The sequence below is a fragment of the Panicum virgatum genome, chromosome 7N (genome assembly GCF_016808335.1).
Source record: "Panicum virgatum strain AP13 chromosome 7N, P.virgatum_v5, whole genome shotgun sequence".
Lineage (NCBI taxonomy): Eukaryota > Viridiplantae > Streptophyta > Magnoliopsida > Poales > Poaceae > Panicum > Panicum virgatum.
The window spans coordinates 35,432,834-35,564,654 of record NC_053151.1 but is presented as its reverse complement, the minus strand read 5'-3'; the positions used below and the strand labels follow the sequence as shown (position 1 = coordinate 35,564,654).

Below are 131,821 nucleotides of genomic sequence, written 5' to 3'. Positions count from 1 at the left end.
GTAGCGGCCGGCGAGCAGGGAGGCGCGGCGGCCGGCGAAGCTCGGAACCAGCGTGCAGGGAGGCGCGGCGGCTGGCGGAGCACGTGGCCGGGGAGCAGGGAGGCGCGGTGGCCGGTGAAGCTCGCTACCGGAGCGCGCGGTCTACAAGCAGAGGGGCGCGACATCGACGAGCCTGGGCTGGGAGCGCGGCGGCGGCGGCGCGGTCACCTGCAGGCAGGGGCAGTGGCGGAGCGTGACGTTAAACCAAGGGGGGGCCATTTGGCAAAGATGATTAGTTCAATCAAAGTCCGCATCTAGCAAGCCTTATGCATCAATAACTCTTGAGAAGAAACAAAAAAATCACACATAACAAACGGATAAGGACCTGCAGCGGTACAGGGAGTGAAAGAGCTGTGAACACAGCTTTGCGGTTGTAGCATCTCTCGAGTATAGTAGTGGATGGAGACTAGTTGAGCATGTAGATTGATAGCTGAGCGTGTAGATTGGTTGGTGGCAGCGTTTTATTTCCCGACCGCTAACCGGTAACCGCCGGCTCCGGTTTCGGTTTACCGGATCGGTTTGACCGGTTACCGGTCGGAACCGGTTGAATTCAAATCCAAATTCAAATAAATTCAAAAACTCCCGTGCAACCGGTTCCGACCGGTTTACCGGCCGGTTTTACCGGTTTACCGGTCGTTTTGACCGGTTTGAATTCAAATCCAAATTCAAAAGCTCCCGTGCAACCGGTTTACCGGCCGGTTTGATCGGTTTACCGGCCGGTTTGACTGGTGGGCCTTAATGGGCCGGCCCATTTTTTTCTTTTTCTTTTTTGATTTAACTTTAAATCCCCGCAAACTATACTAAATGATCGAATTTTTGAGAAATTTTGATACCATTAGATTCATCGCAACTTGAAGTATTTTAGGATTTTTTTAGGAATTTTTCATTTTTTGAATTTAAATTTGAATTTTGAATTTTGGCCGGTTGAGTACCGGCCGAAACTGGAACCGGTTTGACCGGTAACCGGTCAAACCGGACCGGTTCCCACCGGTAAGGTTAACCCTGGTTGGTGGTAGTGTCACGACATGACAAGCACACAAAGCTGTGTCGGCATCAATGCATTAGGCGAGCAACAGCGAGCCGCTGCAATTGGATGGATGTTTAGAAGACATGCATGCAGGCATGTAAATTTAGATGTTCGTTGGGTGCTTTTGTCCGGGCAAAGTGGGGGCCGAGCCCCGTATGGTCCTCACGAGGCTCCGCCACTGGGCAGGCGGATGGCGTAGGAGAGGACACGGGAGAGAGGATGAGACCGATCGGGATTCCCTGACTTGCTGAAGGCAAGTCATGGAACACTGTTTCCGTGACTTTTGAGTTTCTGTGGGCCGTCCGATCTGAGATGGATGGATAGGATCGATCGTTACAGTACCCATGCTACAGTGAAAAACAGTACCCTTTCGAACATTGTTTTGTGAGCAGTACCTGCTACAGTGAATTACGGTAGGGAGCACTGTTCATCCAGACTCAGAACACTGTTCATCTTTGTGACTTCGCTTCATGAAATCAGAGACGTTGAATCAGGATGAGACCGCACGGGAGGAGGGATGGCGAACACGGGGCATCGGCAAAGATGCCGACGACTTTACCTCATTTATTGGAAAGGGAGTTTTACTATCTTTTTTTTATCTATTCATTATGATTTACATAATTTATTGGAGATGAGGCTCTTTATTTTTTACAGAGTTGCTAAAATTTTTAATTTAGCTAAAAAAATAGCTATTCTGGAGGCGTTTGGCGGCTGGTGCCGGGAGAGAGAGCCGGAGTCTGGAGCATAGTCACAGGATTCGGGGTCGATGCCTCGTCCCACGACCCGGGAATGTCGTTCCGATTCGAGGGTCGGGATCGAAGAGGGTCAGTGTTCCATTCAAGGTTGGATCGCGTCCCGGTTTGAGAGGGGTCGCAGCCCCATTGCTAGAAGATTTAATTGGGATAAGAAGGTTATTGATAGAGGATTGAGATGGTTTTTGTTAGATAATGAGTTGAGTTCATGTAGTATATGGTCTAAATGTACTCTTTTGTACGTTTCTTATATGCTTGTACATATTAGTTTCTTCATTAGTAGCACATATATATAGTTTTTGTCTTTCTAAAGACGCATCGATCCGAAGATATCGACCCCGATGAATCAGAGTCGCGTTCCACATAATAATTTATCGTTCCATAGAGGTATACCACATTCGTACCACAATTTTATAAAATGACGACCCTCGACCCTCGCTCCGTTCCTCGACCCGGTCCATCCAGGAACTTTGTGACTATGGTCTGGAGACTGCAAGGTCCTGCTCGTGTGATCGGAGTCCAGTCTGTCGATCCAATTGGGAGGGTAGAGATTCGAGAGAAGACCGGCCTGTCTCTCTGTCTTTGCCCCACCCTGACTCTTCCCCTGCTTCGCGATGGGAGGCTCCCCTGTTGGGGATGGGACTCCGTCCCTGGACAGCTTCAACGCCTCCGCGGCGGCGCTGGTGAAGAGGTGGAAGGAGATCGAGGTCGACGACTGTTGGTGATATGTCCAAGAGCCCATCATCACAATACGGTTTAAAAGCCCAAGAGGATATTGATCCAAGAGGGATTAGGGTTACTAATGGGCCTATGAGATAGAAGCTCATTAGTACGCCCTATATATACGAGGGAGGGGCTAGGGGGCGACACCCCGGTGAGCTGCGCCACCTCCCTAGCCGCCGCCCCTCTCTCTCTCGGCCGCCGCCCTTGCCGTGCGTGCGGTGCTAGCACACCGACGCCCGGCGTTTCATCCCCGTACGTGTGGACTCCGTGGAGGCGCTGCTGCGACTGCTGCGCTGATCGGCTGCTGGGGTCAAGTACGAGGAGCTCGGTTCGTGGGACGTGATCGACTACTTCCTCTACATCGACGCGCGACTTCTTCCGCTGCGCTGCGCGTCTAGTGGTAACGATCTATGATCTTCTACTCGCAAGTATCTTGGGTATATGCGGTAGTGATGCTAGCGTAGTCTACCCGTTTCCCTACAGTGGTACCAGAGCCATCTTGCGTAGTTTTTGGTCTGGATCTTTTGCATATAGGTGATATGTTGTTGTAGTAGATTGGATCTATTACTTTTGCACGGTTTGATTAGATCAATTGGTCATAAGGGGTTAAAACTAGAGCGAGTTGATTGCGCGGCATGTGACAAAAGATTAGTTTGTGTTCTTTCTCTGTTATGCATACGACATGTCCCTACCGGCTGGAATCACCATCGGGACTGACTGTGTGCATAGTCAGCAGATTGAACCAACAGATCGAGGTCATATGTAGATGCAGTCTTCTCAAGTGCAAAGTTTGCACGGTCAATGTGATTGACCTAGTGAAAATTGAGGCATTATGAATGGCTCGGATTTGAGGTGATGCGATCACTCTGATGAGATTTTCATAGGGATTCCATAGATGCGATCTGTGTAATACCGTGAGGTTTTCAGGGCGCTGCCCTGAGACCCGCGGGACCGCCGTTGCTTTCTCGTTGTAGCGGCTTCATAAGCGCTACTTTGGTAGAACACGTCGTACGCCTAACTTGTTTTTGCAGGGTGTGATGTGAATGGTATGGCCTCAATGTCATGTGATGATGTATGTGATGATTTGTGCGGCCTGCGTGTCGCAAGTTAACACAACCGGGTTGAGGTTGCACCATTATTGTATAACGACCTACGTGTGATGTTTGAATCCTCATGTAATTATTTCACTAGCTATTAGATGTAGTAGCTTAGTATCTTTTCATGGAGGCTTCAATCATGATGGCGATGATGATCACCACAAGACAGGATGGATGGCAATGGAGGTCACCTTGGAGCCATGGCGATGGAGTCCATTGTGATGCAAGAGGCCATACTATTCACAATATAATATGATTATATGCCTGTGATGTTTATTTTCCTGTCATACTATTCTTTCATACTTTTACATATGGTGGATGCTTTAATCATGATAGAATAGCTTCCCTTAGAAAAGGTTGAGTTTTTTATGCCTTTTACCAATAGCTGCACCTATAAATTTTGATCGTTGTGTGGTAGGTTTACCAAAGTAGAGTACCCTCAGCTATCACTTTTGTATAGGGTGGATGTCGGACATTCACAAGCATAGTATTAGTTTACTCAGCAAAGCTATCAAAACAGTTTTGGGCTTTAAGGCATAGGGTTGGGGCCGGGGCATTGGATGCCACCCAACAAACAAGAGTCGCATAGAGATGTGATTAGTAATTTGTTACTTACCTATATCACTACTTTTCTAGCCGTGATGCTAAAGCTCACTAGAATTTTAGTGATTATGGATCTTGAACCACTATATATCATTAGAGGGAAGATGACTTTGATATAGTAGGTTGTCTTTTGTTAAATCAGTTAATGAAAGTCTTTACATAAACTTAGTGCTGAAATCTTGCTTTACTTTAATGTTGTAGATCATGTCTGCCAGTAACAATTCTGCTTTCAATTTGCGTTATGTTCTTGAGAAAGAAAAGTTGAATGGAACAAACTTTATTGATTGGTACCGCAACCTGAGAATTGTTCTCAGGCAAGAGAAAAAGGAGTATGTTCTTGAGCAGTCATATCCTGATGATCTCCCTGACAATGCAACTGCTGCTGATCGCAGAGCTTATGAGAAGCACTGCAATGACTCACTTAATGTCAGCTGTCTGATGCTCGCCGCCATGTCCCCTGATCTGCAGAAGCAGTATGAGCATGCGGATGCTCATACCATGATCGAGGGGCTGCGTGGGATGTTTCAGAACCAAGCCAGGACTAAGAGGTTCAATATCTCAAAGTCCTTGTTTGCGTGCAAGCTGCAAGAAGGTAGCCCAGTCAGTCCTCATGTGATCAAAATGATTGGTTACATTGAGACTTTGAACAGACTTGGTTCTGAACTTCACCAAGACTTGGCTACTGATGTTATTCTCCAGTCGCTCCCGGCAAGCTTTGAGCCTTTTATCATGAACTTTCAGATGAATGGCTTGGATAAAACATTGAGTGAGTTGCATGGGATGCTAAAGACAGCAGAGGAGAGCATTAAGAAGAATCCCAATCATGTGATGATGATTTAGAAGGGGAACAAAAAGAGGAAGCGTTGGACGCCTCCTAATCCCAAAGGTAAAGGCAAGGAAAAGAGTTCCAGTGGTGAGTCCTCGGGCTCTAAGCTAAAGCCAGCACCTAAGGCCAAATCTGGCCCTACTTCTGAGGATGAATGATTCCACTGTCATGAAAAGGGAAATTGGTCTAGGAACTGCAAGAAGTACTTGGAAGAAAAGAAGAAGAAGAAGAAGGAGGGAAGTGAGACTTCCACTTCAGGTATAAATGTTATAGAAATAAATATTGCATTATCTTCTAGTGAATCATGGGTATTTGATACTGGATCGATGATTCACACTTGCAAATCGTTGCAGGGTCTAAGTGAGACTAGAAGATTTGCAAGAGGCGAGTTCGACGTTCGTGTCGGCAATGGCGCAAAGGTTGCGGTATTGGCGGTCGGCACTTACCACTTGTCTCTACCCTCCGGATTAGTTTTGGAATTAAATAATTGTTATTGCATTCCTGTTTTGAGCAAGAACATTATTTCTTCTTCATGTTTGGAAGAAGTTGGTGATTTTAAGATTGTAATAGAGAACAAATGTTGTTCTATTTTTTGCAATGGTATTTTTTATGCTCATTGTCCATTAGTGAATGGATTATATGTTCTTGATCTTGAGGATAAATCTGTCTGTAACATTAATACTAAGAGGCTTAGACCAAATGATTTGAATCCCACTTTTATTTGGCATTGTCGCTTAGGTCATATAAATGAGAAACGCATTGAACAACTCCATAAAGATGGATTGTTAAGCTCATTTGATTTTGAATCATTTGACACATGTGAGTCTTGTTTGCTTGGAAAGATGACCAAAGCGCCTTTCGCTGGTCATAGTGAGAGGGCGAGTGACTTGTTGGGACTTGTACATACCGATGTATGTGGACCAATGAGCTCAATAGCCAGAGGTGGTTTTCAGTACTTCATTACTTTCACTGATGACTTTAGTAGATATGGCTATATCTACTTAATGAGGCACAAGTCTGAATCGTTTGAAAAGTTCAAAGAATTTCAGAATGAAGTACAAAATCAATTAGGCAAGACAATTAAATTTCTGCGATCTGATCGTGGAGGAGAATATTTGAGCCTTGAATTTGGTGATCATTTGAAGCAATGTGGAATTATTCCGCAGCTAACTCCGCCCGGAACGCCTCAACGGAATGGGGTATCCGAACGGAGGAACCGAACCTTGTTGGACATGGTTAGGTCCATGATGAGCCAAGCTGATCTTCCATTGTCATTTTGGGGTTATGCTCTTGAAACTGCTGCGTTCACACTGAATAGGGTTCCAAGTAAGTCTGTTGAGAAAACACCATATGAGATATGGACTGGGAAGCGTCCCGGATTATCTTTTCTCAAAGTTTGGGGGTGTGAGGCTTATGTCAAACGTTTGATGTCAGATAAGCTCACTCCAAAGTCAGACAAATGCTTCTTTGTGGGGTATCCTAGGGAAACCAAAGGATATTATTTTTACAATAAGGCGGAAGGCAAAGTGTTTGTCGCTCGCAATGGTGTTTTCTTAGAAAATGAGTTTCTCTCAAAAGGATTTAGTGGGAGCAAGGTGCAACTTGAAGAAATTCAGGAAACACCCGAAACTGTTTCAGCACCCACTGAAGATCCACGGGATGTGCAAGATGTTGCACAACCCGTAGTTGAGGCACCAGCCCCACGAAGGTCTATAAGGGCACGTCGCGCTACTGACAAGCTCAACCTCCTGATTACGGAGGAGCGCCACGTATTATTGATGGAAAATGATGAGCCCTTGACCTACAAAGAAGCAATGATGGGACCCGACTCCGACAAATGGCTTGAAGCCATGGAATCCGAGTTAAAATCCATGCATGATAATCAAGTTTGGAATTTGGTCGATCAAATTGACAGTGTGAGACCTGTCGACTGTAAGTGGATTTTTAAGAAAAAATTAGACATGGATGGAAATGTTCACATCTATAAGGCACGATTGGTGGCGAAAGGTTTTCGACAAATTCAAGGTGTTGACTATGAGGAAACCTTTTCACCCGTCGCAATGCTAAAGTCTGTTCGGATTCTCCTAGCAATTGCCGCATATTATGACTATGAGATATGGCAAATGGATGTCAAAACCGCTTTCCTTAATGGACATCTAAGTGAGGATGCGTATATGACACAGCCTGAAGGTTTTGTCGATCCTAAAAATACTGGGAAAATATGTAAGCTTCAGAGATCCATCTATGGATTGAAGCAAGCATCTCGGAGTTGGAATATTCATTTTGATGAAGTAGTCAAAGGGTTTGGCTTCATCAAGAATGAAGATGAGCCTTGTGTTTACAAAAAAGCTAGTGGGAGCGCACTTGTGTTTCTGGTCCTATATGTGGATGATATATTACTGATCGGAAATAATATTCCAATGCTTGAAACCGTTAAAACCTCATTGAAAAAGAGTTTTTCGATGAAGGATTTAGGAGAGGCGGCTTATATTCTGGGTATTATGATCTATAGAGATAGATCAAAAAGGCTAATTGGATTAAGCCAAGACACGTACATTGATAAGATATTGAATCGGTTCAACATGCAAGATTCCAAGAAAGGTTTCTTGCCAATGTCACATGGCATTACTCTAAGCAAGAGTCAGTGTGCTACGACATCTGATGAGCAAAAGAGGATAAATACGATTCCTTATGCTTCAGCCATAGGGTCGATCATGTATGCTATGCTTTCCACGCGCCCAGATGTTTCCTTTGCTCTAAGTGTTACGAGCAGGTATCAGTCAGATTTCGGTGAAGCTCACTGGACAATTGTAAAGAGTATCCTTAAGTACTTAAGAAGAACTAAGGATATGTTCCTAATATTTGGAGGCGAAGATGAGCTCCTTGTAAAGGGTTACACCGATGCTAGTTTTCAAACAGACAAAGATGACTCCAAATCGCAATCCGGTTTTGTTTTCTGCCTCAATGGTGGGGCAGTGAGCTGGAAGAGTTCCAAGCAAGATACGGTGGCTGATTCGACGACAGAGGCCGAGTATATTGCAGCTTCCGAAGCTGCAAAAGAAGCTGTTTGGATCAAAAAGTTTGTTTCTGACTTGGGTGTTGTTCCTAGTGCGTCCAGTCCAGTGGACCTCTATTGTGATAATAGTGGTGCCGTTGCACTAGCAAAGGAGCCTAGAACAACTAAGAAGTCCATACATATACTGCGGAAGTATCACCTCATCCGTAACTTTGTTGAGAGAGGTGATGTGAAGGTTTGCAAGGTGCACACGGATTCAAACGTTGCTGATCCGTTGACGAAACCTCTCCCACAACCAAAACATGAGGCGCACATGAGATCTATGGGTATTAGATACTTACATCAGTAATTCTAGTGTGCGTGGGAGATTTTTGTGTCATGAGTATGTTTATGTAATGATAAATAATTGTTATTTGTTCCATGGATGATTATTTTTTACATTGTTTATCAAGTATTTGACTTGTTCGTGAAACTCTTTGTTGACAATGATATGATTCTAAATTATCCCTAGTTTATGTCGTTGTGTGGGACAACAACGACGTTGAGACTAGCACATGCATTAATTGATGATCATGTTTCACGGATCATGGATATGGAGATATCGGATTAATGATGTGGACACATGTTGGTGAACATGGTGTTGGATTGACCCACTCCAAGACAATGTTGGGATTGTTATTTTGTACGTGCCATCAGTTGTTCTTGAGTGTTATACCTACTGTATCCTTAGACCTGAGATCGCCATTGTTTCTCACTGTGTGTAGTGGTGCATCTTGGGGCTGCTAAACGATACTCCGTGACTGGGTAGTTACAAAAGTAGCTTACATGTGTGTCATGAAACATGGAATGGGATGTGAGCGGATCAAGATGGAATTTGCCCCTCCTAGATAACGGGAGAGATATCTCTGGGCCCCTCGAGATAGTTGGATTTGAAAGTGCATGGCCATGCCAAAGTGATTAAAGAGTTAATCATGATGACTAAAGGTTAGTTATGAATAGAACCCACTATTAGATCGAGAGAATGGTCGAGCTATCACAAAGGTGGCACGCATCTCGCTTTGAGCTTGACTGGTATCGTGTGGCAAAGGGATCGGTGTATGAGTATATCTAAGGTTCGGCCGATATGATCTTTATGTGTATTTGTGAGTCACTATGCCCTACTAGGTGCCGCTATTGACTTGTGATTTGGAAATGATTTCCGATCACGACCACCTACACATGAACCTAACGGGTCACACACTTAAGGGGTTTGGAATGTTGGAAAGCTTGCATGTATGATTGTCTCTAGTGCAAGTGGGAGATTGTTGGTGATATGCCCAAGAGCCCATCATCACAATATGGTTTAAAGGCCCAAGAGGATATTGATCCAAGAGGGATTAGGGTTACTAATGGGCCTATGAGATAGAAGCCCATTAGTACGCCCTATATATACGAGGGAGGGGCTAGGGGGGCGACACCCCGGTGAGCTGCGCCACCTCCCTAGCCGCCGCCCCTCTCTCTCGGCCGCCGCCCTTGCCGTGCGTGCGGTGCTAGCACACCGACGCCCGGCGTTTCATCCCCGTACGTGTGGATTCCGTGGAGGCGCTGCTGCGACTGCTGCACTGATCGGCTGCTGAGATCAAGTACGAGGAGCTCGGTTCGTGGGACGTGATCGACTACTTCCTCTACATCGATGCGCGACTTCTTCCGCTGCGCTGCGCGTCTAGTGGTAACGATCTATGATCTTCTACTCGCAAGTATCTTGGGTATATGTGGTAGTGATGCTAGCGTAGCCTACCCGTTTCCCTACAACGACTCCCTCCCTGACTGGACATGGAAGCCCTGCAGCAAAATAGGGGCGCCGTCTGAGGTTTCTGCTTAATGTTTTTTCTCTTGCTGTATCCCCCTCCCCTCTCTTTTAGCGCTTCAATTCGCATTAGGCCTTGTGCACTTACTGACGGATTTGCTTGTTTTCTTGCAGGTAGAGGGGTATCTGGCGCTGGAAGGAGTGTACCGCGACTATGGAGGGAGCCAGGTGTGTAGTTCTTTGCCCGTGTGTCTGTAAAGTGAGCGACCAAGATAATGGTGGATGGTGGCAATGCTAACCTTTGACCAACCAAACCTTTTCCTGCAGGAGCAGATTGGCGAGAACGACAATTCTGATGGTGCAGACGTTGTTGCGTGTGATACTTGGGTAATTTTTCACTGTACATTTTCTTCACTCCACGGTTTCTGTGACTTGTTCATTAGCTAGTTCTGAACTTCCACCATTCATATCTCCAGAATCCTTTTCTTAGTTAACAACTTCACATAATTTTGACCCAAGGATTTATACGGCAGCAACTCAGTAGGTTGGGATTTAGTCACTCAGGGTTTTGTGCTGAAGGCTGTTATGACTTATGAGCAAATGTACTCCCCTAGGCCATTTTACTCCAGTTCTGAATTTAACTTGCCTAGCATTCGTATCCTTCCCTTCGCAGGTCCAGAGCTGTAGTGATAATGTTCATGTCTATGATTTCCATGTTGTCTACAGCTACTCTTACAAGGTTCCGGTGCTATACTTCCAGGGTCATCGTTCTGGTATGCACTTCGCTAACATAAGTGAACATTCACCTCCTTGTGTTGTCCTATTTGACAACGAACATGCCTGTTCCTGTACTTAGATGGTCAGCTGCTAACACTGGATGAGATAAAACAACACCTTCCTTCTAACTCGCTTAAAGTATTAAGCGAGTCAAAGTGGACATTTATTACTCGAGAGGTATGATGTGAATGGCTAATACATTGTTTTACATGATGGTTCCAAAAATACGTATTTTAGTCTCTCATTCCTACAGTAGGGGTGATTGAATTGTTCTCATTCCTGCAGGAGCACCCCCACTTAAGCAGGCCATGGTTCACCTTGCACCCCTGTGCAACCAGTGACTGGATGAAGCTACTTCTTGAAGAAAGTAAAGTGGCAATTGAGGAACAATCGCTGCGATATTTATCGACATGGTTATCCGTGGTTGGCCAGGCAGTAGGACTTAAAATGCCTCTTGAGCTTCATTGCAACTCATAGGTTCGCTCTTTTTTCATTTTCAGTTTGTATGTATGGAGTATATGGTGATTGAAAGGGAAAGTCCCCGCCTCATACTTGGTGATGTATAAGGTCATGGATACTTCTGACGCTGGTTACACTTGCCCTTTGAAATTTTGTGGTAGATTTCTACTTTCATTGCATCTGCTGAAGTGTTACTCCATGATTCCATCCGTCCATTTCTATATAAGCCGTAATTTCGTTTCATAGTCTCTTAGTTGAATTGTTTCCCTTGTTTGATCTTGAAGTTCCATATAGTTGTATAATATAATTTGCCCTATACATTTGATATGTTTAAGAAATTTGCAAAACCAAGACACGTTGGAGTGAGTTTTGACGATTCCACTTAATATAAGAAAAATGGGATTAACTAGATATTTAGCCGACAACTAAACGCTGGACTGCACCGATACTTCGTGCTAGTCCGGTTGATTCCAGGCCAGGCTAAAGCTTGGGTCCATTCAAAACCCAAATAAATTCTTTCCAAGAGCTCTTGTATAATATTATCTAAATTTGAAGTTTTACAAGTTTTGTAAAAAGATACAAGACCTCTTATGGCATGAGCAAACCAACAGACTCTTTAAACTTGCACTCTCCATATGTCATTTTGCCAGTGGACCCCACGTGTCATACTAATTTTCTTATCTTCCTCCCCACCTCTCTCCTCTCGCTCCGTCGCTGCCGGGATCCGGCGAACTTGCTCGCCGGCGGCGAGGGTAAGGTTGGGCAAAAGGGAGAGGAGGTCGGCACGAACCGACTTAGAGCGTGAGGAGGTGGCCTGTGGAGCCTCGCCGGCGATGGAGAGGGGGTGGCGGCGGTAGCTTCACTCCGGCGACCCTAGGCGGCGATGGACGAGCCGGTGAGCATCAGTGGGAGGTCGGGAAGCTTTCTGAGGGGTTGATTTGGGTAGTGAAGGGGCGGGTAAGGGTGCTCCACGAAGCAGGGCGGCCGGCGGAGATGGCCGTCCGGCGTGGCAGCGCTCTAGAATGGGTCACTGCGTTGCCTCGAGGCGTAGCAATGGCGCTGCCAAGATCCGTGGCCGTCCTTGTGGTCGTGTTCCTGGTCTTATGGAGAGGTAATGGATTTTCTTTTTTGGACAAATCGATTGATGTTTCTTTCTTCTTCGAGATCTCGCGGGTTCATCAGCAATGGCGGGTGAAGCGTCCCCTCACAAGAGAAGACTTAAATGTGATACAAATATCACCGGACACTTCTCCAAAACAACTCACGCCAACCCATCCATTCCCAGAAGAAACACTAGTTGTGTGATCAAACCATAACTCGCTCAGTACCGTGGGCATGGCTATTCGAATAGATTTTAACTCTGCAGAGGTGTGCAACTTTACCCACAAGCGGGGTACCACAGCACGATCACCGTAGTATCGATGCAGATCCCAACAAAGCCATTACCCACCTTAGCTAGACCTGACTAGCCACCACGGAATCCACCAAGGGGCCATTGATCTATCTCCGAGGTTTAACCGGGGCATAAGTCACACAGAGCTTATCCCTTTCTCCTTAGTCACCCGTTGCTCTCAGCTCTTCTGATGGCTATCAGACTAACTAGTGGGGTTTATACTAAGCCGTTGCTACATACAACGGTCAAGTGGTTTGCACGATGGTAGAGTTAGGCAAGATGACACATCAACTCGGTCCTTGATTGTGACAAGATGGATATCTCCCAACCCTGCTCAACCACACAGGTACGAGCACACCTTTTGGCAATTCACACAGAAGTGCCATCCATCTCGTCCTTCTTTTGATTTCCAAAAATTTCCACATTTTCCCTTCCCACACACTCACACATTTTCCTTTTATAAAATAAGTTGTACCACGTTCAAGGTCCTAAGTGTTCTAGCAGCGATTAACATCCAAATAGAACAGATCATATTTAGACGCTAATCTAGGTGGTCAAGGAATGGTCATAACAAATCAAGGGGTGGCTATCCAACCGGGTTTTAGCAGCAAAATAACATGTAGTTTTGAAAACAGGCCAATAGGTTGTGTTTATAAAACTGGGGCAAAATATGCATCAAAGGATGAGATTGAACTTGCCGTTCTCAAAGCCTTCCGGGAAGTCCTGATCGAGGTACTGTCCTTCGGGTTCGGGGTCACGGTACTGGTCCTCGCTCACTTACTTGTGGTATTGCTCGTCGACGGGTTCTCCCTCATTCACACAGTGATCTACGACGCACAGAAGCAAGCACACAATAAAGAAAAAGAAATAAAGGTTTTATCGTTGAGCTCGAATCGGGAACAATTAAAATATAGAGATAGGAGTAATATTTTTGGGTGGTTTTCTAATGGCACAACCGAAATTATGTTAGAAATGGTGTGGTAAAGTTTCAGGTAAATCGGAGAATGTTTGGCGCATGAAATGATAGGTTAAAGGAGTGATTATGGCTAAACCGGGGTTCAGGGGCCTCTTTGTAATTATTTTTTGGAAGGAAAGGGCTTGTTTGGAATTTTTAGAAATATCCGGGGTTCACTAGAAATGTGCAGAGGGTCTAGGTGTAATTATTTTGTATAGTGGAAGTGTCTTTTCTTAAATAGGAAGAACCGGGAGGGCTTTTTTTGGAAAATAACATAGAGAGGGGGAGGACTCTTAAAGAAATAGGGAGAAGGGCGGGGGGTTAAGGGCAAAATGCCCTTTCTTCTCCCTCCTCCCTCCCGTGGAACAGAGGAGGGGCGCGGGGTCGCCGGCGGCCTCGGGGTGCGACGGCGGCCATGGAGAGGGGGAAAAGGGAGAGGGAGTCGTGGTGAGTCGATTCCCCCACTTAATTTGGGCGGAGGTGGCCTGTGGAGGCGCGGCCGGCTCTGGTGTTCGCGGTGGCGGCACTGCGGGGCTCGGCGGCGGTCGGGGTTAGGGGAGAAAGGAAGAGGGAGACGAGGAGGTCCTATTCCCCTCCTTACCTCGAGCAGAGACGGTGCGAGGAGGCGGCTCCGTGGTGGCCGGCGAGAGGCGGCGGCTATGGCTCTGAGTGGCGGCACTGGGGAGCTAGTGAGGGGGCTAGCGGAGGCGGTGAGGTTCATGGTGGTGGCGGAACATGATGTGAAGGCCTATTTATAGGCGGGGAGAGGCGGTGGAGGAGGGGCCGCGGTGGTGGCCGGTAAGCGAGCTCGGCGGGGTGGCTTTAATGGCGTGGGGGCGGGTTGGGCGTCGTGGAGCGGCGCTAGCATCGAGGGCGGTCGGCGTGCAGGGGTGGGTGGCGCAAGTGGACAAGTGGAGCGGCCAGCTGTTCGGCGTGGAGCTTGGCGTGGAGCTCTGCTCGAGCAGTGCGGGCTCGAGCGGCGAGGCGGCGGCGCTGTGCTGGACGACGGGCGGCGCGGCGAGCACAGGGCGATGGGATGGGTCGGGCAGGCGGCGAGTGGCGCGGCGGGCATCCCGGCACGTGGAGCGTGTGGGGGCGGCCGGGAGCAGGGGCGCGTGCGCTTGGACGGGAGCAGAGAGAAGAAAGGAGAAGGAGGGAGAAGGAGGGAGAAAAGAAAAGAAGAAAAGGAAAAAAGAAAAAGGAGAAGAAAAGAAAAGAAAAAGAAGAGAGGAAGGAAAAGAGAGAGAGAGAGAGGCGGTCGGCGGGATTCGCGACGGCGGTCGACCACGCGCGGCGGTCGGGCGCAGCGCAACGCGCGGGACAAGGAAAAGAAAGAGAAGGGACGGCGATTGATTTCGGTGCCGGGTCGGCTGGATCGCCGGGAAAGATTACGGGGAATTTGGAGTTCGGACAGGACGGGGTTTAGGAATGATTTGAGCTCAACGATGAAAAGAGATTTTGAAAATTATTTTTAGCGCGTGATTTATCTTGGTAAATTTTTCGGGATGTTACAGCGGGTAAGCAAAGTTGAAGCATTTCTGCTTCCTGCAGAGGGGGAGGCGTCCACGTTCACGTTCGTCAACCGGTGCGCGGACACGGTGTGGCCGGGCATCCTGTCCAGCGCCAGCAGCCCGCGGCTGGAGCCCACGAGGTTGGAGCTCCCGCCGGGCGCCGCGCGCACGGTGCCGGCGCCTTCCGGCTGGTCGCAGGACGGCGCCACGGGGCGGCTCGTCTGCGCCACGGCCGACTGCGGCTCCGGCACTGCCGAGTGCGCAGGCGCGGGCGCCGCGCCACCGGCGACCCTGGCTGAATTCACGCTCGACGGGAGCGGCGGGCTGGACTTCTATGACGTCAGCCTCGTGGACGGCTACAACCTCCCCGTGCTGGTGGAGACCTCCGGCGGCGGCGGCGGCTCCAGCAGGCCCGCGTTGTACGCGGCAGTCGGGTGCGCCGCGGACCTGAACACGATGTGCCCCGCGGCGGTACGTGGAAGGTGACGGACGGGTTGGGAGGTGGGGTGGGGCCAGGCGGGATAAAGAGCTGATGGACTTTGCATTTTTGCCCAGCACCACCCCCTAGATACAAGACGACGATAAAAAATGATGTAGATATAAGAGCTGTTGGATGGATTTTTTTGTCTTCTTTTCTTTTTTTAACCAACTTCTTTAAGATAGAAGAGCTCTTGGAGATGCTCTCAGATAAGTCTCATTTATGCGAAGGGGATCGGCCCGGATGTGGACGGCCCAAGCTTACGAAGCATATAGCATCGGCGGCACGGCGGAGAACATGCTGTTCCTGTCGACGGCGCCGGCGCCGACGCCGCGGCCGCTGCTGGTGACGGCCACCAGCGCGGCCACGAGCCCGGCGTTTCCCACAAGCGTCGGCTCGGTCTGCCCGAAGGCCATGCGCGAGTCGTTGAACCTGTCGTGGCGGTCCGGCCCGCCCACCATCGCGCCCGTGAGCACGTTCGGGTCCGCCTTCTTGGTGTCGCGCCACCTGCGCCCGCCGGTGCACGAGTACGTGACGCGGTTGCGCGGCGTCGACGCGCCCCGGTGGTGCACGTGCCGCGGGTACCTGCCGCCGTAGCCCACCACGTAGCTCATCTTCCTCGGGTTGTCGCCGAGGATGTAGTCGAGCTGAGACCTGGCGAACGCCCGGAGGTCGTCGGCGGGCATGAAGTTGGGGCCGCAGTTCCAGCCGGGGACGTTGACGGCCTCCAGGTAGTCGGCGTAGAGCGCGGCGAGGAAGGCGTTGGCCACGACGTACTGCAGCGGCTGGCCCCGGCCGTGGTTGAAGAGCGCCAGCCCGCCCCTGGTGAAGTTGAAGGCGGCGAAGCGCCGGAAGCACTTGCACATGTCCAGGGCGGCGGCCTTGTGGTATCCGGCGAGCGACTCCTCGTAGGGGTAGCCGGGGTCGAGGAACATGCGCAGCCACGACAGGAGCAGGCCGTCGCCGGGGAGCTTGTTGTCCCAGCTGAAGACGGAGAGGTCGAGGATGTCGTCGAAGGCCCCGGCGCGCTCGGCGAGCACCGGGGCGGTGGCGGCGGCGATGTAGCTGCTGTTGCCCGTGGCGTAGTACATCCACGCCGCGCACCAGACGTGCTCGTCCCAGTAGCTGGTGGAGTTGTAGAAGGGCTCGATCTCCGGCCGGTGGCTGGAGTAGGTGGGTTGCTGCTGGTTGCTCGCTCCGCGCGTGGCGAACTCGTATATGGTGGCCGCGCCGTGGGCGAGCTTCTTGGAGTAGGCGTCGTCGTCGCGGAACGCGATGGAGGCGGCCGCCAGGGCCGCGGCGATCTCGCCGCCGAGGTCGGGAGCCGAGCTCACCGCCAGGGAGGGGCGAGGGTACGCCATGTCCTCGGGCCGGTTCCAGCAGTAGTGATCGTCCGGCGTCCCGCCATTAATCTTTGCAGCTCCCACCTGGAGGAAGCACGAGCCAGCAGATCAACACGGCGCAGAGAGAATTGGAGAAAGATCCACACGACCAAAATTCAGGATCTGGGGAACGAAAATGAATAACAGCTACCTGAGCATAGACATGGCCGATGGTAGAAGCGGAGGAGTTGAAGGTGCGAAGCAGATAGTCGGTGCCCCACCTGATGAGCTCTCTGACATGGTCGTACTCCCCGACGGCCTTGTACTTGGCGCTGTATTCGACCACCGACCAGCTCTGCAGCGTCATGGAGAAGGCCATCGGGAAGTGGAACTTGATGTTGTCGCCGGCGTCGTAATAGCCGCCGACGAGGCCGCCCTTGACGTCCGCGGCGTCGGAGCCGTCCTTCAGACCGGAGTTCCCGCGCCACGGGATGCCGTTGCTCCTCGGAAGCCGGCCGGCTGTTGTGCCACGACGAAGAGGTCACAAATGCTGTCAGGAGGGCATTTTTGGAATTTTTGAACAAAATAGATTGATTGTACGTGGAGAATGCGTGACAAGTCGTATGCTGCTGCAACAGAGGGGCTCCTTGGTACCAGTGAACGTGCCAGATTGCCGCTTCCTGCGGAAGTTTGGTGAGTACTCCAGTGCAGCGAGCTGGGCAAAACATTCCATTTCTAAGGCTGCAGCTGTGCTGTGCACAGATCACTACGCGTCGTCAAAAACGGCAGTTCAAGGCAAGACGATTCCATTCCATTTATTATTGCAGAGGCGTGTGCAAGCAAAACGCGATCCAAATTCCCCAAGTTCTAGCGCAGCGGCGGATCTGCGCAGGTTCGTACCGATCAAAGATTGCAACTTCGGCAAAAAAAAAATTCGATCCAAGCAATGCAAGAATGTTGGGATTAGTCCCACATTGGTTGTGGGGGGAGAGTTGAACCAACATAAAAATGGGGGGAGTCTCTCACCTCTTGGGCTAGTTTTTGGGGTGTAGCAGGATTTCCCCTGGGTGTGCGCCCGGTTGGGCCGACTCTTCTGGTTTTTGGGCCAACATTTGGTATCAAAGCTGGATCCGCAATCTCCTGTGCCCGTGCACACTTGGGTGGTGTAGGCCCGAAGCCCAGTGAACCATGGGTGTGAGGCCCGTGTGTGCTCGTGTGTCGAGCCGGACCGCGGGTGTGATGTCCATATATACGTGTGTGCTCGTGTGTCGAGCCGGACCGCGGGTGTGATGTCCATATATACTCGTGTGTTGAGCCGGTCACTGGTGGACTGTGGTATGGGCCCGGTCAGTGCTGAGGAGCACCAATGTATGACCGCGGGTGTGATGCCCATATATGCTCGTGTGTTGAGCCGGTCACTGGTGGACTGTGGTATGGGCCCGGTATGGGCCCGGTCAGTGCTGAGGAGCACCAATGTGTGACAGGGGCGCCCGGTTGAGCCGACTCTCCGTGATCAAGGAGGGGATGGAGTGCCGCGGGCAGTGCTCACATTTCTGGGCGTTGAAGAAGAGGAGCGGATGGAGTGCCGCGGGCAGTGCTCACATTTCTGGGCGTTGAAGAAGAGGAGCGCCTTGCGCAGCGCCTCGGCGTACTGGTCCGGCGGCGGCGGGCGGGGAGCCCTGCGGGGGATGGACTTGGAGACGATGACGGGGAGGCCGACGATGACGAAGCCGGCGGCGAGGCCCATGTTCCGCACCGACACCGCGCCGGGGTCTAGGTTTTTTACTCGCGGTGCCTCCCTTGGCTTGGACCAGCGCATAGATGGAGGCCGGCGGGGGGATGCCTTTGCGTCGCCGGCGAGCACTGAGTCACTATTCACACCAGCCCCCGAAACCCCAACGGTGTTGCAGAAATTGGCAGGAGGGGCCGAGAGCCCGGGAGTAAAAGGCGTGGGCCCTAAATTCTCTTGATTTGATCGGTGGCTATGTAAATTCTAGCTACAAGAGAAAATGAACGAGAAACACATTGTTTTGAACTATGGGGCAGAGCAGAGGTGAATATATATTTGCTCCCCCTAGAAAGATAACCTCTTTGTTTGCACGGCTAATTATGTTCATTCCCAAATCCACTACCAAACAATGGAAAAGAAGCTCACCTCACTTCATCTCGTAGTAAGAAACATGTGTTATATAGAAGAGATAGTTTGCTTGGGTGGTGCTTGCAATTTGGATGGCAGTGCTTGCGCCAAATACTAACAATTACAGTATCAATTTATCAACTATAGTTCTTTCTCAGATTTGTCTCGAAAATTATTGATTGTATAATTGGTATAAAAATAACTATATGGAAATAAATGATGACTTGTTTTGGTCAAGAGTTAAGAAAAATGGATAGCAACGGTATCTGAATATTAACCCATAATCAAGAAAAAATCGTTTGTATCTATCATAATAAATGTTATAGCAGGGTATGTCTAGGCCATATTTCTTTATTCCTTCAGAAAATTATGTAAGATATAAAGTTGGTCATATTTATGTCAATTACTCCCTCCTTCCCCGTTTATAAGGCATACACGTATATCAAGATTCAAACCTTCTCATCTTTGACCAATAATTTGACTATTAAATTTTTTTTTATAATGCAAATTTCATATGATTGGATTCATAATCAAACATAGTTTACAATGATTATAAGTTTATAATCAAAAGTGATATAATATATGATAAATAAATGGTCAAAGTGTTGTTTAGAAGACCGTGTCATGTTCTACCATGCCTTATAAACGGGGAAGGAGGGAGTAGATTGTACCCTACCTATATCCTGAATGAGAGCTTTTTTTCACTTTTATGATAGAGAGAGGAGCTGTATTTCACTTTTGCACGTCAATCCCGCTGATGCAATCCATGGAGCCCATCAAATTGCGTTAGAAGTACCTTCAATGGCGACAATCCGGCGTTTTTTTTTCTTTTTTATATTTAAAAAAATACAAAATTTCAAAAATATAAGGCGGTTTTAAGAAATTTCAAAAATGGACCCCTATCGCCCATGGGGGGCGACAGGCCCCCTTTGGCCCCCTATCGCCCAGGCAATGGGCGACAGGGACATTTTTGTAATTTTTTTTCTTCGAACAGGTCCCTGGCGGGGGACGTGGTGCAGGGGAGCCGGGCGCCCCCAACGGGCGACAGGGGGGCCTGCCCACCGGGCGGCAGGGCAGAGCTGCCCTATTTAAACCCCCTCCCTTCTCACCCCTCATTCTATTCTCTAAAATTCCAGAAAAAATAGAAAAAAAAAGAGAGGGGTGAGAAGAAGGAAAGCGGCGAAGCCCTACCGAAGTGCGCATCTGTGATCTGCAGGTATTAACGTTTGAGCTTTCATTGTGATTTTCTTATGAATCAGAGTAGAAGTAATCTTTATATATTGAAATATTGGATCGTAATCTTAGAATAATAGTAGCTATTGTTATTTCAGCTATTGTAGTTCATAGTAACATGTAGAAAATGACATATGAATCATAAGCTAACCTGGGTAGGCTGGTGTTGATGGCGGCGGTCCCATCCCTGGGTACAGTCCCCCAACTGGCGTTGTCCCTCTAAACATTCACATCCCCTGCCGTGGGACGAAGTGGGATCTTTGTTGGCCCCAATGGCCAGTATGGCCAACGGAAGAAGAGGGACCGAATCATGTTTGTGTCGATTAGTAAAAGTATAGCAAGAACTGATATTATTTAAATTCAGTATCCACGTTACCTGCAGTAGTGTTCCACTAGCGTCCCTGATCTGGCTGAGAGGTCGGCTCATGCGTCGTCGCCTGACACGGGAATGACGTTGAGGCCTGGGACGATCCTTGGCTCTCTTCATAGTCCACACGGCTACCAAAATCGTGCAGTACTGTACGCAAGTGGTCACGGTGCCTGGACCATGCCTCTCTCTGCTCAACCTGGGTCATAGGGGAACCGTGATCCACCCTCGTGAGGTAAGCGGAGCAGTCCGCCTCCATCATGTTGCAAAGTCAAAACTGCATTCATTTTAGTAATGGAAAATCTCCTCACCTCTCTCTTTTTTAGTAATGTGAGGCCCCCCTGTCGCCTGTGGGGGGGGGGGGCGACCGGCCCCCTCCTATACCACGTTCCCCGCCAGGGACCTGTTCGAAGAAAAAAAAGAAAAAAAATTACAGAAAGATCCCTGTCGCCCGTTGCCTGAGCGACAGGGGCCTGTCGCCCCCCCCCCCGGCGACAGGGGTCCATTTTTGAAATTTCTTGAAACCGCCATATATTTTTGAAATTTTGTATTTTTTAAATATAAAAAAGAAAAAAACGCGACAATCCGGGCCGGGGTTCCTGGCAGGCGGCCCAATCTTTCCTGGGCCAAACATATCAAACATCCATCCACGGGCCCCCAGCCCTACTCAGTTAGCGTGCGACCCCCTCAGCCAGCCAGGGCAGCAGCTTGCCCCATTACGCCATGGCCTTCTCTTCCTTGGCGCCCTTCTCCCCGCCTTCTGGAACCTTCCGACCCCATCCCGCCCGGCGGCTCCGGGCCGCCGCGTCCGGGACCGGGAGTGTCGTGGCGTGCTCGCCGGCCCCGCCCGACGTCGTGGTGACGCGCGAGCGGGGGAAGAACGCCGAGCTCATCGCCGCGCTGGTGAGTACCCTCCATGGACCCTTCCTCCGTTGTGCTTTTGTGTTGGAATCAGTAGCTAGAGTGTAGAGGAGGTGGCAGGAGGAATGGCTTGGACGTTGGGTGCTGTAGCCTTCTTACTCCTGATCAAATTTGGTGAATTAATTAGGCGGAGGAGTTTAGATGTTTGACTGTACGAGGACGAAACTCAGTGGTTAATGTCTTGCTCGAATAGGAGCCCAAAGCATATGGCGCTAGATTGGGGAATCATACTGATTGCCTCCATGTGAGGGTTAATTTACGGCTTGATATAGAAAATATCAGGGATTCAGGGCCACATTTGTACTGTAGGGTTCTGAATGGTGAATGCTAATGGAGCTGATTGCTTCTCCTTCCCTTTGGAACTGTTACCTGAATTTCTTTCACCATTTGTTCGCTCTCAAAAGAAGCCTGATGTCCATGCTGCATAGCTGGTTCAAATTAATTTTGGTTTTGAATATTTCTTGTTGGTGACGTGAATCATGATGATCTAATATTTTTCAAAACAGCATAGTTCCTTTTCGTTATTCGGCTGATTGCTGCTTTGCATTTACATCTAGTTTCTAATTGGATTCTGTAGGAAAAGCGCAATATAAACTCTCTGGAACTTCCTCTCGTTAAGCATGTTGAAGGCCCTGATGCAGATAGGCTTTCGGATGTCTTACGTGGTAAGTGTTATAGCCTTTCCTTTTTCGTGATCGGAATACCGTCATCTGCTGGGTTTCATTTTCTGAGTTTTGTACTTCGGATATGCAGCACATAAAGTTTTGTTCTTTCACTTTTGTTTTTTATTCCATTTTCACCAGAAGATACTATGGTAACCTATTCTATAATGTAACTCCTCTTTCCACTTAGTTTATAAACTGCAATACGGTAATTCATGAATCAGTCAATGATATTCTGTACTTACAGATGACAAGTTTGACTGGATTGTTATAACCTCTCCTGAGGCAGCTGCAGTGTTCCTTCAGGGATGGAAGTAAGCTTGAGGAATTTTGCAGTTATGTGCACAATATTGTTATACAACTAGGGATTATGCCTTGATTGATGCTTAATCCTTGTAACTTGTTGTGCCATAGATTCATCTACTCTGTCCTTTTTTTTTGGCTTACAAAATACTTGGCGTATGTTATTTCTATAATTTTTTTACAGGCATATATTCCCTGAGTTCAAATCATTGTTGCATCACCAGCTCAAAATAATCTAAGGCTGCTATATTTAAGCAATTCATATTGGTTCAATGCCAGGGCTGCTGGAAGTCCTAAGGTTCAAGTAGCAGTTGTTGGAGCAGGAACGGCTAGGGTTTTTGATGAAGTATCACAATCTGAAGTTCGATCTCTTGAGGTTGCATTTTCACCTTCCAAAGGTAGCTTACATTGTCATTTCTCTGATTTCCTTGTTAAAAGTGTATTTTGTAGACTTTATGATCTTCTGGTCATCTTCAATTATTTATCAACATTAACCAATTTGTTCCATTTCTTTGTTTGTCAGCTATGGTTTAAGTCTTGGCGTCGGAGCTTCCAAAAAACAGCAGGAATACATGTAAAGTGATGTATCCTGCATCTGCAAAGGCTGGGCATGAAATCCGTAAGTCAGCTTGGTGTTCACATAGCATTTATCTTGTTACTATTTTCTTCTGCCTTCAGTAAGGTCACATGTTTCTCGCATTCAGTTTTCCCAAATGGGCTGCTTTCTGTAGGATGTTTTGAATTGATTGTGAGCTGCAGGCAATCTTAAGTTTTTTAGTTAAAATTTTTTATGTTTATGAGGAAGGGCGGGCCTGGTGCGGCGGTAGAGCCTACCGTCTGTAACCGGAAGGTCCCGGGTTCAAGCTCCGGCCTCTGCACAGTCGTGCGGGAAAGGCTTGGCGCTTAAAACAACCTGTCGTGGTGTGCAAACCCACAGCCGGGTGGCGTAGTGCGCCCGCCTAAACCCAGAGGGTGAGTACTCGGGGGTTAGCTAGGATTAGCCCAATCTCGGTGTAAGAACACGATGAACACAGAGGGTTTAGAGTGGTTCGGGCCGCCGGAGCGTAATACCCTACGTCCACTGTGTGTTGTATTGCTTGTGCTCTCAAGAGGTTGAGAACGGGATTGTTCGGAGTGAATCCGAGCCTGTGTTGTGTGATTGTCCAGCCAGGGTCTGCCTTCCCTTGACCTTGGAGAGTCTCCCTATCGCGCGTCAAATGTTGTCCCTATTATATGCCTAAGGGGAGCACGTACACAAAGCGGGGCCCCGACATGTGGACCCGGCGATGTATTATAAACTACTCTTTGGCCTTCAATGCCCCAGATCCGGAGATCTTGTCGTCGGCCTTCGTGCGTAGCTTCTGACCAGGGATGGTCTTGAGCTGTCCTATCGGAGTAGAGTCTAGCCTCTGCAGCCGCGCGTCGAGGTCATGATGAAGCGACGAACTACTGACTCTGTCCACTGTAACAGCGTGCACTGTTGCTCCAGTCAGTAGCTGGTCATCATGACTCGTCGCCCATGCACTCGGCGCTGAGTCTTTAATGCTTGCCTTGGTAACTGACGAGCCGCCTCGGTAACTGGCGATCCACAGTATGGACTGACAAAAGCTGCCCCGTGCCCAGCGGCAGCAGAGCACGCCTCAACCACTCGCACTTAATGCGGGTGGGTGAGGGAGCTTCCAGCGGAAGGCTTGCGCCCGCGTCTGCGTGACACGTGGCGGCTCCGGACCCCTCCCAAGCAGCTAGCTGAGCCGAGAGCTCACGGGGGTCCGGATAGGCACGTGGCGGATGGCACGTGGAGGTCCCGGACCCACCTGCGGGGGTCCGGGTCCGCGGCCACAGGTGCTGAGCATTTCCACTTCTGGGACACGTGGTGACACCGGACCCGTCCCCGAGCGGGAAGCAGGTCTGGGACCGTTGGTCCGGTGAGATGGAGTCGGACCCCAGGGGTCCGGCTGCTCAGCTTCTTATGGCGTAGTTACGGATAACTACGCGAGTCTTGGCACAGTAGGAGTGGGTACCCCAGCTGCTGGGTACCGACACAACCCTTCCCAGACCCCCACGCAGTGCGGGTAGCCTACGGCACTGGGTACGCCCCCTTTTTATGTTTATGAGCTCATAACTTGTGTGCTGATCTATGGACTTGTTTTAATCTTTTCTCACTTCTTTTACTTAGTGACAGTATACATTCAAGCTTTATAATTCTTAATTCTTTTCAATGCAGAGGATGGTTTATCAGAACGAGGATTTGATGTGACACGATTGAATACATATACAACAGTAACTTCTTCGTGCTGGATGAGTGTTTTTATTACTTTATAACCACATACACAGACAAACTAGTCTTCTGCATCTTGTTGTGCTACTTCCAGTAGTCTGTGATACTTTTTTTTAGCATAAATCTTTATATTATTATATTGCCAATTTATTTCATTTTTCTGATAAACAAATCTTCTTGTGAATTGAGTTTTACAATAATCTAACTCAATCATATTTACCTTTTTAGTTATTTCCTGTAGGTTAAAGTTCTAGTGAGCTTTTGAACTATATCTATCTAATATTGGTCAGCTATTCACTGTCTAGATATTTAATCTCATGGCTTGCCTTTTTTTCCCCCTTTGGTAGTGTCATTTAGTTCTATAAGTTGATTGCGAAAGGTGACCAAATGACCAGATTAGTGAGTAGAGATTTAATGCTATGAGAATTAGAAAGTAGTCGCCATCAGTTAACATATGAAAGTGTTGTGTATGCAAGCAGGTCCCTGTAGACGATGTTGAACCACTAGCATTAAATCTTGCTGTATCAGCTCCAGTTGTCGCAGTAGCTTCTCCTTCTGCACTGAGGTAATTATACAATCGCATTGGGATATAACTTTTTTTTACACTTTCTTCCATTAATTGTGCAATGTAAAGCTGTTGCGCAGCAGATCTGAAGATAATATCATTTAAGCATCAAACTGATACTTTGGGAGGAGCATAGTTAACTCTATAATATAGGATCCAATCAATGTTGCTTGAATCATTAGATCACTTTCCATTTTGCTACGGTTTGCTTTTATGTGCGGTTACATTGTTCAATCCTTTTTTTGTTACATTTGGAGCAGGGCTTGGTTAAAGCTGATTCCGAAAGTCGATAATTGGAATAACTCCATTGCTTGCATTGGTGAGACCACTGGCTCTGCAGCGAAGAAATTGGGCTTGAAGAGTATATATTGTCCAACAACCCCTGGACTTGAAGGGTATGCACACATCATCTAGCCCTTTGAGTAACATTATCCAATTGCCAATTCGCCATGTACACATCAGGGATGTTGATCACTGCGAACTGGTGCCCTCACAATGCATTGTGCAGTCCTTGATTACTAACTAATCTGATCGCATGATTTCTCATGTTGCTTTTCATAGGTGGGTTGAAAGCATTCTTCAAGCGCTCAGAGTCCACAGGCAGTTGAAAGAGGTTCTTCTCTTATCCTTGCGTTCAATTAAACACCCATATCTTATTTTCCTTGGTTTCTCTCGTCATATCCTTCCCTATTTCTGCTCATAGGCCCCAACATGTTAACACGGGCAACCCCGTGTACCAGATGACAGAGCTTCTTGATATTGGTGACCAGCTGTAGATTTAGGAATTCTTTGCTTCTTTGACCTCTCCACGTCTTCTGTTGTTTTGTCAGCGCGACTCGTGGACTGTGTTGTGGTGTAATATGGTGGTGTAATATTGTTTATTTGTTTCGGGGTTCGTGCTAGTTAGTGAGAATGATGATGATGAATCGTTGGGGGGCTTGGCGGGCCTTCTCGGGTTGGTTGTGTTGACCCATGATGTGACTGGATCTGTTTGGCGGCCTGTCAACCGTTTATTTTTCATGCGGCTCCAATGGAGAGAACATGGGTCATGTGCTCTAAGATTTTTTCCTCAAAATTTTCTCCATTGATTCTATCATCTTACTTCAAACAGCTTGGGAGTTGAACTTGAGAGAGATGGTGCGCTAGAAATTTTCATCTCTGCTATCAACGCTGAGTCGGACAATGTAAAGTCACACACTTATGCAGAACATCACAATCTGTGCATTCTATCTTTTTTTTATTTCCACCACTCGTTAGTTTTGCGGAGCGGATATTGGTAGTGTATTAGATATCCTTCTGTCCATCCTTCATCTTAATCGTGTAGTCCTTGAGGCTAGTCAGCTCATCACCACTCTCAGTACATTGGTATATAAGTCGCTCAAGAGTGTAAGAGCACAAGATGAAGCATGGCCTTGGCATATGAGATTTGGCTAAGCAAGATGGAAACTGATGGAGTGCAGCTCAATGCACTCGGTATCTGCACAATGCCACAAGTAGTAGTAGTTTTGGCCTTAAAAGCTCAATGCACTCGGTATCTGCACAGTGCCACAAGTAGTAGTACTTTTGGCCTTAAACACGTCGTAATAATGAATTCTCATCAACAACGTTCGATTAGACTGACCTCAGCAGCTTCCCCCAGCCGTCGCCTTCTGCACACGTGGCCCGGCCAGTCGTCGCCTTCCGCACATGTGGCCCGACCAGCGCCCCGCCGCGTCCGCCCGCCCGCCCGCCGCGTCACCGTCTCGAAGCCTCCGGCACAAGTTGCTGAGGTCAGTCTTATGGTTGGATACTAAGACTTAGAATCAATCAACATGTTGCAACTACTCTAGCAAGATAATTTAGCCAACTTCAAAATTATCAGAAAACTAACATCACCAGCAAAGAATCAACATAACAATCAGCCGCATGTAGGAAAAGGTAAAAAAAATCTCACAAGATCTACACTAGCACCCAAGACGAATGCAATAAAGAAATTTTTAGGTAGGCTTTCCCAAAAAAACACACAATACCATCAAAGTATAGTTCACCTGGTGATAGTAGCTGCTATAGTTTATTGGATTGCGAATACAAATGGCTGGAATGTCACGGCCCCATGAAATAAGCAAACTCATACCATTAATGCTACAAATTTCAACCCAGTCGATAAAATTATACAAATGTTGGTTCAGTGAATATGCATTGAACTGTCCATTCCTACGACTAAAACAGAGACAAATCACTGTTGGGTTTCCTTAATCTTGAGAAAAACTTGGTGAGAGTTTCCAAGATGAACCCTTCTAAGGAGAGGAGTTTTTTTCACCCACAAGACCACAACTGGCCTTTGTTACTATCCTTTGTTGTACTTTCATTACAAACACAAGAATATGAGAATCATTGATGTTGATATGTAAACCAGATTCTCAGATGATAACAGACCACAAATTTAATAATTTATCTCAGAACGGAGCATCCCTTGTTGAAAATAACAATTTATAATTGATAGAGTTATAAATAATTTGGAAATAGAAAGAGAGAGAGGAGTTGACATGCTTTATGGCAAGGTATGGCTTTCTAGAATGAGGAGACCTTTATCTACACACCGATACGGGAGATCAATTGATCAATTTTATACCAGAGAACTCAACTCTTTATTCACTATAACTCAGTATACAACATAGGACTCCTGCACTCTTTACGTGGCTATCCCATTAGGACACAACTGCACTATATGGCTATCAGGCCACCTCCAATTTAAGACCTCTTATGACATGCTATGAAAAAGAGGAGAGTAGCATCTCTATTTATAGGTGCTCATGGATTGTGGTGTTGCCGTGTGGCAAGTTCCACACTCTTCTTTACAAAATATTTATCTCTAGAATTTCTCATTCTTATCTAACTATGTTATATATCTATATAGGTAGTATAAGGATAATATAGGAAAAATCTTTTGTGATATCATCTACCTTCGTTCTTTTATTTTTCATTTCTTCCCAATCCATTCCCTATCTACGACCTGCCCTGGCGGCTAGGGTTTCCAAGACTAAAAATTCCCCTCAATCAATATTAAATCACTATTGACAATCTTACCCCTTTTAATAGAGGGTTGGATCTTTTCTGTACTACATACTAGAAAGTGGTAATATTATGCACCTTAAGGTTTCTATATCAGAGACCCAATATAGATACTTTCTATGTAAAGAGTTTCAGGAATAGGACATAGTAGCTCCTACTCCACAACACCTGCAGTTGGTTGATGAAGATCACCACTAGGTGGCAAAGTCTAAATCACCAAAACCCTCCTTACATTATCTAGCTTTTCATCTCCACATCCAATGAGATGCATTGAACTCTGAAGGGTAAGTGCATGTGGAGGGAGAGTCTTACTAGGATTGATAATCTCAAACTTCACTACACCTTGAAATAGGAATAAACAAGAAAAGCTCTTTCCTAATTGGTATCAGAGCTGGGGAAAGATTGGTATCAGGGCTGGGAAGATTGGTTAGGATCGCAAACAACTATCAGATTTGTACTTTGTATACCCTTATAATCATCAAAGATCGTTGAAGTGGCTAGTTTCTTTAAATAGGAGGTGTTGAGAATAAAGAAATTCATGAAGCTTTCCTCTAGCGATCCATTCAAAGGTATTCTGGAGAGTCAATGGATTGTGAAGAAAAACACCAAAGAAGATGGTCCAAGGGCAAGAGCCAAATATGGCCACACCAGAGCTTGTAGACTACGATCATGACCGACCTCATATTCTCTAGTAGTATCATATAGACTATGCACACAATGTTAGGTAGCTCAAGTGAACTTGTAATGTTCGGCACATAACTTGACGAAATGATAAGATCGAGCAAGGAGCCCGCACCATCCTTGCACCAATGTAAAAAAAAATTCAGCTTCATTTGGACAAGAATACATAATACCTACATGTTCTCCAATCTAAGAGCAAGGAATATAAAATAGCTCAGTCTAAAGGGAATGTAGACCTTCAATTTTTAACATCTTCTGCAAGTCTGTTGGATAGAGGTGAGAATCATTAAAACCCCCTATAAATAGAATAGGGTGCAAGTATCCATCTCATCTCCATCCTTCCCTTCATTCTCTGCCTGTGTTGCAAGTATGACACCAGAAATCCAATTATCACGCTTCCCGACGCATGACATGACAGCTATAGAATTTGTCTGGTGTCTGGTGATAGGCTCGTTTATTAGTTAATATTTTTTATTTTCTAAGTTTGAGTTGTATTAAATCAAGTGTTATAATTTTCTCTTTTCAGTATTTTTGCCTTTTATTATGTTATCTCAGAGGAAGTCTTTGTTTGATCGTTATTTTATTAAAATTATGCTAGACATATTTCTCGGGAAGTTGGATAGTGCGTAGAAGTTGCGCAAGAATTTTTCCAAATAATATTTCTTAGGAAGTTGGAAAGTGAACATATTTGTAAAAGTTGTGTGAGAACTTATAGTGGGAGTTAGGTTAAAAAAACTTTCCATAAATTTTCTCCAAAAAGTTATGCATGTAAGTTATATGTTGTGAAAAGCTATGCTAAAAAATAATCTTGTAAGAATTTGATTTGAAAGAAGTTATGCGTCAAAATCCAGTGTATCAAGAAAACTGTACTGAAAAATATTCACTGAGTTGTTTGGAAAATAAATATATAAGTTGCGCTAATAAGAAAGGTCCGTGTGCAAGGGCGGCGCTAGGGGTACGCCCCTGTATTCCAGGGCGTAATCAAGATTTGGGATGCACTGCTATACAAAAATTTATACAATAGCTCATAGCCTCCTAGGTCTAATTCAGCAAAGAAAGCCCACGAAGGAAGAAGCCAGGAATCAGAAAAACCTCTGTCCGTTCATCTGTCACCAGCCGTAGGGCTAGGCCGTGCACCCTATCGCCCTGATCTCCCTCCCGATCGAGCGCAGCAACGAAGGTGATTGAAGCTGCATCCATCGCGTGAAGATCCACGCGGCCCACCAACGCGCTCCCCCGCCCTTGCGCCGCCGCCTGGCTCCGGCGCCGACTCTGGCGCCTCTGCCGCCGCCTCCCCTCACCTTTCTCGCCATCGTGCCGCCTCTCTTCACCCCGCCTCCTCCCACCACCCAATGGTTGTCTACCCCGTCCGGCCGGCGGTGCTCCCACGCCGCCTCGCCCTCCGCCGCCCAACCCGCCACCACCGCGGGGCCGCCCCCCAGCCCCCTCCTCTTTGGTCGGCGCCCATGGAAGCCCAGCAACCCAAAAAAATAAGTTTTGCGGCTGCCCTCCACCACTCCGGGCGCCGGCAACCGCTCCCCCCACAAACCACCCTTCACCGGCCACCCCCACCTCCTCCCCCCACAAACCACCCTTCACCGGCCACCCCCACCTCCTCCCCTAGCTTGCTGTGGCCGCTCCCCCTCCCTTGGCTCGCCGCCGCCGCCCACCGAAGCATGAGGAAGAACGGAGGCCTTCAGACGATGGATTCAAGTTTTATCGCGCGGGCGATATATAGCCCTGGCGTTCCCGACCCCTGTCCTCGGTCCTTCCCTGCCGACTTCCTGCCTGGCGCATGGCTCCGCCTACGCCTCCGCCTATCCCCCACTCCGGCAAGCGGCAAGGCGACATTCGGCGACCTACTGCCCTGTGCCAAGTTGGTTACACTTGCTACAAAGTTTTATCATAAGGAATTCACAACTGAGAAATTATCAAAACTTTCATGGCAGCTTATTATGTACATTTCTCATGTTCGTAGAGATGAAAGGTTTAAAAATTTGAAGAACCTATGTGAGCTTTCAGTTAAACTTGTGGACACAGAAAAAGATGAACAATATTATGTTCTTTACAAGTTTCTTAAGTTGGTGCTAATTCTTCCCGTAGCCACTGCCAATGTTGAAAGAATATTTTCCACTATGAATTTTGTGAAGAACAAGCAGATGAATAAAATGGGTGATGAATATTTGAACAATTGATTGGTTGCTTTCAATGAGAGAGAAATTCTTCAGTCAACTGAAAGATGGGGATATCATCTATCTCTTCCAACAAAGGGATCGTAGGGTTATATTGTAGCCTTTAATGTTTTGTATTATTTTTTAAGTATTCATGTTTAGAATTTGTACTTTCATCATTACTATAGATTTGTCATGACCATTATAGTTTATCATCCATTATATTGGGTATTTGCTTAAAAAATTATATATGACCTATACGTGGCATATCTAGCCGCAAATTCCTAGCTCCGCGCCACTGCCCGTGTGTCACATCTCCTACAAGACGCACTCTTGGGCATGTACACACTCTGTTCACTTGACTTGTCAGCCAACCAATTAGCAATGTTTTTCTCACACCAAATCAGCACCAACCACCAGCCATCAACCAGCCAACAGTACTTTTCTTTCATAACAAATCAGCACTAGCCACCAACCACAGCCAAATTAAGAGAGTGATGTCTGTGCTACCAACGCACGGTCATCCGTAAATTAACAATTCCACTGAACGTCGCGGAGTGAATCCTTGGCCACCTAAGTTCTCAAAGCCCAGACCCCGGAGTATAGATGTCCATCCGGGCGGCCCGGCACGGCCCGAGCCCGATCCCTTAGCGGGCCGTGCCGGGTCAGCCCACAGGCTGCGCTGGCGGCCCAGGCACGGGCCCACGGGCCTGTTTCGTGCCGGGCCGGCCCAAAAAACACGGTGGCTCGAGCGTGCTCGGGCCGTCCACTGCCCGCACGCCGCCGCCCGCCGGCGGCCGCCCGCCAACCGGATCTGTAGAGGGGCCGCCTGGATCTGCCGTCTGTCGGGTGGAGCCGTGGAGTGGTGGAGGAGAGGAGTGGGCGGCGCCGAAGGTGGAGGAGACGAGGGGAGCGGCGCCGGCGGATGGCGGCGGTGGAGGAGAGGAGTTAGGGAGGTGGCGTCCGGCAGGGCAGAGTCGCGGTCTCGCGGAGATGAGGAGGCGGCGGCCGGCCCCGTGGATCCGAGGAGGAGGCGTCCGGCAGCGGCAAAGCGGAGGAGGTGGCCTGCGAGGTGGAGCTACAGAGACGAGGAGCGGCCGGCGACGGGGACGGCGTTCGGGGCGGGGACGCAGGGGCGCGGGGGGGGGGGGCTGAGCGGCGGAGCCGCTGCGGCCTGCGGGAGTGCGGGGGGCGGGGGGGCTGTTAGGGATAGGGTTTGGAGTCTGTGGTGGGGGAGCGCGCCCGTGAGCTGGGCTGTGCTTGTTGGAGTTAGCGGGCCGCTACCGGGCCGGCCTACTAACTCCGTGCCGTGCCGGGCCGTGCTAGCCCACGGGCTGGGGTGACGGCCCAAGCCCGGGCACGGAGAGCGGGCCGGGCCAGCCCGGGCACAGTTTGGACTGGGTCGGACCATGCTTGGGCCGGGCCAAATTGGCCGTGCTTCGGGCGGGCTAATGGGTTGCGGGCTGCATGGACATCTATACCCCGGAGGCACCCCATCCCAGTATAGGTCTGAGTTTGGAGAGCGCTTACAACCACGCGCTGCCAAAGCATGTGCCACACCGTTACAGACTCGAGGACAATACAAAATAGAGAAACACATAAAACTTCTGAACAAGACTGCCAAGTGATGGTTGATGATGCCTGGATGGCGACGACGGACGAGGAGGGGAAGCTTCCTTGTCGGTCACGGAGAACAAGGAGAGGGGCGCGTCGCGTCCGCTCACGGCTCATCACTCATCAGGGCAGTTGGCACTGTCGGTGACGATTTTTTTAAAAAAAAGTGGCCCTCCATGCAACGTATGCTCGCCCCTCCTCGCCGATCTGTTTGTCGGTGCGCCAGTATCTTATTTGCTCATAGGTTAGTGCCTTAACAACTCGATAACCATATTCTTTTAGCCCGTGGCCAGTGGCATGTCCCCTTCTTCAGTTTTTTTTTTATAAAGGAGCTACCTGTATTATATTAAGGAAAACAAACACAAGAACGGTACATACAGGCACCCTCTGGAAAGTTACAGTAGGACAGGTGTCCCAACCTTTTTGCACAAAAGACCCTAACGAAAAGAAAAATTACAGCGAAGTCCTTGAGATCTTTTGCACAGCTCGTCTTCCATGGCCGCTGCCTCTGTCTCTCTCCGTCGTGGACGACATCGCCGGAGACAAGAGAAAACGACAGCAGCTCCCGGGCCAGCAGAAGTTGTATCGCCCAAAGGCTTTGAAAAGAGCCGCAATAGAAGATGACCACGAAAGTACATCGGCCGGGAACACATCCCCAACTTCTATGGCCATGGATCCAACCTTCACCCGAGGAGCAAGAGGGATCCATCCACCACCTCTCCACAAACCCGACCACTGTCCTGCTGCATAACAAAATCGGCGCCCAATCCATTCCTGGGTGAAGCGCCAAGCAAACTCCAAGAGAAGGGCCTGCACGAGACGAAAGCTCCACCGCGGTGAAGCACCTCAATCCCGTCGACCGCACCCTCACTAGCTCCTCGCCGACGCCGGAGAAAACGTCGCCGAGACGATGAAGGAGCTGGAGGGACTTATTCCACCACGCCGCCGCCGCCATCGCCTCGTCGGCGCCGCTAGGAAACCACCGCCTAGAAATACTAGGACAAGCTGTACATTGCCGGGCAAGGATCCGCTGATCCCCAACGCATCCGTGACCAAGGAGGCCGCCGGAGGTGGAGGGGATCACCGGTCCCGCCGGCGAGACCACGGGAACTCCTCCCTTTGCCCCTCTCAACTGTAGAGCTCAAGAGAGGATTCTAGAGGAAGCGGCTCGCAGTCGCTGCTGGTGTTCCCCTTCTTCAGTTCTCTCCCTAATAATCTATCCGTTGTATCCTCACTGTAACCGACGCCCGCTCGAATGCTCGATACCAGTAGCCCTGATCTCTGAATGATTGGCAGGCCAGGGCATTTAGCAGGCAGGTTGCTTCTGTTTTTTTTCCCTTCAGAACAGTATCCCTTCGACAAATTGTTGAAGCGTTGTGTCGAACACCCACACGTCAGGCACCCCAAATCGGAGCTTCAGTTCATTTCCTAATCTAAATCCGTTCTTGGCCTGCACTGGGTGTCAGCACCTTCATTTTCCGGTGAAACGTCGCTGTGGAGACGGTCGCTAGACGACGGCCTTTGCCAGTTGCAACACGAAACTGGTTTTGGCTGGAAGGTGTGTGTTGCGTCGTCCAGCAGGCGGCCTCCTAGTGGACATGGAAAGAAGAAATTCAGAGAAGGATTGTATAATTGGTGCCAGCCTCTCGCCAGGCTGAGCAGATGCGCGTAAACAAATCGGAGGAACAGAACGAACGAAGCCACTGCTCTGCTCAGCTCGCATTCTATGCATCATGTGTGTTCCCTCCCAATGCTCCCATATTTGACCACGGGAGATGGCGACCGACACACATCCGCACACAGGACCGCACATGGTTGTTGTGCTTGCAGATTTCTGCCTGGTTACCGCCCTTGATCGGTGGCTGTGGCTCCCACTGAATGACTGAAACTCTTGTGTTCAGTAAGAGGAATATTTTTTAAATCAAATCAGAGGAAAATTTTTCAGTAGATCATTGGTCCGTTCAACCTGTAGAAGTATTGTTCCAAGTGGAGTTACAGCAGCTACACTGCTATACGCTGTGTTCGCTCAGCACCAGCCACCAGCCAGTCAGCAGTACTATTCTCTCATAACAAATCAGCACCAGTCATCAGCCACAGCCAAACGAATACAGCGATAGTGGTGGTGGCTGAAGCCTGGATTTCTGTAAAGGAAAGAAAGTCGACTGCAGCCTGAATATTTCAAATCTGACTCTACCACCCCCAAACGTCAGTGAACTGCACACTAACACAGCAGCATCAACCCACCCTGCACCCACAGTCGGTTGGATGAGAAACAATTCCGGAAAAGGGATCACGAAACGGGCACATGTGGAGCACCGGAAAGGCGATGCGGACAGATTGTTGGGCATGTTACACACCTGCGAGCACGACAAAACGCCCTCCCTTAAAATAACGGCCATCATTGGAGGTGAGGTGTGGAGACGAGCAGATGCGCTGCGATGCCGCCGGCCTCAGCTCAGCTCAGCTACCTGGCCAGTTTCTCACCCCCTGCCCTGCAGCGAGACGGCCGGGATCGTCGTCCCGTGGCGCGGCGTGAACAGGCGAACAGGAGCAGATCGGACGCTACCCACGCGCGGCCACCACCAGGGGGCGCTGCGTCGTCCAGCAGAATATGCCCCCCACCAAACGCGAGCACATGGAAAGCGATGTGATCTTCTTCACTCGGTTTCGGGGCCCCGGGCCGCCGGCCTCGTCGGAGTCGAGTACTGCAGGCTGCAGCTGGCCTCCCCCGGGATCGTTGAGCGTCGCCGTGATGACTGGACGGATCCCGAGCAATGGCGCCTCCAACGAGAATCGGTTAATGTTGGCTGTCCAAATGGGGTCATGGTGGTTTTGCAATGGGTACACGGCTCGCGCAACTTCATCTTATGACCCATGTGGATATAAGCGCACGATCTTAACGTATTTGGACCAACCAGTCCAAATAGATGATATCCATATCGCTAGATTTTTTTATCGAAATTTCCACAATATCAAAGGTAAAAAGTAGCTAGCAAAATGGACCCCATGGTTCAACTAAAAAAAATCAATCCACGAACTTCTTCCCTCTCAAACGGCAGCCAATATCAAGCTTGTTACTGGAAATAAGAACAATGGGAGAGAGAAAATAGTACTACAGCATTCAGGGTGGTCCTGCTTTATGGTTGCCTTATACAATGGTGCAGCTAGCTGAAAGAAGTATTTTAATTGTTATGGATAGCTTTCTCAACCCACTGTTGGTCGCCCTAAGAGGGTGTCCCTGCAGTGGACGATAGTAAAAATGACTCCATAGGTCGTATCAGTCCTCGTCAAATGACTGAGTCAACTTTAACTTTTTGGTGTAAAAAATAACATCAATTAGTCTAGATTATTTTATATGTGGATATGTTTATGTTAATCTTATGAAATTGCCCATCTTCAATTTCATTATACATGTGAAACAATGAATTCAAAATGCAAAAGTTGATGGTTTCTAATCAATTCATGTCGATTATAGAAAAGTAGAGAGATACACATGATGAACAAACAATATTTCATCGTCGGATCTCATTTTACTGACACAACCAGATTTTAGTACTTATTCAAATCCTATACAATCTACAAACATGTCACACACACACACAAAAAATCACAAGTTTCCTTTTCTCCGTGGTACCCGTAGCACAAGGAGTAGATTCAACTGAAAAAATAAATGCGTAGTCGGCTCTTTTTTCCTCCTGCTACGCGCCTCCCCTAGCAGGAGGACGGGCCAGCACCCACCCTCCACGGGTCAACCACCCCCTCGTCTTCAAAACTCCCCCACCCGGCCACCTTGCTCAGTCCGCAACCCACCGCCAGGAAGGCTCGCGGCTCCCCGTCGACCCCGAGCGTCCGGCCGCGCGGCCCCTCCATGCGCCGCTGATCGCGCGCGCGAGCGATCAAGCCAGCTACCCCAGGGGAAGGATCGGAGCGCGGGCGGCGCAGCTCACCTCAGCTCTGCCGCCGCTGGCCGGCCGGCAGCTAGGTAGCTAGCAGCCATGTACGCGGCGAACCACTGGGGCGGGTCGTTCGAGATCGCCGACGGGGCGGCGGAGGACGACCACAGCCGCAACATGGACCTGGACCGCGGCGCGCTGTCGCGGCAGCAGCACCACGAGCTGGACGAGACGCAGCAGAGCTGGTTGCTCGGCCCGCCGGAGGCCAAGAAGAAGGACAAGTACGTCGACCTCGGCTGCGTCGTCGTCAAGCGCAAGCTCCTGTGGTGGGCCTTCTGGTGCGTCGTCGGCGCCTTCGTCCTCATCGGCCTCCCCATCATCATCGCCAAGTCCATCCCCCACAAGAAGCACGGCCCGCCGCCGCCCGACCAGTACACCGAGGCGCTCCACAAGGCGCTCCGCTTCTTCAACGCCCAGAAATGTGAGTGCCACTGCTACTCTCGTCGATCTTCCTCTGCTTTGTCCTGCGATGGATCCTTGAAAAAAAAAAAGAAAGAAACTGAATTTTGGGTACTCTGCTTCTGCTACTGATGCATCTTCACCGAACTTACTACTGCCATGATTGCTGATCGGCTGGAACCAGTGTGGATCTGCCATTTTTTTCTGCAAACTGAAACTCTGCATAGCAGATTTGCTTGCATCGTATGAGCCGAAAATTGCTGCCTTTAATCATCCGTGTTTGACCAGCCATTATCTTAAGGTCTTGCACTGTTTTTTTTTTGAAACTAAGTTCTTGCACTGTTGGATGTTGATGATCCAAAGCTGGGGAGCGATTGCAACCCCAAGTTACCGCGCTCTACAGCTGTGTACAGCTGCAACCCCACTAGCGGAATGTTCTGTCCTGTTCTCCCTATCACTACACCTTTGCAGAAAGTGATGGTCTGAATCTGATGTGGGGGAGAAATGGCCCCAATCCCAATCGCTCTAGGCTGGAACCTTGGCACGCACGTTCACTCACATGAAGGGCACCAACCAAATTGATCCATTTTTAACACAGCACCAAAAAAAAAAAGCTCGTCTTTATGATCTGGATCAAACGTGTGAACAGATCTTGGTGAATAATTATCCTGGATATCTTGCCGAATACTCGTACTCTGTCACTGGTCTTCACCACCAGTGATCTTGCACGCTGTACCTGTAGATCTTGTTTGTATGCTAGTAGTATTTTCTGCACTGTTCAAAATGCAGTGCAGTCTTCCTGCTGCTGTAAGTTCAATGACATACAGATCAAGAAATGTGGGGAGATGGATACTGCTGAATTCATCTGACAGCATTTTGATCCCTCTTCTTGGTGACAGCCGGCCGGCTTCCGAAGAACAACGGCGTCCCGTGGCGCGGGAACTCCGGCCTGTCGGACGGCTCCGACGCCAAGGATGTCAAGGGCGGCCTCGTCGGCGGCTACTACGACGCCGGCGACAACATCAAGTTCCACTTCCCGATGGCCTTCTCCATGACGATGCTCAGCTGGTCGGTGATCGAGTACAGCGCCAAGTACAAGGCCGTGGGCGAGTATGACCATGTCAGGGAGCTCATCAAGTGGGGCACTGACTACCTGCTCCTCACCTTCAACTCCTCTGCTTCCACCATCGACAAGATCTACGCTCAGGTAACTGATACTGAGGCCTTGTTTAGTTCTCTTTAGATTTTAGATTTTTAGATTTTTGGAAGAGAAACTTGCACATTTGAAGTATTAAATGTAGACTAATCACAAAGCTAATTATAGATCTCGTTTGTAAACTACGAGACGAATCTAATGAGCCTACTTAATCCATCATTAGAACACATTTACTGTAGATTTACTGTAGCAACATAGTGCCTAATCACACCGTAATTAGGCTCATTAAATTCGTCTCGCGATTTACAGTCCATTTGTGTAATACGATTTATTTTTCGACTACATTTAGTACACCATGCAAAGCGATTTATAAAAATTTTACATTTTGGGTTTTTGAACAGGGGCTGATCCAAATTCTCAAACGCTGAATTTCGCAGTTCTGACATTTTTATCTTGTTTTGAAACTATATATTTACCAACTACTAGTAGTTCATATAGAAATACAGGGATCATATTGATCTAAGTCTCCAACTGGAAATTTAGCTCTGCAGTTTATTGATGGGCACACCTAACAACCTTTGACTCGCCACATGATTTTATCATAGATTATGGTTCAGCTTCCAACACCTACATGTGCTTACAGGGGCACGCCATGTTCCAAGAAGTAAAAAAAAATGGTCGCTTGCTTTGTCTGTTGTGTGATCCAGAACATTATTATTCTTTAGCTTAACAGTGACCTAGAACATGGCCACCATCCATGATATAGCACTGGCCAGGAAAGTACCCAAATGCTAGTAAATGAGAAGAAGTAACGGGAAGTTAAGTAATTTTAATTTGTTCTAGTAATAACCTTGCCAGCTGCCGAGGTGCATTCAAATCACGAGCTAAATTAATTACCTAGTAAAACATTTGCAGTAGTATTGAAAAGGGATCTTGCTCGTGCTTGGCTCCTCACCAGGTGGGAGCTGCAAAGATCAACGGCAGTCAGCCGGACGACCACTACTGCTGGAACCGGCCGGAGGACATGTCGTACCGCCGCCCCACCATCGCCGTGAGCTCCGCCCCCGACCTCGGCGGCGAGATCGCCGCCGCCCTGGCCGCCGCCTCCATCGTGTTCCGCGACAACGCCGCCTACTCCAAGAAGCTGACCCATGGCGCGGCCACCGTGTACAAGTTCGCGCGGCAGGCGGGGCACCGCACCCCCTACTCCCTCCGGCAGCCGGACATCGAGTACTACTACAACTCGACGAGCTACTGGGACGAGTTCATGTGGAGCGCCGCCTGGATGTACTACGCGACGGGCAACACGAGCTACATCAGCTTCGCCACCGACCCGCGGCTGCCCAAGAACGCCAAGGCCTTCCTCAACATCCTCGACTTCTCGGTGTTCAGCTGGGACAACAAGCTCCCGGGCGCCCAGCTGCTGCTGTCGCGGCTGCGCATGTTCCTCAACCCCGGCTACCCCTACGAGGAGTCGCTCATCGGCTACCACAACGCCACCAGCCTCAACATGTGCATGTACTTCCCGCGGTTCGCCGCCTTCAACTTCACCAAGGGAGGCATGGCGCTCTTCAACCACGGCAAGGGGCAGCCGCTGCAGTACGTCGTCGCCAACTCCTTCCTCGCCTCGCTCTACGCCGACTACATGGAGGCCGCCAACGTCCCCGGCTGGTACTGCGGCCCCAACTTCATGTCCACCAACGACCTCCGCGCCTTCGCGAAGTCCCAGGTAATAATATTATTGGATTTCTTGGCTCAATTCTCGATCGAGCTACTACTAGTTTAGTTAGTTTCGATCCTTTCCTGACAACAATGGCGTCCGTTTGTTCCATGATGATGGTGATCGAGCAGCTCAACTACATTCTCGGCGACAACCCGAGGAAGATGAGCTACGTGGTGGGGTTCGGCAAGAAGTACCCGCGGCACCTGCACCACCGGGGCGCGTCGACGCCGCACAACGGCGTCAAGTACTCGTGCACCGGCGGGTACAAGTGGCGCGACAGCAAGAAGGCGGACCCGAACCTGCTCACGGGCGCCATGGTCGGCGGGCCCGACCGGAACGACAGGTTCAAGGACTCGCGCAACACCTACGGCCAGAACGAGCCGACGCTCGTGGGCAACGCCGGCCTCGTGGCGGCGCTGGTGGCCATCACCGACAGCGGCAGGGGGGTCGGCGTCACCGCCGTCGACAAGAACACCATGTTCTCCGCCGTGCCGCCCATGTTCCCCACCGCGCCGCCGCCGCCGCCGTCCTCGTGGAAGCCGTGAGGGCCGGAGAGCGAGCAGCTGGTGGTGGTTCGTTTGCTCATACGATTTTTGGTGATCACGTACGCTATTCTTTTGTACAATACCAGGTTAACTTGTAAGCAAAACGCTGTGGACGGTGGCATGCATCATGCGTGGCCTGTAGATGTTTTATGCATAATCGATTACGGTTAATGAATGGAAAAAAAAATATACATCTTCTCAAATGTTCAGGCTTGTTTAGACTTCTCTTCTGCATTTACTGAAACAAATGTTCAGGCTTTTATCTTCACACATCAACATCGTCTAATTAGTTCACAGAGCACAGTTTATGAGACCAAAGTAGCGCAACAACAAGCGTGTTCCCTGGAAGGCTGAAACTCTGCAGCTCTGCAGCGTCTAATTGTTTCAGTTGGGATCGAAGTCATTTGCATGTTTGTTTCCATCCATTCCAATGGCCATAAGTCGATACAGATTGAAGTATGCATTGCAATCGCAAACACTGGATCACATGAGTAGCGGTGGCCCAAGGGGAGACGACAATAGTTAGGAATGGTAATGGACTATGGTCCTAATACTCTCTTCTTTATTTACTGAAACAAATCGTCAGGCTCTTATCTTCACAATTCAACTCGGCCCTTAACTAATATTTTTATCTCAAAATTGTATAAAATTAGAGCTCAGCTCTTAGATTATTTAGGCAAAAAATTAAGACTATTTACCACCCCTAATAATAGCTATCAGCTCAATCTGTTTCCCTTGATAGCGACCTAGCGTAAATGGTACCATGTTTATTTGTTTGTCTTTGTGTTCCTCTTGTTCTGAACTTCCGCGTAATGTTGTATCAGACTAGCTGCAAATCTTTTCAGCTTTTTGCTACTTATACAAAATGCACAATAATTTATTATGAGATCGGGCCATCAGCATTTTGTTACCATCAAGTTCATCCTTATCATTAACCAGACATCAAACTCATGTTAATCTACCATTTTTATCATTAATGACGCTTGGATGTTGATCCGGTGGTTTAGATTGGAGTTTGCACGGTTTGTACGGAGAGATTGATTTGCACATGATATGTTCCCTTGCATCTTATCAAATTGAAAAGAATCAATTCATAACAGTTTGGTCGAATTAGTTGTTGGACCAAATTGGACAATAAAGCTTGCAATAAATGTTCTAGGTGATAAAATGCGGATCATCACCCCCGGACGATATATAGGGGCCGTTTAGTTACCAAAAATTTTCACCCAAAAATTTTCACCTCATCTTTAAACACATGTATGAAGCACTAAATGTAATTAAATAACAAAACTAATTACACAGTTTGGATGTACATAACTAGACTAATCTTTTAAGCCTAATTAGTGCATGATTAGCCATAAGTGCTACAGTAACCCACATGTGCTAATGACGCGGTCAAAGGCCTCAAAAGATTCGTCTCGTGATTTCCAAGTGAGTTCTGAAATTAGTTTTTTAATTAGTGCCCGAAAAGCCTTTCCGACATCTGGTCAAACAATCGATGTGACTTTTGATCCAAAAAATTTCACTAACTAAACACCCCCATAGCCCACGCCACAAACTTCGTGTCTGACAAACAAAGTCCAATCTGTTTTCAAATTGCTTTATTCCAATCTGCGATACAGTACAAATTTCGAAATTTATTTATTTTGTCAGATTACAAACAACATGCATTGATGTCCGTCAAGTAAAAATGGATGAAATTTTTCCTTCTGTCACCGAACTCCCTCGAACTAGTAAGTGTGTCTCTGTGTGTTGTTCTGGTTAAGGCACTGTTTAGTTCCCACCTCGTAAACACAAAAATGTAAAATTTTGCAAAGGAATCTTGCTAATTTGAAGTACTAAATGAAATCTATTTACAAAAATTTTTGCATGGATGGGCTGTAAATCGCGAGACGAATCTAATGAGCCTACTTAATCCATAATTTACAACAGTGATGCTGCAGTAACCATCCGCTAATTATTGATTAATCATGAATTAATTAGCATCATCAGATTCGTCTCGCAATTTACAACACATCTGTGCAAAAAAAATTCGTAAATAGACTTCATTTAGTATTTCAAATTGGTAAGATTCTTTTGAAAAAAAATTGTGTTTACACTTCACGGAACTAAACAGGGCCTAAGTGTTTTGACGGATCCAACTAGGGCCCTGGTCAATGTGCCCTGAGCCCCTAACGGTGCGAGAGAGGGCTCCTTTTCGAACTTGCCTGGCCCATTCCCCCTGTGTTTTATTTTTTTTTGGTGGAGCCCATTCCCACTCAGTTCAACGCCCCATCTCCTACGAGGCGTGTTGAATAACACGTGTGACTGCGACTGTAAGGTCGCGCAAAGCGCTTCGCACACTTGTGCCCCCTCGAAAATAAGAAAAATGTTCTAGAACACAGAAAATGCTGCTATAAAAATTGTCGTGAATAAGAGATAAAAATGCTCATAAAAATAGTAATTGTTTAGAGAACACAGAATAAAATGGTCTAAAACAAAATAAAAATATTCTAAAATATATCATCTAAAAATAATCGAATATGGTCTAGTTTTCATAATTAGTAATACAATGGTGCAAATAGAATTTGATTTGACTAATGAATTTGCAATCTACAATTTATTTTTCTAAAATCCTATGTCACACGGAATCTACATGACACGGAATCTATCCATCCAATCCAATCCAACGAAGAAAAACGAATGAAGAAAAAACAGTGACTTTACATCATTGTGGGCCGTGAATGTGCTTGAATTTGGCCTGCCCGTCTGCTGCTTTCTGCGACGCGCGGAATGCCAGTCGCGCGCGCGATCACTATTTGCCGACAGCCGGCTCCCCCCTCTCCCCCGCGACCGCCGACCGGTTCCCACGAGAAATTACGATATTTAACACTTAATTCGCACGCCTTACGTGATTTGACACTCAATTCGCATGCCTTTTGAAATTTGACATTCCACACACGAATTCTTTCTATTCAGGGTTTTCAGCCTATTTTTTTAATTCTTCTCATTTTCTTCTCATTTGCATTTTACAAAGATCTGAAGAGACGAAATTGCCCCCATCTTATCCCTTTTCACCGTGAGATTGAATCTGCTTCTCTCCAATGCGCTTCTCTCTTGTGCGCCTCTTCTTAATCGAATAGAGGCAAGCCTGGGATTATAGATGTCCATGTAGCCCGCAGCCCGTTAGCCCGCCCGAAGCACGGCTAATTTGGCCCGGCCCAAGCACGGCCCGGCCCGGTCCAAACCGTGCCCGGGCTGGCCCGGCCCGCTCTCCGTGCCCGGGCTTGGGCCGTCACCCCAGCCCGTGGGCTGGCACGGCCCGGCACGGAATTAGCAGGCCGGCCCGGTAGCGGCCCGCTAACTCCAAAGGCCTACCGAAGTATTAAACATACAGCCCAGCCCACAGCCAGTCAACCCTAGCGCCCCCATCCCCCGACACCGTCCGACTCCTCTATCCCCCGACTCGACTCCCCGCCGCCTCCTCGCGCAGTGCTCCTCCCCTCCGCGGCTCCGGCGCTCCGCCCTCGCGCAGCAGGCCCCGCCCCGCCCGACTCCTCGACTCCGTCGTCCGCCCCGCCACCTCCTCCGTTCTGCCGACCTCCTCCGCTCCGCTGACTCCGCCACGCCGCCTCCTCCGCTCCGCCGCCTCCTCCGCTCCGCCGACTCCTCGACTCCGCCGCCTCCTCGGCTCCGGCCCACCGGCTGGCGGCGGCGGGCTTCCTCGGCTCCGGCCCGCTGGCCGGCGGCGGCGGGCTTCCTCAACTCCTCGACGCCGCCCCTTGCGCAACCCTAGCCGGCTCGGCTAGCCCCTAGATCTAGCGCTGTTTCGTGGGCTGCCGTCGCCGTGGCCGCGCCTCTCCACCGCCACCGCCGTCGCCTCGCCGGTCCCGCGCCTCCTCTCCGCCGCCGTCGCCGCCTCGCCGGTCCCGCGCCTCGCCGGTCCACCGCGCCGCCTCCCGCGGCCGAGCACCGGCGGTCCGGCGCCCCCATCGTGGGCCGCGGGGGGCCCGAGCCCGAGAAGCAGGCCGGGCTTTGCGGGCTGGCCAGGCACGAAACAGGCCCACGGGCCCGTGCCTGGGCCGTCAGCGGAGCCCGTGGGCTGACCCGGCACGGCCCGCTAATGAATAGGGCCGGGCCTGGCACGGCCCGGAGATGACCGGGCCAGGGCGGGCCCGGGCACGGGCCGGGCCGGGCGGCCCGAATGGACATCTATACCTGGGATGGCTCTTCATCGTGTCCATGGCCATGGGCGTGGTTGTCATACGACCCTCCTCCACGGCATGAGCCACGCCCGTTCGCATGGCTGTGCCTGTACACGCCGGCGTGTGTGCGTATGCCACAATGTGCATGACGTCCTCCTTGTGGCCTCCCCCGTCCCTCCCATCGACATCGCCCCTCGCCGCGAGCGCGCCATCCTCTAGCAGCGCCACCGCGATCTCCTCTCGTGAGCTGCCATTAGTAGCGGCAGCCTGTTCCTCCTCACTGCGGTGCTTCTGTTCGTACATGTGCGTGCCGACGAAGTTGACGACGAGCATCCCGAGCGCGGCAACCATGGCGACGACCCCGGGAACCGAAATCGGCGCCAGAGCGCGGCCGGGTGGTAGGGGTTCGTGGAGGACGAGGACGGCACCGCGCGCAGCGGTGGCTGACGAGCGGGATCTCGACGCCGGTCGCGCCGGAGATGAGGATGGTCGCGATGACCACCATCTTGAGCCCCACCGCCGCCAAAGAGGCGCACAGGGGAGAGGTGAAGATATGAGAAGAATTGAGAAAATAGGCTGAAAACCCTTAAATCGAAAGAATTCACGTGCAGATGTTAAATTTCGAAAGCGAATTAAATGTCAAATCGCTTGAGGCGTCCGAATTAAGTGTCACATATCAAAATCCCCCCCCCCCCCCCCCCCCCCCCGTCTCCAATCAGCGACATTTTCACCGCGCGCGACGCGACGCGAGGACGCGACCACCGCACCCCCCGCGGCAGCCCACCACCACCTCCACTCGCGCGCCCCGATCCAACCCCGCCACCGCCACCAGCGCGGCCGCCGCGAACGGGGTCCGACACCCGGCCGATCCCCCCCCCCCCCTTTCCCCGCCACCGCCAGCGATCCCCGGTGAGTGAGCCCATCCCCCACGATCGGTTCCTTCGACCTCGCCGCGGTTTGTTTTTACCCTTGTCCCTCCCCATTCCTCGGGGACTCCATTGGTGCTGTGCGCGGGCGCTTTGCTTGGCACTCGGCTAGTGTATGCATCTATAGTTCTATGATGAGCGCTATCGGTGTGTCACCCACGAAATTTGTTGACTCTTCTGAAGCTGCTATAGTGCTATTGCTATCGTAGCTTTCAATGCAGATGCCTTTAAGTGTTGTAAAACAGCCGTAGAAATGCAACTTCCAGATGATGTCTTGTTTGTAGAATTTTTGACAAAGTTGATTTTAGGTATGAATAGTAAATTTGCCTCGCTTGATATAAGTATCTTTTTTCATTTGCCAGGCAAGAACCACATTACATTCAGGTGGGTGCTTTTCCCTTTGCTGATTCCATAATAAACTGAGAACGAGTGAGATTCTTCGCAACACAGATCCATCTGGATTTTTAGACAGGGAAAATGAGATGAAAGCCATGCTATGCTCAATATGGTGAGTAGTATCTTGGATCATCCGTCTGGTTCAATGGTCTAACATGATCCAATCTGTGTATCATCAGACTTGAGATTTTAGTATTGTTCGAAGTCTATATATGATGTGGATTATTTTTTATTTTCATAATTTGTTTGCTCCATGGAGGATTCATAATTCTATTGGTAGTGTCGAACTCACAGCTTAGTTGTTTTATGATAATTGTAATGTACAAGTATGTTTCTAATGATTTTGAACTATTGGTGCTACCGCGCCATGGATGCTATAACTTTTCCATCGCAAAACTTTATGTTAGATTCTTTTCTTGCATATTAAGATGTGGTGATGCCATAACCAGAGATTTGTCGTATTTCAAGTCCTACCTCAAAAGGCATGATCCTGGCATTTCCTTGAGAAAAAGGAGCAAGTGAGCAAAAATGGCCTCGAGGGCTATCATCAGGAGGCGGAAGGACATTCTCCGGCACACTAGTGTGCCTATTTTATCCTCATTACCCACTAACACAACTGGGCAAGAAAAAATTGGATGTGAGATTGATCAGAGATCCGTATGTTTGTTTTCAGAGGACAGTTTAGCTTATTCTGATCATGCTAAGGTGCAGTATACTTTGAGTAAGCAAAATCTTTGTGGCCTCAGTAGTGGTTTCACATGTCGCCCAACTTGTGGGGTTTCTCTTACCACTTATGGCTCTAGAGCACAAAACTTTGTGTTCCCCTTGGGAATCAGGTGTTTCCTCCAGTTAGTGCGCACCACATCAAACACAGCTGGCCAACCTCAAGTTAATATTATGGGCAAGCAGAGTGAGGATGATAAGAAGAAGCAACAAAAAAAGGAGGCCTCCCCAGAAGAATGTGATCAGGCAGTGGAAGGATTAAGCACTGCAAAAGCAAAGGCTAAAGCTAAGCTGGAGGAAGTGCAAAAGACTGACCAATCAATCATACAGAAGTTCTGGGCGAAGCTTCTGGGTATTGGCCCTGCTTTGAGACTTGTTGCTTCAATGAGCAGGTCTCTGTTTCTCTCTTGAAATTGAAGCACCGCTGTATCATTCTATTTTGATGGATAGTTTTTGTTTACCTTTTCAACGCTTGACATATATTTATTTTTGTGGGTTCAAGAGCTGATTGGGCTGCAAAGTTGAAGCACTGGAAGGATGAATTTGTTTCTACACTGCAGCATTATTGGTTGGGCACTAAGTTGCTCTGGGCAGATGTTAGAATCTCATCAAGACTGTTAGTCAAACTTGCTAATGGAAAGAGCCTTACAAGGCGAGAGAGGCAACAGCTCACACGTACAACAGCAGATCTGTTCAGGCTAGTACCTTTTGCTGTGTTTATTATTGTTCCGTTCATGGAACTCTTGCTGCCAGTGTTCCTCAAGTTGTTCCCAAACATGCTGCCATCCACTTTCCAGGACAAAATGAAAGAAGAGGTATCGACCCAGATCGATTAGGCTGTCTTTGTAACAGAATTACTAAATGCTGACATGATTCATGAACACATTTATTTTCCTATATACAGGAGGCACTAAAAAGGAAATTGAAAGCAAGGATGGAATATGCAAAATTTTTACAAGATACTGCAAAAGAAATGGCAAAGGAAGTTCAAACATCACGTAGTGGAGAAATGAAACAGACCGCTGAAGATCTGGATGAGTTTTTGAATAAGGTTTCATCTTCTTACATGCTGAGTTGGTAGTTTCAAGTTTGAAACACAGACCACTAAATGCTTTAGTCTTTGCCTATTGGTGATGTACTCAAATTTACAACTAGGTTAGGAAAGGTGGACATGTCTCCAATGAAGAAATTTTGAACTTTGCTAAGCTATTTAATGACGAGCTGACTTTGGATAACATGAGCAGGTTGGTGCTTCATATACTTACTCCCTTAATAATATCAGATGCCTGATCAACCTTTTTTCTGCAGACCTCGGCTAGTAAATATGTGTAAATACATGGGGATCCAACCTTTTGGTACAGACCACTACTTACGATTCATGCTTCGAAAGAAGCTACAAGAGTATGTCTTCCAAATACCTTGTCATGCAGATGTTAGGGAAGGGAAAATATGTGATGGATGTTCTGATTGTGTGCAAATTTCTAGTTCATCTTTAAGAGTAAAGTTTCATTGCATCATTAGCATTTGAGCATGTTTTTCTACTTCATGTAGCTACTACAGATGTGAGCCTTTTGCATTAAGATAAACTAGACACATTTCATTGTTGCACATTTCTGTTACATCTTCTCATCCTGTACAACTGTAGTGCACTTATGTTTATCAGTTTATGTCTATGTTTTCAGAATTAAGAATGATGACAAGATGATTCAAGCTGAGGGTTTGGAGTCTCTTTCTGAATATGAGCTTCGACAAGCTTGTCGTGAACGAGGTCACCTTGGCTTGTTGTCAACCGAGGAGATGTGCCTAGAGGTTTGCTCAGTGCTACTTGCACATGCGAGTTTTTTTTTTCATTCAACACCCGCATCACTACATCAGATTCCAAATACTATTTGTCATGTATAAAAGAAAATTTGCTAAGTTGGATAGTCACAAAGATTCGGGGTCGATGGGGTCGAGGGACGGGGTCGAGGAACGGGATACGGTCCTTTTGAGAGGTTTTTACAAGGCGGGGACGAAAATGACCCCGCGTTTCCGGGATGGGGTCGGTGTTTCCGGGTCGAGGAACGGTACCCTCGACCCCGATTTCTGTGACCACCTGATCCAAGGTTTGCTCAGTGCTTGTGTTCAATTGCTCTGGGATTGATTATTTTTATTTTTGTATGATACTCACAGAGTATTGAAGTAGATCAGGTTATTAAATAAATAAATCATACCAGATCTTTTTGGGTGCCTTGGTGGTTCAACAGATGTTATGTATTCACGCTTTAGTAGTTTGGTTTATTAATTATGTTGAGCGCCAAGTGTCAAATCCCTATGATGTTTCACATGTGTTTTACATAAAATTTCTTGTCACATTCACATATTGAGATGCATCTCATGGCCCTGTCTTATAAGTTCTATTGCTACAAATAACTGCTACAGTCGCATGCGGTAAAATGTGTATCAGGTTATATGCAACTTATTTGACGAATTCTTCTTTTGCTAAAAAACTGTTACTGTGCATCGAAAAGTTTGAGATTAAACAAAGACATTAATCCTTGAGATATTGGAGGTGTCTTTAGTTTTCTATCTAATGATTAGATCAGTATTTTGCAAGAATTGTGTCTGATTGAAGTTAATTATTCTAAGCACTTCCTTTCTGTTCAGCTCAGAGACTGGTTGGATCTATCACTCAATCATTCTGTGCCGTCATCTCTTCTAATACTCTCAAGGTAATATTTTTGATAAATGTCCCGTTGCATATTGCCTCTATTCAAATTCTCATGTGGTTTTAAAATCCTGTCAGAGCTTTTACTGTGTCTGGGAGAATGAAACCTGAGGAGGCTGTTGTAGCAACCTTATCTTCTCTGCCAGATGAAGTTGTCGATACAGTTGGGACTGTACTGCCTTCTGAAGATCCTGTTTCTGAGAGGAAGAGAAAATTGGAATTTCTGGAGATGCAAGAGGAACTTATCAAGGTACTATGGACTATAGATATGAATCATTCAAATCCATTTTACATATCTTGCTACTATCACTTCCATCAAACAGCTGCATAATTTATTAGTCATATACTCATATCGTTAAGTTGTTCACCTTAATTACTTCCCCGACTTGTAGTTGTATATTTCCTTTTTTGTTTTTGTTTTTTTTCTTTATGTAATTCAATTGTCCAGTTTAATATCTAAGTCACCTATCCTTATATGTATACTCTTTGGCTGAAGAATCAGCATAGTTATACAACTTTTCTGAATCCCACAATGTGATAATTCAATGCCATGTTGTCGACAATAAATTGTTGTTGATGCTTTTTCATTCTGAATAATAATCAGGAAGAGGAGAAAAGGCAAGAGAAAGAAGAGAAGGCGAAATTGGAGGAGCCAAAGGCTATTGAAGCAGATTTGGCTCTGAAAGAAATGATTGAGCCTACTGCTAGGGAGGAAGAGGAAGTAAAGAAAGCTAAAACGCATGATAAGAAAGAGCAACTTTGTAATATCAGTCAAGCATTGGCTGTGCTTGCATCTTCTTCTGTATGATCTAAGCACTTTCTTTGTTACTAATATTCCAATCCTGTATTTCTAGGAAAAACAAAAACTTGCATTAACATCAACACTACCTTCTCCTATCTTGCAGTCTGTTACCAAGGAGCGCCAGGAGTTTTTAAGCCTTGTGAACAAGGAGGTATGACTCGATGTTGCACTAAACATTTACACACTGTGTATTTGCATAAGTTAATGACGTACCCCACTCATGTGCAATACAGATAGAACTATATAACAACATGCTTGCGAAGGTGGGTACAGATGGTGAAGAAGAAGCCAGGAGAGCATACAGGGTTGCTAGGGAGGAATCAAACCATGCTGCGGAGGCAGCTGTGGGAGAAAAGGTTTCTTCAGCATTGATAGATAGGGTAAGGAGTTCTTTTCTTTCTCTAAACCTTCACAAGTTGATATATCCCAGCTAAAACTTATACCAGGAAATATCCTTTATCTTCAAGAGAAATATATATTAATAAGTGTAAACAATTATATCAGTTAATCAGTAATCAGAACAGCTTGAAAGTACATGAACTGTTTGGCTTGCACAGAGAATTCCATCATATTTGTAGAAATTTCACCTGGTAGTTGTGGGCTCCATTTATTAGCGTATAAATTGTAATATGTTTTCAGATTTGTAGAACTGTAGAAATTTGTCACCAGATAGTTTTAATCAATCAACTCCGCCTATGCTGACTGGAAGACTCTCTCTCCTGAGTCATCTCAGCATGGCCGGTCCCAAGCCCGGATAAAGGAGGAGGGTTGCGTTAGGTTTTGGCAAACCAGCATAAAAATAGCCACTCTAATGGATTTGAAACCCACAAAAAACTCGTTGGGGCGTAACCCTCTTAGCGACGCGCTACATCGGAACCCGGGTGTGGTGATAAATGGGCAAGGGCCGGGTCGCCATCCCCCCAAGGGCGCGTCGTATCATGACCTGGGTACGATGATAAGTGAGCAAGGGTCGGGTCGTCACCTGAATGGCGCGCTACATCTACGCCCGGGTGTAGTGAAAAATGAGCAAGGGTCTTCGCACTTTCCTCGACGGGTGCGAAGGGTAAGGAAGCTAGCCGAGCCAATTAGGATTCGTATAGGTAGCTGGAACGTAGGGTCCCTAACGGGTAAGTTGCGAGAGCTAGTTGATGTAGCAATTAGGAGGCGTGTAAATATTCTATGCATTCAGGAGACTAAATGGAAGGGTCAGAAGGCGAAGGAGGTTGATGATACTGGCTTCAAGCTTTGGTACACGGGAGCAACTCCGGGTAGGAATGGTGTAGGCATCTTGGTTGATAGGAGTCTTAAGGATGGAGTCATAGAGGTTAGAAGGCAAGGCGACCGGATTATCCTAATCCGGTTGGTAGTTGGAGATTCGGTTTTGAATGTGATCAGTGCCTATGCCCCTCAGGTAGGCCTTAGTGAGAGCACCAAGATGCAGTTCTGGGAAGATCTAGATAGCATGGTTAGTACCGTGCCTACCAGCGAGAAACTCTTCATAGGAGGAGATCTCAACGGCCATGTGGGTGCGACTAATGTAGGGTTCGAGCGAGTGCACGGGGGTTTTGGGTACGGTAGCAGGAGTCAAGAGGGGGAGGATGTGTTGAACTTCGCGTTAGCCTACGATTTGTTGATAGCGAATACCGTGTTTAAGAAGAGGGAATCCCATCTTGTGACGTTTCGTAGTGGACAACACTCGAGCCAGATCGACTTTATCCTTGCTAGGAGGGAGGATAGACGTGATTGCTTAGATTGTAAGGTGATACCTGGGGAGTGTGTTGTCCCTCAACACAAGCTTGTGGTGGCGGACTTTCGTCTTCGGGTACGTGTCCACCGGGACAAACGTGCCAAGATTGCGATAACAAAGTGGTGGAAGCTTAGAGGGGAAGCGGCACAAGCGTTTAAGGAAAGGATGCTAGGTGAGGGGCCTTGGGAAGAAGGAGAAGACGCAGATGACATGTGTCTAACGATGGCAACATGTGTTCGGAAGGTGGCCTCAGAGGTGTTTGGCGTGAGTAGGGGAGGCAAACAGGAGGGGAAAGACACCTGGTGGTGGAATGACGAGGTGCAAAGGGCTATTAAGGAGAAGGAGTGTTTCAAGCGCCTCCACCTTGATAAGAGTGCAGCCAACATCGAGGGCTATAAATTAGCGAAGAGGGTTGCAAAGCGAGCTGTGAGTGTAGCAAAGGGTAAGGCGTATGATGACCTATATCAGCGGCTAGGCACGAAAGAAGGGGAGAAGGACATTTATAGGATGGCTAGGATCTGCGAGCGGAAGACAAGGGACATCAACCAAATCAAATGCATTAAGGATGGGACAGATCGACTGCTAGTGAAGGATGAGGACATCATGGATAGATGGAGAGAGTACTTCGACAAGTTGTTTAATGGGGAGAGTGAGGGCCCTACCTTTGAGTTAGATGACTCTTTTGACGATACCAACAGACGTTTTGTGAGGAGAATTCAGGAGGTAAAGATCGGGGAGGCTTTGAAGAGGATGAAGGGAGGTAAAACGATGGGTCCTGATGGTATCCCCATTGAGGTGTGGAGATGCCTAGGAGATAGAGTAATAGTATGGTTAACTAAGCTTTTTAATCTCATTTTTCGGTCAAACAAGATGCCGGAAGAATGGAGGAGAAGTATATTAGTACCTATCTTCAAAAACAAGGGCGATGTTCAAAATTGTACTAACTACCGTGGGATTAAGCTGATGAGCCATACGATGAAGTTTTGGGAGAGGGTTATCGAGCATCGCCTAAGAAGAGTGACAAGTGTGACCCAAAACCAAGTTGGGTTCATGCCTGGAAGGTCAACCATGGAGGCGATTTTCTTAATACGACAATTGATGGAGAGATATAGGGAGCAGAAGAAGGACTTGCACATGGTCTTCATTGACCTTGAGAAGGCATATGACAAAGTACCGAGAAATGTCATGTGGTGGGCCTTGGAGAAGCACAAAGTCCCAACTAAGTATATTACCCTCATTAAGGATATGTACAAGGATGCGACGACGTTTGTCCGGACATGTGATGGCAACACCACTGACTTTCCTATTAACATAGGCCTACAGCAGGGGTCAGCATTGAGCCCTTATTTATTTGCTTTAGTGATGGATGAGGTCACAAGGGATATACAAGGTGAGATCCCTTGGTGTATGCTCTTTGCTGATGATGTGGTGCTAGTTGACGAGAGTAGGGCAGGGGTTAATAGGAAGTTAGAGCTGTGGAGACGCACGTTAGAGTCGAAAGGGTTCAGACTTAGTAGGACCAAGACCGAGTACATGATGTGCGATTTCAGCGCGATTAGGCATGAGGGGGGAGACGTTAGTCTAGATGGACAAGTGGTGGTCCAGAAGGATACTTTTCGGTATTTAGGATTGGTGCTACAAAAGGATGGCGACATTGATGAAGATGTTAGGCATAGAATTTCAGCTGGCTGGTTGAAATGGCGACAAGCTTCTGGCATCCTTTGTGACAAGAGGGTGCCACAAAAGCTAAAAGTCAAATTCTATAGGACAGCAATTCGTCCGGCGATGCTATACGGTGCTGAATGTTGGCCTACAAAAAGGCGACATGTCCAGCAACTGAGTGTAGCAGAGATGCGGATGTTGCGGTGGTTTTGCGGGCACACAAGGAGGGATAGAGTCCGGAACGAAGTTATTCGGGATAGGGTCGGAGTAGCACCAATTGAGGAGAAACTTACCCAGCATCGGCTGAGATGGTTTGGACATGTCCAACGAAGGCCTCCTGAGGCGCCGGTGCATAATGGGGTTCTTGAGCGGGTCGATAATATAAAGAGGGGTAGAGGTAGACCTAAACTGACGTGGGATGAATCGGTTAAGAGAGACCTTAAGAATTGGAATATCTCTAAAGAGATAGCTTTGGATAGGAGCGCTTGGAGACTAGCTATCAATGTGCCTGAACCTTGAACTTATTTCTTTCGGGTTTCATCTCTAGCCTACCCCAACTTGCTTGGGAAAAAAGGCTATGATGTTGTTGTTGTTGTTGTTGATAGTTTTAATCAATCACAAGTTCACAACCATTGTTCAACGTTATAAGATGTTTGTTTCAGCCTATCATATAGGAATGTAATAAACACCAATGGATTTCTTTCTAGAAGCAAGTTGTTGTGGGGATTTCTCGGCAAGAAATACTCATGCAAGAAGAAGAAACCAGCATCCACTAATTGACCTCGGTTTAGTTGCTTGGTTGTTACTTGTTAGTCGATTGGAGTTTGTTAGCTTGAGGTTAGCCGAGATTGTTTGGGCCTGACTCTCAAAATATGAGATCGGCAGAACATGGGATTAATCAAGGGAATTATCTAGTCCACTTAATCAGGTTGTTCAGAGACTTGTCATGAGGGTAAACATGCCTCAATCTCCTTGCCTATTCCTTGCACGTATACAGCCATAGCAAAGTAGTTGCTGCAAATTACTTCCTAGATATATAGAAAACAAGTAGGTACCGCTATGCTGCTGTAGAGGCTGGGTGTTATGCACTAGTCAGTGCTGACTACTTTTTGTCAACTTTATTTGTTTGCAAGTAAATGCTAAAGAATATGCAAACACCATTGCGATGTTATCCTTCAGAAGTTTATATTGGTTGAGTTTACGCCCTATCCGTGTGCGACTCAATTTTTCTGCATTTCAGGTTGATGCTATGCTTCGAAAGTTAGAAAAGGAGATTGATGATGTTGATGCTCGAATTGGCAATCGCTGGCAGCTGCTGGATAGGTAGGCTTGTTCCGCATGCTTTTAAGTTTTATTTTGAATCACATAATGTGTTGCACACGCCAACAGAAAACTGCAGCACATGCCAACACTCCGCACAAATTGATTTTTCTGGTATATGTTGATTTCTTTGCAGGGACCGCGACGGCAAAGTGACTCCTGAGGAGGTAGCAGCAGCAGCAAATTATCTCAAAGACACCATAGGGACAGAAGGTGTCCAAGAGCTTATCAGCAATCTTTCCAAAGACAAGGGTGCTTACATTCAACATTACTGTCTATCATATTGGTGAAAAGGATATGGCATATCTTCTGTTCTGCTATATTGCTAAGCCTTTTTTTTTGGTGCCTTGCAGAGGGGAATATCCTTGTGGAAGACATTGTGAAATTGGCATCACAAACAGAGGAAAACAATGAACATGAAGAAGTGCCACGATGATGTGAACAGCAGGCACATTCTTGGCTGTCAGAACTCAGCGGTCAATTCATTTTCGAGGGAATTGACCCAGTGAGCTCAAGGCAGTTTCATTCGTAGATCAAAACTTCAAAAGGCTGAACGGTCACTTTTTGTTCCGATTGGCTGGTGCTGAGAAAGTTGTCCAGTAGCATAGCTTCTTGTTACTCTATAACGTTACATTCATACATTATTTGTTTTTATAACATACATTCACAGTTAGCACCGGTGCTGAACACCAGGTAGAGGGATTCTTGAGGTAAAATGGCAACTGAAATTTAAAAAGGTTGCCATGGAAATGGAAATAAGCTTAATGGAGCAGTTCGATCTTTATCTATAATATGAATAAAAAGTATAGTAACTGATTAAGTATATCAGTGTCCGGCTTAGTTTCACTATTGCTATTTGAATGAGAATGAATTAATTTTGCAGTCTCATTGTAAGTTTGTTGTTATGTTGTTGGATATGCGCACGGACACGATAAAATAAGGACGAAAGACGCTCGTCTTGGTATATTCATACTTGAGAAAGTATCAGGTGTACAAAAGGCCGGTGATACATATATACAACTTCAAACTCCCATCTCTGCTCGAACGCATTCTCGTCTACCGCTGCAAAGTATATTCATCATAAACGCTATCTTATCATCTTATGCAAGCCGATCCTATTTTGGACAGCTTGATAGCAGGTGTCAAGGACTTAGTTGTCCGTGATTAAGCGGCACTAGTAGTTCATCATTAAAGGTTAATTTTTTTAAAAAAAACAAGGTTGTGTTTTTTTTTCCGGAAAGGAAAAGGTTTAGCTTTCATTTCTTTTTTTTTTGAAAGAGAGTTTTTTTAAGTCAGAACAAATCGTGCGATAGCATCCACTACACCACTGCAGACCGTCGGACCGTAGAACCAACGGCTCAGATTAACCACCGACCCAAGAAAAAGGTACTCCTTCCTGTGCGTCTCTCCTCGGTCGCCTTATCGCCATCATCCGGAGGCGCGGGGTTATTTACATATTTACCATTATAAGAAAGGTCACTCGCTGGATTAGCACTCTTAAACGGGCTCCTACAGATTTAGCACAACTGTAGTCGTAAATCTTACGTTTTTACCACTTTTGCCTACGTGGCAGGACACGGCGGCAGGCCACGTTGGCGCCCGGTCCGCAAGGCGAGGCGAAATGTCCTTTGTGCCCCCGCCCCTTTGTTCATGTGCCCGTGACCCCGGTCCAGCGGGTCGTTGACCACTCCTACTCTCCTCACCCCCCTCTCGCTATCCCGCCGCCGCCGACGCGCCTTTCTTCCTCACTGCACCGCCGCCTCTCCCGTCCCGCCTCCCCCAGCGCAACGGCGGCCAGGGCTATGGCGCAGAGGGCCGACTAAGGGCAAGGTACGTGGGCTTGTTTCCTCATGGCCACCCACAGCGATTAGGGTTAGGTTTTGCGGGATCTCAGGTTTTGCGGCTTTTGATTTTTTGTTTCTCGGTTCAGGCGTGTGATGTAATAGGTCGCCATCTCCCGTGGCCGCAATGGATCCTGGTGATTGTCCTCCCTGGTGAGTTCTTAAGCTCCACCTGATGAATGTTTGTACTATGCATAGCAAGAGCGTGTGTGGGTCCTCATTTGTTGTCATTATTTATGATGATGCCAGGATCGATCCTGGCAGTGCGTTTAGGCTAGTTGTTAAGGTTTCTCCATATGTTGCTGATGGTGAATATGGGCTAGTGGAAATGGCAGAGCAGCAGCATAACATATGGTTTCATAGGAACAGTCAGTACTCTCTGGCTCAATTCAGTGAGGATTTGACCTCAAAGATTATATGGGGGCCTAGTCAAACACTGGCAGTTTGGGTTCTTGACCAAGATACTGGGTCTGAGTGGAAGCTAAGGAGGGATGAACATATGCAGCAGATGATTAAGGACAGATGGGATGAGAGGCAGGCTATTCTTGTAGTAGATGTTGTGAGCAATGACTCTATGAAGGGAAAATATTCATCAGATGCTTCAAAAGGTAGATGTGTCTCTGGTGTGACTAATGGAACCAATGCAGAGGCTACTGATGTTGAAGGATGTGGTGATACCCACAGTTCCCCGCAAGCAGCACCTGCTCAACAGCCACCAGCAATTGATTGGAGCACTCTGACCATTTTAGAGAACCCAGATGATGATGGTATAGCTGCACAGCTTGTTGATGAGGACCTTGTATTTGAGGCAATGGGATTCAAGGTTGCTGTGGAACCAGAAGAAGCTGGTCATGGACAAGATGTGCCATTTCCAGCTATGTCAGCAGAGATGCAGGAAGACATCAATGAAGCAGCTGTAAATGTTGATGACACAGCTGATGAGGAGCCACTGTATGAATGGGACAGGGACCATCCTGATCTGAGTGTAGGCATCTGCTACCCCAGCATGCCAGAGTTGAGGCTTGCAGCTAAGCAGCATGCTATTGTTCACGAGTTTGAGCTTCAAACTGAGCACTCTGACAAAGAAAGGTACAGGGTTTGCTGTGCAGCTAGAGGGTGTCCCTGGAAACTTAGAGCTAGAACACAGCATGATGGCAGTGTCAGGGTATAACTTCTGAAATTTGTTCATAATGTGATTATTACTTACTTGTCTTTGTTTGCATACTCTGATTTATTTAATTATAATTGAACCTAGCTTAATTTTTATTTTGTAAATGCAGATACAAATAAATGAGGGACAACATCAGTGTGCTTCTACACAAAGAGTTCTGAGCAAGATGGCATCAATAAACTGGGTGGCAGAGAGAGCTATTCCATTGTTCAAGATGAACCCAACAATGGGGGCTTCAGAAATGCAAAAGCAGTTGAGATTCAAATACAACATTGAAATCCCCTACCAGACAGTGTACAATGGGACAAAGAGAGCATCTGAGAGAATTTTTGGTAAGTGGACTGATTCCTTTGATTGGTTGTACAGGTTTAAGGCAGAGATAGAACTGAGATCTCCAGGCAGTGTGGTAGAGATAGACACTGTCACTGATGAGGATGGCAAAGTTAGGTTTAGCAAATTTTTCTGTGCCTTCAAAGCTAGTATAGATGGTTTCTTGAATGGCTGCAGGCCTTACCTTAGTATAGATGCCACTCATCTAAATGGCATGTGGTGTGGCCATATGCCTGCAGCATTAGCTTTGGATGGGCACAATTGGATGTTTCCAGTGGCCTTTGGGTTTTTTGAGGGAGAGAGCAAAGAAAATTGGATTTGGTTCATGCAACAACTTAAGAAAGCAATAGGCCCCATGCAGCATTTAGCTATCTGTACAGATGCTTGCAAAGGATTAGAGTCGTCTGTCAAAGATGTGTTTCCAGATGCAGAGTGGAGAGAATGTTTCAGGCATTTAATGGATAACCTAAAGAACCAGTGAAGAAGCAGCCCTTGAACCTATGGCTTTGGCAGTGATTAATGCCCCAGAACCAATTCAGACAACCCCCCCAGCAAAAAGGTCATTGTCTGCAACATCTTTTTCCAAATATTAACTCATTTGTTCAATGTGTGTACTTGTTTTCATGGCAGGGCACTATTCTCAGATGGTGAACATGGCAAGAAACTTACACCAAAGAGGAAGGCCTTGGCAACTAAAATGAAAAAAACACCACCTAAGAAGAAAGCACGCAAGAGCAAGTGAGGAGTGAGCAGTGAGAAGTGAGCAGTGACGCTAGTGTCTTTTGTGGTGTATGATTGGCCAAATTACTGTATTTTGCATGGCCTTTGTCAACTTCTGTGTTGTAAAGTGAACTCCATGTATTCTCTGTTGGGAACTCCATGTAGTTGGGAACATTCTCTGTTGGTCATCTTTTCTGTTCGTCATTCAAATTACCTCATTTCATTTGCTCAATTCAATTTGCATTCAAAAGCAGTAGAGCACTTTACAAACTAGACATGAACACACTCTACATCAGTTCATTGCAACAGATTTTACCACAAACGCCAATACAACTACTGCAATACAACCAATGAAAATGTTCATTTTCCACATCAGTCTCTCCATCTTGTTCTCCAGTTGTTTCATCCCCTCATCTACAGCAGGTGTTTCATCCTCTCCATGTCCATCAATCTGCTGACAGCATATCCTGACGATCTTCTTCTCCACCAGCTCATCCAAATACTCCCTCTGAAACCTATAGAAGCCACACAGCTTCGGATTCTGCAAAAAAACGATGAACATTGAAACCCTACGTTTCATTGAAAATAGAGAAAAACTCACAACTTACCCCATTTCTCGGGCATTTGAAGAAGATAGGCCCCTTGTTCTGACTTTCCAGCTTCACCACGCGAAGCTCAATCACCCGGGCAAGATCGCAATCGGGGCACACGATCAAAGGCAGCCTAGTCTCTTTACCGACCGGATGCCGCTCGCACACGGAGCTCACTCCTCTCCCCTGCCTCCTAGTTGCCCTACTCGCGCTGGAGCTGGAGGAGTCGGCCCTCTGCGCCATAGCCCTGGCCGCCGTTGCGCTGGGGGAGGCGGGACGGGAGAGGCGGCGGTGCAGTGGGGAAGAAAGGCGCGTCGGTGGCGGCGGGATAGCGAGAGGGGGGTGAGGAGAGTAGGAGCGGTCAACGACCCGCTGGACCGGGGTCACGGGCACATGAACAAAGGGGCGGGGCACAAAGGACATTTCGCCTCGCCTTGCGGACCGGGCGCCAACGAGGCCTGCCGCCGTGTCCTGCCACGTAGGCAAAAGTGGTAAAAATGTAAGATTTATGACTACAGTTGTGCTAAATCTGTAGGAGGCCGTTTAAGAGTGCTAATCCAGCGAGTGACCTTTCTTATAATGATGGTAAATATGTAAATAACCCGGAGGCGCGTGCCACCGGACCAGACTCCAGAGAGGCAGAGAGAAGGGGATCTCCACTCCCCGCCGCGGCTCCTCCCCTTCGGATTCCAATCTGGGCTCGCCGGGCTCGGCGGCGAGGGAGACGAGATGGGGAAGAACCAGGCGTACAAGGCGATGCAGCGGTCGCGGCTGGGCTCCTCCTCCGGCGCGCCCGGCGCCGCGGACGCCCCCGAAGACGGCATGGTCGGTCCCCTTCCTCCCCCGTTTCCCCCCTCCCCTAGCAGATCTCTGATTGTCCCATGCCCTTCCGAGCTCCAGAGCCGCGACCCGTCCTGATCTGTACAACAGATACTACATCTGCATATATCCAGATGAGAGGTTTCAAAAAATGCTATTATTTGATAGAGTATCTGTTGAGAGGAATTTTTTCTAACCCTCCACCAACCCACCCACCCACGCCCTCTCCAAAGAAAAAAAAAAGGAGAGAACTTTGGCTAACGAGGGCCGTCGCAGACGGACGGTTCATTTCATTCTCCAGAGTGGCATGCGGCGCGCCTGGCCAGCCTCAACAAGACGCACACCGTCACCTGGGAGGAGTTCAAGAAGAAGCAGAAGGTACGGTGGCACATCCACATCACTTCCTTTGCATTAGCTTCTTTTGAAATATTCCTTTGCATTAGCTTAAGTGCGTCTAAGCGTCTCTTGCTTGCATGACTTGCGTTTCTGACTTCCTGTGCTCCAATAGTAAGTGTTTCCCCATGCTCCACTGTGCTGAATCATCGTTGCCTTGCGTTGGTGATCCTAATTTGCTCATGTAAGCTTGGAAACGCATATTGCCTTTCTAGTTCATATAATTGACTAATAATGTAGGAAAGCACAATTAGTATGGTTGGAGAATTACAACCTGAAGTGTGCACTAGCTGTCAGTACATGTTCACTACCTATGCCATTCACTCTATGGCCACTTCTCTTTTAGATTGCAGACTACCGGCTCTTAATTGTTAGGCATTGTCATAGTCACAGGATTCGGGGTCGATGCCTCGTCCCTCGACCCGGGAACGTCGTTCCGATTCGAGGGTCGGGGTCGAAGAGGGTCAGCGTCCCATTTAAGGTTGGATCGTGTCCCGGTTTAAAAGGGGTCGCAGCCCCATTGCTAGCAGATTTAATTGGGATAAAGAGGTTAAGGACAGTAGATTGGTGTGGTTTTTGTTAGACAATGAGCTGAGTACATGTAGCATGGTCTAAATGTACTCTTTTATATGTTTCTTATACGCTTGTGCAGATTAGTTTCTTCATTAGTAGCACATATATAGTTTTTGTCTTTATCGACCCGAAGATATCGACCCCGATGAATCAGGGTCGCGTCCCACATAATAATTTATCGTTCCATAGATGTATACCCCCTTCGTACCACAATTTTATAAAATGACGACCCTCGACCCTCGACCCCGTTCCTCGACCCGGTCGACCCAGGAACTTTGTGACTATGGGCATTGTCATACAAAGTAAATGCTACTTTCATGCATCATATTACTTGAATCAACAGTATTCTACTATAATATTCTAGCAGGCCATTTTCCTTGATTGATGTGTATAGTTGGCTTGGATAATGCAAATTTTGAATTTATTGTAATTCTTGGCTGTTGTGTTCACGTAGGCAAACCTTATTCCAAAAAGGCCAATCTAAGCCTTTTCAACAATCGTCAGCATTTGTGCAATCGGTGCCACTAAACATATGGCGACTGTTCATGTTGACAAAGCATGTGTAGTTACTTCAAGATTGTACTGTAATCATCAAAGGGTTTTATCAGTGCTAATGTAGTTATTCATGATATTCTTGGTCCCTTTTAGGAAGATGAACTGAAAAGGGGTGAGCTGGAGGCTGACAAAGATAAAATGATGAGAGAGTACAGAGCTCAACTGGATGCAGAAAGAGCTCAGAAGCTAGCACATGGAAAAAATCACTCTAGGTCAGACTCAAAATCATCTTCTTCCAAGAAAGGTAAATGGGCAATATGCCAGATGATGTTTCCTGCAGTCTTGTGCATTAGACTCTTAATCATTCCATTGTCATCTCGTTTCTTGAATTTATTTCATATTTAAGATGGAACTTCTGAGTTCTGACGAAGAATTTTGAAAACAGAGAGAAAGGATAAGGATGCAAAGAAAAGAAGTAAAAAGAGGAGAAAGGTAAACTCAACTTCTGATCTGCTCGCTTAAGGATATCATTGTTAGGATTTCACCAAATATACACACATATAAATTTGGGATATTACTTCCCTAGAAGAGTTGGCCGAACAAAAATAAAAAAAGAAGATCATACCACGAGTCTCTTGAGTACATTTGCTTACTGTGATGTTAAATTTGTTTGATATGCTCACATTTACATTTATAACAGCACAGAAGTTCTTCGGAGTTTAGTTCCAGCTCATCATCAGAATCATCAGCCAGCGATGATGAGGACAGAGGTTCAAGGAAGTCCAGATCACGTTCAAGATCAAAGAGAACAAAGAAGGATGCGTCATCAGAATCATCAAGCAGCGATGATGAGGATAGAGGTTCAAGGAAGTCCAGATCACGGTCAAGCTCAAAGAGAACAAAGAAAGAAAAGAAGCGGCGGTCAAGGTCCAAGCATGGCGGCAGTGATAGTGAGGGAGAAGGCCCAGTTCGCCTCTCTAAATTCTTTGGGAAGTAAAGGCATGGATACTGTACCCAAGAGGCACCTCAACTGATTAGATTACTCCTGGAATCTCCTTTCAAATTGAATCATGCATCAGTGGATGTGGATGTACCATTGAATTCAGAAACGTCCGATTGTTCGAGAGTTCCAGTTACAATGATGTTCTCCGAGTGCTTTGAACTATTGAACAGCGTGCAAGTCAATTGTTCTAAATTGTTGTACCTAGGATTTATTGCCAGTATTTGAAACATTGGTAATTCGAACTGCTATGTTTTTTACTTCAGACTTCAAAGCCCTTTCTTCCTTTCTGTGTTTCTGGTATTGGCTGGCTACCTCAGCGAGGAGCACGTGCCTATCTGTAACAAATTACGCTCTCACAAAAGGTGCACGCAAATAGCTTGTTTTTGGACCTTGAATAGTAAGCCACAAATCTTCTGATATACGAGCTCTAAATGCTATTGTTGTAAGAAGAGCCGTTGGTAGAGATAGCTCCACCAACCTACTTACATACCCTTAAGGAAAAACAACAAGACTACTTGTTTTATCTTTCTCAAGAGTAGAAAACTTATACATATGATTAAGTAATTCAATTAGTAATTTAATGAATTGTGATCTTAAAAAATGGCATGTAAAATTATACTATATTTCATTGTCCCTACTTGGACGTGCAAAATCGGAATGAGGACAAATCACAAAACTACACCCGTAGGGACAATCATATAATTGCCCCCATTGGGTATTCTATCAAGTTCTACTGTTAGTAGTCTCTCCGTAACATTTCATAACAAAAATGTTTATTTACGATGGTGTGACCTGATAGATATGACATCCGTGAATTCTTTACCAGCATTGTCTGGGTGGTGTAGTTGGTTATCACGTTAGTCTCACACACTAAAGGTCCCCAGTTCGAACCTGGGCTCAGACATTCGATATTTTTTTGTTTCGTTTTGCTGATATTATTTCTTTCTGGGCCTAGCATTTATCACTTCCGTGGGCTCGATCCTCTGGTGCCTGCCTCTTGTGTTGTGGTCCACAAAGACGATGCTCCAAAACCAAGGCTCAAAACATCCCCCCACGTGACCGCTAGCGCGAATGCTCGGATCCCTCGCAGCATTTTTTTTAAATTAAATTCGCAGCATTTTGCCATTTCATAAACCTTTGAGTCACGTTCGGCTCACGAGAAGCTTCTTCCGGAGCGGGCCCACCCCGAGAAGCTGCCGAGGTCGCAGGCAGGCAACGGGAAGAAGATGCCCCTCTGCCTGCGAGGCGCCGCTACCGACACGCGGGCCCGGCGCGCTCCAGTCCTGTCCACGCCACGCTAAAAGCCAGCCTGGCGGCGCGCCTCCAACGGCTGGCCGCGCTCCCTGCCTTTCCGAACTAGCCGTTGCGCGCGCTGCCTTGCGGCCGTCCCCATCCTCCTCCTCAAACGGTCGGATCCCAATCCTCCACCCCCATTTAATGCTCTCCGCCATTGCCCTCCTCACCTCACTCTCACGCCACTGCCCTCCGATCCCGCACTCCCCCCTTCGTACTCCCAAGTCCCCGCGCGCCAGTGACGCACACAGCCATGGGCGGCCTGTCGGTGATCGCGCCCCCGGCGAGGGACACCGCCTCCCCGCAGCACCGCCGCGCCCGCCGCGCGTTCCTCGTCTCCAACTACCTCATCCTGGGATGCGCATCCGGGTGCGGCTTCCTCACGCTCTCGCTCCGCCTCGTCCCCTCCGTCGACGGCTTCCTCCTCATCCTCCTCCACGCGCTCACCGTGGCGGCCGCCGTCGCCGGCTGCGCCGTCATCGCGGCGCCCGACCCGCCCCGGGGCCGCTGCTACACCGCCCACATGTCCGCCACCGTCGTCGCCTCCATCCTGCAGGGCGCCGCCGCCGTGCTCGCCTTCTCCCGCACCGCCGACTTCCTCTCCGACGGGCTCAAGTCGTACGTCCGCGAGGAGGACGGCGCCGTCATCCTCCGCATGGTCGGCGGCCTCGGCGTCGCCATCTTCTGCCTCGAGTGGGTCGCGCTCGCGCTCGCCTTCGTGCTCAGGTACTACTCCTACGTCGACAGGGAGTGCGGCGGCAACCCGCTGCGCCGCAGCGCCAAGGTCGGCGGCGAGGACGGTGCGGGAACCTGGCCATGGCCCTTCCAGGTCTGAAGCGTCGTGAATCCGCCGCTTTCGCGTCCCGGTCGCAAGAAGATGAACTGAGAACCGTGAGTTCTTGGAATAGTGTCGAGTGTTGTTCTACTGATAGAACTACTACTAAGTGCGTGGGGATGGGATGAGACATTGTTATTCGTTTATTGATTGGTTTTATGTGGCGTGCTCTGTAATATCATATTGTCATGTTGTGATTCTACTACATATTATGAACATGAAATTGCAGTCAATTCAACTTCCAACTCCTTGTCATCTCTCTCGCCTCCAAAGCAGTGATTGACTCTGATTTCTGTCGAGTTCTGAACCAAAACATTGAGCAGCACATTTGCGTCTGATCTCTGAACTCTGGAATGCGACGACCCTGAACGTGTTGCATCTCACTAAAATCCGTCGCTTAAATCTCGAATCATCAAGTTTTGATCCAATTCCATCCGGAATTCTTTTCATGTACCTGAAACAAAAAAGCTGCAAGCACCCCATCAGATGCGTGGGAGAAGATCACCCGAGGTGAAATTTCACTCTTTTGATTTCCGGGCACAACGGTGATCCCTTCGTCGACAAAATAAAGACCGCATCTTTCGAAAAAAAAAACAAAGTAAAGACCGTTACAGCGATTTCCCCATGACACTATTTGTGTAGGCTTGTTACGCGAACCACCACCCTCATTTCTTGTTCAGTATCTCCCATACATAATACATTCGAATTCAGCCGTAGATTGCTCGTACCTTCTTTCCTCAAAGTTGGTTTCGAGAAATACAGCTCTCGAGTCAGCAATCCCCTTTTCCCGAAAGAAGACAACAGACAAGCAGCACATCAGCTAACTCCGTGACCTATCAGGCAACAATAAAAATTGGCCAAACCACCGAGCTCTCACGGTTAACATCTTTGACAACTCTGCGTGACAGGTGACGAAGCCCAACCCTCCCGTACGTGTGGTGTGGCTGCCAAGGTTAAAAGACTTTGACACTGACCAGACCTTGCTTGGCTACTGGCTTGGATAACTCTCTCTGGACACTGACTGTCTGACCAGACCGACCATAGGCGCGCTTCGCTCCAAGCCGAAGTTTCCTCTTTGACGGAGGCGGAGCAACCATCCATCGGTGACCGCAAAAAGGAGGGTCTCAATTTCTTGCCCTGGACCAGGAAGTCCCCTGATCCCGACCCCGGCCCGGACGCGTTCCCTCGAGGAAACTTAGCCCCGATGGCGATGGTGATGCCGGCTTTGACGACGAGCCTCCGTGTTGCGGCGGGCTACGTGCGCGGCATGACGCCAAGTGGCCTTGCCACTAGCCCAAACAAGAAGGTCGCGGTCGCGGAGCCCGTCCATGTGCGGCCACCAAGACAATCACGGGCAACTGATGGAGCGGCCACGGAGAAGGCGGTGGTTACCGGGCGTCCAGGGGATTGGGCACGGTGTTCCCGAGTTGAGCTGACAGGAGCAGGCAGCCCTTCTGCCCCGGTTAGGCAAGTGCTTTCGGCGTTTTCAGGCCTCGTCGTCGAGCTGCTCCACGACGGCGCATTTTCTATGCCGAGGCCGCCGAACGTATGGCCGGCGCTGGCACTAAACTATGCCGCCTCCGTCCACCCCCGGCCGCCGGCGGCGCGGCGCTACCGCTGCTAGCGACCACCTAACATTCTAATGCTGGCGCGTGACGGTGAATCCCACTTGCCGGTCAGGGCCGTGTTTGGTTAAAAAACATGAAATTACTGTAGCACCTTTGACCACTAATTTAGAGTAGTAAACGAAGCCTAATTACAAAACCACCTCCACAACTCTCCGTGTAAATCGCGAGACGAATCTAAAGAGGCATTTGACCGCGTGATTAGAGGATAGTTACTGTAACATCAATGTAGCAAATCATCAATTAATTACCGTCATTAGATTCATCTCGGAAAGTTACACCCATCCCTGAAAAAATTTTGCAAGACTTTATTTAGGGGGTGTTTAGATTGAGGGACTTCAAAAAAGTCCTAGGGACTTTTTAGTATTTAGAAGTATTAAATAAATATTAATTATAAAACTAACTGCAGAACCCTGGGGCTAAACTGCGAGACGAATCTAATGATGTATCTTAATCTATGATTAGCGAATGGTTACTGTAGCATCACTGTAGCCAATCATCGATTAATTAGGCTCATTAGATTCGTCTCGCGAAAAAGCACTCAGCTGTCAAAAAACATTTATAAACAGATTTTATTTAATAATATAAAATAGTAAGATTCCTTTTGATGTGATAGGGACTTTTGGAAAAAGTCCTGGAGCCAAACAGGCCCTTAGTACTCTATATATGTGAGATTCTCTTCTCGAGAAACGTGTCGGTAAAAAACCAAACTGCCCTGCCTGGCCTGGTGCTTGCTTGGTATGGTACCACGCTTTGTACTAGGAGTAGGTGCCTAACTAGCTAGTAACCACCCATCGAGCCAGCCTGCCATGCCGGCGCCCGAGGGCAAAAGGCTCGCGAATAAAGGGCCATGTTTGGTTGGAGGGTAGAAAAATTTTGGTGAGAGAGAAATGAAGCTTTGACTACTAATTAGTAGTATTAAATAAAGTTTAATTACAAAATTACCACCACAACTGTGGTACTGTAGCAGGTACTCTAGCTAATGAGGTCTTTGACCGTACGATTAAAGGATGATTGAGCGCAGTTACTGTAGCATCACTGTAGCCAATCATGATGAAATTTGGCTCATTAGATTCGTCTCGAAAAGTTACACCCATTTCTAAAAAGGTTTTGCAAATAAACTTCGTTTAGTACTTCATGCATGCATTCGTCTTTTTGTACAAAAGTTTTCGTTGTTTTATCCAAACACGGCCAAGGTTCCGTTCGTCGGGGTCAGCTTTCTCGAGGTACACCGTATACCAGTATACCACCGGGCACCGGGCACCAGTTGAGCAGTTGAATAGTCGATCGTGCACCCGCCCGGTGGCCGGAGCAGGCACGAGCGCGCGGCCGCGGGGCACGTGCAACTCGTGTGCTCTGGGTCCACTGGTCCGATCGAGCTCCCGAGTCCCAGCTCCTGTGAGCCTGCACTCCAGTCTGCAGACTGCAGCAGGCGGCGGTTGCAGCCGGAGCCCCCCGCCGTCTGACTCGGAGGGCGCCAGCAGCCCACAATGTCTGTATAAATACCTCCCGTCTCCCTGCTCCGAACGGCCTCCCACCCGCGCTCCCAGCACGCCCACCGTCGCCTACCCCGTCTCCAGCTCGATGGACTACTCGAGCACCAAGGAGTTACCTCCGGCCGGGTAACCTCTGCTACCCTATCCCTCTCTTCCTCTCTCGTCCTGGTCCAGCGCGCACGCATTCCTGTCCTCGGGTCCCGCCGCAGGGCGTGCTGCGGCGCCACGCCTGTCGCCTGGCAGCGAGCTTGACCTGGCCGTGCCTCCGCGCGCAGGGCCTGGTGGTCGAGGGAGACGGTGGCCGTGGTGACGGGCGCGAACCGGGGCATCGGGCACGCCCTCGCCGCGCGCCTGGCGGAGCACGGGCTCACCGTGGTGCTCACCGCGCGGGACGGCGCGCGCGGGGAGGCCGCCGCGGCCCCGCTCCGCGCGCGCGGGCTCGCCGTCGCCTTCCGCAGGCTCGACGTCTCCGACGCCGCCTCCGTCGCCGAGTTCGCCGCCTGGCTCCGCGACGCCGTCGGCGGCCTCGACATCCTGGTAAGAGAAAGCAAAGCCCCCGCCGCCTTTTCCCCCCGGCCGTGTTTTCCGACGACCGGAGGATCGCAGGAACTCCGCGCAACTCCTCCGAAATTTCAGCAGGAAGCCAGCAGTGCCAGGGGCCGCCCGTCTCCCGCTTTCCACAGCCCGAACCGCTTCCACGGTTCCACCTCATCGCTTGCCGCACGCACCAGCAAAGCCATGCGCACGCATCCATCCACTGCCCCCTCGATACGTGTCGCCACCCATTAATGCAAGCTCAGAGCTTCGGCGGCAGCCGGGGCAGGCCTCCTCCCATTACACGCCCACATGGACATGGCCCCGGCGCGCACGCCAGCGACCAGACGAATCAAACCGTCACGTCGCGCTCGCGTCCCGGGCCGAGGGGAAGGGCAAAGGCGTGCGGCCGGCAACCGCGCCGGGGCCCCAACTGGCGCGGCGCCGGCCGCTGCCCGGCGACCTCCGCTTCCGACCTGGCCTTCCCCTCCCCTCCGTGACAGCGACGCCTGTTCCGTGACGACTGGCGAGGAGGCCATTTGCCGTCACTAACCTGGCGCTGTACACGCGCCAAGTAGCTGGTTGCGAACTTAGCGATCGGCTCGAGTCCGGAGACCAAACTGGGTACTCGATCACGACAGTTTCGGAGAAATCGTGAAGGATTTGCATGCGGAATCCGGTAGGTTTACTATTCAGGTTCGAGTAGCTTTCGGCCGGCTCTGGCCGCGGCCGTGCAGACTAGGGATCGACAGCGATGGCCGATCACACACAAGCTCTCGCAACTTCTTGCATGCGCAACATGTTGCTCGAAGGAAACAATTTTTCACCGTAGCGCTGTGATCCTGTAACAAGATGAGACCCAATCACTGGATGCCAAGGCACGATCGGGCTGAGTGGTCGAAGGTGTGTGTACTGTTGGCTATTGCATGAGCAGTGCATAGGCTGGGCCAGGTTCAGGCTATGTGCTGGCGTCAATCATAGATCCATTCATACAGTGATAATACCATTCGTTCTTTTCCAAAAAAAAAAGTACGAGTTTGGATTTTTCAAGGTTCGGTCCAATCGGTCTCCATCCGTTCCCTGGTAGCCCATAGAGCCATGGAGGCAATCGGAAAGCTTTCCACAAGCCCAGTTCAGACTCGACGCTCCGGTGGAGAGGGAAAAGCCATCGTCGTCGTGCATCACCATACTCCTAACACAACTACACAAGTCACTGGTCCACTCGAAAGCTCCATGGAAAGAGCTGTTGCGGTTGCAGGCCCTCCAACGCCTCCACTTTTGCTTGCTCTTTGGAGGTCACTGAACTTTCCGGTGTCCCTGTCTTTTGCTCTGTTCGTTTCTGTGCAGGTGAACAACGCCGCCGTGTCCTTCAACGAGATCGACACCAACTCGGTGGAGCACGCCGAGACGGTCCTCCGGACCAACTTCTACGGCGCCAAGATGCTCACGGAAGCGCTCCTGCCGCTGTTCCGGCAGTCCCCGGCCACCAGCAGGATCCTCAACATCAGCTCGCAGCTCGGCCTTCTCAACGTAAGTGCCCCGCAACTGTTTACGTTTGTTTCTTCAGATGACCTAGCAATGTAACTAGTAGTTCCGTTTTGGTTCATAAACAAATATAACCGCTGCATTGTGAGTTTGTGACCCTATCCGTCACACTTTTAGACAGTACTTAAGTGGTAAAATGACTAGTACTTCAGGAGCTGCAAAAACAGAGTTACCCTGTGCAAAATTTCATGAAGGGAAAAGTCTATTTTACACCATCCAACTAGCACGATGGTCCGATTTTCAACCCTTAACTACGAAACCGGGTAACCAGCGTCCTCGAACTGTCCAAACCGGTTGAAATACAACTTTGATCACTGTAGCAAGCGGATTTCAAGGCGGTTTTGCTGACGTGGCATATGGGACCCACATGTCAGCTCCTACACACTTTCTTCTCTTTCAATGACATGTGGACCCCTCTCCTGCTTCGTCATCACCACCCCTCCCTCTCCTGCGAGCCGCCGCCGCCATGCTCTCTTGCCCGGCCGCCCTCGTCGCGTCCGCCTCCGCTCGCGCCCGGCCGTCCTCGCCACGTCCTCATCCGTGCCCACCTCCGCCTCATGCTCGGCCATCCTCGCTCTCCTGCTCCTCCTCCGCCACCCTCGCTCTCCTGCTCCTCCGCCACCTCCATCGCTCCCCTGCTCCTCCTCCGCCGCCGTCGCCACTGGTCCCGGCGAGCCGCACGTGGGTGGCACGGCTACGCAGCGCGGCCGTAGAGCGGCGGGCGGGAAGCGGGCATGGAGCGGGGGCAGCAGCGGGGCCGACTGGTCCCGGCGAGCCGCGTCCGCGTGCGGCATGTCCACAGGGCATGGACGAGCGGCGGCTGGCAGTGCGGCTCCCTGCTGCCGTAGGCCTGCGTCACCACCCCCTGCTGCAGCCGTTGCCACCGGCGCTGCTCTTCTGCTGCCGCGGGCCTGCGTCGCCGCCCCCTGCTGCCGCCGGCTGCCGCAGCCTCCGCCTCCTCTGTCCGGCCGCCGCAGCCTATGCCGCCTCCTCTGCCAGGCCACCGGGCCTCCCCCCGTCTCAACCGCTGTGGCCGCCATCGCCTCCAGCCGCCACCGTGGGGCCGCCCGGTCGCACCTCCTTTTCCTCCCCGTCGTGCTCCAATCCACCGCCAGATTAGCGCCTCCAGGCGGCAGCCTTGGGGCGGGAACTCCGGGCCACGCCCCCCATCCGCCGTGTTGCTCCGGCCCCCACCCGCCGCACTGCTCCGATAGAGGAAGGAAGACGAAGGCGCCTAGGGCCGGCCGCGCCCGCGACGCGGCAAGCTCGCATGAGAGGGAGGGGTGGCTGTGGCGGAGCAGGAGAGGGGCCCCACAGCGTGCTCACGGCCGGTCGAGCGCCCATGGCGGCCCAAGCTTGGGTGGCGATGGCAGAGCAGGAGAGGGGCCCGTGGAGAGCTCGCGGCCGAGCGCCCAAGCATGGCGGCCCGAGCTCGGGCAAGAGAGCATGGCGGCGGCGGCTCGCAGGAGAGGGAGGGGTGGTGATGACGAAGCAGGAGAGGGGTCCACATGTCATTGAAAGAGAAGAAAGTGTGTAGGAGCTGACATGTGGGTCCCATATGCCACGTCAGCAAAACCGTCTTGAAATCCGCTTGCTACAGTGATCAAGGTTGTATTTCACCCGGTTTGGACAGTTCGAGGATGCTGGTTACCCGGTTTCGTAGTTAAGGGTTGAAAATCGGACCATCGTGCTAGTTCGAGGGTGTAAAATAGACTTTTCCCTTTCATGAATATTTCTTGACTTGGCATTGTTATTGGACCAAACTGAATCACCGGTGTTCGCATCAAACAACACATCGATTCACATCAGTTAATAATGACACGAGCAGCTAGTTAAAGAAAGTTTGGATGATGACCAGAAAAGTTACTACTTAGTAGTTAGTATCTGCTACAACAAGAAAAGTGTGAATTCGATTTGCCTGAATTTTTCGTTGCATGGATTCCTTTTCGCAGAAGGTGAGCGACCCGTCCCTGAAGGCGTTGCTGCTGGACGAGGAGACCCTGACGGAGGCGGCGATCGACGCCATGGTGTCGCGGTTCCTGGCGCAGGTGAAGGACGGGACGTGGGGCGCGCAGGGTTGGCCCAAGGTGTGGACGGACTACTCGGTCTCCAAGCTGGCCCTGAACGCCTACTCCCGGCTGCAGGCGCGGCGGCTGCAGGCGCGCGGCGCCCGCGTGAGCGTCAACTGCTTCTGCCCCGGGTTCACGCGCACCGACATGACCAGGGGCTGGGGGAAGCGCACCGCCGAGGAGGCGGCCGACGTCGGCGCGCGGCTCGCGCTGCTGCCGCCCGGCGAGCTCCCCACGGGGGCCTTCTTCAAGTGGTGCACGCCGCAGCCCTACTCCAAGCTGTGACCTGCCGAGCCACGCCGCCGGCCCGCGCGCCCCGGCCATGGCGGCTGCAGGAGTATATGTATGTAGCGTTGGTTTAGCTGCTTCTAGTTACTTTCAATGCAGACAAGAAGCCGATCGAGTAGTGTCTCTTAGCAGTCTGGCTTTCTGCCAAGGTGCTTTGGTTGAGCAATGCAACCAAACCATGTCAGCGATCAATGTACTATGCGTGCTTAGCCGTGCAAGATTTAGGTCAACTTCTGAACATTGGATTAGTGGTCCGTCTGCTGCCTCTGCTTCTGGTCTTCTGTCACCTGTTAACACGGTTTGTTCCTTCTTCAGACCCTTTTTTCCCCACACTAGCGAGCGCGTGTAAATGGGCCGAGTCAAGCCAGGGCAAGACCCAGTGTAGTTTTGGCCCAACTGCAGAGTTTATGCCAATCCGGGCCTGATTTTGGTCTTATCCTCAATCAATCCTACAAACCCAATAACATTCCATCCATCCATTAAAGAAAAAAGGTGGGTACAAGAGAACAGTGTTTCTCTTAAAAATCCTAGGAGCTCTACGCAAAGCAAGTACCAGACTTAGCTTTCTTCGAAAAAAAAAGGGTCCAACTACGCAAATCCAATCCCGCGAGCGTCCGTTAGCGAGCTTCACGGCGATGGATCCGACCGCATGCACGTGGCCCTCAACTATTTCCCTTCGGGGTTTTTTTCCACACGAAGCATCTTTTCCCTCAAATCCAATTACAGTCAGGTGGTTACGTAATATACTTTTGTCGTCTAGTCTAGTTGGAATCCATATTCTCATACCAGTTGCATACGGATGTGCCTGGTCTCATTTACTTTATTTTTCTTTTTCCTTTCTAATTTTTTCCTTTACATTGTGCGATACCTAGTATTCTCTTTCTTTTTCTTTTCTTTTATCTTTTTTGTTTACCTTCTTTTACCTTGTGTTTGGAAGATGTTTTTATGACAAATATTTCCATACAAATTATGATAAAAAGTTATATCGAGAAGTTGTATTTTTTACACACGCATGCCAAACTTATGCATCAAAGTTGTGTGAGAATTTTTTCTGATAACATTTACATAGAAGTTATGTTCAGATTTGAGTAAAAGTTATGGGTAAAAGTTATGAGTAAAGGTAGACTGAAACAGTTATGAGTAAAAGTTCATGATACAACTTGTAAAAATACAACTTATTGAGTTAACTTTTTAGCTTACTTTAATTTATACGAAATATTTATCAAAAGAACATCTTGAAAACAGAACATACGGAAGATAAACAAAAAAAGATTGAAAAAAAAGAAAAGAGAATAACAGGTAGGTCGAATACACAGAGTATGTGACTGAGGCCTGTTACGTAGAACATATCGACTCTAAATTAGACAACTAGGCTCTTATATCTCCTATATGTATATGCACGACAAGTATATATATAGCTTACGTCGCTGTCAGGTGCCACACCGTGAAGTCTGTTAATGCAAACCAATTAACGTGTGAGTATGGAATTGGATGAGACATAGGGTTGAAAATGGGACGGGAAAATCCCGTCCCGACCGGCTCCGTTTACCGTTTAAACCGACCGTAAACCGTTTCCGTGAAAAAAATGGGAAAATGGGAAAACGGGCGGGAACGGGAACGGGAACAGTTGGGGTGTTTTCCCGACTGTTTTCACGGTTCCCGTTTTCAGACGGGAAAATTCCCGCGGGAATTCCCGTATTTGTCGTAGTCGGCTGTGTTACCTGTGTTGGAAACATGAATTGTTGTTTGCATGTATTCCAACGTGAATTGTGAATTCGTGATTCACTTTACCTGTGTTTCTTAGTTATACGAGTCTTGTTTCCATGTTATTTATGCATAGTTGTAATTATTTTATCGAGTTAAATGTTTGAAGTGGTTATATGTATTTTCCCGTTTTGAGTTATCGATTCCCGATCGTAATCGGCATGCTCCCGACCGATTGATTCCGTTCCCGATATCCCGTAATACCGATTTCGTTTTCCCGTCCGATTTTCCCGTTCCCGTTCCCGTTTCCGACCAAAAAAATACAGTTGCGGGAACGGTTGAGGGGTTTTCCCGACCGTTCCCGACCGTTTTCATCCCTAATGAGACATAAACCGGTCAACAGGCCCCACCCACGTGAAACGAGTTGGGCGGTTGGGAATCGAGCGCCAGCACCCTCGCTAACGCCAGGAGGGGGATGGAGCACGGAAGCCGAAAATGGAAAGAGAAAAATGCGGAACACGAAAATGGAATGTTTAATTTTGGGCTGTCGGAAGTCGCTTGTTAGGTTTGTTCCTAGCGCGCGCTCGCGGACTAGCATCTCCCGTCCAACTAACACAAGTGGAAGTGATATTCCATTCTATAGACATTGTTAATTGACACTATCACTAGAGCAAGTAGCTTGTTTGATAGTGACATGAAAAGATGCCTTGCTTATTTATTCTGCGAAATAAGAGGCCAGTCTAACGTGCTCGCCTCACACCTCTCACAATCCCATTCAACATTGGTGGCTGGTAGCCTAGCCCGTGGCCGCAAGCCCGCAACCGCCAAGCGAGATTTGTCGTCGATTCCGGGCTTTCTGGTAACAACAAGCCCACGGGCAAGTCCGGGCGGCGGAGGGAGGGCCGCGCTTATGCCTCTGTCTTTGGACACGTATATGGAGTATTAAATATAGTTAAACAATAAAATTAATTGTACAGTTTGGATGTACACGACGAGATGAATCTTTTGAGCCTAATTAGTGCATGATTAGCCATAAGTACTACAGTAACCCACTTGTGCTAATGATGCGGTCAAAGGTCTCAAAAGATTTGTCTCGCGGTTTCCAGTGAGTTCTGAAATTAGTTTTTTAATTAGTGTCCGAAAAGTCCTTCCGATATCTGGTCAAACTGTTGATTTGATTAGCCATAAGTACTACAGTAACCCACTTGTGCTAATGATGCGGTCAAAAGTCTCAAAAGATCTGTCTCGCGGTTTCCAGGTGAGTTCTGAAATTAGTTTTTTAATTAGTGTCCGAAAAATTCTTCCGACATCTGGTCAAACTGTTGATTTGACAAAAAAAATTGATTTGGGAACTAAACGCGCCCTAAAAATTCCACACGGTACGGCCCGCCTGCCCCCGACTCACCACCAGCGTGATCTACTAGGCTATTATTATTATTATTATTAATTAATTAATTCCGAAAAGCAAGCGCGCGCAGCCGAGGGGCCCACTCGAGGCGACGCAGGGCAGGCTGGACGACGGACGGCAAAGGCTTGTGGGCCATTGCCGGTGCAGCGACGCGATGCAGGCTACACTGCTACAGTAGTTCACAGTGTGCTGCTGCCCATCCATCTTCAGAGAATCAGCGGAGAGGAGGGAAAGGGAGCTTCTTTTGCTTTTCCAGCCCAAAAGAATGGGGACATCAATCATGAACGCCTACTTGTACTCTCCCCTCCCTCCCAAACCTTCTAAAAACCAGATCAGTCCTTGTTTAGATCCCAAAATATAAAATATAAAATTTTTGTAAATCGCTTACATGATGTACTAAATATAGTTAAAAAAAACAAATTGCATTACACAAATGGACTGTAAATCGCGAGACAAATCTAATGAGACTAATTATGGCGTGATTAGACACTAAATTGCTACAGTAATACTACAGTAACATGCTCTAATGATGAATTAATTAGGCTCATTAGATTGGTCTTATAGTTTACAGACGAGATCTGTAATTAGTTTTATGATTAGTCTATATTTAATACTTCAAATATTAAAAATTTTCTTTCAAAAACATAAAAATACAAAATACAAAGTCATCTAAACACACCCTCAGCCGCGAGGAGGATGGATCAGTTCTAGCTTTTCCGCAGGGCCAACCGGCCAACATGGCAACATTCTATAGTCGTCGCCCTCGCGACATTCCTGGAAACGGATCGTGGGTGGAAGCGCGCGTCGCAGTCGCAGCGTGCCGTACGGCGACGGCGACGGCCGAACGCTCTGACCCCCCGGCCGGCTGCCCTGCAGGCTGCAGAGCGATGCCACCCGTGCGTTCCGTATCCGTCCGGTTCTCGGTGCTTGCCTGCTTGGCCTGCCTGCTGCAGCGTCTTCTCTTCTGTCTTTTCCCTAGACGCGAAACGGGCGGCCACGCTGGAATGCGTGGCGGACGTCACGCGAGACGCGGGGCGGGAACACGCGCAAGGCGCAACGCGTGCCGTGTGACACCCTAGCTAGCTCCTGCGAGCACGCCACGGCGGCGAGCCCATCCGATGCGCCGGCGGTCGCGGCTCCGCAGGGCGGATCCCCCACGGGCGTGGGAGGACTAGAGCGTGACGCGCCACCGGCGGCACCCCCGGCGTCTGGATGACTGGATCCCGACCGTTCGCGCTTCTTAATGGTGGCGCGCGTACACGCACGCGCTGCTACGTACTCACCTGCCGTATCAACCGCACCCAACGGATCGTCTCCGTCTCCGTCTCGGCTTACGCCGGCCGCGTCGTCCCGCATTTACCACCGTACCGGGCGCGGGCGGACAGGCACGGGCGCAGGCCGGGTCGCTAAGGGGGCTTCGGCGGCTTCCCTCACCGCCGCGCGGGCCCGACCGCCTGAGGCCCCTGGTCCCCGCCGCCGCGGCGCGCTATAGCGGCTAGCCGTTGCGCCGCCGCCGGTGGCTGCCCGCTCATTTACACCGCCGATCGTTCGGCGCCGTGCCGCGCCGCGCCGCACGGCACGCGTGTCGCCCGCCGCGCACGGCGAAACGGCGCGGAGGCTCGTCGTCATCCGATCCGCCGCCCGTCCTCGTTCGGCGTCGCCCGGGACCGATGGAAGAGAGAGGTGGGGAGAGTAGGGGGGGAATGGGGCGCGAACGAACGAAACGAAGTAGCTCCGGACGTGGCCGCGGTCACAGCTCACAGGCGCACAGGCAAGCCGCGCGCCTCGCCGTCGGCATCCGACCCGATCGACGCCGTAGGCTGTAGCTGTCGCGTCTGTTTTAAAAACTGTGCGTTGCTCCAGATTCTCCTCCTCTCAGCGCATGACAGGCAGCAACAGCGGGAGAGGAAGAAGACAAAGGAAGGAGAAGAAGGAAAAAAAAAACAGAGGCGACGGCGAAACCAATCGAAATCATCACACCGGAAGGCCTCGCCATGCTACGCTACTGCCGCTGCCACGGAGTTGTCCGTTCCCCGTCCGGCTGCGTGCACCGGCGCGGCCGGCGCCGCTTCCGGCTCCTCCTCGGCCTCCGACTCCGCCAGCGCCATCCGGCGGAGGGGGCTGGGGCCCAGGCGCCGGCGCTTGGAGGCCGCGGCGTGGCGCCGCCGGATCACCTCCATCTCGTTGCGCCGCCGCGTGGCCTCCTCGTCCACCACGAACCGCCGCATCAGGATGTCGTCCGTCAGGGACTTGCCCCGGAACACGCGCCGCGCCGCGCCCTCCCCGCCGCCGACGCCGCCCTTGCCCGCGCCCGGCCGGCCCCGTCCAACGGCTGCGGCGGCCTGCTCCGCCGCGGGCGGCGGGGCCACCAGAGGGCTGACGCCGCAACCGGACGCCGACGCCGACGACGCGCGCGGGTAACTGTAGCTCCGCCGCGGCGCCGCGTCGGCCTGGAAGCAGTAGAACGACTCGCTGTTGTACGAGGAGATGGGCGCGCACAGGCACACCCGCGTGAACGACGCCGCCACGTTCAGCGACGACGACTTGCGCAGCCGCCCGGGCCCGGGCCCCGGCCCCCCCGGCGCCGCGCCACCCTTGCCGGTGGCCGCCGTCACCCCCGACGCCGCCGCGGCCTTCGTCGCCGGCGCCGCCGCCGGCTGCTTCCAGACGAGGAGGAGCACCTCCACCGCGCGCTGGTACCACGGGGACCTCCGGCCGCCTGATCTCGCGCCGCCATCCTTTCTGCACACACGGCGAGCACCGATCACGTCAGCCGGCACGAAATTCTCCCCAGCAGCGACGATCGCATGGCACCCTGGAGGACAGGAATGTACCTTGGCTGCCGCGTGTTCTTTGCCATTTTTTGCACCAGGAGGGAGTGGAGAAACATCTGGGCTGGCGCCGCGCGGACCAGTGGCGTCGTCGGGCGACAGGAGTCAGGACAGAGGAGAGGGGAGCGGAGGAGAAGTGAGGTCACATCAAGCTGTTACTACATTCCCGGCCTCCTATGGATGGGGAAGCCAAGTGAGAGTGGGAGCCGAGCGAGCTTCCGCGGCATGGAGGCAGTTAAAGGAGGGGAGGCCGGACTCTTCTGGGGGGCGTGGAGCCTGAACGGGAGGGCAGTTTGGTCATGTTGCTCGGTGCCGCAGAGTTTCAAAGGCTGCTGCGTGCCTGCATGACCCAACAAGGAAGGCTTTTTTTTGGGACCCTTCAGAAACTGAATCATGCCAGCATGAGAGACCACCAAGTACTTGGCCCTGTGTGCTGCGTGTCTCGGATGAGAATCATGCAAGCTTGGCAGTGTAACGTTTGATGGTGCAAGTGTAACAAGACATTAGAACTGTAGAAGGTGTATGAGCATTGAGCAAGGGCACAGGTGCAGCCTTTTCTCTCATCATTGCGTTCAAGGCGTTGAATTATCGAGCAAAAAAATGCCTGATATACAGTAGCGTACCTTGAATTTGACTACACAAATTTGTGAAAAAATAAAAGCCATTTTCAATAATTTTGTCGATCCAACATGCTCTTCCGTCCAGCTTTTCAAACTTTGCTGGCGGTTTGTGAATGTGGACATTATTCATACATTGATGACACATAACATGTCTCGGCGTATGTCGCGGAATGCTGTTAGCAATGAACTAGATCTAGAACCGAGAGGGAGAGGAGGCGCAGCAAGGTAGGAAGGAGGAAGAAGGCAGTGGCGACGAGGACAGCTTGATTAGGAAGACAATATTCTTCTGTTACAAGTTGATTCCCTCTGCTCTCTCATCTCTCCGACTTATACTCGATTACATGACGACTCGCAGGCCGCGGCCAAGCTTGCTAGACGGCCCATTCCGCACTTGAGAGACGCTTGTTTGGTTCACGAACACGAAGCCCACGACGCGGCCTAGTAGGAGCTTCAGTTGGACTTGGAGCAGCCACGGCGACAACGGCTGGATCAGCCACAGTAAGGGTGTCGTCGGCAGTGCTGACACTCCCCCCTCCAAAAGAACCTGCATGTCCCCAGGCAGGAGCAAACGGAAAGCGACGGTGAAGATCATCCAGGCGCTCCCAGGTGGCCAATGAGGCCGGCCATCCCGACCACTGCACCAGACCTTCGGTTGCAGAACGACCACCAACAGCAGAGAGCCGGCGCTGAAGGATGTCCACCGGTACCTGATAAGCGTCAGAAGAGTCAGGCACCTGCGGTGTTACCTGATGAGTGGGAGGAACTGCTTTCTTCAGCTGGAACACGTGAAAAACCGGGTGAATAGAAGATGAAGGAGGCAACTGCAACTTGTAAGCCACCGCTCCGATCTTGGCGACAATTGGAAAGGGCCCAAAGAACTTGAAAGAGAGGTTCTGGTTGGCACGAGGAGCCAAAGAGGACTGAACATATGGTTGCAGCTTCAAAAACACTTGATCACCCACCTCGAATACACGTTCAGAGCATTTCTTGTTAGCCTGTCGTTTCATACGGTCCTGGGCACGATGTAGATGAAGTTTGATGACTGATTGCATCAGGGCACGGTCCTGGAGCCAAGTCTGCATATCAGAGACAGGATGGGCATCGGCAGGAGAAATACCAAAGACCTGAGGAGCATAGCCATATAAGACTTCAAATGGAGATTTAGACAGGGCTGAATGCCAACTGGTGTTAAACCAAAATTCGGCAAGATGAAGCCACTTGAGCCAGTGCTTTGGGCAAGCATGAATAAAACAACACAGAAATGTTTCCAAGCATTGATTAACCCGTTCGGTTTGGCCATCTGTTTGAGGGTGGTAAGAAGTACTCATCATCAGTTGAACGCCAGCTAAGTTAAACAGTGCTTTCCACAACTGGCTAGTAAAAACTTTGTCCCTATCAGACACAATGGCAGATGTCATTCCATGGAGTTTATAGATATGGGTCATGAACAGATCGGCCACTGAAGCAGCAGTAAAGGGGTGTGCAAGAGGAATGAAATGACTGTATTTAGAAAATTTATCCACAACCACTAGAATAGTATCTGAGGATCCAGATTTTGGAAGACCTTCCACGAAATCCATACTAATGATTTGCCAGGCACCGTCAGGGACATGTAAAGGCTGAAGTAGGCTGGGATACTTGGCTCTGTCAGGCTTAGCTTGCTGACAGGTTAGGCAAGAGGACACAAATGAGTGGACCATGGTTCTCATACCTTTCCAGGCAAAATATTGCTTGATTCGTCGCAGAGTGACAGGTATACCAGAGTGACCACCCATGGGAGAACAGTGCAATGCTGCCACTATCCTTAGTTGCAATTCAGGAACAGATCTAATCCATATCTTGTTTCTGTAACGAAGTAAACCATCTTTAAAGGAAAAGTGAGCCACAACTGTAGGATCCATAGAAAGCTTGGTGATTAAGTCTGTTGCCATGTTATCAGACTTGTAACTAGACACAATGTCCTCAACCCATTTGGGGGAACTAGTGGACAAGGCAAAGAGGTGATGGTCAGGATGAGATCTGCGAGAGAGAGCATTTGCAACACCATTGTCACACCCTTTCTTGTATATAATCTTGTACTGTAAACCCAACAGTTTAGTGAACAGCTTCTGTTGCCATGGAGTGTTCAGACGCTGTTCATTAAGATGGACTAAGCTCTTTTGATCAATATAAATAAAGAACTCAGCCTACTGCAAATAAGAACGCCATTGGTCAATAGCAATAACAATAGCCAAGTACTCTTTCTCATATGTGGAGGGACCTTGAGTTTTCAAGACCAGAGGTTTACTAATGAAAGCCAAGGGATGGCCATTTTGCAAGAGGACAGCACCCACTCCTAGATTGGAGGCATCTGTCTCTAAGCAAAAAGGAATGGAGAAATCAGGCATAGCAAGCACAGGAGCACTGATTAGAGCTTGTTTCAAGGCTTGAAAAGAAGCTGTGTGTGCTAGGGTCCAGACAAACAAAACATTCTTCCTGAGCAAATCAGTCAATGGTTTAGCAATAACAGCAAAATGCTTCACAAACTTCCTGTAATATCCAGCCAAGCCCAAGAAACTGCAAAGATCTTTAACAGAAGCAGGTTGGGGCCAAGAACGGACATCCTCAACCTTAGCAGGGTCTGTGACAACTCCCTGAGAACTGATGATATGACCTAAATAAGAAATCTGCTGTTGCACAAATGAACACTTTGACAGTTTAACAGTCCATTTGTCCTGAGCTAGCAACTGAAGGACCTGCCTGAGATGCTCAAAATGCTCCTGCAAAGTCTCACTGTATACAAGAATATCATCAAAGAACACCAAAACACACTTTCTGAGCAAGGGAGCTAAAGTAGTATTCATAGCTCCTTGAAAAGTACCAGGAGCTTCACACAGACCAAAGACCATAACCTTGAACTCAAAGTGGCCAAAATGTGTCTGAAATGCTGTTTTGTATTCCTCACCAGATCTGAGCCTAATTTGGTGATAGCCTGAGTTCAGATCTAAGGAAGAGAACCACTTGGCTCTAGATAACTCATCCATCAGTTCATCAAATACAGGAATAGGAAATATACTCTTGAGAGTCAAGGCATTTAAATACCTGTAATCCATACAAAACCTCCATGACCCATCTTTTTTCTTGACTAGTAAAATGGGAGAAGAAAAAGCACTTGTGCTTGGCTGAATGATACCCTGAGTCAACATATCAGCTACTTGTCTCCCAATCTCATCCTTTAGGGTGGGAGTATATCTATATGGTCTAACATGTATAGGTTTAGCACCAGGAACCAAAGGAATGACATGATCACAATTTCGTTGAGGTGGCAGAGCAGAAAGAGGAGCAAACAAAAATTCAAACTCCTCCAGCAGGGCAGCAAGAGCAGGGTACTCAGCACAGACAGTAGTATGAGAACTATCAACTAAGCAGCAAAGGTGGACTACAATATCATCAGTAAGTGGCTGAGGATCACCTTGAATAAAAGCTGTGGACCCATTATAAGGAAGTGCAAGCCATTTCTGTTGCCAGTGAATTTTCATAGGGCTAAAAGCTTCTAACCAGTCCATGCCCAGAATCATATCAAAATGATGTAGTGGAAGGATCCTCAAATCAGAAGTGAAATGAAACTCACCAATGGACCAGTGAGCCTGGGGTAACCAATTCAGACACTAAAGCACATTGCCATTGGACACTTGGACATAAACCTTAGAGAGTAAGGGCTGCACACCCGACAGACGAGAGTAACCTGACTAGCTAAGAAAGGTAGAAGAACTGCCAGAATCAACCAAAATCACCGGATCATGTCCCTAAATAGTGCCTTGCAGTTTCATAGTACGAGAGCCAAGAATGCCCTGAACAGCATCCTAGGAAATAGCAAAAAAGAACTGCTCATTACCAACAGCAGACTCTACAAGCTGATCAACGTCTTCTAAATTGAAAAGCTCCAGCAGCTCTTGGACCGGATGCAACTGGACAGTAGTAGAGCAAACATGATCTCTGCTCCATTTCTCAGCACATTTCAAACACAAACCCTTGGCACGACGAAAGGCACGAAGGGCCGCCAGGCATTGCTCAGGGGTCTTGCCTTCACACAGCTGCTTCTCAGCAGGTAACACTAGAGTTGCACATTGATCAGGAATGCTTGGAGGGGTGGGGAGCGGGTGAGGACCCTTGGCATAGGGTCTAGCAGATGCCGAGGTGTCAGGCTTCTTGATGTCATGATAAGAATGCGGGTCCACGACTTGTTCCTACAACAGAGCAAGAGAAGAGGCAGTATCAAAATCGACAGGGCGATGAACAGCAACAACAGAGCATAGAATAGTAAACATCCTCAGTGATGTGACCATACGCAGTGAGTTGGTCAACTAATTCAGAGAACCGACTAACATACTCCGACACCAAACTAAGCTGTTTGATGTGGAAAAGCTGCCGAATCAGCAATTTCTTCTGATCGCGCCCAAAGCGATCGAGAAGCTTCTTACTGAATTCAGACCAACAAGCCGACTTAAGCGAAGATTCAACCGATTGGTACCACCGGGCAGCCGAATCGGTGAGAAACATGACAGCGACAGGAATCCAAGCAGAGTCGACATAGTACATCTCAAAATAAGTTTCACATCGAGACAACCAGAGTTTAGGATTCTCGCCACTAAAGGATGGGAAACTAAGCTTGGGCAATTTTCCCGTGACAGAACCCGATCCCGAGGAATTGCTCACCCGGGAACCAGAATGCTCAGCGAAAGTACGAGCGCGAGGCGGAAGATGGGGAGAGAGATCATATGCACCCTTGACCGGGGGATGTACGAGGGCGGTGACAACCCCGTAACCATCCTCTCGGTGATTCGAGTCGACGTGGTGCCCGCTGGGCCTAGTGGCGGGAGATCCGGCAAGTAGTACATCGGCCGCCGACAATTCAGGAGCTGCGATGATGCCGGGGTCGATAGAGGCCATGTTGCGGACGGAGCGCTCCCAGTGGCGGGAGAGTTTGCGCACCTCCAAGTTGAGGTCGTCCACAACGCCGTCGATGCCGGGACGCCAGTCCTCAAGGGCAGCCGCCACGGTTTCCACGACCGCCACCCGCGCATCGCACGCGGATTCGGCCTCCAGGAAGCACCGTTCCCACTTGGATTCATTGTCGGTGAAGCGCTGCTCGATGAGGCGATTCTGCTCCGCAAATTGCTTCTGAATTCCATCGAGGATGGACTTGGACTCAGAACTCATGGTGCCCAACTTCCGCTGCAAGCGAGTATCGTGGTGGTGGGGTGGGAGATCCAGGATTGGTGTCTTTGATACCAGGTGTTAGCAACAAACTAGATCTAGAACCGAGAGGGAGAGAAGGCGCAGCAAGGTAGGAAGGAGGAAGAAGGCAGTGGCGACGAGGACAGCTTGATTAGGAAGACAGTATTCTTCTGTTACAAGTTGATTCCCTCTGCTCTCTCATCTCTCCGACTTATACTCGATTACCAGGCCGCGGCCAAGCTTGCTAGACGGCCCATTCCGCACTTGAGAGACGCTTGTTTGGTTCACGAACACGAAGCCCACGACGCGGCCCAGTAGGAGCTTCAATTGGACTTGGAGCAGCCGCGGCGACAACGGCTGGATCAGCCACACTAAGGGTGTCGTCGGCAGTGCTGACAAATGCCCATGATTTCTGGAGAGACTAACCAACATTGCTGAATTTCTGCATCTCATTCAGAAGGACACCCATAACAATATCACAAAAGGAAAAGGATCTATCCCAGAGCTTTTTTACAAGCTTGCTTGCTTGCTTGGTGCTTCTGGCTGCCACCCTTTTCCTTGATGCATGTTAGCACGCACCGATGTGCATGCAAGTTTTTTTTTTCTTTGGCCATGATTCCTCTCAACCAAAACGAAGCTAAATGAGCCTGAATTAAAATCCCAATGAGCTAAAGCTATCGAACCGCTTTTGTGTTCACGGACCGTATGATATGAGCCACCACACATGACACACCAACGGGCAACAGGTACCAAAGGGTACAGAAATTGGAGGTAGTTAGGGCTCGCGGAGCGATTTTATATTCTCCCGTGTCGACCGATCAGGTATGCAGTAGCAATACCACGGGCTACAGCTTTGATGCTGCCCTGTAGCCTGCATCTTCAGAAGGATCTCTCTAGTCCTTGTGCTGACTTGTTTGATACGCTCTACTACTTACTACTCCTCTAGCTTTCCATTCCATGCATGTCATGCAATTGTTAGCACTGAAGTTAAGTAGGTTGCAGGCATTTTAATTGTAGTACTGGTACCTTAAAGCTGCCCTAAAGTGGGTTTTGGATCGGAGATCAGAACAGTAGCTAAACCAACAACTTTTGTTTTTGAGATGGGGAGAGAGGAAGGAAACAAAGTCAGCAATTAGGGACGAATGACTCCAAAGCCGTTTGCTGATGAAAGAAAATCTCCAAACTAAAGCCTGACAAGTGACATCGGTTCGTTCGGTCCAGCAGTAGCGCCAAAATTTTCCATTAAAAAATTACGGACAAGAATTGAATTACAATTTTTCAAATAAGAAGAATTGAATTACACAGGGACTATCCCACAGTGTTAGCATTGTTCTCTGATTGGTACAGTAGTACCTCTATCTCATCAAGCTCAAGAAGTTGAAAATCCAGGGGTGGACGCAACATCAATGAACTCTCTTTCTTGCGGCTGTTGATCACTCAAAAAGTTTTCATGCTTGGAAAGACTTGTGAGCAAAAACCATGCACTTGATGGGTCTAGCTAGGCTCTACTGACAATGCATGATAACCAACTCTATCAAGCAGCAGTTCGATCGGCATACTGAAAGAGTGGCATGTCCGTATGGTTGGCGATAAGAGAGAAACATGATATACTAACTGAACTCTGATGTAAAGATCGGAATATTGAACTATTCCTTTTTATTTAAAAAAAAAACGAGGAACAGAATGAGTACAGAAAAGCCTCCCCTGTTCCGATCGTGGAGCATGTAGCCTGCCCGTAGGTACATGCCTTCGTACGTGCATGATGTCTCAAATACAAATAAAAGGAACCGGATAGCAATTGAGGCTGCTTTAAGCTAACAATAAACCAGCCGACCATTTCGCGTTAGCTTAGCCTAAGCTGCAAGTCAAGCTAATGATCATGCCGCCGTGATGCGCCCAGCTTTTCCCCCTCAACATTAAGCCAAAAGCAACATGCTGAGAAACCGCCGTCCATAATCCGTTTCTATACTCTTCCTTTTCGAGCCATCCTCCTCCCGCTCGTACTGATGGATCTCTTTTTTTTCTCTCTCAAGGAAATGTTTGGAGCAACGCATGCCGCACGTACGCACGACGCGCCGTCAGTTAAGTGCCTTGTAGGTTTGGTGAGGTGAATGGTGATCAGGATCGATCACTATCAGCTTAAGTTCAGGCCATGCCTCCCACTCACCTCCAGATGTGTCCAGCAGTTCCTCTCATCTTAAACAAAAGAAGCCAACAAAGACATTTTTTCCTTCTCCCGTTTCTAATACTGCACTTCAAATATCTCTCTGTTCCCGACCGGCTGATCTTAACAACAGTTTCCTGAAGAAAGAAAAAAGTCTGGAGTGCCGCACGTACAAGCTGAAGTTTTTTTTTTTTGAGTTTTGCTCCGGTTGTCCTTTGCATGAGGTTTGCACGAATCTTAAAGCACCTAGAATTTAATTTTATTTTTTTCCGAGTGGGTTTTGTTTGGGCTCGGCCCTACCCGTGCCTTAACGAGCAGTGGCGGAGCTTGAACACTAAATAGGGGGGCCAGACGTAGTAATTAAACTGCTAATTTAATGAACAATACAAAATTACTGTTCACTTAGTGTAAAATTTGAAAACCCAGAGGGGAGCCATGCCCCCTTTAGCCACAACTAAGGTAACGAGGCGCAGTCCAAATCCAAGATCCAGGTTACCTGCCCACCCCACTCCGTCTGCTGCCTCTATTCTTCACATTTTTCTCTCGCCGATTGAGGTCAGATGGGCGGCGGCGGCGCCTACCTCGTGCCTCCTGCTGCTCCGATCCAGGTACGCAAGCTCCTCCCCACCCCACTCCATCCGCTGCCTCTGTTGTTTATTCCCAATTTTTCCTGCGCCGTGTGAGTTCGGCCGGCCGGCGGCGGTGGCTCCCTCTCTCCATAGCAAGTTAAGCCTTCCCATTTCTTCCTCTGATCTACCCGCCGCGACCTGCGCCGCCAATTTCAACAGGTTCTGGTTCTGGAGTGACACCTTGTTGCTCTGGTCTTGACAATTCCATCCGTAAAGCAAGTAGCAGCATGTTCTGATCTTGGAGAAGGGGAGTGCCTCTGGAGAGCAACAACATAGTTTTAAAAAGTCAGCTACTGATCCTGCACATCAAAGCAGAGCAAGTATAATACAAGTTTCATTGCATAACGGAGACCAAGTGTAATTACCAACATCCATTAAAAAGCTGCAGCACCCTTGCCACTTTTCCTCAGGATCTGTATTAGCAGCCTTGGGTAAACCTGGACACTAGTTTCCAAAGCATCATCTCCAACTACCTGACGATCCATCATTAGTGCAAGAAAACACGGAATTAGTATGAATCTAAAAGTTATTTGGTGGGTTGCAGTGTTCATGCAGGTACTCTAATCCCCTGTTTGGTTCAGACTCAGATTAAAAACGACAATCCAAACACAACAATTTTAATGGACAATTTCTATAAATTTTTAGTAGACAATCAATAATTATCACCTCGAATTCCTTGTCGCAATTATGTGTCTCACTACCTAATCTTTTCACCGCAGCAGCAAATACTCCTTTATAATTGGCTTTGTACACACACCCAAACCCACCAACTCCAAGCCGCCAGTGACAGTCCCTCCTGGATAGTCTTATGCTCAGATAGTTTTCATATTCCATTTCATACTGACCTTATTTTGTTTCTTTATGGGCACCTTATAATTCTTTAACACCTCATATCAACGAATTTGTTTGGATGTCAATTACAGGCGGATATTGACAACTTTAGGAAGGAGATGCCAGCTGACCTTATTTTGGCTGAGGCAAACGAGGTTCAGGATCCATTCAAGCACTCATGGTTCGGGAGGAAGAAGATGATGCAGATTCTCCAACCATTTAGTTTAAGTCTTAGTTTAGGTCTTAGTTCCTATAAAAGGTTCGATTAGTCAGAGGCTTAGCTGCATATGCTTAGTTAGAGGCTTTATTCTAGATGCATTGTGGCTTGAATGAATGATGAACAGCCCTTTTTGTGGCTTCAATGCTTGGTGGCCTTCATTTGGGTCTATTTAAGTATTTGATTGATGCATATTGATTTGTATGACTCTGAATGGCTTTCCCTGATCAAAATTGCCGGAAGCTTATGGCTAAGAATTTCTCTATGGCTGTTTCTAATGGTAAACTTTATGATTAATTGCCATTTATGAAAAGCTACATGGACCACATGAAAAGCTATAGCTATTCTATGATTTTTGGATTGACATGTCCTATATTTGTATGGGTCACTAACCCAACCTTAAGCATTGTTCAGTACTCCTGTCCATATGCATTGCAACAAGACAGGTTCAGCAAGTTTACAGCTACTGAATTGCAAGGCAACAACACTTGCCTGAAACAGTGAAGTCTGCCACTCTTAACTCTATCCGGGGGGTGTGAAACGGCCCCACCATTTTTTCATTAAGAGGAAGCCTAACCGGCTTACCCGGGTAGAGAAACCCCCCGAACCCTGGCCCATGCCCATGAGGGCCAAGCTTTGCGGCGAGCACAGCGAGGGTTTTTTTTTTCTCTCAGCAGCCTGAAATTCGCTTTTGATGAGAATCGAACTCAGGACCTGCTGAGAGCGCGACGCTACCGGGCCCGGGCTAGCCAACTGGCCGCCCCGCCGGACCTTTCGCGAAGTCTGCCACTCTTGCTCATAGAGTTTTGACTATAAATTCAAAATAACTTGCTGCTCAATTGTTCTAGATACTATAAATATTCATTGTGAAACTTATGCTGATTCGTAAAAATACAGATAAGTTTTGGAAGTCCTACACGACTACTAGCATTGATGCTTGTATATTTCTTATACCATTCTAGCAGGCAGCAGCTATATTTTAAGACATATGTTTACTGCTGGTCAAAGCAATCAATTGGACAATCCAAGTCACATGGTCACGTGAATGTATCACAGCAAATGAGTGTTAAAATAACATAGATGTTAACCAACACGGCGAGCTAGCTTTTGACTGTTTTACGATATACTATGTTCAGTCAAAGTTTCACAGAGCAGAAGATCAGCACAGAATAGAGAAAACCATCTGCTTCAACTGATCAACTCCATGGAAAAGGAAATGTTTGCGGAATCCATTTGCATCCGAAAAAATAACAAAGATATTTGTGTATTGCATAGTGGTAAATGAGCATACTAATTGCTGAGTATATTGCTTCATACAGCGTGAACTTTACAAATTTACAGTGTCATCCTACTAGGAATGCCATGACAAGTTTATTTCCACGATTAGTATTATTGTATCGTCCCTCCACTGGTTGTTGTCGAAGTTCCTCCACATGTTGCGGACAGCTGACATCTTGAATGTCCTGTAAGATTTCAACAAAGAATTCCAGCGTTCGCCTATGAGACTCATTCTCCTTGTGTCCTCACCCCAATGTGAAATTGCTTCTCTCCTTGTTTCTTCTTTTCCAATAATTCTCTCCTTGTTTCATTCCTTGAACCTAGTGGGCAGCTACTAGTTTCGAGTCTCGGAGCAATCCTTTAAACACCGAACCAAAGGTACCTTGCCACATTTATCTGAGAAATTCTTTGTGCAGTGCTGTAAAAAAAAAGGAATAGTCATAGACGATGAGAGTCATTATCTGAGAAATCCTTTTGGGATGAAAGTCCTCTAAAATATCTTTACTATATTATGCAAAGAGCGCATAGTCCTATAAAAATAGTACCCAGCAGGCCAGCACTGCAATTAACATGATAAGCCTCAAAAGATGCAACTTCTTTTCCCTAACTTGAATTAGAGGATCCGTGGCTAGAAGGCATATATAAACACCACCAGTATTACCATTAGATAATTATCTAAGATCATCTTCGTGCGCAATTGCTCACTATTCCAGATATTGCAGTCATCTTAATGTGTGTATGCAGTGCAAGTGCAATTTCTCAGGCATGTAAATATGTACTCATGACATTTTTGGTGCTGGTAATCAAGAGAAATGCATTGCTCACCTTTTGTCTCTGTATTTATTTAGTCAGCACATTGCGTATAAGTCGAACATTACAACACCTCGAGGAAGCTGGTCTCGGACCTGGTATGCAGAAACATTCATCGGATCCTGTCCCGCAGACTCTAAAAGGCCCGCATACATATATAATACATCACACAAAGCTGCATGAAAATACCACTGTTGTGCATTCCTTTAAATCATTGGAACACGTATGAAGTTAGAGTTGATGATTACGGCTTATTCTTGTGATTATGGACACATCCTTCATGGTGCACCTAAGCTTGAGCATGCGACTATTGTTAGAGAACTGTATCCACTCTTCTACTGCATTCCAGGGATGGATGTGAATGATTTTCCTATCCCTGTTTTAAGATTACCAGTAAACTTTCTATCCCTGTTTCCTATCCACTCTTCTAATGCAAAGTTAATCAGAACCGAACTCTAATAGTGCCTACTTGCGACGATGCCGATGAGAACACAAGATACGTACCCGGATGGCGCCTCTGTTGAGGAAGGCCGTCACCGTCACCTTCAAGTGCGGCCGCACTCCTTCCAAAATGCCTCACCCCTGCCGATGAAATTGGATCAGGGTGCGGCAGGTCACGGCGGACAGCGCATACGAAATGGAGCTGTAGGGAACGCATGAGGTAGGCGCGGGGAATGACCTGCGCCGCCGCCGCGACCTGAGAAGCCGCCTCCGACGGGCGGGGAATGACCTGCGCCGCCGCTGCGAACTGAGGAGCCGCCACCGCCGCCATCTCAGTCCGCGATGACAAAAATCACGAAGAAAGAAAAAGGGTCAGCCGGAGGGAGTGAAGCCGCGATGGGTGTTGGGAGCAAGGTTAACCTAACCGGTGGTGGGAACCGGTCCGGTTTGACCGGTTACCGGTCAAACCGGTCCGGTCCGGTTCCGGTTTCGACCGGTACCCAACCGACCAAAATTCAAATTTTAAATTTGAATTCAAAAAATGAAAAAATTCCCAAAAAATTCCTAAAAATACTTCAAGGTGTGATGAATCTAATGGTGTCAAATTTTCTCAAAAATTCATTCATTTAGTATAGTTTGTGGGAATTTAAAGTTAAATCAAAAAAGAAAAAGAAAAAAAATGGGCCGGCCCATGAAGGCCCACCGATCAAACCGGTCAAACCGGCCGGTAAACCGGTCAAACCGGCCGGTAAACCGGTTGTACGGGAGCTTTTGAATTTCAAACCGGTCAAACCGACCGGTAAACCGGTAACACCGGCCGGTAAACCGGTCAAACCGGCCGGTAAACCGGTCGGAACCGGTTGCATGGGAGTTTTTGAATTTATTTGAATTTGGATTTGAATTTAACCGGTTTCTACCGGTTACCGGTCTAACCGGTCCGGTAAACCGGTACCGGAGGGCGGCGGTTAGGCCGGTCCGGTCGGATTTTAAAACCCTGGTTGGGAGTACCTGGGTCCTGGACTTGGACCAGGCCTCATTAGGGCATGGGTAGGGCCGGGTCCAAACTAAACCCACTCGGAAAAAATAAAATTAAATTCAAGGTCTTTAAGATTCGTGCAAACTTCATGAAAGAGACGACCGGAGCAAAACTTTTTTTTTTGATTCGGATGGACTAGTGGCAGCTGAGAATTGAGGCAGTCGAACGCAGATGCACCGCACACGAACGTGCACGCTTGAGATTTGATAATCCCCCAGCGGCCGGAACCATGATGGCAGCCATGCCGGCGGCCCGGGCGGATCGATCGGAGGTAGCTAGGCGCGCGAGGAAAGGGAAGCTGATACAGCGAAGGAAAGGCGAAGGGTGGGAAAGGCGCCATGATCGCTAGCCGCGACCGAGCTCGATGCTCTTTGGGCCGCTGGCGAGGAAAGACGCATCATGCCATGCACCGGCGCTGGCTAGCTTTAGCTTTAGCCCCTCGTCGTCTAACCCACACTGGCTCTGCGCATGTCGCGAAAGCGGAGGGCACACAGCGTGGAATCGGTGGACGCCGAGGGGGATCCGGCCTGCTGCGTGCGGATGGACCACTGATCCGGTGACATTCTCTGCAGGCTGGGCTCGACATCCCGGCCGGCGTTGGTTGGGTTTAGCTGGTCTTCGGTTTCGATTCAGCTCGATCATCGGATTGGTGCGCTTTAATCAAGTAGCCTCGTACTGCCATGGTCTAGTAGAGCTTCTCCAAGTGAACAGTGGCTGCTAGCTAGTGCAGGGTACAGATGCAACAACAGTGCTCGATAAAATTGGGGTTACAGCAATCAGGAAATGGTGATGAGATAAAATGGTGCCAAGATGAGGTCGTCAGGCCGCTCTAGGATCTTGGCCTTTGCATACAAATTCTATTACTTTGATTCCCAAAAGGGTCAGTCGCATTCAAAATTCCTGCGTATTTGGACCCTACGTTTGCAAGCTACTAAACCAGGGACACTAGCAGGCTCCGCTCAATTTTTGGATTGGGTCGTCCGCCCCATCTGCCCCTCCTCGTTGAGGAGAACAAAGAGAGCAGATTATGATGTTGGACTCGGAGGCCAGAGAGAGAGAGGATGTCACTTTAGCATGGCATCGACCCCATGTGGATCAAAAGATTAGCCGGCATGGCCTGCCTGCAGACCGGGGCGGACGCTTTGCCCGCCCGGCCTTCCGGGACCGAGCCGGGCCTCACACCTCATCATCTCGCTGGCCGCTGGTCCTGGTGGCAACCTCATGTAGTCATGTGTCGCCATGGTCGCGGTACCGGCGTGCATGGAGATGGAAGCAGCCCGAACTGACTGGTCAGGCCAGAGCAATCGAGCTCGCTATTTCTCTAGCTGCCCCGCCGCCTCGTGGGCAAGGGAAGGGGCACCCCCGATACAGGCGGCCCAACTGGTTGGACATGCTTGGATCGGATCGTTGGACGAGCAGTCGAGCACCGTCCCCCCCCCCCCCCCCCCCCCCCCCCCCACCAACGCGTATTGGGCCGTATTTGCTTACCTGACTCGAATTTGCAAGCCGAAGACCTGCTCGCCTCGGCCGTACTGGGACAGGTCAGGATTCGCTGGGCTAGCTGGCCCAATGCAGGCACGCAGCTTTTGTCCAGCCCTTTTATAAATAGGAAAAAGTTGGCTTTACTTTTGAACTATTACAAAAATTTGATTTTCAATTTTTAACTACAAAACCGGATAACAAAGATCGTCCAACTGTTAAAACTAGTCTGTCAATCTGTGCTTCCGCACGGGCTAATTAGAATTAATATAAAAATAAAATCAATAATTATAGTTATCCATCTCACGCCCTTTTCATCTATTAAATGTTCTAACACATACTCTAAAATATATATTTCATTATTTAGTTACAATAGATTTCATTTTGTGCACCTCCATATGTATTCAATATATGTTTAGTTGAACTATTTGTTTGTAAATTGGTGTTCTTATCTCTTCCAAAATACATGAATATATGGTGACATATATCATGGGTAGTATTTTTATATAAATAATAAGGAAGAGTTTTTTCTACACTCGCGTGTAGCTACTCTCATCATCAATATACCATCATGCATATGTCACAAACTCATTTATCCCTTTGAGTATGTTCATATACTAATTCTAAGATACTTCAAATAGATATATGCAAAAAATTTCAAAAACATTGCTATTTTTTAAATATATTATGATTATACATTACTATTATATATTAAAAATAAGTATGTTCATATACTCCATGTATGGTCACATACCTAATGTATGTACTATCATATATTGTCTAGTATGATCATGTACTTCATGTACATACTCTTCATTGGATCAGATACATGATACATCATACATCATGATATATACATGTGGAAGTAGCTACAAGAGAGTGTAAGAATAGATTTTTCCTAAATAATAATATAAATAATATATTAATAATGATAGAAATAGTAATTTTAGAATTTTATATTGGTGCTCTTTAATATATTATTGTAATTATATAATTTAGATTCAGATTTATGAGTAATTTAACTTGTAATAATAATGACATAATTGGATAATTTATATGCAAATTTATGGGGATATTTGTATTATTTTTATAATGGCATAGGTGGGTAATTTACACACAAAATAGGAGTTACTTTAGATTTTTTTTATAATGGCAGCAGTGGGTAATTTAGATACATGTTTAGGGGGTTACTTTAGTCTATTTTCATAATGGCAGAGGTAGATAATTTATTAGGAAAGATAACAGATTCTATGGTTATTATAATTAGAGTTGTTGGATTGATGGCTAGATATTTCTGATTTTTGTGAGAATTTATAGGATTTCTCTATTTTTTAGAGTGTTCACTTAGGATCCTAGATGTCTTCACGTGAAGGCTCCAAAAGAGCCTCCAATTAGTAATAGTAAGATTGGACAAAAGCATTTAGGTGGTTTTTTATTTTGTGTGAATTAAAATATTCAAATTTAAACTAAAAAATCATAATTAATTTATTTTAAACTAAAAAAATACAAAATAGGTATCAAAAGTTTTCTAAAAATGTAACCTAGCTATTGGTACGATATATTTTAGTTATTCAGATACAATTTTTTATTTTCATAATATTTAGTTGCTTATAGTTACGTCTATTGTTTTGAAATAACTAAGATTCAAATAGATTAACGATAGATCTGTTACATTTTTAGAAAAAAATTTGGTACTAGTTTCATGTTTTTTTTATCAAAAATGAATTAGTTTTGATTTTTAAATCTAATTAGATTTTTTTAAAAAAATTTGTAAACATATAAAACCACCTTGGAAACCACCCAAGGGCCCAATTTGTCCGGTTTGGACAGTTGAATGACCTATGTTATCCGATTTTATAGTTGAAGATTGGAAATCGGACTTCTACGATAGTTCGAGGGCGTAATTCGCACTTCTCCCTTATAAATAACCATATAAGTTTATCCGGTTCCTGTTGTCCATCCCTTTTATAAATAACCATATAAATAATCATGTTTAGTACCAAATTACACCTTTACTTCGTTTCATGTATATTTTTATAACAACTCAAGACTTGATTAAGGCGGAACAAGCTCGGCTATGTAGCCACTTTTTTTTTTGAGTTATTACAGGGATAAAGCCTGGCCCTTATTGCGTTGCAGACCAAGTCATTGTTCAGCTTACAAAAAAGGGGGGGAAAATACAAATTCATAGACCCTCATCTGCTCTAGACACTCTACAGCCTCTGGAGCAGGAACTGTTTACCAGATTTGTTTTTCCTATAACATTTACAAGCACGGGTTGCGTAGCTTTATGGCTGCAGCTTTGGGTCATCTTTTTTTTTTGGAAAAAGAAAAGAACTTCCTAACATGCCTGATAAAAGAGAGAAATTATAGTTGTACAAAACTACAAGCGACGAAGGCCATGCTGACCGAGCGCTGCTGATAGTGATTTGGTAATCCTAATCTCTGAAAATATCATGCACACAAGTGATCCAAATTTATCCGAAAGTCTATCCGGCTCCTGGACCTCGAGCTCTTCTTCTTCACCACGATTAAAACCATCAGCTTCACGCAAAACTGACAGTCCAGCCGTTCCGCACCACGGAAACATTCTGCAAGTTGCGCCGTTGATAGCCGATAAGCCTCTGACGGCACATGTTTCCCACCTCACTCGTCCTGCCCTGACGGCGAGGGCAAGCTGTTATTCTTCCCAGATGGAGGAATTGTGATGGTCCTCAGTACAAACAGTAGCTCTCCCGTCCGGTCTCACGAGCAGCTCCACGCTTTCAGAAGCACAGAGCCACAGACTGACTAGTGCTGGGTCGGAAAGCAGCCTGCACCTCGAGCAACCAAAGCCAAAATGTCAGGATGTCAGGCCGTCACTACTAGGAGATCGCAGAAAAGATTGCTCGAAACTGACTCCAAATCGCGTCGTATCCACTGTCCACATGGTTTTGTAGCTACACAGGGTACAACAGCAGCCATCCAAAGCACAGATACACCGGTTCAGAAATACCGGCACTTGGCACTTGGCAAAGGGGAGGGAAACGATAGACATACCGGTTCAGAAACAGCAGCCATCCAAACTCCAAAGCAAAGGGAACTGAAAGGATAGACTGAGGTTGGCACTTGGCAAGACAGGAAGTTCAGAAATACCGGTTTCCTCCTTCCGATATACAGGCATCATCGCATCTCAAGCCCCATTGACAACAGATTATTGTCTAGACCTTGAGAAACTGACAAGTGACAACAGATGATTATGCCAAGATCTTTTCGACACTGTTTCAACCTTGCACGAGATTGACGAGTATTACACTCTTTTTTCGCTCTAGCCATATGTACATTCCATAGACGGCATTGCGCAAGCGCAAGCGCAAGCACAAACACGGATCCTCTATGGCTGCTACAGAATACTAGACCTACTACAACAGGCTACGGTTTAGGGATGACGCCCCAGGCTTCTCATCCTGTCATGGGCTGTGCGCTTCCACCTGCAAGCAGCTGCTGCTGCCTGAGCTGCTGATGTGGCACGGGAGGTCACGCACCTGCAGCTTCACGTTGCGCGAGCCGATCGAATCAAGGACGTCCACACACTCTTGGAGATCAGAGTCGTTCGCCAGGATCACCCATTCATCCTCATCATCCTTGTACTTGAGCTGGAATGCTCCTGTCGTCAGCTTGAACCTCTTTGCTATCTGTTCCAGTAAGTGATACCAGCCCATTGCTGGTAGGAACTTGAACCGCACTGTGTCACCGTTGTAGGTAGCCTTGACTGTCAGTGCTGGGCTGCTTCTATCTTTGGGGGCATTTCCAAGGTTCCCCTTGAAAGTAGGTTGACTTGATGCACTGCCGCTGGAAGAAGTGGAAGGATGGATGTGCTCCTTGGTGTCATGACCGTCGACCATAGTGACATCTGCTTGTTGTACTAATGATGAATTCCTTCCCATTGTAGGGTCTTCGGCACTATCGATGCTTGGGTGGAGAGAGGTTGGAGAATTGATGTAGACTATTTCTCTGGTACACAAAGAATTAACAGCACCAGTGGTATATAATGGACCTTTTGCACCTTCCGAGTTTGAATGTGGTGTGACCTTTGCAACATCAGAAGCACAGTTTCTACTTCCATTGTTGTTGTTCGCCAACATTCGAACTTCATCATCTTCTCTTTTCGATATACTGGATACGTGAAATTGGCAAGTTTCTCTTTGCCATCCATCAGGTGAAGAGAAACCTTGTTCTGATTTCGGGCTGGATTTTTTGTCCATTGATTTTCCAACAGATGAAGTAGGCAATGTATCACAAGCAGAGAATTGCATCTTATCTGGAAGAGAGGCTGCTGGAACTAGGGAACCAGTAGCAGGATCATACTGCAAGGATCTATCCACACCATGGACCGAGTTAATGACAGTCTGGATCTTCTTCAATGAACGATTAACCTTGCTTATCTTTCGAGATGGCCATCGCGAAATTCCATGTTGTCTGCATATCCGTTTCAAAGTCGTTGGACAAACTGCAATAGTGTTTATGGGAGTGTCAGAAAAGTAGTTTGCTTTATAATCTCCTATTTACATAACCTAAGAAACTCTGCTACAGTGATGGCATTGTCTTCAGTACTGTAAATATCACAACACATTTAGATTGGATTGAGACTCCATAAGTACAGTAGGGGCTCACCACCAAGGCTCATTGCAGCATCCCTCAGGCTCCCAGAAAAGTATTTGCGAAGAACATCCAAACTAAAATTCTTCTCGGATGTATTGCGTTTTTTCTCTGCAACTCGCATTGAGCTACTATGTGCCTGCAGTGAGGAACAAAGTCCTTCATCAACAAGGTATAGTAACAAAAGTTCTGTTATCATTTCAAAATTAAATGCATGCATTAGCATCTACCAGTATGAATACTGAAAATAGTCTATTCTGAAAAAGCTTACAAGGAATCCAATTGGTTAAGGCACTACTGACTAAGTGTCTAAAAAGCTATGTATCTCAATAAAATTTTTGAATGGTTGGATAAAATGGTATATATATAATAATGCATACCTGGTCAGGTTCTCTATCTCCTTGCTTGTCACCCAAAGATAGATCTTGGAATGCGGATTCTGTAATTGGCTGGTCATCATGTGAGGAACTTTCAGTGTTGCCAGTTGGTAAAGTTCCATTAGTCTTCTTGTGCATTGCTGTACCAGAAGCACCAGCATTATCGTCCTCCGCTTCAGAAACTGTTCGCAAGCTCTTGCATATTCTTTGCATGGTGCTGGAAAGGTTGTTTAATAACATCTGTTGCTCTCCACAGCCCTTGCAGTTGACTGGGAGAAAGAATTCTAGAATGTAGTCATCGTTACCAGTGTACGTGCTCCTCAACCGGATGGCTACAGCAGCATGTAGACCAAACTTACGAGCATGGTGTGCAAGCGGGTAGTCTTCAATACTGTACTCTTTTATATCAGGCGAGAAGAATGGCAGATTGGATTTAAGTGCTCGGCCAGCGATACCCTCCCCTTTCTCAAGATGACGTTCAGTACATGCATGAAGAAACCCCTGCATCTTTGCATCATTAATATAACAAGCTGATTCATGGATACGGAGTACTGATTTTCCTGATTGTGAATCAACCCCAATATTCTTTCCAGCACAATAACCATTATTAATGCCGTTTGATGTAGGAACCCATGTAAGGGCCAATGGAAGCATGTGTGCGTGGCAAATGGCTCTTAGAACATCCAAAATCTCAGTGAAAGCAGATTTCTGATTTTCAGAGTAAACCTACAAATGAAGAGACAGAGCATGCATTGAACATCAGTAGGTAAACAGTAAACATAACACCAAGGAAGATGTTTTATGTTTACATGGAGAATGTTAGGAGTGAAGAGTGGCACCTTCTGATTGCTGCGATCTGTTGTTGTCAGCAAGTTCACAGCCTACAGAGAGCGATCGGATAAGTACAAAATATATGCTAAATTCAGTGCTCAGTGTAAAATAAAATGAGTTGCCTTGCTAATTGACAACATAGAGATGAACTAAAATTTTGACAGAATTGATTGCCTACTATTATATATAAAATAAAAGGAATAGTGACAAATGAAGAAAACGAATGGCACATAAATGTCAAATAAAAATACTAGAGCTCCTTTCGTAACTCATGAATGCTTCAACTTGACATTAAGCACTGATGTCACTAAAGTAAATATGCCTAGTCTAAAACAAGTTAGAACTTGCCTGCAAGGCATTGCAAACGCTGTCCATCTCTGCATCAAAATCAGACTTCTCCTTGTTTGTGACAAGTTCAAGCACTGCACAACAAGAGCCCTTGCTGGGGTCATAAATTGGCATAGCAAGTGACCCACGTATGTCATGACGAAGAGCATGATCCATTCTCAAATACTCCGGCCTACTATAATAGAGAACACTTGAGGTCCACTCTGGCACCCCAGATATGAAGACTCTCCCTGGAAGCCCTAGGTGCAGCCCAGGCTCCTCTTTCACTGAAAACAGGAAATTCCTAGACACCTCTCTGTAACCTGCAAGATCCTGGTCAAGTAGAAAAGGCTGCTCGAACGTACTCAGCACGACACGACCATCATGCTCAACAGGCATCCAGACTTGGGCGAGAACACCATCGCTCAATGACTTCCTGAACAAAGACAGCGCCATGAGCATCTTGTCTGCAAGAAAGTTGCCCACAGACCTCGGAATGATGTTACTTCCTTGTTGCAAACCATTTTGTGGAACAAGCTCATCTGAAACTTTTAGCTCTCTGTCCACACCAGTTGGACTCAACGCCGACACCGAATTGCTCCTTTGAGTAGATGCTGCTGTTGCGTCCATAGGTCCAGAATAGGTGTCGAATGGCATGTCATCTCTCATAGCAGAAGCACGCGGAGACGATCCCAAGGATGACCACATAGCAAACATCTGCTGTGCAGCTGAGGGATCATTCAACATCGAGAATATCTGATCAGCAACTGAAGGGCTGCAGAGCTCTGAGTACCCATCAAAGTTCATCGTGGCAGCAACACCAAAGGGATCATCTGAAGACCCCATGGGGCTGCTGATGTTGCCGTTGCAGCCGGCACGGTTGGAAGGCATAGGCATATCCATGGCTTTGCTCCACTAGTATAGGACAAGGTCCTCCTTATCCACTCTTAGTAGTACGCCAATATGGATTTGGAGCACTGTACTGAGCTCCGGACAGATAAAAAAGAGGAGCACTCTGTCTTCCGGCTAAGCAGAATCTTTGTTCACACAAGGCGTATCTGCACAGGAGTCTACTTCTCCCGCGCAAATGTCCTGTTGATAGCGCAGATAGACCAACACTCCGAGGAGGCGAGGACCCGTCGATCAGAAGCAGTTCACCAATCAGCGCCGGAACCCAACAGGTCGGCAGCCCTTTGGGAGGAAAGGTCAGCAAAGGTAGCCGCTTAAAGCGGCTGCAGAGCAGAAAATTTCTCCGCCAAAAATTCAACTTCGATACAGGAAGGGCCGTACGACAGGGTAGGTCTCGGCGCCAATGGCGACGAGCCAGCAACCAGCAGAGTCCTGCGACGTAGACCAGCTCCCTGATCCCAAAAACTCGAAACCTTTTTTTTCACCCACCCAAGAAACCACCAGAGGTTCAAATTAAGCACCAAGTCGATCAGAAGAAAGCCGAATTCACACCCGCACCAACGCGAGCATCAAACGCCTGACCGAAATCCATCCTTCCAACCAACCGAACACAGCTTCGAGCACGCAGAACCTTCAAGCACCAGCCGGCAAGAACGGCGCGGAAGCACCCCCGGCTCGGCTGAGGCACCGAACCACCCGGCAGCAGCCTCCGGACTCTCCTGCCTACAAAGTCGTTGGGACACGAGAGACGAAGCGGCGGCGGCGGCGGCGGCTGGAAGCTGGCGTCCCCTCGACTGGGGCCGAAGAGGAAGCCCGGGGAGGCGGGGGATAAGGATCGCAGATCTGAGGAAGCCGGGTGCGGGGGTTGGGAAATGGAATCAAAGGCGGATGGGACACCCACCACCGCGGAGGGAGAAGGAAGGCGAGACGGGAGAAGATTCCAGGCCGTGGAATTCCCAAGGCCAGTGCGCTGGTGTTTTCTACTCCCCCCGCAGGCCCGCAGCGGATTCCTCCTCCGCCCTTTTGGTTCATGCTCCCGGCCGCATCTCGCTCTCTTGACAGAGAGAGAGGGAGAGCGCGAGACGGAACAAACAAGTGCCCCCCCCGAGCGGTGAAAGCTTGGCGCGTATCGCGCCCCCCGCGAGCGGGCGGGGCCCGGCGGATTAGTTTACGAGATGGGGGTTAGTGCGGGGATTAGATTTCGCGACTAGTGGCACTGGCGCCGTGCTAGTGGTCGCTAATTATTTGTTTTTTCTTCGGCCTCGCGAGAGCTGACCGGCGCGCACGGTCTCCGTGGAAAGTTTCCGTGCGATTCCTTCCTCTTGCCACTAGCTCTTTCTCTTTGCTTTGTTCCGGAGCAGGGAAATCCTAGCAGAACGGGGCGTCAGAAAAGAGGTTTAGGCTTCATTTGTTTTTTAGTTTAAATCATAAGTTCAATCACATCATATGTTTAAATATCAATTAGAAGTACTAAATGTGGATTTATTGTAAAATTAATTTCATAAGTCGTGACTTAAATCTAATTAGTTCATAACTTGATCACTAATTGCTACAGTAATCACCCGCTAATCATATAGTAATTATATTTAATAGATTCACAATTTATACAATTAATTTTATATTAAATTATCATCCGCGTTGATGTGGCAGCTACTTAAAAAAACAAACAAAATCTTAAAAACAGCCAACTGCAAAGGAAAACGGAACACTCAACCTCCCTAAACTTGGGAAAGGACACCCCAATGGTACACCGTACGTGAGCTGTGCGTACGAGCTGTTCGCTAGCTAATCCGGTCAGCGCAAGAACCGTACCCCTCGACGGGCGAGAGAAAGGAAAAAAACGCGACATGGATGACGTCACCGCACAGAAGGCAAATTCCTCTTCTCATTAAAAAAACATCGTCGTGTGTTAGTGTTGTGTGTCCTTGTTTACGTTCCGTTCGTAAAAAACTACTCATTGCTCGCTAAAGAGCATTGGGAGAATCTCAGACGTCTCGTGTGCTCTGTTTGACGGAAGGAGAAGCAAGCGATACGCTTGGCTGCGATTCGCCTGCCTGCCACTGGCGCACGGCACCCGCCGCCGTCGGGTCAACGTCGCGGGGGTGCATTTTCCCCGCCGGTGACGGTCGCCTGGGCTCGCACTCGGGCGGAGGGGAGGTTCTTCTCCGGGTGGGGGCTAGCTCGCTCACATCACGGCCTCACGGGGACGGGGCAGTGGGACGAGAACCAGTGGATCACCGTCGGCGCATTGCCCCGTGAGCGCCGGACAGAAAACGCGCCCGGATTCTGCCCGGCCCACCACGCAGATCTCCCTAGCGTCCGCAGCCTGCCGGCGTCGTGCTCCGGCTTCCAGCCGCCTACGTGGCTACGTGCATCTGCGAAGCCCGAACTCGGCGAACCGAGCCATAGCCATGCTTTATCACAGATAAAGGTTCCATATCAATATTTTTTTAAAAAATTCATATGAAATTTTTTTGAACTTCTATGCTTTTGGGTGAAGTTTTGACATTTTCAAAATCTAACCTAGGTTCAGGCGAACGGACTGCCATCGCTCCCTGCCTAGATAAAATTACCACCCTATTTTTAATTTATATTGTCGCTGCGGGAAATGGGCGACTGCAAAACTACTCGATTGCTCGTTGGTTGTGCGCTTGATCGGATATGGTCTAGCACGCGAAGACTCGAGGATTTAGACTGGTTCGGGCCGAAAATGCCCTACGTCCAGTATGAGGGTGGTATTCTTGCTCTATTGCTCTCGAGTCTGGGTGCTCAAAGTACAGAGAGGATCTTACAAGCTGGTCAAACAGTGTTGAACCCGTGGGGGTCCAATCCTTTCCTACGTGGGGGCCTTTTCCTTTTATAGTTCAAGATGGGCCCCCCATTACAGATATCTAGCGCTGTGTCCTTACACCGTCTGGGTGCGATTCGTCCTTGTCAGTCATTGGAGCCCACTCGATCGGTCGGGAGTGGGCAGGCTCGATTCTGGTGATCTTCTGAGCAGGGGATGATCCTGGCGATCTTCTTGGGCGGCATGTTCCCCCGGTGTTGTCCCATCCTGGCTCAGTCGGGGCGGCGCGACCACTCGGATGGTCACTCGAGGGTCTCCTCCGGTCTTGTCCGCCGGAGCCTGTGTTCCTTACTCGCGGGCTATCTTACGTATCCCTGTCACCAGACGGCGCGTCCAGTGAGGGGTGTCTTGCCGAGGCCTGGCCGGGGGCGTCCGATCACGCTCGCTGGCGTAATGAGGTGGTGCACATAGGCAGCCATCATTACAGCGAGGGGAGGCAGCGTCTGTGGATGTCCCCTCCCATTGTGTCATGGGGCCCGCGCGAGCGGTGCTTTCCCCTTGTCAGGGAGTCCCGCTGGTTTAGCCCTCGCCGCAAGATAAGGAGAGCTGGCATCTCGGGGTCTGCACGGGGTCTATCTTGGCCGGCACGCCTGTCAGAAGGCGCGGCGTTCATGGAGCACACGTGCTGGGTCATCGGCACGGCTTTGACCTGGGTAGCTAGGTCGGGGGGGGGGGGGGTCACCACGTGTCCCGGGAGGTCGGACTCCCGGCCTCGTTGTCTTAGAGGCGAAGGCAGCTCCCGTGCCGATTAGTGGTCCTTTCCGCTCTCGGCCCAGTAGGTTTGCTGGGCCTCCCTTCACACGAGTCGGGCCTGTCAGGGGTCCCGGGTTTACTCCCCCGTCAGAGGCCCCCGAGTGGCTCTGCGATTTTGAATAATCGTGGAGCCGCTGGTCTTTGCCTTCATGACCCTGACCGGGGCGTCCGATCCAACTGCCCGCGCCCTCAGCTTTTTGGTGTGCGCCAGTGATGGCGTGACGGGGTCACGCCCGTCTTGATGGCCGGCTGACGGGTCGTGGAATCTCGAGGCCGGTCGTCGCGTTTTATCACTATACCGCGGGCGCCTCGTTTTCCCCCGCTCGGGGTCGCTTCCCATTGGTGGGTCGTGCAGCGATCGTGCCTCGAGTGGCGCGGCGGTTGCTAGGCGTGCTGGCGCCGTTTCGTCGGCATTCAAGAGGGGCTTTGGTTAGGTGAGGGCTTTTGGTATGCCCCGTTTCGGCCGGCCCACTGACCGCTAGGGCCGTTAGCGCCAACATTTGCCTATAAATAGGGACAGTATGGATACATGGTTCCACACAAGTAGACGGATCATGAAAATCCCTCTTGTAGTTCTCTTCCTCACACCCCACACCCGTCCTCCAGATGAGAGAGGGCATGGCTCGATTTTCTGGTGCTAGAAGAATACTTGCAAACGGCGGGGGATCTTCCTTAGACATGAACTCGCCAACGAGTTCATCCCGCCAACCGTTGCTTGACGCTGAGGAGTTCGAGGGCTTGCTGCTGGAGTTAGGCAAGCCAGGCCACTGGTCTGCCTGCTCCCTTGCCAATCGGTGAGGGGGGCTCCCAGCTTCTGGTGGCCTCCTTGGACTCCTCTCGACGCCAGCTCAGAGACTTGGTGGTGGTGTGGACCTTCCCTGCCGCGGGGGTCGCCTCTCTGCGTCCTTCTTGCGGTTGCCGCTCCCCCGACATCTCGGGCGGGCATCTCACGCATCGTCGACGCGGAGCCGCAGATCCGCTGCCTCATGTTCCAGCTATGGTTGGAAGGCTGCACAGCTCACCACTGTGGTTTGTGGCAGCGGGGGACGGTCACGGGCTCCTCTCTCATCAGGCAGGGTGGTCTTGCAGCCAGGATGGGTCTCCGCGCCTCCCTCCGGAGGCGGACGGTTAGAGTGGTGCGGCTGGAAGACGCCGTCGCCAATGGAAGGAGATCACGACCCGTCTTCCAGTGCCAGAGGAAGATACCCAGAAGCAGGCGCCGGCGGGGAGTTTTGGGCTAGCCTCAGCCCCATTAAACTCCCCTTGTCGGCATCGTCTGCCTCCACCTCCGCCAAGGGTTTTTCGGCGTGGCTGATGCTAGGAGAAGGCTTACGAGGTGCTACAAGAAGTCTTGCGACGTTCTTTGGTCATGTCCTCCAGTTTGCCAGGTAGCAGCCATTGTCTTAGCCCCTTTTTGTTGCTCCCTTGGTGGGAGTAAATGGATTTGATCCATTGTATCCACTGTTTCCCCGAGTCGAGGACAGCTAGTTTTCGTTCGATGTAATGGCTTTTAGCCGATTGTTGTAACGGGGAGATTGATGAAATAAAATTGGTATTGAGGCGTTCTTGTTTGTTCATTTTTCCGCATTGTGTTTTCATTTTCGTGCCTCAACGATAAATGACTCCACTGCGACCGGTAACAATCGGAGGAGGTGAACCCTACCACTTGACCTAGATGGCCCGGAATGGTAAGTTCGGTGAGCTCGATAGCGGGTACGCTCATTTAAGGACAATCCGGGTGAAGTTCGACCCTGCCGCGGACGACCGGGTCGACGGAGCCCCATTGGGAGCACTCCACTGCTGTACAGCCCGCATCCCAGTCAAATACCCGAGCCGACAGCCAGCTCGGGGGGCCTAGTTGGCCTCCCCCCTGGAGGGGATTATCAGACCCGAGGTAGCGGGACTGCTTATAGGCATAGAATATTCTAGAGTAAGGGATAACTCAAGGATGTACCTTACCTCTTTTATAATTACTCGAATAGGCATAGAACTAGCTGCAGTACAAAGAAAACTACCCGATTGGGTTGTAGTAGGACTCCAACTGTGCTCGGCTAGGACTTTCCATGTAACCCTGTCTCCCCGGATATATAAGGCCGGGCAGGGACCCCCTCTATGACAGAACCGCCCAAATTAAACCGGCTTAAGTGCACTAACTATCATCTTAATGATTAATTAAGTTACTGTGCACTTAAAACGGTGTAATCCGGTCGTCTGTCGGGTTAAGGATCGAAAAACACTGGAAGTCTCGCACGAAGTCGAGCACAGATGATTACAAGCAGGCAAAAGTTCTCAAAGTTAATTTACAATGCGGAGTTTTACCAACAAGTTTACGTAAAATATCAGAGTTCAAAATGCAGCGAAAATTAAATAGACGTTTAGTTTAGAAAAACAACGATTACTACGATGATGTGAGGACGTCACATCGAGTCCACCGATGTGAATCCTGGTTAGCTCCAGCCAGCAGTAGTTACCTGAAAACAGGGTGACAACAAACCCTGAGTATACTAATACTCAGCAAGACTTACCCGACATGGGTATACTTAGCCCACTATCTAGACATGCGAGCTTTTTGGCTCTGGAGTTTATTTTGCGGAAAAGCTACTAATAGTGGATCCTTACTTTCAATATTTTAGCTCCAATTTAATTTCACAAGTACCAACTAGATTTGTCTGAATATCTAAAGCAAGCATGGTTGATCACATTATATTTTCCAAGAGTATCATAAACATATCTCATCACATTGCCATTCTCGTTTCACTTGTTTACTACGATGTGACAGAGAGATCAAGGTTCTCATCATATGTACAGCTCACGGCGAATCGATTCGATTTAACCTTGCAAGGTGGACCTAACTCACACGACACGTGCAGCCACGCCGGACCACATATGTCAACTGTTCCCATCATTACCCCGACGTCTGAACCACGCCTGCCAAAACCCGGGTGAATGGGCCCCTCACGGCGAACTCCCAAAGAACCCGAAGGTGACATACATTCCATCACCTACCATCATTCCACTCCCAGAGTAGCAGGTCGCAGTTCAAAGTACTGTTGCAAATCAGGTAATTAGCTTACCGGTTTCGACTACCTCCTACTTCCGGCATGTGGTTAGTACTGTTCAATCCTCGATCAATGTGCCAACAACGGTACGGTCCTCAATCGACACAGGCGGAGGTCCACTTTCCATACATTCCATATCCATAATCCAATTCCTCTCCGCCCGGTCTCCATTCTTCTTTTCTCACAGATTCATTCTCAAACCACTTTGCCATAAGTAACAAGGACCTATAGCTCGCGAGTGACAGGAATCACTCGACTTCTACCGAGTCCTAATTAAGCATGGCAGTACTAACGACCTGCACACTAGTAGAGTAACTGAGGAAACCTAGGGATCATGCATCTACGGTTCCAATCAACTCCTAGAAACGTAAATGAATAATAATTATATAATAAACATTGAATACTAAAATTAAGGGTTATGCTCCGGGGCTTGCCTGGGTTTGACACAAAGTCAGTTAGTTAGCTTGTAGTCTTGCTCCGGCTTGACATCATCCCAGTCCAAGCATGCACTCCAGTCGGTCCTTCCGTCTTCTGGATTGGTCTACCCGTGCACCATCTTCTGGCTCGGCTTCAACATTGCCCTCCGGTTCCATGTGTCGCACATCTAGTGTACCTAGATGATATGTAACGATGCAAATGCAATGCGATTAAAGGAAAGACATGATTGGGCAATCATTTATCGAGTAAACACAACAAACAAATTCAAAAGGCAAAAGAGGTTGGTGCTGCAATAAGAGAATTCAGGTTCAATTTATTTTAGCCTGAAGTGTTTCCTACTAAAAAGCATTACTAGCTTGCTTAGAAAAAGCTAAGCAAGGATATAAAGCAAGAAAGAACAATTTATTTAACCAACAAGGCATAAAAGTAAAATAAATAAAAGCAACCCATGAACTAGTTCTCAAGAGGTTAACATAACTTATACAGGACTAACTTAAATTGTTGGAATTAACAAGCAATCATGATTTTCCAGCAATTATTGATTATAGGAGGTAATTAAATTAACCCCAACATGACATGCAAGTTAATTTAAATCAAATCATTGCAAGCACTCACCAAATAAGGATTAGCCAAACCTGTCTAGCTAACAAGAGTTAATATACTTCACCCAGAAATGACATAACTTGATGGAATGAAACATGTAGAAAGGAAAAGTTTAGCAATGTTTTTGTAAAATGAAGCCATAGCTGGAAACCAAACAAATACAAAAACTTAACTTGCAGCCATGTTTCAGTAACAAAAATTAACTGGCATGATAAGATATTGGTAAAGAGTGTAACAAAAATTTATTAACATTTATCGGTGACCGAAAACATTTATTTTAGCCCGAGGAAGACATACCGAACAAAAAATAGATTTACAAACATGTACATAGATTCTGGTTCTGAAATTTTTATAGTGAACTAAACATATAAAGAGTAAGCTACTGCATAAATTTCATAATTTTCTAACTTCTATAACTGCAGATATTAAATAAACAAACTTAAACAAGCATTGCTCATGATTAAATCAAAACATCACAGAAACATTAAACAACTAGCATGCTAAATATTTTTCCTAAGCACTACATCTCAAAATAAAGCTAACCCAACTGGTTTTATATTTTTCTTATGCTCCTAACTCCATTTATGCATTAAACAAGCTAAAAAGGCATTTATCTAGCATAATTAAAACTGCACCAAAAAAGTTGTCAAACAACACATTTCATGGTTCTATCTTATAGAGAATAAAAATATGAATCTAACAAAATTGATTTTGCATTTTAAGCATTTTTTTACTATTTTCTACGGATTTTCAAATTTTCAAGCAATTTGGTACATGAAGAACTATTCATATGAGTCATAGACTTCGCAGAAAACCCCCTGCACTTTATTCAATTGCTGCAGGAGGTCCTTGGTCGCATACAGAGCAGGGAACGGCTTTGGGAAACGGCGATTCCGGCGATGGGGGTGCTCACCGGCGGCGATGGAGGGGTGGATGAGCATGAGGAGGTCGAGAGCTACCCATTGGTGGGTTTGGACGGGGTTGGGGTCGGCCGGAGAGGGGGTCTCCACGGAAGCAGGGGCGCGACAGCGGTAGTGAGCGGCGGCGGCGGCCGTCCGGCGATGGAGGGTGAGCGGGTCAGGCCGGGAAGCTTCAGCGCGACGAGGAGAACCCGTTCAGGAGCTTGGCTTGGGCGGGGGATGGCCAGAGGTGAGGGCGCGGCGGTGAGCTTCCGGTGGCGGCCATGGTGGCTGCGGTGGCGAGCTCTGCTCGTGGCCGTGGTAGCTTGGCGGCGGTGGCGGCGCGAGCAGGGGATGTGGCGAGGCGGCGTGCGACTCGGTGTGGGCGGGGACACACGGCATGCGCGGGGTGCGGGCGGTGCCGTGGGCAACTTGAGCACGGCTCTGCTCGGCTTGGTCTGTGTGTGTGGATGCTTCGGGAGAGGAAAGGAGCTGGCAGCAAATAAATTATTTCAACGAAACTTAGCTCGATTTTGACCGTCCAAAACTCAAAACTTCACATTGAAACTTGAATTTTTGCCAAAATAAAAGTTGTAGAGGAAGGAAAGATCTACAACTTTGATATTGGGCACAGCTTGATTTGAGTCTTGGATTAGGGAGGGAAAAAACATGATCAAAACTAGCTAAGGTAGAATACACTATGCGAACTTAATTAGCGCTAATGATAGGCTTAGGCCCCTGATTAGTGAGTTAAGCATAAAATTAACACCAGGGTGTTACACCCTCCAAACAATCATCAACACCTAAGGCAATACAAACCACACAGGACGTAGGATATTACGCAAACTCGCGGCCCGAACTTGTCTAAATCTTTGTGTTTCTTATACCATCGAGTTCCAGAGCAGTCGAACCCTACCTACAAACCCTATTGCTAAGGGTATCTCTGAGCAGGCTTGGCGGTAAACACCGACAGCTGGCGCGCCAGGTAGGGGATTCGGCGAGTTCATCAGCGAATTCGATGGCCGGATCAAGCGACGCCAACAAAGTGCCAAAAGACACGACCCTCGTTTTCAGTTCCTGGGCTTGCACAGCTGACGGAACGGGAGGCTTCTCCAGCCACCTTGTCATGCCTAACTCGCCTAAATCGAAAACCCGCTCCCAACTCGCTGATATCCGCGAGTCTGCGGATCTCGACGAGAAGAGAGTTCCACCCGAACTCGACTCGGACAACCCGGAAAACGTGACAACTCAAAACTAAACTCTTGGTTCGGTTGAGTTCGACACAAATTCTGATTCCGAAAAGCCTCACTTTTCCAAAACTCTTGGAAAATACCTGGCTCATCTCAAGACAATCAAACGCCCTAAGATCAAAAACTCAGAACTACTTGCCGGAGTAGATCAAGTTTCACGGTCAATCGAGGGCTGCATCAAACTTGCAGAAACTGCTCTCGGTACATCTACGTCGCAGCTGGTCCCTAAAGCATTTAACCCACCACAGAAGAGGTCGGGTGATATTCTCTCAGGGATCGATCGGGTGAGTTCGAAGCCGGCCGACTGCATTAGGGTGGCCGAAAGCACTCTGCAAAATAAAGAGCAGAAAGCGGGAGGAGGAATCTGCGGGGGAGCTGGTGAGACAAACCCCCAGCTTGCTCGGATGGGACCGTCTACCTCCAGAATACCTCAGAGCACTTCACCAAAACTTGCTCACACTCGGACTCCGAAACTAGTCGAGTCCAAATTCGATCGGGACTTTGATCGTTTCATGAACGGTCTCGAGAACGTTGAACCATTCGACGATCTCAAAGATTGGTCAGACAACGTCGAGTTGTTCATAGACGCTATGGCCAAACCAACCGAGCATGGTGATGCTCTTTGGGAACCAGCGATTCAATCTATGACAAATCCTGGATCAAGGAGCCTGAGGGGCTGACTCCTGCTCAATCATGGCTACACTGGATGAACGAGAACGCCCTCCATGTAGAAATGGGCATCCCGCTTCTCGCTCACCCAAAGCATACGTACTTTAAAATCGGTGGGCTAACCGACTCCGAATCCGAGTACTCTTCCAATCCGGAGGACCAGCTGGATAACCTAATCCAGTACAGTAAACAAGTCGACTCCAACTCGGCTAAGAATCTCAAGTCCGATCAGAACTCCCTCCCTAACTTGATTATATATGCAACGCCGCAAGGACGGACAGTGCATCTCAGGAAGGCACAAGATCCCAACGCTTCTGGCTCACAGCCAGCGGATCTGCCCTACCAATAGAGCACTCCTTTAGACCCGTCTTCAAGCAAACAAGACCAAGAAGTTCAAGACCTCTGCCGTGAAATCCTCATGGTTCGTATCTCCGAAGAACCTGAGGGCGATCCCACGGATCGTCTCAACCTCGACGACTACAATTCTGAAGATTTCAACGAGTACCTTTCCGACAACATGGAAACTACTCCCCCTACAATCACTGAAGCCCAAGCTACTACCAAGGAAGATCTACATGCTCCTCCTCCAGCGGTGACTGTTACCGTCCAACTGGACGAGCAGCATCCAGCAGAAGATCTCTATGAACGTCGTTGCCAGCTCAACCATAAGAGGGCGTTCAGGCGTCAGCGCCTCACTAACAGCCTACAGGAACAGCAAGGCGATAACTACGACTACTCCAACTGCGACCTCCGTAGTGTCATCAACGTTGGGCGCGACGCGCGCAACATCATCATCTCATGGAGAAAAGAACGAGAGGAAGTCGAGGCGTACAACCCTTCTTCCAACTACCGCATCCCACCAAAGGCTTCTGTATCCTTCAAAAAGCACAAGCCGGCAACCATCGGTACCCGTCCTCAGGGTAAATCGCGCACGCCGCATCAAGGTGAATCATCTCAGGGTGGCAACAGGATCAACAAAGTACTATTACACAAGTGCTTTATCCACCCAAAGAGCTCTCACATGATCTTCCAGTGTGATTCACTCCGCAAGGCCCTTGGGGCACCTCTCCTGAAGGAGACCTACCAATAATCTAGTCGACCTCTGAATCGACTAGTTCTACCTCGAATTTAGTCGACCATCATATCGACTAAGTTCCTTCTTCGAATAAGTTTTATTCAGTAATGTAAACCATTGCTCATGTCCAACGAGCAAGGGGTAGGTCTTAAGAGTCAGAGTCTGTCACTTTACACTTATTGTAATTTCGGCAAATCCAAATAAAGTTGATTCCTCATATATCGATTACTTGGCTCTCGCTCACACGACCAATACCCCATCTCAGAAGTCTTGCTCAGCATTAGAACAGCTATCGGGTAGTTTTTATGGTTCATACTCGAGTGCTTTTTGGACATTTACGTCTTGGGCAACCCGACAGGGTTCGTACCTAATAGTTCTGTTCTAAAAGACACTCTAGTTCTCCAGTAGGACACCCTACTCACCCTGCTCGAGTAGATCTTGGATACCCTTTTGGCACCTTCATCTTGGGCAACCCGACGGGGTTAGTACCTAACAGACTTGTCCTAAGAGTTACTCCAGTCCTTGGTTAAAAGGACACCTTACTCACCTCGCTTGAGTAAGTTTTGGATATTTTTCTGACATTTATGTCTTGGGCAACCCAATGGGGTTCGTACCTAACAGTTCTGTCTTACGGATCACTCCAGTCCTTGGTTAAAAGGACACCTTACTCGCCTCGCTCGGGTAAGTTTTGGATATCTTTCTGGCATTTACGTCTTGGGCAACCCGACGGAGTTCGTACCTAACAGTTCTGTCTTAAGGATTACTCCAGTCCCTGGTTAAAGGGATACCTTACTCGCCTCGCTCGAGTAAGTTTTCGATGTCCCTTTGACATTTACGTCTTGGGCAACCTGACGGAGTTCGTACCTAACAGTTCTATCTTAAGGATTACTCCAATCCTTGGTTAAAGAACACCCTACCCGCTGGCTAGAGTAGGTCTTGGATACTCTTTCGGCACCTTCGTCTTGGGCAACTCGACGGGGTTAGTACCTAACAGACTTGCCCTAGGGTTACTCCAGTCCACAGGAAGGACACCTTACTCGCCCCGCACGAGTAAGTTGGGGATATTTCTAGAATATTCACGTCTTGGTTAACTCAACGGAGTTCAATCATAACAGTCCTATTCTAGAAATCAATCCAGTCCATAAATAGGACATACTACTCGACTTGATCGAGTAGTTTGGGGATATTTTTGCAACAGTTGCACACTATCTGGGTGACCAAGCAAGGTCTATCCTAACTGGTCAACTACTAAAATCCCTCATGGAGTACAGATAAGTTCTTGATACTCTAAAATAAGTTGACACAAGTTTCCCGCTTGCTTAGTTTACTATGGGAATCTCCGTTACAGAATCTTTTTGCCTCGAGTACTTGACGGGTATTACTCACTTGCTTGAGATACAAAAAGAACTATTTTCCCTTAGTAATCTGAGTAGTTGTCGAGAGCTGCCTGTCTTCTTATCTATCAAAAAACTTCTTATACCTCCTAAATACTCGATAAGAGTTTCCCCACCGATTGGACAACAAAGTCCACAATAGCTACGTGCTAATAAAACATTTCCTTTGAAAACGAAACCCATACTAAGCTACGGCTTTGAACACCCTTATAGTGCTATTCCCACTTGGTTAATCCCGATGGATTCAATCCTAACCGGTAAGCACCATGGTTTCAGTCCAGAACCACACAAACTCGATCTTATTCGAGAATACCCACAGATACAATTCCTTGTATCTACTATTATAACTGAGTGGGCCCGATGCTGCCTACACTCAGGACCGTCGAGTACAACTACTCGACAAATCAAAGGATTCTATAATCCCAAACACAAACAAGTACTTTACATAAATATTCAACATTTGTCCAAAAGTACTTCTGGCCCTTACGCCAACTCAATTACAATAAAAAGTTCAAGGAGACTCTGTCTTGCTCAAGGACTCTACGATCTGGTCGGCCGTAATGGAAGTTTCTATCAAATACTGACGAAATTTGTCCTCCGTACAGTCAGCTTTGGCTCCCTGTCCAAGCGCGTCCAGATGAGTGGTTGGCCAGTAGGATTTCACCAGCCCAAGTATGTGACCCACGTATTGGCGGGTGATGGTGGAGACAAACCTCTCGAAGGCTCCAGGCACCCTGCGAAGCCTCCCAACCAGCTTGAGCGGCTCATCTCCATCCTTTTGTGGGATTTCTGTGGCCTCGGTTACCTCCAGAGCGGCATCCCTGACATCTCTCAGCTCCATGAGTTCTTGGTGCATTGAGTCTCGTCACTCCGACAAGGTCTTGAGCTGCTGGAGAGTCGACGCCACCTCCCGATCAGAGTCCTCTTTGATCTTCTTGAGCTTCTCTATTTCATCTACGTTGCGGTACATAAGAATCTTTAGATCCAGTACCAAGCTTTCTTGAATCTTTAAAGGTTCTGCACAATCTGTGTACTCGATAAAAAGAAAATCTTATAAACACCAAGCGAATCTACTAGTCAAATGCATATCCAATGCTAAAGACTAACCTTTCTTCGATTGGGAGAGCTTCTTCAGCTTCCCCTCAAGAGCAGTCTTCTTAGACGAGAGCGTCTTAACCCTCTCTTTCAGGGCATTCAACTCTGTCTCATCTTGGGACTGGCCACCTTTCCGTCCCAGCGCTTCCTGCAAAAACAAAAAGATCAATATACCACTTGATCTACTACAAAAAGTACTCGAGGTACTCGACTACTTACTTCCAGCAGCTTGAAAGCAAGTTTCACCTTCTCTCGGGGCAAGACACCTCTTGACGTGACCTGGAAAGTACTCACCAGCACCTCAGCCACTGCCCTCTTGGGCACATCTTCAATTCTCCCTGCAACATTCCCTGTGGTTTGGGAATCTAAAGGAAGAACAAGCTACTTAATCACATTAAGAGCAACAAAATGATATCTTTCCTATAAGGTGTTACAAGCTTACCTACAGGGGTCTGCTCGGGCTGTTTATCACCGCCTCCCTCAGGAAGCTTCTCGCCTTCACCTTCTCCTGAAAGCTTGCCGCTTTCGCCATCCTTTGGGATTTCCTCATCCGCCCTCTCAGGATCGGGCAAAGGAGAATCCCGAAGCAGGGAGTCGACCATAGCCTCTGCATCTTGAACACTCATGTCCGGAGTGTTCGGGGGCTTCTCCACCCCCGATTGGGAGGCTGAATGGCTCTCAGCCTCCACCTTCTCATCCAGGACTGCATCCCTGCAAAGACAAAGTAGTTAAAAACTATTAGACTTAAAATCAGATTCTATACATACAAGTTCTAAGGAACTTACGAAGGAGCTCTTATCAGAGTAAGCCCTTTGATGCCAAATCTGCGGGCAGGCTTTACAACAATGGCCTGCTTACCAGCCTCGCCGGCAATATTTACATCGGAACTACTCGTTGAAAGAGTAGTCCTGGTCCCACTTGATGGGTCCACTGTGGTGGAAGGGACAGTTTGTCCCACCATAGTATCATCCTCAGATGCTGATATCCATGGCATTTTAGCCACCGGACTTGAAAAACAAAGCATAAATCAGCAAATTGATACCAAAAGTACTCGATTCTACAAACAACTAGCTACTTACCTATCGCTAGTAGTTTGGGAGGAGCAACGACGCTTCCTCACCGCAGTTCGAGTACTTCTGGGATGCACAGATTGGGTATCAGTGCTTGGAGTAGGGCTGAGATCCCTATCACTCCTTGCTCCAGCTTCTTCCTCGTCTGCGCAAACAAGGACATGCACAAGTATTGTTTGTATGAAATCTCATATGAACATACTTGGTTAGCAGATCGAAAAAAGATTAGAAGAACAAAAGGGCGAATAAATGCCTGGTAGGGAAGGACTAGTCTTAAAGCGATCCACGTCCTCCTACAGAAAGCAAGATCCTATCAGATTTATACTATGGTATAGTACACGATTTCTACGCATCGACTACTCTTATCAAATACCTGCTTCGGTGGATTCGTAGCAGAAAAAGTTTCAGGAACAATTGGAACTTTCTTTACGTTCTTCAGCAGTCGCAGTATTCGACTAAATGCTACATCATCTGAGATCTCTTCCTTCGAGTATCTTGATGGATCAGCTGTTCCCTGATACTGGAATCCAAGCGATTCCCGAGCCTGCAATGGCTGGATCCTTCTCTTCATCCAGTCAAATACGACTGCCCCTCCAGTTAACAAGTTTTGTCTCAAGATGACAATCCGCTCGAGTAGTTCAGAGATCTGACTCTCGTCGACTGGTTTTTTATTCCACTTGGACCATTGGATTGGAGGACCGGGAGTAATAAATGGAAAGCTTCCCGACTGGTTCTCGACATAGAACCACTTGGGTTTCCATTCGATTAATTTATTACTAAGGCTATAAGGGATATACACTCTACCCTTCCTTTGCCTAAGTTGGAGAACCGTGCCCCCTACTACATCTAAGACGAATCCGTCGGGCTGCGGCTTCAAATGGAAAAGAAAGCGAAAGAGTTTGAAATGGGGCTCGATGCCCAGAAAAGCTTTGCATAAATGCACGAAGATGGAAATATGAACAAATGAATTTGGGGTCAGATGATGTAATTGGATCCTGTAATAGCACAGGAGTCCAGAAAAGAAAGGAGAACAAGGAAACCACAATCCTCGTTCCAAAAAAGAGGTAAAAGCAACGATTTCCCCCGTATTTTCATACGGATGATCTCTCCCCAAGGCAGGACGCCATTGGACGACAGATCTGGGAGCTAAAAAGCCTTGCTTTACCAAAGAATCCAAGTCAGATTGGGAACACTTATTGGTGTTCCGGCCTTCCTCTTGAGTTGGTTCCGCAGCCACACCCTTCCCCTTGATTGTCTTCTTGGGAGCCATTCGGAAATCAATAGGTTGTTTCACACGCATACAATGGCGGAAACCCTAGGGTGCGGATGGGGAGTGAAAGGAAAGCAAGAACTCTAGATCTGGGGGCTTGAGAGCGAAAAATAGATCTGTGAGCAGTAAAAGTGAATGGCGGCCGGTGGGGTAAAACCTAAGTTACCGTTTTATTTTATAATGGCGATGGCAACATGGTAAAAACACCCAACAGGCCAACGGTACATTGCAAATCGCAAAAAAAATGAGATTTTAAAGACACATTCCTTTCTCTAAGATTACATTCTAGAAAAGGAAATACTCATATCCCTAGTCAACTACTCGACACTCTGTTCCTTAACTAGGATTACATTCCAAAACAAGGATAAGTACTCGATATAGTACAACTACTCGACATTACAACTCGAGAACTTCTTATTACATAACTTTACAAATGACTCGGGCCTGCATGCATATCGCCTGGATCTCTTGGAGCTTCTAGTTGACGCCTGCTGCAGCTGGATCGGCCTGAGGCTGTGAAAAAGTTTCAAGAGTATGGAGGTAGATTACAGTAATCACCTCGCAACTCCTCTTGTAGCATCTTCTGGAGAAACTTCTACTTCTCCCAGAGTATGATTATGACAAGATCAAGGTCCCTTGCCAGAGATGCAGTTCTTGGGTGCTCACAACCTGGGAATACCTAGGATGTGACACAACAAGACTTCACTCATCCCTTGAAACCCTGCCTCATTGGAAGATGCAAGGACATGATGTCCAAAATGGATCCGATGAGAGCATTGGGGATGCAGGTAGAGGCAGTAGAGACTTCTCTTGTCACTCGCAAGTTCTCTTCTAGCATCTTTTGCTGGGATGAACTACACAAGTCTTTGGAGGGCGAGAGCAAAAACACCAAGGATAAGCCATGGCTGCTACACTTTGGTGCTTCTGGCAAGGACCTGTCCCCTACCTTTTATAGCCACAAGGGGGCTTACTAAGGAGAACCCGTGAATCAACAATGCACGTTTCACGGACGCAGTCAAGGACGCAATAATGCAGATTCTCCAAACAGTAACATCCCACGTGAGCACTGAATAAAGAGCCGTACATCCCGGGTTTTATTCCTAATGTTATTTCGGGTGCAATCAGTGTGGTGGATCCAATTGTATCTTTTTTTGGGATTTTACCCGAAAAAGAGGTCTTTTCGGATTCTGAATCTGATGAATCTTGCAAATAATTTGAAGGATAAAATCTAATGCCACATCTTAAATTCTTAATTCCAAATCTATGCTCGGGGGGCTACTTGCAGCACAAAGGGATTTTGATTTAAGGCTTGGGGGCTGCGGGATATAGGCACCAGAGATTTATTTTTCAATTTTTTTGGAAAATTATAAAGCAAAAAGACTGAAGTGACCCTCAGCCTGATTCTGCGATTCAACCTAAGACTCGGGGGCTACTCCATATGGAGCGCGAGTACTTCGCGCACCATATATGATCAAGATTTCGAGGCTTGAGCACCTCACAGCCTCGAAGCAAACAGAAGTACTTGGAGGACTACTCAACGTATCGGAAGGAAGGACCAGAAGCAACCAGAAGGATGTTCTAACTACATGAAGAACCCAAAGATGCCCAGCCAAGTACTCGACGCCTGCAGAACTCGGCTACGAAGAGCTCGGGGGCTTGTTAGACCCGGGGCAGCGGGACTGCTTATAGGCATAGAATGTTCTAGAGTAAGGGATAACTCATGGATATACCTTACCTCTTTTGTAACTACTCGAATAGGCGTAGAACTAGCTGCAATACAAAGGAAATTACCTGATTGGGTTGTAGTAGGACTCCAACTATACTCGGCTAGGACTTTCCATGTAATCCCGTCTCTCCGAATATATACGGGCGGGCAGGGACCCCATCCAAATAATCATCAACACCTAAGGCAATAAAAACCACACAGGACATAGGGTATTACGCAAACTCGCGGCCCGAATCTATCTAAATCTTTTTGTTCCTTGTACCATAAGTTCTAGAGTAGTCGAACCCTACCTACAAACCCTACTGCTAAGGGTATCCCTGAGCAGGCTTGGCGGTAAACACCGACAGGGATTCCGTGGAACGCTAGAGGCTGGATCGGACAAGAAAATTTGAGACGACCCAAGTGCTGCCGGGGCAGGTCGGGCATGGGCCGCTTGGTGCTCATCTCGGTTTTTCTTCCCTGGCTCTTTGAGTCAAGGCGGCGCGGAGGCCTTGGCGGACTGGCCTTCGAACCTTGAAATCGAATCGTGCGGTCGCGATTCGTTTGAGGCTTGGAAATGGTTCGCCGTCTTCCATGCAATTGGAAATGAACTGGCGATAGAGATTTAATTGAAACTGTAGAGTACGCACCCGTGGAGCCGATGTGTCACGCTGGTTGCCACGGAGAGGTCTATTTGTGGCGGCTCATGTCTCGAGGTGTCACTTCGCTCAGGAACCACCGCAGAGTGATGACAGTGATTGCCTATTTAACCCTCTGCCTCCCGTCACCTCGTCTCCATCGACATTGCTCCCTGCCAGTTTCTTGGAGAAAAGACACAGAGAGGAGGGCAAGGCGAAGGCGTAAGGAGAAGGAGAAGCAGGAGGAGCGCTAACTGCATTCGTCGTCATCGTTGATTTTCCTCTGATGGCCGACGGCAAGCGTGCCCGCGATGAGGAGTCCAGCGCCGAGCCGCGTGGTCTACCGCGAGTTCCTGCGGGGAGGTATCTTTCAGCGTTGTCCTCATTCTTCCGTCCCTGCATTTTACCTTGCTGCATTCATGGTGATACCTGTATGGTGGTAGGGTGCCGTTGTCGGGTCTCGGAGCGTGGATCACCGGGCAAGGTGGCGTTGGGCCGTCGGGTGGCCCTGGCACCTCCGAGTCCTCTTCGTCCAGCAGGCCTCCGGCGCGGGGCGGCGCCGGAGTATCTGCTACTGCCGGCGGCGGCTCGGCTTCGTCCTCCGCAGCACCGCCGGCGCTGGTCGTTGCAGCGCCGTTGGTTGCGGCCGCTAGAGCGCCAGGCTTGCCCGCGCCAGGATTGCCTGCGCCAGGTTCACCTGCTGCATCTTCCGCCTCTTCAGAGTCCGGTTCCGGGGAAGTCAACTCGGACATACTGGCTCTGCAGCGGGAGTGCGACCTGGCGCGCGGTCGCTTCTCGGCCGCCTCGGTCGACATCGAGCACCTGCGGGACAGCCTGCGGGTAGTCAAGATGGCCCGGGGCACTGCCGAGGAGGAGGTGCCTGTGGCGAGGGATGCTCCGGCCGACGCCCAAGCCCGTGCCTTCGTTGAGTTTTGATCTTAATCGCACCTTCCATCCCCTGCTTTCTCCTGCATCTCAAAGTTTTTACTTGTACTGCTGGAGGAGGCGTTAGAGGCCGTCCGCCGCGAGGTGACGGACCTGCAGCACTACCTCAGTGAGGTGGAGGACCAGCGCGAGGCCCTGGAGGATGGCGCGCTCGCCGTCTTCCGTGTGGTGGAGCCGCAGGCGCCCATGCGGGTTGATCAGCTCCACGCCCGCCCCGACATTATCCGTTCGTCGATGAGGCTGGGGATCCATCGTGGCGCCACCACTGTGCTGGCCTCTATTTGTTTGCACACCGGGGTGCACCTCGGGGCGACCGACCCCGGCTTCCCGGAGACCTCCAGCGCGGCGGTTCGTCGATGGACCATGCTGGACTTCGCCGGGTTCGGACGGGTCATCGCAGCGGAGATGGACGTCGACGACCTCTTGCGACGCGGCACGGACCCGGAGCTGGACGGGCCGTAGGGTCTCGGCGGGACAGTGACGGATCGCGGGGCCGGCCGGCGGCCACTTTTTAGTTTGTTTAATTATGATATGTGTGTAAGTGCTGTACCCCAAGCCGTTCGTGCGGCTTGGGTGAACATCTGGGGCGTCCACCACGTGCGTGGCACCCCTAACTATGTTTAAATTTGTGTTTGCTTCTTGTTTTCACTCCATTTTCCATCTTGCCCGAATTTGTTTTTCGAAAACGTTCTTGCGTTTTCTTTTCGATTTGGTTGCGAGAGTTTCTGTGTGTTGGGCTATGAGAGAAACTGGTGTGTGTGCGCTGCACAGTTTGTCCCTAGTGAGGCCCCCCGAGTGCCTTGGCCTGAGAGTGCGCAGGGCAAGGGCTGTAGAGGCGGAAAACAACAGAAAGTAGAATGGTCGAAGACCATGGTCTGGCCACCGAGTGCTCCGAGTCAAATGTGTATGTGTCGGGGTGCTAGAAACCAGATAGTTTGTGTGTGCTGTGAGCATGTAAAAAAGACAGGTGTCTGGCCCCCGAGTGATTCCGGGCAGGGAATGGCCGGGTCAGGGCATCGAGTGAGTGCGCTGTGTTGTGCTGGGAGAAAAAATCGACAGGTGTCAGGCCCCCGAGTGCTCCGAGCCGGAAGTGGCCGGGTCGGGGCACTTGGACTGAGCCGCTAGTGCATCTTACGGTAAGAAGCGACGTAACTGTTCTATATTCCGAGAATTGGTCAGAATGTTACCGTCGGAGTCTTTTAGCTTGTAGGTGCCCGGTCATATCACCTCTGCGATGCTGTAGGGTCCATCCCTTGGCGGCGAGAGCTTGTGCTTGTCCTTTGCCGACATGACCCGTCGTAGCACCAGGTCTCCGACCTACATCGTTCTCTCCCGTATGCGCCTCTCATGGTACCTGTGTAGAGTTTGTTGGTAGCGAGCTGATCGGTGTAGCATGGCTAGTCTTGCTTCTTCCACGATTTCCATGGCGTCCCTCTGGGCTTCGTCTGCCGTTGCTGGGTCAAAGGCTTTGACCCTCGGCGCGCCGTAGTCCAGGTCGGACGGCAGCATGGCCTCAGAGCCGTACGTTAGGAAGAAAGGTGTTAGTCCTGTGGATTGGTTAGGTGTGGTTCGCAAGCTCCAGAGCACTGCCGGCAGCTCTTCCACCCAACAACCCACAAAATTTTTGAGCATGTAAAAAATGTGCGGTTTGAGTCCTTGGAGGATTAAGCCGTTAGCTCTTTCTACTTGCCCGTTTGTGCGCGGGTGTCCGACTGATGCCCAGTCGATCCAGATCCCGTATCCTTCCACGAACTCTTGGAAGTAGTGACATGTGAAGTTGGTCCTGTTATCGGTTATGATGGAGTTGGGCACCCCAAACTTGTAGACGATGTCCAGAAAGAAATTGACTGCCTCCTTGGAGTCGATCGTGGTTATTGGTTTTGCCTCTATCCATTTTGTGAACTTGTCGATTGCGACAAGTAAGTGGGTGAACCCTCTTGGTGCCTTCTTGAGTGGCCTGATCATGTCTAGCCCCCACACGGCGAATGGCCATGTTATGGGAATGGTCTGAAGGGCTTGGGCCGTCAGGTGGGTTTGTTTGGCGTAAAACTGGCATCCTTCGCATGCGTGGACGATTTCTTCCGCGTTGCGCAGTGCCGTTGGAAAGGTAAAATCCATGCCGAAAAGCCTTTCTGACCAAGGAGCATGGCGCAGCGTGGTGTCTACAGATCCCGGCATGTATCTCGAGAAGGAGTTCCTTGCCCTAGGCAAATGGGGATGCAGTTCATGAGAATGCCAGTCTCTGAGGGGCTGTGCTTGTAGAGCTCGCCGTCGATTACAGCGAAGGTTTTGGAGGGGTTGTGTTCCTCGGGGAGGACTTCATGGAGGAGATAAGCCAGTAGGTCGGCTCTCCAGTCTAAGGTGTCGTCTGCCTGGCTTGGGTCAGGTTGTCCCGTAGCGAGACAGGTTGGGCCCCCGTGTATCTGGTCGGGGGCTGGGTCGGAGGGAGCGTGCTCTGTTTTTTCTGCATGATCTCCTTCCCCTGTCTTTGTCTTGTCTGCTGCTGGTTGTTTCTCTCACGCTGACGGCGCGTTCATGTCGTTGATGAAAACGCCGTTGGGTGCCGGATTGCGCTCGGTGGCCATCTTTGCGAGAGCATCCGCATCAGAGTTTTGCTTCCGTGGGATATGGTGGAGCTCCAGACCCCGGAATCTCCCTTCCAGCTTGCGGACTTCCTGGCAGTATGCGTCCATGAGAGGGCTCTCGCAGTTGGAGTTCTTCATGACTTGGTCGATCACCAGCTTGGAGTTGCCATAGACATACAGGCGGGTTGCCCCAATGTCGATGGCTATGCGGAGGCCGCTGATGAGTGCCTCATACTCTGAAACATTGTTGGATGTAGGAAAGTGGAGACGGACTGTGTACTAGAACTTGCCTCCTTCTGGGGAGACCAGGACAACCCCGGCCCCCGCACCGGGTCCCATGACCGACCCGTCGAAGTAGAGGGTCCAGTACTCGTGAGAGATTTCTGGGGTCGGAGCTTGGACTTTCGTCCACTCGGCGATGAAGTCGGCAAGGGCCTGGGACTTTATCGCCGTGCGTGGCACGAACTTGATGTCGTAGCCCATTAGCTCGACTGCCCATTTGGAAATCCGTCCCACGGCGTCGCGGTTACGAACAACTTCTCCGAGTGGGAACGAGGTGACGACCGACACCTCATGCTCATTGAAGTAGTGTTGCAGCTTCTTGGCCGCCATGACGACGGCGTAGAGGAGTTTTTGCATCTGCGGGTACCATGACTTGGTGTCAGTCAGTACCTCACTGACAAAATACACGGGCCGTTGGACCATAAGGGTGTGTCCCTGTTCTTCCCTTTCGACCACCAGAGCGGCGCTGACCACATGATTAGTGGCTGTCAGGTAAAACAAGGGGGGTTCGCAGGGGTCTGGTGCCACGAGCACCGGTGGAGAGGATAAGAGGGCCTTGAGGCGGTCGAGGGACGCCTGTGCCTCCTCCGTCCAGACATAGGTGTCGGATTTCTTGAGGAGTTTGTACAGTGGCAGGCCTCGCTCTCCCAGCCGAGCGATGAACCGACTGAGCGCCGATAGGGACCCGGTTAACCTCTGCACGCCCTGGACACCGCGGATGGGTCCCATGTTGGTGATGGCCACGATTTTATCACGGTTGGCCTCGATGCCACGCTCGGACACCATGTATCTGAGTAGTTTGCCCTTAGTCACGCCGAACGTGCATTTCTTGGGACTCAACTTGATGTTGAACTTCCTGAGATTTGCGAACGTGGCGCTTAGGGTGGCGACCAGGTCGTCTGCTCGCGGAGTCTTGACAACGATGTCGTCAATGTAGACCGGGACCGTCGCCCGAGGCGGATCCGGCCGGTAGGGGTCGATCGGCGGGTTGATCTGGTCGGAAAAGCAGGCTTGCATGCATCGCTGGTATGTTGCCCCTGCATTCTTAAGACCGAACGACATTGATACGTAGCAGTACGAGCCAAACGGCATGATGAAGGATGTCACGAGCTGGTCGGATTCCTTCATCGCTATCTGATGATAGCCCGAGTAAGCATCCAGAAAAGATAAGATTTCGCACCCGGAGGTGGAATCGATTATCTGATCTATTCTAGGCAAAGGAAAAGGGTCTTTGGGGCAACCTTGTTCAGGCTAGTGTAATCAACACACATCCTCCATTGACCAGTTTTCTTTTTTACAAGGACTGGGTTAAAGAGCTAGTCGGAGTGGTAGACTTCTTTTATGAAGCCAGCAGCTAATAGCTTAGCTATCTCCTCCCCTATGGCTCTACGCCTATCGTCGTTGAAACGGCGCAGTCATTGCTGGACGGGCTTGGATCCCGACAAAATGCGGAGCTCGTGCTCGGCGACCTCCCTTGGGATGCCCGGCATGTCGGACGGCTTCCAGGCAAAAGTGCCATTGTTGGCGCGGAGGAAGTCGACGAGCGCGTGTTCCTATTTGGCCGGCAGTTGGGAGCCGATCCGCACTGTCTTGGTTGGGTCGGCGTCGTCGACCACGACCGTCTTGGTCTCGTCGCTTGAGATGAAGGCCGGTGCCTGGCTAGGCTTGCCAGGATCTGGAGGCTGTGACATCCTAAAAATTCACCAAATTAAATCACGCGTTAAAATATTTCTTTTTAAATATCTTTTCAATCGTTGAGCTCAGTCCATTCAAAAATCATTCCCCGCCTGACATCCCGATCTCCCGAAAACCTGGTCCCGATATCCAACCACTGTCCCGTCTCCCTCTTCCTCCTCGTCCCGTGGCCACGGACGACCGGCGCGCGTGCACGATCGGCCGCGGTCGCCGCCGCAGAATGCGCCAAGCGATCTCTCTTTTCTCTCTCTCTCTCTCTCTTCCTCTTTTTCTTTTTCCCTCCCCTTTTCTTTTTCCTTTTTCCTTTTTCTTTTCTTTTTCTCCCTCCCTCTCTCCTTCCTTCCCTCTCCTCTCCCGCGCCACCCCGGTCACGCATGCCCGCCCAGCTCGGCGCCGCCCGCGCACGCGCGCGCCCCTGCTCCCGGCCGACCCCACGCGCGGCACGCACACGCGCGCCTCCCCTCGCTCGCGCATGCACCATGCGGCCGGGCCACCCGCCGCGCCGCTCGCCGCTCCCAGCACGATGCCGAGCCCCCTCGCCGCCTGCCCATGCGCCGCGCGCGCAATGCGCGTTCTGCGCGACCCCGACATCGCCGCGCCGCTCGCTTGCCTCGACGCCCGAGCTCCGCGTCCGCCAGCGAGCCGAGCCACGTGCGGCGCCCCGCCATCGCCGCCAGCCGCTCCTGTGCTCGCACAGCGCCCACGCGCCCCACGTGCCTACAGTGCTCGGCGCACCGCTCAGCCTCTGCCCGAGCTATCCCATCGCGCTGTACCGCCTCACCGATTGCGCCGCCGCTCCGGGATGGCGAACGCCATTAAAGGCACCCTGCACCGCCCGTTGGCCACCACCGCCACCGCGCCGCTCCTCCACCGGCCTACTCCGCATATAAAAAGGCTCCCCGCGCAGCTCACCCTCCCCACAACCTCACCCGCCGCCCCTAGCTCTCCTCCCTAGCCCATAGCGCCGCCACCACAGTCACCTCCGCCCGCAGCCGCCGGCCCTCGTGGCCCCGCCGCCTCGCTCCACCCCAGCTCGAGCTAGGTTGGGGAATCGAACCTCCTCCTCCTTCCCTACCTTTTCCCCCCATTCTCGGCCGTCGCCGAGCCCCGGGCCATTGGAATCGGCCGGCGCAGGAGCTTCCCCTCCCCTCCTCTGTTTTCCCATGGAGAGAGGAAGAAGAAGGTGGCTTTTTGCCACAAAACCCCCTAGCCTTCCCTCTATTTCCTAAAGAACCCTCCCCTTTGTGTACTTTTGAATAAAGGCCCTTCTACTTTTAGCTATTTAGGGAACTGACCCTCCACCATATAAACTTAATATTAAACAGACCCCTACACCTTTCTAGTATACCCCAAATATTTTCTAAAATTATAACCAAGCCCTTGCCATCTCAAAAATAATTACAAAGAGGCCCCTAAACCCCGGTTTAACCCTAAACCCCTTTCTGATCTACCATTTCATGCGCCAAACGATCTCCGATCGACCTGAAACTCTACCACGCCAATCCTAACATAGTTTTGGCCATGCCATTAGGAAACCACCCAAAAATATTACTCCTATCTCCATATCTTAATTGTTTCCGATTCGAGCTCAATGATAAAATCTTTATTTCTTTTTCTTGATTGTGTGTTTGTTTGTATGCGTCGTAGATCACGGTGTGAACGAGGGAGAACCCGTCGACGAGCAGTACTGCGAGCAAGCGAACGAGGACTAGTTCCGCGACCCCGAACCCGAAGGACAGTACTTCGATCAGGACCTCCCGGAAGGCTTTGAAGACGGCAAGTTCAACCCCATCCTTTGATGCATGTTTTGTCCCAGTTTTTATAAACACAACTTATTGGCTTGTTTTACAAAACTGCATATGTTTTACCTGCTAAAAACATGGTTGGATAGCCACCCTTTGATTTGTTATAACCATTCCTTGACCACCTAGATTAATGTCTGAATGTGATTTGTTTGGACGTTAATCGCTGCTAGAACGCTTAGGATCTTAAACGCAATACAACTTGTTTTATAAAAGGAAAATGTGTGAGTGTGTGGGAAGGGAAAAATGTGAAATTTTTGAAAGATAAGTTTAGACGGGATGGATGGCACTTCTGTGTGAATTGCCAAACGGTGTGCTCGTACCTGTGTGGTAGAGCAAGGAAGGGAGATATCCATCTTGTCACAACTAAGGACCGATTTGGTGTGTCATCTCACCTAACTTCACTATCGTGCAAACCACTCGACCGTTGTATGGGCAACGGCTTAGCATAAATCCCACTAGTTAGCCTGATAGGCATCAGGAGAGCTGAGAGCAACGAGTGATCAAGGATAAGGGATTAGCTCTGTGTGACTTATGCCCTGGTTAAAACCTCTGTGATAGGTCAATGACCCCTTGGTGGATCCCGTGATGGCTAGTCAGGTCTAGCTAAGGTGGGTAATGGCTTTGTTGGGATCTGCACCGACACTAAGGTGATCGAGCTGCGGTACCCCGCTTGTGGGTAAGGTTGCACACCTCTGCAGAGTTAAAATCTATTCGACTAGCCATGCCCATGGTACTGGGCGAGTTATGGTGTGGTCACATAACTAGTGTTTCTTCTGGGATTGGATGGGTTGGCGTGAGTTGTTTTGAGAAAGTGTCCGGCAGTTGTGCCGTGTGCTACGGCGGATGAGGAGTCCGGTAGCAACTGAAAACTTGGATCATGTGTTACTTGAAAAACTTGCTTTGAAAATCCTTTCTTTCAAATGAACCCTTGCATAAAAATCAGCTTTCCACAAATTAAACCCTAGCCTTATCCTTGATTTATCCTGTGCATAATATTCTGTTTAAACCCCTCCGTTGGTGTGGTTGGACTTGCTGAGTACGTTGTACTCACCCCATTCTTAATTTTTACAGAGGAAGACGCAGACTTCGTTCCCGAAGACGTTGAGTAGGGGTTCCGTTCTGCACCCAACCTTGCCTGTGGATAGGGTCACCCGCAGGAAGTTCCATATGGCGCAAGACTATGATGACCCCTTTTCGTAGTTAATATTGTTGTGTGGGTGTTAGTTGTTATCCTCGCGATAGTGGCGCTTCACTGCCCACTTCCGCGTAGAGTTGTACGGTGATGTACCATCTGATGTAATAAAAGTGTTATCAGCCTCCTGGGACTGATATTGTATCACTTTTAAGTATTCTCTTATGAGGGGACGCTTCAGGTGGTATCAGAGCCATAGATTGGTCGTAGGACGTGACCCCTAGGATCGAGACCTTTTTTGTCAAGCCCTTCCACATTAGGACCATCTATCCCCTTTGTACCCAAGTATTTGTGCAAAGCTTGTTCACCCTATTTTTGTTTTTAGATGACTGAGGAATGATGGACCCAGGGCTTTTGCCAAGCCATACCTGGCTTCCCTAGCCTCTTGATCAATGCCCTGGAAAGCCTTGGCGTTACGGAACGCCCAAGGTACTACAGCAAAGAGTACGAGCACCATGGTACCCTCCACAGCGGGGTGATCCTGGCCATCGCCAGAAGTGACCGCTACCCCGACATTCAGCCATGGTGGGTGACCGCCACAGGGTTTAGGCATCAGGACACCTATCCCTTGGCCGTCAGGAAGGCGCTCCGTTTTCTATGCCAGATTTTTGAAAGACACCTCGCCCCCACACCAATGAGGTTTTTCCCGCCGGCCATCAGAACCCCAGTTTGGGAAGCTCTAATGAGAAGTCTAGAACGGTGCCGCCATGAAGAAGACCCCCTGTACCAAGTGGCTACCTACCTAGCCTCTTTGCATCAGCTCTTTCATGAGCAAGCCAACATTCTGAGAGAGCAGACCCATCGAGCCGAGCAAGCAGAGCTCGCGGTGAGACTGCAACAGATACGGGCAGCCCAAGCCGAGGCAAGAGCCGCAACTGCGGTCAGCAGCGAAGCGGTTGCTCAAGAGAGCCTCAGGCAAGCCCGAGACCGGCGTATGCAAGAATGAACCAGAAGTGGAACGCCAGTCCTAGCAATTGGGTAAGACCATGTCTTACTTGGAACGCCCGTCATAGGATGGGGACCACTCTTGAGAACCCCACAAGCTCCACCCGGGAACCCTGAAGAGTCTACTACCACCATTGAAAGAGAAGCTACTGTGCAACCCTTGGAGAATGGAAACCTAGAAGACGGCGAGCAAGGACTACTCGCACACTCCGCCCCAGAAGAAGGCTCGCCCCGCGAGTAGAATGCCCGACGCCATCCTGGTGTTGTACCCTCCCAGCCCCTTTGGCTTAAGTTGTACCCTTAAGTGTGAACATGTACCCGGACGTGTAGTACGCGTTTTAATCTCATTCCCGTGTTGTACCCTCCCCTGCAGTAATAAAGTCGTTTGTGCTTGTTGTTTGCTTGTTTGTGTGCTTGTTGTGTGCTTCCGGCGGAAGGAAGATTCTGCGTTTTCAAAAATACGAATTAAACAACTTAAACAACACGTAATCTTAAACTTAACCTCACAAAGACTGTACCCAATCTACAGATGGCTTCCTGAAGTGGTACGAGGGCCTCCCACAACCGGACCCCTGCAGCCGCTGATGCAGGAGTACAGCCTAATGGGCAGAACCCTCCTCAGGAAGAACAGGAAGTGAGCCAGAACAGAGGAAAAAAATCAAGAAGAAGTGCCACTGCCACCACCACCACCCCTCGGGGACCTGACACAGATAATACACAACCAGACCCTCATACTGGAAATGCTGGCCAATGCTCTCGTAAACAAGTGGCCACGAGAGCAGACCATGAATGACAAGCTGACAGCTTTTCTGAGGACCAAGCCACCCACCTTTGCCGGATCCAACAACCCCTTGGATGCAGATGAATGGCTACGTGTAATTCAGAGAAAGCTCGAGTCATTTGAATGCCAAGATCTAGACAAGGTTCTCCTGGCAGCCCACCAACTCACCGGGACTGCCTTAGCCTGGTGGGAGAATTACTGCGCCGCTGCCGAAGATGCTTCTACCATCACATGGAAGGAATTCATGAAGGAGTTCCGCCGCTATCATATCCCCTCGGCCACCATGAAGCGCAAGGCGGATGAGTTCCACGCACTGCAGCGACGAAGCATGTCGGTGGAAGAATACACCCATCAGTTCATGGAATTGGCCCGATATGCACTAGAGGAAGTGAACGATGATGAAAAAAAGCATGACATGTTCAAGAAAGGATTGAACCCAGAACTCCGGACCTTGCTTACCCCTCAGATCTACCCCGACTTCAATACTCTGATGAACAAGGCTATTCTCACAGAGAGGGCCAAAACTGAAGAAAGGAAGGATAACAAGCGCAAGTTTCTGGAAAGCAAGGCCCGCCAGCATGACTGCTTCCAAACACCAAGGAATTCCAGCTATATGGCACCAAGAAATCAGGCCCCAATGCAGTATAGGACCCAGTCTCAGGTGACAGGCCCACAGGCCTCTAACACACAGTTCAGGAGCCAGAACACCATGAAGGCCCCGCAGAGCAATGCAAGCCAGGTCACCACCAACAGCAGCAATGCTAAGGCCTGTTTCAACTGCCGAGAGACAGGACATTTCATTGCCAACTGTCCATATGCCAAGAACAAGCCTGCTACATCAGCCTTCTCCAACACGGTAAATGGACCAAGACCTGTTCTGTCAGGTGCCAACCGAGTGCCCATCCGCAACAACACCAACACCAACAACAACAGTCAGCAGATGAGGCAGACCCAACAGTCATTTGGACGAGTCCGTGTCAACCACATCAACGCGCAGGAGGCTCAAGGAGCTCAGGGCGTAGTGCTCGGTGAGTACCTAGTCAGCTCAGCTCTTGCAACGGTACTATTTGATTCTGGAGCATCACACTCGTTCATATCCTCAAGTTTTGTGGAAAAGCACAATATACCTACAGTACTACTAAAAACACCCCTATTAACCCGGACGCCTATAGGTGACATCAAGTGTCAACTAGGTTGTCTACGGGTAAGGATCAATTTAAGTGGGGTAAAATTTCTAGCAGATCTAGTAGTACTTAAGTCTAAGGGAATAGACGTGATCCTTGGAATGGACTGGTTAAGCCAACACAATGGTCTCATAGGTTGTACTGACAAAGTGGTACACCTAACGAACCCAGAAGGAGTACGAGTGACCTGCCATACCCGGGGAAGTGGATCTGACCCAATGGAGTTCAGCATGGAAGCCAAGTCCTTGGAAGAAGTCCCGGTAATAAACGAATACCCAGATGTTTTCCCTGAAGAACTTCCCGGAATGCCACCAGATAGAGATATAGAGTTTGTCATCGACCTTGTCCCGGGAACCTCTCCTATAGCCAAGAGACCCTATAGTATGGCAGCCTCTGAATTGGCGGAATTAAAGAAGCAACTGGAAGAACTACAACGGATTGGCTTCATCAGGCCAAGCTCGTCACCTTGGGGGGCCCAGTCCTATTTGTCAAGAAGAAAGATGGGAGTATGAGGTAGTCTGTAGATTACCGGGCACTGAACGAAGTTACCATCAAGAATAAGTACCCCCTCCCCAGGATTGATGACCTTTTCGATCAACTAAAAGGGGCCAAATACTTCTCCAAGATTGATCTGAGGTCAGGATATTTTCAGCTCAAGATTAGAGAAAGCGACATCCCAAAGACGGCTTTTGTCATCCGTTATGGGCAGTTTGAGTTCACTGTGATGTCCTTTGGACTCACTAATGCACCTACTTATTTCATGAACCTCATGAACAAGGTATTTATGGACGAGTTAGATAAGTTTGTCGTAGTCTTCATCATCGACATACTTATTTACTCGAAGAGTGTCCAGGAGCACGAGCAACATCTGAGGGTAGTTTTGGAAAAGTTGAGAGCAAACAAACTTTATGCAAAATTCAGCAAGTGTGAATTTTGGCTAGAGAAAGTGGTTTTTCTTGGACATATTCTAACCGCAGAAGGAGTAGCAGTCGACCCTGAGAAAGTCGAAGCGGTTTCCAATTGGCAGCAACCAACTAATGTTAGTGAAATCAGAAGCTTTCTTGGATTAGCTGGGTATTATCAAAGATTCATTGAAGGATTTTCCAAGATAGCTCGGCCCATGACAGAGCTGCTCAAAAAGGATAAGAAATTCAACTGGACAGAGTCATGTGAAAGAAGTTTTCAAGAATTGAAGAGAAGATTGACAACTGCCCCAGTGCTGACCCTACCGGATATTCATCGGGATTTTGTTATTTATTGTGATGCATCCCGACAAGGATTAGG

The 131,821-nt window shown here is 48.8% G+C and overlaps 10 protein-coding genes, 2 long non-coding RNA genes, 1 other non-coding gene and 1 pseudogene across 18 annotated transcripts; 10 read left to right on the top strand and 4 right to left on the bottom strand.

Moving 5' to 3' along the window:
* The first annotated feature begins 1,578 nt into the window (after window positions 1–1,578).
* LOC120683887 (ubiquitin-like-conjugating enzyme ATG10) lies at window positions 1,579–11,347 on the top strand. Of its 2 annotated transcripts, none has more exons than XM_039965983.1 (8): window positions 1,579–1,801; window positions 2,300–2,529; window positions 9,874–9,932; window positions 10,044–10,097; window positions 10,203–10,256; window positions 10,543–10,642; window positions 10,726–10,823; window positions 10,932–11,347. In XM_039965983.1, the coding sequence occupies exons 2-8, from the start codon at window positions 2,433–2,435 to the stop codon at window positions 11,121–11,123; spliced, it is 654 nt and encodes a 217-aa protein (XP_039821917.1). In that variant the 5' UTR covers window positions 1,579–1,801; window positions 2,300–2,432; the 3' UTR covers window positions 11,124–11,347. The 2 variants fall into 2 exon arrangements, with proteins under 2 accessions (XP_039821917.1, XP_039821916.1); XM_039965982.1 differs by having other exon boundaries at window positions 10,197–10,256.
* Window positions 11,348–15,702: 4,355 nt separating this feature from the next.
* On the bottom strand, window positions 15,703–18,511 carry LOC120681190 (endoglucanase 12-like). Its single transcript, XM_039962712.1, has 3 exons — window positions 18,367–18,511; window positions 16,970–17,283; window positions 15,703–16,869 (listed from the first exon to the last, which is right to left on the bottom strand). The coding sequence occupies exons 1-3, from the start codon at window positions 18,509–18,511 to the stop codon at window positions 15,703–15,705; spliced, it is 1,626 nt and encodes a 541-aa protein (XP_039818646.1).
* A 2,674-nt stretch (window positions 18,512–21,185) lies between these two features.
* On the top strand, window positions 21,186–26,338 carry LOC120683138 (annotated as a pseudogene).
* A 10,145-nt stretch (window positions 26,339–36,483) lies between these two features.
* On the top strand, window positions 36,484–40,726 carry LOC120682261 (endoglucanase 12-like). Its single transcript, XM_039964086.1, has 4 exons — window positions 36,484–37,121; window positions 37,999–38,306; window positions 39,214–39,984; window positions 40,107–40,726. The coding sequence occupies exons 1-4, from the start codon at window positions 36,743–36,745 to the stop codon at window positions 40,521–40,523; spliced, it is 1,875 nt and encodes a 624-aa protein (XP_039820020.1). The 5' UTR covers window positions 36,484–36,742; the 3' UTR covers window positions 40,524–40,726.
* A 4,899-nt stretch (window positions 40,727–45,625) lies between these two features.
* LOC120681773 (mitochondrial proton/calcium exchanger protein-like) lies at window positions 45,626–55,815 on the top strand. Of its 2 annotated transcripts, XM_039963361.1 has the most exons (15): window positions 45,626–46,141; window positions 46,479–47,144; window positions 47,255–47,567; window positions 47,657–47,803; window positions 47,908–47,996; window positions 48,061–48,153; window positions 48,435–48,561; window positions 49,399–49,463; window positions 49,538–49,709; window positions 50,064–50,261; window positions 50,365–50,412; window positions 50,495–50,641; window positions 54,911–54,993; window positions 55,127–55,242; window positions 55,344–55,815. In XM_039963361.1, the coding sequence occupies exons 2-15, from the start codon at window positions 46,558–46,560 to the stop codon at window positions 55,424–55,426; spliced, it is 2,268 nt and encodes a 755-aa protein (XP_039819295.1). In that variant the 5' UTR covers window positions 45,626–46,141; window positions 46,479–46,557; the 3' UTR covers window positions 55,427–55,815. The 2 variants fall into 2 exon arrangements, with proteins under 2 accessions (XP_039819295.1, XP_039819294.1); XM_039963360.1 differs by having other exon boundaries at window positions 45,626–47,144.
* A 488-nt stretch (window positions 55,816–56,303) lies between these two features.
* On the top strand, window positions 56,304–63,207 carry LOC120682346 (protein FAM133B-like). 3 transcript variants are annotated; one of them, XM_039964194.1, is made up of 6 exons: window positions 56,304–56,428; window positions 60,251–60,467; window positions 60,738–60,839; window positions 62,076–62,226; window positions 62,368–62,414; window positions 62,628–62,710. In XM_039964194.1, the coding sequence occupies exons 2-6, from the start codon at window positions 60,372–60,374 to the stop codon at window positions 62,643–62,645; spliced, it is 414 nt and encodes a 137-aa protein (XP_039820128.1). In that variant the 5' UTR covers window positions 56,304–56,428; window positions 60,251–60,371; the 3' UTR covers window positions 62,646–62,710. The 3 variants fall into 3 exon arrangements, with proteins under 3 accessions (XP_039820128.1, XP_039820127.1, XP_039820126.1); XM_039964192.1 differs by having other exon boundaries at window positions 56,320–56,428; window positions 62,623–63,207; XM_039964193.1 differs by lacking the exon at window positions 60,738–60,839 and having other exon boundaries at window positions 56,315–56,428; window positions 62,623–63,207.
* LOC120681189 lies at window positions 56,688–59,074 on the top strand. Its single transcript, XM_039962710.1, has 6 exons — window positions 56,688–56,820; window positions 56,921–56,984; window positions 57,081–57,996; window positions 58,112–58,296; window positions 58,369–58,449; window positions 58,963–59,074. Exons 2-6 carry the CDS (start codon window positions 56,959–56,961, stop codon window positions 59,072–59,074), a joined length of 1,320 nt encoding a protein of 439 aa, XP_039818644.1. The 5' UTR covers window positions 56,688–56,820; window positions 56,921–56,958.
* Window positions 63,208–63,755: 548 nt separating the features above from the next.
* On the top strand, window positions 63,756–63,829 carry TRNAV-CAC. Its single transcript has one exon. It is a non-coding gene; the product is annotated as a tRNA-Val (tRNA).
* A 540-nt stretch (window positions 63,830–64,369) lies between these two features.
* Window positions 64,370–65,298, top strand: LOC120683603. The gene has a single exon (XM_039965691.1). It carries the CDS (start codon window positions 64,472–64,474, stop codon window positions 65,051–65,053), a length of 582 nt encoding a protein of 193 aa, XP_039821625.1. The 5' UTR covers window positions 64,370–64,471; the 3' UTR covers window positions 65,054–65,298.
* Window positions 65,299–67,905: 2,607 nt separating this feature from the next.
* LOC120683293 ((+)-neomenthol dehydrogenase-like) lies at window positions 67,906–72,924 on the top strand. The gene is made up of 4 exons (XM_039965362.1): window positions 67,906–68,300; window positions 68,450–68,711; window positions 70,056–70,238; window positions 72,206–72,924. Exons 1-4 carry the CDS (start codon window positions 68,263–68,265, stop codon window positions 72,605–72,607), a joined length of 885 nt encoding a protein of 294 aa, XP_039821296.1. The 5' UTR covers window positions 67,906–68,262; the 3' UTR covers window positions 72,608–72,924.
* A 4,634-nt stretch (window positions 72,925–77,558) lies between these two features.
* Window positions 77,559–78,850, bottom strand: LOC120682564 (CLK4-associating serine/arginine rich protein-like). The gene is made up of 2 exons (XM_039964522.1): window positions 78,557–78,850; window positions 77,559–78,464 (listed from the first exon to the last, which is right to left on the bottom strand). The coding sequence occupies exons 1-2, from the start codon at window positions 78,610–78,612 to the stop codon at window positions 77,720–77,722; spliced, it is 801 nt and encodes a 266-aa protein (XP_039820456.1). The 5' UTR covers window positions 78,613–78,850; the 3' UTR covers window positions 77,559–77,719.
* An 8,152-nt stretch (window positions 78,851–87,002) lies between these two features.
* LOC120683834 lies at window positions 87,003–88,496 on the top strand. Its single transcript, XR_005678951.1, has 2 exons — window positions 87,003–87,162; window positions 88,107–88,496. It is a non-coding gene; the product is annotated as an uncharacterized LOC120683834 (long non-coding RNA).
* Window positions 88,497–89,468: 972 nt separating this feature from the next.
* LOC120683766 lies at window positions 89,469–91,096 on the bottom strand. 2 transcript variants are annotated; one of them, XR_005678918.1, is made up of 2 exons: window positions 90,999–91,096; window positions 89,469–90,901 (listed from the first exon to the last, which is right to left on the bottom strand). It is a non-coding gene; the product is annotated as an uncharacterized LOC120683766 (long non-coding RNA). The 2 variants fall into 2 exon arrangements; XR_005678919.1 differs by having other exon boundaries at window positions 91,050–91,096.
* A 4,402-nt stretch (window positions 91,097–95,498) lies between these two features.
* Window positions 95,499–101,496, bottom strand: LOC120683063 (protein NLP2-like). Its single transcript, XM_039965079.1, has 5 exons — window positions 99,470–101,496; window positions 99,130–99,171; window positions 98,294–99,016; window positions 97,929–98,052; window positions 95,499–97,764 (listed from the first exon to the last, which is right to left on the bottom strand). Exons 1-5 carry the CDS (start codon window positions 100,349–100,351, stop codon window positions 96,725–96,727), a joined length of 2,811 nt encoding a protein of 936 aa, XP_039821013.1. The 5' UTR covers window positions 100,352–101,496; the 3' UTR covers window positions 95,499–96,724.
* Window positions 101,497–131,821: the final 30,325 nt, after the last annotated feature.

Bases quoted from the DNA above. Each gene is read 5' to 3' on its own strand.
- LOC120683293 (XM_039965362.1), top strand. From the start codon at position 68,263: ATGGACTACTCGAGCACCAAGGAGTTACCTCCGGCCGG. The intron at 68,712-70,055 runs GTAAGAGAAAGC...GTTTCTGTGCAG, and splicing joins TCGGCGGCCTCGACATCCTG to GTGAACAACGCCGCCGTGTC. The intron at 70,239-72,205 runs GTAAGTGCCCCG...TCCTTTTCGCAG, and splicing joins CGCAGCTCGGCCTTCTCAAC to AAGGTGAGCGACCCGTCCCT.
- LOC120681190 (XM_039962712.1), bottom strand. From the start codon at position 18,511: ATGGGCCTCGCCGCCGGCTTCGTCATCGTCGGCCTCCCCGTCATCGTC. The intron at 17,284-18,366 runs GTGAGCACTGCC...GTGGCACAACAG, and splicing joins CTTCTTCAACGCCCAGAAAT to CCGGCCGGCTTCCGAGGAGC. The intron at 16,870-16,969 runs GTTATTCATTTT...TGCTTCCTCCAG, and splicing joins ATGTCTATGCTCAGGTAGCT to GTGGGAGCTGCAAAGATTAA.
- LOC120681773 (XM_039963361.1), top strand. From the start codon at position 46,558: ATGGCCTCGAGGGCTATCATCAGGAGGCGGAAGGACATTCTCCGGCAC. The intron at 48,562-49,398 runs GTTTGCTCAGTG...CTTTCTGTTCAG, and splicing joins CCGAGGAGATGTGCCTAGAG to CTCAGAGACTGGTTGGATCT. The intron at 55,243-55,343 runs GTGCTTACATTC...GGTGCCTTGCAG, and splicing joins CAATCTTTCCAAAGACAAGG to AGGGGAATATCCTTGTGGAA.
- LOC120683603 (XM_039965691.1), top strand. From the start codon at position 64,472: ATGGGCGGCCTGTCGGTGATCGCGCCCCCGGCGAGGGACACCGCCTCC.
- LOC120681189 (XM_039962710.1), top strand. From the start codon at position 56,959: ATGGATCCTGGTGATTGTCCTCCCTG. The intron at 56,985-57,080 runs GTGAGTTCTTAA...TGATGATGCCAG, and splicing joins CCTGGTGATTGTCCTCCCTG to GATCGATCCTGGCAGTGCGT. The intron at 57,997-58,111 runs GTATAACTTCTG...TTGTAAATGCAG, and splicing joins AGCATGATGGCAGTGTCAGG to ATACAAATAAATGAGGGACA.
- LOC120683063 (XM_039965079.1), bottom strand. From the start codon at position 100,351: ATGGATATGCCTATGCCTTCCAACCGTGCCGGCTGCAACGGCAACATC. The intron at 99,017-99,129 runs GTGCCACTCTTC...CTTCATTTGTAG, and splicing joins CAGATCGCAGCAATCAGAAG to GTTTACTCTGAAAATCAGAA. The intron at 97,765-97,928 runs GTGAGCCCCTAC...ACACTATTGCAG, and splicing joins TGCTGCAATGAGCCTTGGTG to TTTGTCCAACGACTTTGAAA.
- LOC120682564 (XM_039964522.1), bottom strand. From the start codon at position 78,612: ATGTTTCTCCACTCCCTCCTGGTGCAAAAAATGGCAAAGAACACGCGG. The intron at 78,465-78,556 runs GTACATTCCTGT...CCGTGTGTGCAG, and splicing joins AAGAACACGCGGCAGCCAAG to AAAGGATGGCGGCGCGAGAT.
- LOC120683887 (XM_039965982.1), top strand. From the start codon at position 2,433: ATGGGAGGCTCCCCTGTTGGGGATGGGACTCCGTCCCTGGACAGCTTC. The intron at 9,933-10,043 runs GTTTCTGCTTAA...GTTTTCTTGCAG, and splicing joins AAATAGGGGCGCCGTCTGAG to GTAGAGGGGTATCTGGCGCT. The intron at 10,824-10,931 runs GTATGATGTGAA...TCATTCCTGCAG, and splicing joins GGACATTTATTACTCGAGAG to GAGCACCCCCACTTAAGCAG.
- LOC120682261 (XM_039964086.1), top strand. From the start codon at position 36,743: ATGTACGCGGCGAACCACTGGGGCGGGTCGTTCGAGATCGCCGACGGG. The intron at 38,307-39,213 runs GTAACTGATACT...GCTCCTCACCAG, and splicing joins TCGACAAGATCTACGCTCAG to GTGGGAGCTGCAAAGATCAA. The intron at 39,985-40,106 runs GTAATAATATTA...GTGATCGAGCAG, and splicing joins GCGCCTTCGCGAAGTCCCAG to CTCAACTACATTCTCGGCGA.
- LOC120682346 (XM_039964192.1), top strand. From the start codon at position 60,372: ATGGGGAAGAACCAGGCGTACAAGGCGATGCAGCGGTCGCGGCTGGGC. The intron at 62,227-62,367 runs GTAAATGGGCAA...TTTTGAAAACAG, and splicing joins ATCATCTTCTTCCAAGAAAG to AGAGAAAGGATAAGGATGCA. The intron at 62,415-62,622 runs GTAAACTCAACT...CATTTATAACAG, and splicing joins GAAGTAAAAAGAGGAGAAAG to CACAGAAGTTCTTCGGAGTT.